At 36.7% G+C, this 126,671-nt stretch overlaps 3 protein-coding genes and 1 long non-coding RNA gene across 4 annotated transcripts; 2 read left to right on the top strand and 2 right to left on the bottom strand.

Annotated features, from left to right (window-relative positions):
• Window positions 1–24,587: 24,587 nt before the first annotated feature.
• On the bottom strand, window positions 24,588–41,427 carry LOC129269126 (lysophospholipid acyltransferase 7-like). Its single transcript, XM_054906583.2, has 7 exons — window positions 40,902–41,427; window positions 40,367–40,493; window positions 33,024–33,198; window positions 31,907–32,102; window positions 30,318–30,479; window positions 29,556–29,726; window positions 24,588–28,679 (listed from the first exon to the last, which is right to left on the bottom strand). The coding sequence occupies exons 1-7, from the start codon at window positions 41,111–41,113 to the stop codon at window positions 28,298–28,300; spliced, it is 1,425 nt and encodes a 474-aa protein (XP_054762558.2). The 5' UTR covers window positions 41,114–41,427; the 3' UTR covers window positions 24,588–28,297.
• Window positions 41,428–48,062: 6,635 nt separating this feature from the next.
• On the bottom strand, window positions 48,063–54,481 carry LOC129270183 (cerebellar degeneration-related protein 2-like). Its single transcript, XM_054907584.2, is given in 3 exon segments — window positions 48,063–50,952; window positions 51,941–52,089; window positions 54,338–54,481. Coding segments are annotated over 3 exon segments (1,293 nt in total). The 3' UTR covers window positions 48,063–49,952.
• Window positions 54,482–61,502: 7,021 nt separating this feature from the next.
• On the top strand, window positions 61,503–70,329 carry LOC129254075 (uncharacterized). The gene is made up of 3 exons (XR_010294804.1): window positions 61,503–62,509; window positions 62,816–63,686; window positions 70,118–70,329. It is a non-coding gene; the product is annotated as an uncharacterized LOC129254075 (long non-coding RNA).
• Window positions 70,330–78,334: 8,005 nt separating this feature from the next.
• Window positions 78,335–99,508, top strand: LOC129269127 (zinc transporter ZIP11-like). Its single transcript, XM_064105353.1, has 9 exons — window positions 78,335–78,681; window positions 83,327–83,365; window positions 83,944–84,099; window positions 86,567–86,684; window positions 91,052–91,234; window positions 92,924–92,993; window positions 93,803–93,901; window positions 94,833–94,991; window positions 97,453–99,508. The coding sequence occupies exons 1-9, from the start codon at window positions 78,574–78,576 to the stop codon at window positions 97,529–97,531; spliced, it is 1,011 nt and encodes a 336-aa protein (XP_063961423.1). The 5' UTR covers window positions 78,335–78,573; the 3' UTR covers window positions 97,532–99,508.
• The last annotated feature ends 27,163 nt before the right edge of the window (window positions 99,509–126,671 follow it).

Raw genomic sequence — 126,671 nt, 5'->3', positions numbered from 1 at the left:
TCATCATCACCACCATCATCATCATCTGCTGTTATGATCATCAGCATCCATAATCATTATTCAGATATTTTATCCTCCCTCATCATTATCATCATCCTTATTATCATCCCTCATAATGATCATAATCACCAGCATCATCACCATCCTTCATTATCATTTTTATCATCCTCATTCCTTCTTTATAACTATTATCATCCGATTGTTATTATCAACCATTACCAGCATCAGCGTCATACTTCATCATCCATCATCAGCATCCTCGTTGGCATCCTTTATCATTCCCATTATTCAGCATCACACTGCAATTAACATTGTCATCTTTTGTCATTTCTCATCATCATCAGCATCATAATCATCATCATCGTTCACATCCTTTATCACCACCATCATCTATCATCATCATCATCACCATCATCATTATCCATCATCATTATCCATCATCATCCATCATCATCACCATCATCATCACCGTCATCATCATCCATCATCATCATCACCATCAACACCATCATCATCACCATCATCATTATCATCATCATCACCATCATCATCATCAACACCATCATCATCACTATATATCATCATCATCATCATCACCATCATCATCATCCTCCCCCTGACCTTGCTCCTCATCTTCATCATCATTCTTCCTTCAGGTGCTCATAATGCATGTTTTGTGTGTATTTTATCTCAAATCTCACATAAAAATTTCAGCAACACAGTCAAAAGTCCAATAAATCCAGGGGTTACCTAAAATCTAATAAAAACTGGAAAATTCATCAAAATTGAATCATAAAATTTTTTAAGTTTTTGCTTATTTCACATAAAAGATACAGACACAGGTTCAACTAGGGCAAATCTACATTTTTATGGAGGATTCAAACTTTGTTTTACATTAAATGAAGGAGGGGGAGATGTTTCATATCATATGATAGTGTTTGGTACTGGCCAGGTTGTGCATATAACTTTTAAGCAAAAAAGTTTAATGTCTTTTTTACATCCAGTTTTGATGAAATTTTAGAGTTGTGCTTGTTTTATTTTTATTTTTTTATTCAAACTAACCTTTTGTTGGGGGAAGATTTCCTCTATAACAACACAATGAAAAATGTGTGTAGTTAATTTTGTGATTTTATTCATGTGAAATGTTCAACAATAGTGAAACAGTTTTATAAAAGTATTTCTTTGCATAAAAATACAATTGTTTTTATTTTTCTCTAAAAATTAATTGATTTCATTGATAATAAGCAATCATGCATGACTTGTGAAATGGAAAAGTAAAGAAAAAGAATTCTACATGAATTGAATTTGGAAAATTGTTTAAGCCTTTTTACGTAGAAATTGAAAAAGGTAAGTTATGGCAATAGAACAGACAGAACAGATAACACAGAGTTAAATAAAAGATAATATTGAATTTTCATAAATTTTTAATCAAGGTCTTGAAAGTTTAACACATAACATATCTCTTCGTGCAAAATAACTATAAACGTTATTTGCGTAAAATACCAATCTATCATACTGATCATTAAGACTGCTCAAATACATGTACTGTACCTATTGTTTTGTCCATCATGATAACCTATTGCAAAATTTTGAAAATGAAATGCCATTAAGTGAAAAATTTTATGTGAATAATTAGTTTTGGCACTGACAATCAGTAATAAAGATTTACACAATCAACCATGCCACATGTGTTCACTAGTATCACAATAACTCTCTACCCTTTGCCGTACATAGGACTTTCAAAAGCAATTTATAATATTTGACCTGATTTATTGCTCTCTTCTGCAAACATTCATATCATTGGAATAAAACACTTTTCAAAACATAAACATAATAATTGGTTACAGTTTTGGGCATGAACAAACTACACGTACGGTGCACATAAAGTCAATATAAATCATACATAAAAATTTAATGACTAAAATCCTTTTTTTTATTATTCCTCTAAATCAAGTACAATTTTCCACAATTAGAAAACACATTTTCAAAGACATACAGTATGATTTAATGTATGCATACTTCATTAAAATCATTCCAATTCTCTTTGAAAATACTGAATAGGCAAAAATAACAAAGTACATTTTATACAATCAATAAATTGCTTCATAAATGCTCTCAGGTTGGTGACACATCACAAGACATTTGCTCCTGCGACAATTGCTCCGGTCTTAATATCTCAGAGGGCATGGGGAATAGAATTAGTATTGTAATAGAGTTTGGGGTGTATAAGAATGATGTAAAGATAAGGATTAGGTTTTTTTTTCAGTTTTGGAGCTTACGCTTTATGTTTTGCTCAACGTGCATATTTTCCATCGGAGCAATTGTCACCAGAGCAAATGTCATGGAACCCAAGTCACCCTTTCAAGGTCTATATACAGTTGAGGCCACTGTATACACCCAGGAAATTATAAGAAAAGTTAACACTTGCCAAACATCTTAAAATTTGCTGTATCTTATAAAATATTTGTGCTATCATGACAAATTTGATATCAAACAAATGAGTATGTCATGCCCCTCCATCACATTGCTTTGTCATCAGGAGCTGAAAAAAATATTTTTAGCTGTCATTTTCCCCAAAAAATCTTCATATTTTAGACAAATTAGAAATAAAAGCTTGACAAAAACATTTCATATTTGTGCTAGTTTCTTCTCAACACAAACATTTCAGATTACACTTTTTTGTTCAGTGGTGACATATCATGATAGAAAATGTAATATTAATCGTAGATTTGACATTTATATATTTCTATGAAACGATGTTTGAAAATACAATAACAAACAATAGAATACATTTAGCATGATGAATATTACTTTTTTTCTTCAGAAAATTCCATCTGAAATATACCTTAATCCCAACGGCATCCCATTTATGTGAAAGAGCTTAATATGCTCTTTTATTTGATACCAAATTAGTCATGGTTGTATTTATATGTCTGAAAGTATAGTAAATTTTACGATGTTTGGCAAGAGAACAAATTTCACTGAATTCCATTGGTGTATGTAAACTTTTGGCCCCAACTGTACATGTAAGTGAATGACATTACAGACCTACTAATCTAAAAAATTACAAGAAATTTTTAATCTACCATCCCCAATTTTTGTACTCAACACTTAAAAGGAATCTGTATTTAAAATGGTCCAAAATTTTGTCCTAAAAAAAATAAAACTATGGATAATATGGTCTTAAATTTGTGCACTCATGTAATTTTGACTCCTGTACTAAAAATATATCAGTGAGAAAATTTTGCAGCTATGGTCACCAGTCTGCTGCAGAAGGTCAGCTTGCGAAAGTGGTCTAAATGAAAAAGTACCAGTCATGGACAAAACAATATTAAAAGGATACAAAAACAGATTTTTTACTTTCAAGAGTAAAGGTGAAATACAAATTGCCTGAATGTATTAGTTTGTGAATCATATGCTTATCAAGGTCATGAGTGTCATTGATCTCCTTATTGTACAATTATGGGGTTTTTTTGGGGGGGCAGTGCCGATCAAAGCAAGCTGATTTGCATCTTTGGGGCGAGTCAAAATCTGCATCACCATTATCGCAAAGTCGAATGGAAAGAGTAAAGAAGGAAATGGAACAACTACATCACAAATGGAACACTGAAAGTCATTTGAAGAACTTGCAGGCTCTGAAAATGTTGGGGGTGAAAGTTGGCAATCAAGCATTAAATAAGACATTGAAGGTCTACATAAGCATAGCAGGGTTACATTCAAATCACTGGATGTGAATGGATAAATGAAAGGAATAAGATTGTCCAGTGACTCCAGTCATTAAGATGGGATAGGTCCATCCAGAAACAAGCAGAAAGCAGGAAGGAAGGAATAATATGTGTGTGAGAAAGCAGATTGACAAAGATAAATTATCTGTACGAAGACATTCCAATTTCTGATGAAAATATGCGGACACCATCACCCAAAGTCCCAAAGAGGTCTGGGCAAGTAAACCAGTCTTCATCAATCCAAATGCACGTGCAAGTATGTTAAACATGTTTCCAGAAATTGGGAAACAGGTAATGTTGTAACCATTTTTAATTTCAATTCCCGATCTGATCCTTTATCTACACAAATTTTCAATTTTGATGGGTGGGGAAAAAAATCAGAAAAAATCAGAAAGAAAATCATACAAGCATGGTGGCGATGAGCCAGCATCGAGCTCGTCAGAGTTTGACTAGAATATTCTTAGCCTGGTTACATTACATCTCGATCATGAACAGGCTTGAAATCTCGAGACAGATCAAATAGGTCCGAGGTTTGGAAACATTTTCGGATAGATGACAGCAGAGCTATCTGTATACACTGTCAGCGCTCCTTTTCTAGAGGAAAGACAGAGTCAAACTACACCACCACAATCCTGACAAGGCACTTGCAATCTTGTCTACAATGTCCACCACCAGCTGCTCAAAATGAAAGCGGGTCGACGTCATCATCTCCATCACCATCATCGACCAGGATGCCGAAATGACAAACCTCAATGGATTCTTTTCTATTTGGAAATAGGGCAGAATATAGACGGAATCACCAAAGCAGATTGAGATCACTCAAAGATTGCTGTTGATGGTGATCAACCTCCAACCATTCAGCATGGTCGGCAACAAAGGATTTCAGGAACTTCTCCACACACTCCATCCCCTATATCATATACCATCTAGACCTGTCTTTTCTGAGAACATCATTCTGGATCTTTATGAAGAAGAGAAACACAGACTGAAATCGGACATCGAGAAAACTGTTGGATCTATCAGCGTCATGACAAATATGTGGCGCTGTTGTCAGCATAGCGAGTTCATGTGTGTCGCCCTTCATTTGACCATGTACAATGGAAAGATTCTTAAGTTTACCATAATTTCTTGTTGTTACTGTTTAACATGAACAATGGAAACTATAATTCCTTTGAAAATAACACAGACGTAAGTTTTGCAGATATTGTCATTCCATATATACAGGAAATGCAACACTGCAGTGCTTTGGTGAGCCTTGAATAGTTTGGTGAAGCAGCGACGGCGGAAAATATCCAAGTTCGTCTAAAAGAGGTAATTACACCGTGATGGGGGTGATGGGCAGAACCAAGGATTGTGTCATCATGTTTGGGATATTGAAGAGTGGAGCAATCATTCAAAAAAGCTCTAAACGATGCTGCGGATTCTGGGTTAAAAATACGACTCAGTGTCATGCTTCACACACAATGTCAATCTTGCTGTCCAACATGCCATCAAAGAACAAAGAGAGATTCTTGAAGGATTCGCAATAATTCGCAGAGCGGTCTCTAATGTCATCAATTCGACGCTGATCAAACGTTGCTTCGCGGAGTTGCAACGCATGCATTATCCTGATTGGAAACAGCATGCATAACTGCAATCCAAGGACTTCCTCAAGGACTTGCCATTGAAGCAGGGGCGTCGATCCATTTTTCAGATTGGGGGGGCAAAATCATGAATCAACTTTCCAAAGGCGCTCGATCACACAAAACAAACAGACTCAAACACACACACACACACATATGCCTATATGTATATATATATATAGATTATATATATACACACACACACACACACATCTCACCAACAAATTAAATTTTAAAAAAATCAAAAATAATAGATGCGAGCGCGAAGCGCGAGCTGAAAATTTTGATATTTTGATCTTAAAAAAAAAAAAGAGTTTAATTGACGTTTTTAATAAAGAACAAGAAATATATCCAACAAAAGATTATTGCAAATCGAAGTGGGAGCTCTTTTGAGGTAAAGAACTGAAAACGGGACATTCTATTCACCTATTCAATCATGAAAAGTATGGGTTTTTGCTACAGAAATGATGCGAGCGCAAAGCGCGAGCTGAAATTTTTTTATATTCTAATCTGAAAACCGGACATTTTGAGCACGATTTTAGATGAAGAACGAGTTGTGTATCTCAATCTCGCTTGCTGATTTCTGTGTAACATTACAATCTTATTTTATTTTTTGCACATGCGGAATTATTGGGGGGGCAAAACGATATGTTTGCCCCCCCAATATTTTCATTGGTGGGGCGGTTGCCCCCCCTGCCCCCCCATGATCGACGCCTCTGCATTGAAGCATTGGTTCAGGACAGAATCATGCAAAGTCACCGGAACATCGCGTTTCCATAATCTTTCACATACTGGACGGATGTCTGTGATGTCATAGAGGTAAAAAGTTCAAATCAAGAAATATGTGAGTGATGGGAAGAGGAAGGCCCAGCTACACTGTAGAACCTAATGGATTGCCATTTGCTATGGTGCAAAGAGTACTAAAAGAAACATGCATGAGAGGAGTACAGTAAAGATTTATTCACAAGGAAGGCATACAAATATGGACCAGAAGAGATTCGTGACAAATGTAGTCTCAATCAGATAAAAGACCGGTGGCAACATATGGTCGAGTTCTAGCAATGAAACGGGATGCGGTTAAAGTACTTACATGTACCACTCCTGTCAAATGGAGATTTGATGAGTTGCTACATAGATATCCACTATCCAGGCAACAAGCATGTCAATTTGAAGCGAGATGTACATGTAGAAACAAGATGGAACTTGACCTTGACCTGGTCCAGTTCAAGGAGAAACAATATTAAATGCAACTATAGTATGTACTTCTCATTTCTTCTGTAGTACCAACATATGTACCATTTTGGACAGACAGCCTTACAGCCCTTGAAATTGTAAGAAAGGCAACTCGGAAAAGAGTTGATATGAAGATAGTCTTACTTTCAAGTCCAGCTCTCAAAAAGACTTACTAAAAATTATTAATTCCACTCTCATTCAGATTCTTAACTTTAATAATGAAATCCTAGGAGAAACTGTTGATTAATCGTCAATCCACCTCAAATCGTTGATTATGTTATCTTCTGACACTTATTAATATTGTCTGGTAAACAACAAGTCTTTCCTAGTATCATGTACAGTATTAAGAAACCAGTCATTTCAAAATATATCTTCATAATGCCAATAGGGTTGCTATACTGCAGAGCTGCTCATAACAACAATCGTACATATTTCTATTTTTATTCATGTATACATATTCAACAAATCATTAATAGTCTGCCTTCGCAGCAACTGAGACAAATTACAATACTGCAACTGTGTGTCCTGGAGAACCCTATTTTATAAATCCAAATAGTTACAGCACGATTGTAGAGGTTATGCGAAATATTGGACGCCATGCAGGTATTGTAGAATATGGCAGGTTCCAGGGGGGAAAGAACGTCATTGGCTATATTTGGAATGCGATGGCTTGCCCTATAAGATTATGAGGGATATTATAGACAATGTCTGGATCTGTACAAATTGTACTCAATCATATTATGGAACATGTGTAACATACTTGGGAAAGGTGAGAGACACAAAGAATTCTCATGGATTATTCCTGTAGTCGGAATGTTTCATCTCGAGCTGAACATTGCAAGAAGCTTTCTGACTTTAAACTGGGAAATTTTTGTATCAACCTTAGCATATTCACTTGGATTCCGATCGGAGAAGGCCCAACAATATATGAATAAGGGTAGTGACCACTATAAGACGTGACAGTTCCTTGAGCTAGCTTATCTTGCACTCAGTAAAGAAATTGTTTATCCCTATGTCATGAAATGCATAAAGATGAAGGTCCAGCCAACAACACCTTGACACAGCAGAGGGATGCGATCCTGTTGAGAGTTTGCGATTATATCATGAAATGGTGAAATGAATGAGGAAATTAGTTTAGTGTTCATGAAGGATGTGTGCTTTGGGGGAGTACCGTAGAGTTGTTCTACCACCCAAGTGTCGCACACAAATGATGGAGGAAATCCATGAAATCCATCCAGGTACTGTAAAAATGAAAGCAATCGCGAGAAGCCATGTGTGGTGGCCCCAAATTGATAAGGACTGAGCGCAGAATGTCTGAGGCATGTCCACAATGCCGAGAGCATCAACAGGATCCACCTAAAGCACCACTGATGTATTTTGGGGGGTATCATACAAATTTCAAGCTGATGCTCCACTGCAAAAACACCGGTATGAATTAAACACCAGCTCGATATCAATATGGAGCAATGCCAGAGAAGCGTTAGAACAACACCTGTTGGGCGTTAGGCTGCCACAAGATGGGCACTTAAACTACACCAGTCAGTCTTCAAATGATATCGAATTGATTATAAACTGATGTTGTCAAAATAACACAGGGTTTTTTTGAAATACGCAGACATTTTTTGAGATAGGACTATCCCCACCTTAAGTTTAGGGGGATGCGTCACCCTCCCCATTTTTACTGTTTCGGCCATGTTTGATTATTATTCTAATTTCTTAGTAAAAATATGAATTTTTCTATTTCTTTATTATTAATACACAAACATTCTGGTGAATATATTTTTTTTATTCGTTCGACTTGAATTGGAGATCGTTACCACAACAGGCATTAAATGATTTAGGTTAAAGTTTTGGTTTTGTGGAATGATTATGAGCTTAGGTATGCTTTAAAAAAATTTGAGTCTTCGAAAGATCCACAAAATTTGGCCGGCTGTTTAAACTGAGCCCAGGAGGTCGAAAAGATCCGAGTGTTTCTTCACGAAAGCGCATAAAAGGGGATCTTTTTCACATGGAACGCATAACGTGCCTCCCAAAATCACTGAATTTCACAAAAAGGGGTGCTTTTGAATCATTTCGCCAAATGCAAGGGGACGAATTTCCCACTTTGGCCCCAATATGTAAACGGTCATATTGTGGCATTTGCAGGATCTTCAAGCCTTTGAGTGACCCCCCCTCTCCCTATGCGAGGAGATGTCTGTTTCTCATTGCCTTTTGATATATCGCACCCAATCATATATTCGTAGGAGGTCCAAAACCCGACACACAATCCTCACAGGAAAGAGAGAGAGAGATGGGGGAAAGGTGGGACCAAAAAAGAAAGCGAAGAGGTAGTAAGGGTTCATCCCAGCTCTTTGGTTGACTATTATTCTCAACATCACCGGTTAAGCAACACGTGTGTGTTTTGAGCTCGTATCATATCAGTGTTTTAGTAGACACTACTTCAAAACATGTCTCTCTTAATCGCTACTCATCACCAGGCTACGATCGAACTGGTGAAGGAAAAGGGATGGGATTCAGAGGGAAGATCAAGATGTTTCACCTTTTTGTCGACCATAAATGGGTAAGAATGATGAGAGTCCCGCTTCAGATACTTCAAAACATGTCTCTCTTAATCGCTATGATCGAACTGGTGAAGGAAAAGGGATGGGATTCAGAAGGAAGATCAAGATGTTTCACCTTTTTGTCAATTATAAATGGGTAAGAATGATGAGTCCCGCTTCAGATAGACAGCGAACAGCGGTCACCGGACCTCTGGAAAAAGGGGTTGCCTTTTAAGCAACACCAAGAGAAACATTTTCTCACTCACCGTGTCATTTATGGTTTGCTAAATTGTTAAAGAAACAATAAAACCATGTACAAATAAGATTGTTTATGAGAAAATTAATTCTGAATTATCACATGTTTTTAACCTCACTGGGTAGTGAATAGTGCAAATTACACGTTTTAGATAAGAATTGCATGTTTTGATGAGACTGACATTTAAATTTAGTAGCTATCAAACTTGTCTCTTTAAATTTCTTACAGAGATGTCCATTAAAGATATGCATTTGCAAATAATAATATCGGACATGTGATTAAATGGAAGAAATTCTTGTATACTAGGAAGAGTTCTAGAACATAAACCAATTTTAAGTTCAACATATTGAAATTAATTTCTTTAATCAAACTATAACCTAGTATCGCTTAGAGATTTCCGGTCTCCTACATGTACAGAGAAGCTGGTAACGCCATAAACTAATGGAGTCAGTAGGCCTAAGCTATATTTTCCCGAAGCCAATCGGAACGAGACGCGTAAAGAGCATACATGTATGAATAAAAAACCGCAAAAGTATGAAGACTTATGAATAAAACGCAAAAAATAATTGAATAAAACTATTTTTAAAAATAATAAAAATAAAGCCCACATCTAGTATCGGTAAGACATCCCCGAAAATGCATGTCACGTTTCAAGTAGTCGGCCTAACTGGCGAGGTATCTCTCATCCCCAATGGATCCCATTGAAATGACTAGCCTCGGAGGATCAAGCGACATTTGTAATGAATTAGTGAATTTTTCTCTGCATTCGAAGAGTCAAACCCGAAAATATTTTATGAAGAACCTACATGGTGAAGGTTCAGTCATGGAAGAGGTATGTGTAACGAGCGCTCAGCGCGAGATAGGATGCAAACAATGTCATGTAAAGAATTACAAGCATTGATAAGGGATGAACTTCTTAAACTCCAACCAAGCCAAGCTGCTGGTATTGTAATAACGGTACAAGGCAGGAGCACATCATGTTATTGTATGACATTTTGGAGGAGCTAGAAACATCAGAACCTGTCTCAGAGGAGCTGGGGCACCAGAGCCTATTGATTGGAGTAACATTATTGGGCCATTCTCCGATAAAGTGCTATAATTTTGATTGAGGAAAAGTGAAAAATCAACCCCTTAGAACTCATTAAATATTCGTGTCATTGGAAACTTCAATACATGACAAACGTGGAATAACAAATGGTTAATTTTTGACATTTCATGTTTTTTTCAGGAATTTCAACTTAAAATTGACCCTTGAAAATGAAGATTAAACAGGTTAACAGATACGTTACCGCGGTTTGCGCGTTAAGGACCCTACATGTTTTTTTTATGTGTGGGAGGAGACCAGCTGAGTCGCCTCCTCTGTGTGTCTTTTGTGTTCTTCTTTTGTCTCTGTTTTCTTCTGTCTTTTCTGTATATTTAGGCCATGTAGGAATTGCTTCATGGTTCACTTTGGAGGGGAGTGTTTTAAATGGCCCTTTCCGCATAATGGCAGCTCTGACGCCCCCTTCCTGCACCTGGGGGACCTAGGTTGGGCACTGGTGGGCCAGTTTCCTAACCGAACGGGAATGCTATGCATTGCACAGCCCTGGTAAGAGGGTGCCTCGACCGGGGAGGGCCAGCAGCAGCCCACTGCTATGGGAAAGTGGAGCTTTCTGGGGAGGGGGACCCTCCTGGGATATGGGTTTTATATTTTTAATATAAACCATGTTTTTTATATGTTTTGTATGGGTCTTTTAAGAACCCCAGGGATGTATGGACCAAATACTCTACCTCCAGTGTGAATATTAGCTAGGTTGTTAGGTGTTATTACGGGTTTTCAACGCTATTATGTTATGGGTTTTTAACGTTTTTTTTTTAGTTTAAAGTGTTGGACAAGTTTTTTGCACAGTTGTGCCAAGCGTTTTGGACAGTTTTGCAGTTTTTTGTAAAAAACAGAATTTGTTTATTGGCTAATTACGGGTAGTAAATTATACTTAATTATGGGAATACAGAGTTGGGGCAGTACAATGCTGCACAAGTGCTTTTGCAATATTCAAAGGGCATTGTTGACATAGAAGACCAAAGGAAATATATGAAAAAGTGGACATGTTGCAGCTAGCAACACATATTTGGAAACGTTTTGCAGTGCGTTTTTAAGCTTTTGGGAATATTTAAATGGGCTTGTATTTGCTCATGCCCAGCCGGGAGATAAGGTCTCCTGGTTGGGGGTGCCTCGGGAGTGGAAAATTTTTTCCTCCCTCTGCCTGCTGGATCTGGATGGCGTCCATGGGGGTTAGAAACTTGAGGGACCGAGTTTTATAGAACGGGGAGGACTCTTGTAGGAATTCACCCCCACCCCCATACAGGTCTGCTACCGACGGGGCTACCGGGAGAGGGCGCCAGGCCTCATTAGACGCCGGAGGACTTCAGACGATTGTACTTGAAGCTGCTCTTGAATGGAAACAACACTGATCTGAGGAATCTCTCCAGGAAAACACTGGTAGGTGCCTTGTTTTCTATTCTCTTGTTTCATTTATCATAACCTAGTGGTCAATTTAGGGGCGCGAGCCGCGCGACCGCTACAAGCCTGTGATTAAGGGTAAAAACATTTGTAATGTCTAACTTGTAACAGTGAAAGCTACTGACTCTGTTCAAGTAAACAGATGTCGTTTGTGGACAACCTACGGTGTTAATGATGTTTAAACATGGTTATCAATATTAGCGTGACCTATGAAAAAAGAGTCGGATAGATGATTTATCGCCTAGCAAATTTTTTTATTTCATTTCAATTTGAGTTTCTGGTCCACAGAAACCCAGAAGTCGTAATAAAGTATCAAAAATCTTAAATGTCAAGTTTATAAAAACAGGCTACAGGATCTGGATGAGTGACTAGTCACCTGAAATTTCCCAATTTACCAGCAAACGGGCCGGAAATCATGCATAACTCTGGGGAGCATCTAACAAGACTACGCTGACTATTGAACATACCACAGACTCTCGCAGAGCACATGTGCCAGCCCATGGCAGAACCTTATTTTCGGAAACAAGTATCACATTTTAGTGGAGCTAGTGATGACCATAGGGTAGGACCAATGTTACGATGCACAGCGAGCAGTCAAGTCTCCTCTCTGGACAGACATAGATTTGCATATTAGAGTCTTTGTTTGCAGTCTATCAGCTCATGAGTTTTATAAGTGTTGCAAAAAATAAAGAAAATAACCATGCCATACGCTCCCTTATCTTTCTGGTCTTCTTTCCTCAATACCAGTGGCTCACATCAATAATCTCCAGCACCTCCAGAATTGGGCTGCCCGTCTTTTTTTTTAAGTCCGCCGTGACACACCTCCTGAACCCCTGTTACATAATTTAGACTGGCTCCCTATTAGACAACGGATTATTTTTGAGTTACTTCTTTTTGTATACAAATCACTCTATAACCTAGCCCCAAAATACTTGTCAAGCATCCATTTTCCTTGTCTTATACCATGGACCTACTAGCAAATGGACTACCGACGGACAAAATTTTACGACACTGAGATTTAACATCTGTCAGCGAGCTTTACTTTCTCCTTACACCAATTTTACGACCCAACGCCGAAGGCATGTTTTGATAAGGCGATAACAAACCCTGTGATCGTTCGAGTTCCGCCGGCAAATCACAGGCCCTCTCGCGACCGATATTGGCGAAGCATTCGGTCTCTCAAGCAGACGAAGCTAGCACCAATACGACCTGATTTGATCTCAAGCTTGAAAGAGAGCATGTGTAGTGAATAATTACTTCCGGGGCATTGTTGATTTCCATGCTCAGTTCTTCGTCGATGTTTAATGATACTCTTCCAAAAAACCCGATAAAATTTCACAAATTAGTTTATTTTTCGCGATTTTTTTATCTGGACACGATCGAGCGTTCCCTCGAAGGTAAGTTTACCGCATATTATGGTTTGATTCGTAGTTTAAAAGTGACATTTTCAGACTGATCCGAAGGGTTTTCTGTTGTTTTCTCAGCAGCTCGTTGCAGTCGAATAATGTATTGACTGACCTGTGAAGATTTTATGTGAGCGATTGCTCGCGTTTTCTCAATATATTTTTGAAAATTGGCCAAAACATGCTTTGCGAATGAAAATTTTCCGTAGAAAACTAAACATATTACGTAAGAGTTTTTGCTGAACCCCAGAAAACGGTGCGCGCTGCGAGATTTGGCATCCCCAATCCCTGCACTGTACCCCCGCCGGCACGGCTGGGATGGGAGAGCTGGATGAGGGAGATCGCGATGCATGATGGTGATGTGATGATGTGATTGAGCTCGGGCCGGGGTTGCTTGGCTTGCCAAATAATATTTTGAACCAAGCATGACTCGATATCAAAGATCACTCCCAGAGTAGATTTAGACAGGAATAACCATTAGTTTCTGGAGATTTATTAACAATTTCTGACATTTACAGATTACAAGTGATTTCAAGTTTGTAATTATGTGAGTGGTGTGTTGTCGATTATTTGGGTCAGTTGGTAGAGCGTCTGACTTAGTTTTACAAGCGGGAGGTCGGGGGTTCAATCCTAGGCCACGTCAGACCAATGTTAAAAGATGGGAGTTGCTGCTAGTGCTACCCTGTTTGGCGTTCAACAGTTAAAGGGATAGAGCCTCGTCGATCTGGCGCTGCACAGCGGCAGCTGGGCCCACGATCAATTGGGCAAAGCAAATTTTCAGAGTATTTCATTTCATTTCTGACATTTTTAGATCTATTTCGAACAATGAAATATGGATTTTTTTCATCCAAATTATCATAAATTGGTGAGTCACTGAGTCGTCACTGAGTCTGAGTCCAACTCAGAGTCTGCTGAGTCAGTGAGTGGAGCCAACAATAATCTAGCATTAGACAAGTTCAGTGCAAAGACAGACTGAAGCTTTAGTTTGGGTCTATCCCCAATTAATGTTGTCTTAATTTGTTTTAAATTTGATTAAAATGAAGTGTAAATCTCGGTTTAGATCTAATCTGATCTCCCTATCTGCGAGTACGAATAAGTAAGATTTGATCTACATATAACATTTCACTAGATCATGTAATGTTAGACTAGATCTAATGTTACATTACATGATAATGATTGATGCTGATGTTGATGACAATGATGACTGCGACTGGTGCCAGGTGGTGATTTATTTCAACCTGACCTTTAAAATAAAAGCATGAATGCTTGTACATGTAAGCAAGCAACCAGGGGACCGACGGCTTAAGAGTCCAGCTCTCCAAAGGACCTGGTGTAATCAGTGTAACATACATTTTTGACGTACATATAACATTAATTTCGTATTATAAATATAAAGTCAGGACCTGGTGTAATCAGTGTAACATACATTTTTGACGTACATATAACATGACTTTCTTATCAAATATAAAGTCAGATATTCACCAAAATCTGCCAAGTACAGGGTGTACTGTTTTGCATCCAATTTAGAGGGGGAAAATTACACTTTATCTAATTCTAGAATCTAGAAGAAGTGACAAAATTTTACATTTACATTGCTTTGAGATTTTTAAGGTGGTGGTATTATTTTTTTTGTAGAATACTTTTCAAATTACAAATGGAATTCCTACCATAGATAAAAAACGTTTCTGTCATTTCAACAGGCAAATTCCCTGTGTGCAGATTGCACTAGGGCCCAATTCGCACAGATCTAGGATGCCCAGGAGAAATACAAATTATTGTGTCTAAAAAGGCTGACTATTTTGTTTAAGCTTTAAAAAATGTGTATCTTTTCTTCGCTGTGTCTCTTACTCTCCATTCTACATGCATGTATGTTCAGTAAAGATTTACATAATTAGTTACCGCATAATGAAATTTTCCATTAGAGTATAGAGGTTCGCAGCTGTATATAAAGTGGTGAAAATGAATTAAAATTTGCTCCTCGAGTTGGCAACAATCCTAGTTTCTTAATAACTTTCATACAATTTTGTGGGTATAAGTTATAACTTGAGATGATGAATAATTTATGGCAAAATTACAATGAAAGGTTGCCATTGCCAATTTGTCTTTTTAAACAGTAATTTTTGTTGTTTTCACTGCATTGCCAATTAAATGAGTAATGGTCAATGGAAATAATCAAATGGCTGTTATTCAGGGAATAGTACCACCCAAGGCACTGAAAATCGTATCAAATCTTTCAATGCTAATTTTTCCGCTCTCTTTTTTTCTTTTCTTTGAATGCAGTTTTCAATATACCATTGACCTACCAAGAGGAGGGATTGACAATGGCAGCACAGCATAAAGAAGGTCTGAAAGCATTCTGTAGATTGTGTGGCAAGCAGAATGCTTTGCTAGCAGATAGACTTCCATATAAGAAGGAGAAATTCAGCAAGCTCATTTCGGCAGCATTGCAGATAGACGTTGGTGCAGATGACTGCATGATCCATTCTCCATTCATCTGTAAAGCATGTGAGCGGAAACTTGATAGGTTCAGAAAGGCAAAGGCGCAGAAGAAGATTATAGATGCCAATATTCCCGTGTTTAATTTTGTGCCCCACAATGCAGAATGCAGCATTTGTCAACATGTAAAAACTGCTAACATGGATGACATCACCTCATCATGTGCGGAGTCTCTTTCTTCTGTGGGAATGTGCATGAGCAGGCAGGCAGATGGAAGAAATGGAAGAACATTATTCTTCAGTATATCTGTTCAAGACAAAGATGTCACCACAATACCCAAATGTGTAACCATCTACAATGATGCAACGTGGCATGTTTCAATAGTTGGCCAAGAATTGAAACGGGATCACCCCACCCTTAGGCACATACCCGCAATTCTTGACAAGGATTCAGCGAAAGATTTAGTCATGACTGCTGGCGCCATCAAGATATGTAATGGAAACACAGACTTTGTTGACTTTATGGTGGATAGGAGCAAACTTGGAATACCCTCAACAACATTTTTGATATGTGCATTTTACAATAAAACTGTTCGGCACAAACATTGTAAGTTGGTCGAAGAAGGTAAGGACAAGTGCTCTGTTTGTACAGTTGGCAGAGGAGGTCTTATGTCTTGGAGGGACAAAAAGCAGAAAGACGAAGATGCTACATCACCGTCTTCTTCGACAAAGCTTTCGTACTTGTCTCGTGAGCAGCTGAAAATACGGACCCAAAAACTCCATAAAGAGAAGGAGAAAACAGAAAAGAAGCTTGTCTCTCTCCACAAGAAGGTTGCTGCACATTTCGAAAGCAGTCACTTTATCCAAAGGGATAAAAGTCAAAATACTATCATAGAGGATCTTATAACACATATATATATACCCCCCCCCCCTGTAGTACTGGTGGAAGGGGTGGCACTGGGATGGAAGGGAAAAGGTGGCCCCCAAAGCATCCAATTCATATAATACCCCACCGATTCACCTTTGTGATGATTTGAATAAAACGTTAAAAATCAAGATGGTGATAAATAACCAGCAGCCTCCAAATTATTTTTTTAGTTTGGGTGGAGACTTAGCCCCCTTATACAATCTTTTTGTTTCACTAAAAATGTACAAAAACATACAATCCACAACTTTCAAAACCGTTCTGGCTGATTGCAATACACCGATAAACTTAGATACGTGGATCTTGCACAGCATTTAATGAATTATATTTTACTAGCCTTGTGCTTTGTTAAACTTTCACCACCCTTTCATCTTTATGTATTCCACTTTCCACAAATCACATTATAAGAGCAGGTGCATTACTCAATTCTCACCGTTTGATTCCTGAACAAAAACATGTCTCACAAGAATCTTTATACTCACATCTCTTCTTTTTTTCTATCTCTCTTTCAGTATTGAGGAAGAAGTAGAACTGGACAACTTCATATTTCTTGAAGACGATAATACTGATGCTACAGATAGTACCGAGATCACTACTGAGCAAAGCTCAAGGACCATAAACACCGCTTCAAATCAACCATCCTCAAGTAATCCATCAAAAGACCATCCTTCCTTTCCTACACCATGGTAAATAATAGCTAAATTCACTAGTCTTTTTTATTTATAAGATTATAAATTTCCTGATCTTTTTTTTCTCTCTCTGTTCATTTTTCTTTTTTCCTTCGTTTTCTTACATGTACTTTCCTTTTTTTTTTTTAATTTCTTCATTTTTTCTTTCCTCTCCATTTTTCTTTGCTTCCTTCTCCCTTCCTCTCCTTTTTCTTTTTGTTCTTTCTTTACTTCTTCCATTATTCTCTCTTCACTTCTTTCCTTCCACTATAGTTTCATCCTTTAATTCTTTATTTTCTTCTTTCCTTCTCTTTTTCCTTATTCTTTCTTTCCTTTTTTGCTATTTCCTTCCCGTTTTTTCCCCTTTCTTTCTTTCTTTTCTTTCTTTCTTTCAAAAAATGAAGGAAATCATTTTTCCTTCATTCTCTCTATCATCCCTTTTTCTTACTATCTTTTCCCCCTTTTTTTATTTCTTTCCATTCTTTCTTTCACCCATTAATTCATTTCCCTTCCTTTCCTGTTCTTTTCTTCCTTTTTTTTTCAAACAATGAAGGAAACCTTTTTTTTTTCTTTCCTTTATTCTTTCTTCTCCATTCAACTCTTTTCTTTCTTTTTTTCTTTCTCTACTTATTCTTTCCTTCACCCATTCCTTCACCCATTCCTTCACCTTCCCTTTTCTTTCTTCCTCCTTCCTTCCTTCCCTTCTTTCTTTTTTTTTCTTTCTCTCTCTCTCTTCCTTCCTTTTCTCCTTCCTTTCCTTCCTTCTAATTTCTTCTTTAGTTATTTTTAGTGATTCCCTTTTTATTTTGTGTCACGGTCATAAAATATATATGAGAGAGAAAATTAATCAAATGGCGTATTGACACCAATTTTTTCGGTCATAGGAGGTTTAATAACTATGAAAAAAAATATTACAAGGTACAATAGTTCACGTTAAAAAGATAGGAAAGGGGCAATGGTATATAACCGTAGTACTTTCTTTAAAGCGGTAAAATTTATTTGAAGGATTTTTTTCGGGCAAGTGAAATGTATTTTCGGGCAAGTATTTTCCAACTATTAAGAAATTCACTTGCCCGACTGGGCAAGTGCTTCTAAAAATTTATGTAGCACCCGCTGCATTATATTTTAAAATGGGTTGTACCTGGGCTTTGATCAAATGTTGTATTCAATTTTGTAAAAGTAAAAAGAAGATTATATATTAAGCGAATTTGGTTGTCGCTGCAAGTACCTGGTCGATTCCCAATTGCAACCAATCAATACATAAGCTAACACTGAGCATGAAGGCGACCACTTGATCTCACCACTGCTGCATTGCGTTCATCATATTGATTCAATATGATTTAAAGGAAACCAAAACCCAAGAAGAGAAGCAATCTTATTGGAAAGAGTAAAATGAGAGGAACAATTTAAAAAAAGTTTCATCAAAATCGGTTATGAAATAAGCAAGTTATGGACGATTAAAAAGTTATGTTGTACTTACTATGTGGATCCTCAAATTGGCAAACGTGCTTCAAAATGGCTGATTTTGTGGACGACTTTCCATTTGTTTTGTACACATATTTTCAGATTTTCCCCTTTATTTTACATATTTCACATTATCTCCTCCTGACCTTGACATATATGGTGTGGATTATATTTTCCCATGACATATGTTGTGCTCAGAAGGAGGCAAGATGCAATTTGAAAGATAATGAGGAAAATCTGAAAATTTGTTTACAAAACAAATGGAGAGTTGTCCACAAAATCAGCCATTTTGAAGCACGTTTGCCAATTTGAGGATGCCCATAGAAAGGATAACAAGAGTTTTCAAACTCCCATAACTTGCTTATTTCATAACCGATTTTGATGAAACTTTTTTTGAATTGTTCCTCTCATTTTGCTCTTTCCAATAAGATTACTTCTCTTCTTGGGTTTTGGTTTCCTTTAAACAGTGCTATCCATTTATCTACATTCTTGATTACCATTTATCCACTCTCAATGTTTTGTTATTAGTAGTTAACGATGTTACCCTTCTCTGCACTTTCATGTTGAATGATGTCTGTTTAACTGCAGGGTGCCTATGTAAAGCAGTTTTTTCCAAACTGAACAAGCCAACTGTGCACGTGTGCAGTATAAAAAAAATGAAAATATCAAATAAATATATAAATGAATATATTCCTGCAAACACTAGAAGTAATGCTGCTAGCACTAGAATTAACTGTAAGTAGCGAGGGCAGTTTCTTACTACGTACTCCTTTGGTATTTCAATGAATATCCAAAAGCCACTCATGAAGCACCGCTACGAAACACAAGGAAGATACGACGTAGCAACTCAGGCCGAGTCTGCAAGTTACAAATGCAGCGAATTCATAGAGTCACTATGGGAAAACATAGAGATAGGTCAAAAATTGTTTTGTGTATGTATGTATGTATGTATGTATGTATGTATGTACAGATATGTATGTATGTATGTGGTGTCTGAGATATTATGTACATCATTTACTGATATCATTGAATTTCTTGTTTCTTGTTTCTTTGTATCTCATACTTCAATTTGTAGGCCAATTATCAATAAATGTAGACAAGAGAAAATCTTGCTCCTAAAAAGGCAGCAAAAATAGCAAGTTTCATGAATCACCCCGCAGAAAGGTGGCGGGAAGTCCAAGCCCTCTCGAACCTCTAAGGTTCAGGTCCAAGAGGCGGCCTCTTTCGAGAGTCTGCCAAGTCTGGGCGAAGATTTCACCGGATCTTGGGCAACTTTCATTTCTAGGGCAGAGTCCTCTGCCCAGAAGAGAGGCCTAGATGCCTGTGATTCTGCAGGAACTAGTGCTTCACAGGCTAATGTACCAACTCCTTCGAAAAAGAAGAGGAAACAGAAGCCGAAGAAGTCCTTTACCAAAGGGAATGCTCCCGTGTCTCTGGAGCGCTCCCAGGACACTGTGACTACCGTGTCCAAATACGGCGAAGGAATTAAGGTTCTACGTGCTGCAGAGCGCGTAGCCCTTAAGAAGTTTTCTGCGATCAGGGCCGCGTGTAACGCTGACCCCGACGAAGTAAAAACTCAGGGACTGGCTTACTGCGAACGCATTAAGTCCAAGTCCGTGCGGGATGAGTTTTGATTGTTTTGTGTGTAAAATCTTACTCCTAATGAGGCAGCAAAAGTGGCGACCTTCATGAGCCACACATATGAAACACAGGGGAGGTTCTAGGTTGCATCCCGAGCTAAAGCTGCTAACTTCAAATGCAGCGACTTCATTGAACCCCTTTGGGAAAGACAAAGAGACAGGCCAATAGTTGTTTTGGGTATAAAATCTTACTCCTAATGAGGCAACAAAAGTAGCAAGCTTCATGAATCATACATATGAAACACAGGTGAGGTTCTAGGTCGCAACCCAAGCTAAAGCTGCTAACTTCAAATGCAGCGAGTTTATAGAATCCCTATGGGAGAACAGATGAGACCAAACCACACCAATACTTTGAACTGAATATGAAGTGTTGGTGTGATTTTAAGGATTAGTGTAAGAAGAATCTTCATGGTCAGTGTGTCTTATGTGACATTTAAAAATAGCAATATGATGGTAGTTAAGCATTTGCAATGCTCTGTTATTCAAGAACAAAAAAATCTCATCCAAACAACAGACGTTTAGGGTAGACAAAACAAAAAGCTGAAATAAAACTATCCATTATCAGAATTGTATGCCCTTTATACAGGAACTCAAAATGATGCAATATCAGCATCAAACTGGGGGAAAAACAAGATGAATGAAACAGACTAGTTGGGATATGGCCATGCGTTTTGAAATAGATGGAGTTGGGACATCTGCGGGACACTTTGGGTACATTCCTTTAATTTTCTAAGCTGATATACAAGCTATGATGTTCTATTTGGTGTCAAAATAAAGTTCAAGATAAAAGCTATAAAGTCGTACCCTTTAACTCTTATCCAACGGTGCCACGAAATCCCGGTCATATATGACCGGAGCTCCGTGTCAACAAACTTTCCCCGTTCGTAGAATCTCCGTAAAACGTCGTATATCCTTGAAATATACCTCAAAAGATAGGGCGAATTCTCTGCTTTACGATGATATCCAAATATGGAAATTTCCGGAAACGATCGGTATTTTCCGGACAACTGAAATAAGAGACGTCTTTTTCATTCAGGCAGGTCCCTGCTAGCTTCAGCTCATGGGCATCGCGGTGCATGTTTACGTTCGCGACTCGCTGATTTTGATCATTGTCCCTCCGAAGAAAAATCGTTCAAAATGGATGATAGCGATGTTGAAATGGTTTCAGTCTTGGATTCAGGGGAAGAGTCAGACCTGAACAGGGGTTTGAGTGATGATTCTTCAGATTATACTGACATTTCGGATGATAATTCATCCGATAATGATGCTCCTTCAACATCCCGTGTGCAGGCACCACGAAGGGCCGTACGTGGCCGTCAGCGAGGCGGAAGGAGAGCTACTGCTGCAAGACAAACTCAGTAAGTTTACCTCCTTATTTTATCATTTTATTTCAATAAAAACACTAGTGGAAGCTAATATTCCGTGTAAAAGTTAATATTTTTGTGAAATATTATGTTTTATTGGGAAATACCGGCCTAATTATGGTTTACTATTGATAAAACTGTCACCTGTCCCGATCATTTTCGAAACCGGAAGTGCACGGACATTTAAATTTTCAACTTCCGGTTGGATGTTTATTTGGGAATGGTAGCTAAAACATATGAATATTAGCATTACAAAGTGTTATACGGGAGTTTTTAGACTGAAATGAAGAGAACAAATAAAGACACTGCCAAAATAAGGACTAACAATGGTCTTTCCAGCAAAAAAAAAAAAAAAAAAAGGTTCTTTGGTTTGCATCCTGATGACTGATGAACTACAATCCCCCCCCCCAAGATAAAAAAATTGTCACCCACTCTCACTCTCATTGTTGTTTTTCTTCATTTTTTTTTTACAGGGGGCACCAAAAACCTCACCCCTCCCTTATCAGGAATTCTAGTTTTAAAAAAAAGATATATTATTGCGGTCCCATTATTGCATCATTTGATAATATGTAGATTTCTCTCTATTTTTTATTTTTTCATTTCATTTTATTTTCATCTTATTTTCCGTGTATAATTCTAGGCCTGATGTATTCCATTTTTTTATAAGCCTATGCAGTTGAGGTCTAATGTAAGCTTTCTTTTTTCGTTATTTCATCACAGGAGAGTCCAGTACAAGTCCTATGATGACCGAGATGGCAATGGCCCTGCCAAGCGAGAATTGAAGTTCAGGTCTAATCGACCTTCAGGAGCACAGTTGGAGAATGTGAGGACAAGACAGGGTGCTGCCACAATGACGACTGCACAAGATTTTTTCAAGCTCTTCTTCACCATCGAAGTAATCCAACAAATTTGTGATTATACAAATAAATACGCAAATGCCCACATAGCCAATAACTCAACCTATGCCTCTAGTGATGGGACCTGGAATCCAGTGACAGTTGATGAGATGTGGAGCTTGATCGGACTACTTATCTACATGGGTCTTGCACGCTTTCCAGACATAGAGAGCTACTGGTCGACAGCGACGCTATACCATGGTTCATGGTCGCGATCGTTCATGTCCAGGGATCGGTACAAGGCGATTATGAGTTTTCTTCATGTCGTTGATCCTGACACAGAGGATCCCAATGATGTGTTACGCAAAGTTCATTTTCGCTGATGTGGTTTACGGTACACCATGTGAAGTGTTGTAGAAACAGTGGATAGGAGAAGAGAAGAAAATGGATAGGCGAGAAAGTGGAGATTTGAGAGTAGAGTATTCTTTCTTGAAAGTAGTCCTGAAAAGGACTGTAAACCAGGAAAGATTGATGAGTTGAGAACAGCTTGAGTAGTAGAGCTAGTGAGGAGATGCTGGCTTGAGTCGGCGAGTAGAGATGATGAGTAGTAGAGAGACTCGACGTTTCGGGCAGGTTGACTGTCCGTCTTCAGGAGTGTCAAATCTCCACTTTCTCGCCTATCCATTTTCTTCTCTTCTCCTATCCACTGTTTCTACAACACTTCACATGGTGTACCGTAAACCACATCAGCGATTGTACATACCACCATGCAAACCTTCAAACAACATCTAAAGTTCATTTTCTTCTTGACCACATGAAGCAGACGTGCCAGGCATTGTATCAGCCCCATGAACATATCGCTATTGATGAGCGAATGGTGCGGTCAAAAGGACGCTTCTCAATAAGGCAGTACATTCGCGATAAGCCAACGAAATGGGGCTTCAAGCTTTGGGTGGTGGCGGACTCTAAAACCGGATACACGTTTGACTTTGACGTGTACATTGGACGACGAGAACAAGCTTCCGAGAATGGGCTGAGCTACGATGTGGTTTTCAGTCTCTGTGAAAACTTGTTGCACCAAGGCTACAAACTTTACATCGATAATTTTTACACATCGATGAAACTGTTGACCGATTTAAAGAGAAACCAGGTTTGGGCATGTGGGACAGCTAATAGTAATCGGAGAGGATTCCCAGTGGAATTCAAAACCACTATAAAGGACTGGTCCAGAAATGCATCGCGCGGGAACATGAGATGGGTCAGGAGTGATGGGAACCTCGTCCAGCAGTGGAAGGACAACAAAGCGATCAGCATGATCTCCTCCTTTCACGATGCAAATGACTTCGAGTATTGCCGACGCAGAGTGAAGGAAAGAGGTCAATTCCACCGGAAGTTAGTGCGTCAACCTATGGCTGTTCGCGACTACAACAGTTACATGGGCGGTGTCGACCGGTCTGACCAGTTGCTGTCTAACTATGACATTCTTCAGAAAACTGTGAAGTATTGGAAGACCTTGTTTTTTCACTTTGTAGACATCGCGATCATAAATTCCTTCATCTTATTCCAAGATTGGAGGGGAAAGCATGCAAATGTGGAGGCCCTGCATCGGCCATCAAGATATGATCCTCGCAATTTTCGCGAAGAGCTTTGCAGACAGCTGGGTGGAATCAATGACGACGATCCAGTACCTCTGTATCGCCCTGTAGCACCACAGGCAGCGGCTGTTCCTGTACCAGCAAATGACCCAGAATTCTTCCACCTTCCAGAGGACAGTGTAGACAGACTAGATTGCAAAGTGTGTGCAAAAACAATGAAGAAAAATGCCTACAAATCATATGTACGATGTTTGAGGTGTGATGTCCATCTCTGTATGAACAAGAAGAGAAACTGCTATTATACTTTTCACACAGATCCCTCCTTCAAAGACAGTGTGAAATAGAGACTGAAAGACAGTGTGAAATAGAGACTGAAAGACAGTTTGACATCCGAGTCACTTGTAATAAAAACTGCACCAAACACATGTGATATTTTGCAAGGCTCATTGCCATAATTTATATCTTTTTATTGTACTGTACAAACAATTATTCGTGGGTACATGTTATTTTACGCAATCTCATCAATATTCATGACATTAGATATGCAAATTTTGTAACAATTGTTTAAAAAAAGTACAGAAGAAACATTTATCTATCATGTATGAGGCAGGAATCACTTGTTTTCTTTTTCTATGTATTTTTTTGTTTATTCAACTTTGGTGTATATGTAGTTATGTACATGTATTTTCTTGAACGGAATTCACACTTATGTATTTAAATATCATGTAAAGTGTCATATTTCACAAACCTTTGAATCATAAATAAGGAAATAACAAACAAATATGATATTTCATAATTTGAAAATATAACTCATACTTCATTCTCATGAGGTTTGGATATTTTTTTTGCATACTCCCCTTTGTAGGAAAAGACTTTGTTTCACCTGAACAATGCGTTCATCAATATTCATAAGAAGTAATTTGCATAAAATATCTGATATTGTGATTTTTTTTATTACTATATAGCATTCTTCCTTTATCTAAAGATACTTATTGTCATAAAAAGCATCTTACTAAGAGCAGAAATCATTCATTTATTTTAAAGATTTTTTTTGTGAGCTACTTTGGTATAGGCATTTTTAACAAAATTTTACCCGTATTTGAATATTATGTAATATGTCCTACTTCACAACTCATCAATAATGTTTATATACAAAATGACCCCTATTTTTACTATACATACTTCAAAGAATATTCCATGCAAGTTTGACTATATTTTGAGTTATATTTCCCTTTCAATTATATGATCAAATATGATTTTTGCCCAAAATACCTGTCTTTGCATGAATATGCAGAAGTGCTAATTTGCATATGATATTATAATATATGCAAATTATTCAAAATAATTTGTGTCAAAAGAAAGATTATATCATTAGCTTTATTTTGGTATATCATAAGGCCAGATTGGGCAACATTAAAATATTTTACTGAATTTATTTTGTTAACCAGTGTGTCATTGCTCATTTGGCTCTCAAATAGGCCAGTTGGATAAGAGTTAAGCATTAATGTTGTTTCTCACTAAATTAGTGGTTGATAGCGACATGTGCAGGGTGGGGGAAAGGAAGGTAATCAGGAGGAGCAAATTCTGTTAGCACACAGATGGACTACAGAAAATTGAGTTAAAAGATCAAAGACAACAAAAGTGCAGTTGGGTTAAAAAAAAGAAATGGAATTTTGTTAAAGACGGTTTGAAAAATGCCTCAATTTATTTTCAATATCAATTCTCTGATATCCAATTCATTTTACTCCTGGTTTCCAAGCAGCTCTAACCCGTGACAACAGACAGATCCGAAGCTCAACCCACGTTGGACATGCCAGTGATGATCTGGAGAATAACACAGCTAAGTAGGCCTACTTATCAGACCTTATCTGCTTTGTTATGCCATCGCCCACCGAAGGTGGATGCCGGAGGCATTTAGTTCTAGGGTGTCTGTCTGTCCATCTGTCCCCTTTTCGTTCTGGCAACAACAGACTGAAAAAACATTTGACGAATTTACTTCAAACTTCAATTGACCTTGTGTATGCATATAGGGATGTCTGTCGATGATCTGATAAAAGGTTTTTTGGGGGGGCAAAGATCAAGGTCAAGCTCAGTAGAGGTTATTATATACTGAAAAATATTCCCATCAATTTGGAGCTCATTTTGGATCCAACTCCATCTCCGGCAAGTCCTAGATACTAGCACTTGCATGTTGGCCTGTATGCAAGACATTCTTTTTTAATACTCTAGGTTACAAGAATGCTGAATCAGTACACACAGATTTAAAGCATATTGTTCAGGTCAAAGACATTTTGTGTTGAAAAAGATGGATGAGGTAAAAAAAAAGACCCCCCCCCCTCACAAATACTCTTGAGGGATAAAAGAAAAAGTTATCACCGACAAGTCTCACACTACAGACAAGAACATGCGCCAAACAGGCGATATTTGCATTCAGATCTGAATGTTTCAAAAAATGCATTGCAACTTCAATGATCACAGAGCTGTTTATATACCTATCATCATACAATCTTTACCAACATGAACACCTCCTTTTCAGCACCAATCGGTGACTTTTGCAAAAAGTGCTAAGGATACCCAATGCCCCATGATTGCGCAAGATGCGATTGTAACGTGTGTGATGGATTTGAACAATGTGGGGTCAATGCCAATCAGGCACGTGAGGCGCTCAAAGAAGATACCCTGTGTACATATGGCCAATGATGAGAACGGTGCTTGTGACATAAATGGACATGCAAAAGTGTCTCTGTATGCCCGAACTGCCAACAAACCAACTCTTGTTTATCGCGGAAACTTGTCCTTATCAACAAGACTTTTGCAATTACATCTTGTCCAGGCATGGCAACATTGTGCAAAGCTGTCGTATGGCATGAAGCTGATGGGGGAAGAAAGGTGCGTAATGCACAATCGCCAAAGAGATGCACGTAATAAGTCATCAGAGACTTTTAATGCAGACAATTGTAGTTCACAAAATAAGAGCTGGCTATTGTATGGAGCGCAATCAGGATGTTGAGGAAAAACCAGCTCGAGGTAGTTCCAGAGGAAGAAGAACAGGGAGACATTGATGATGCCGCTGCTCCACGCCCTTGGTTAAGCTGTGGTGCAGGCAAAAGTCAGCACTGCCCATAGGAGCATACGGAAAACTAGCTGCGCAACCAAACAATATCAGTTGTTGATTTTATTTCTTTTTTTTTTATATTGCTAACGACAAGTGAAAAAAATTAAGAATTCGTCTCAGGTCAAAATCATTTCTAACATAATTCTCAAAAACTTGATGTAAGATATTTCAAGGCCTCCCTTTGCTCAAATACTGCTTAAACACACGAGCTGGGGTGTGCTTCACAAAAAGTTATGTATAACTTTTTCAGAGTCGCATCACCGATTTGATCAAATCATGCTTTATTAATAGACATGCATTACTGCATATTAATAAATAAGATTGCACGTTAGTGCGTGTCAGCATTTAAACATGACTTGAAGTCATACTTAAATCTTGTGAAACACCCCCCAGTTCACATAATTTTCAGGTGCCACTAAAGCAGATGGCCTAACATAGCACTCGGCATTTGAAGTGTATGAGGGTGACAGAATTGTGATAAAAGCTGGAAACTTGCCATGGACAGATATAAAATTTAAATGTATACAGCAAGAAATAGATTTATAAGTCAATATAACAGGAAAATTGTGAGTTTAGTACCACTCAAATTACCATGATCATGATCATCTTTATGCTTTATCATAATGTTCTACCTACAAATATAATTTTTTTTCATCCCTATATACAAAAATATAACATTCAATAAATAACCTACAGGAATCAAATGGGCAAAACTTGGTCATAGGATCAAAATATAGTAAATGATTGATATTATAAGAGTTTATGTACATAACATATATCTGAATGAAAAATTGTTCACTGAGGTTTTCACAGGGTTTTACACAAATAATGATGACTTTGAGCTAATAATAAAACATTGGCATCAGTGATAAACATGCCCACACAATTAAAACGATACTCTCCAGTGTAAGCTAATAAATATCAACCAATACTGCAACTGAGAAATACGAGTACATGTTTATCAAAACCTACCCAGTCAATGCCTCTTTCCTTCAGAATTTGTAGAAGAAGAGACGGCTTTACCCGAATCTTCCGCTTTCCTCTTTGCTTTGGGTAGATGCAGCAGACCTACCCCAATGCATATAAACGTTACCACGTGCACGATGAAGAACGTCGACGCCCAGTACCGTGTCACGGCCTCCCAGCTGAGGAGGAGGAAGCCGCAGGCGAGGTAGTCAAACGCCCTCATGCGCAGGAACCAGTTGATCCAGTCAAAGGTGACCTTGTTCTGCTCTGTCCGGAAGGACTTGATGAGGAGGTCTTCAGCCCATAGGACCAGGGGGACGGTCAGGAAGCTGAGGTAGTAACCTGGGTGGATGCCGTGCCAGAATGCACTCACCAGCATCGTAGCGGAGGTGCTGCATCGAGAACAAAAAGATAATGCTCAGATCTCGCCGGTAATATTACTGGAAATGAGTGTATACAACAGCAACTTTAATTGAAATCCATACTTCTCTATACTCTCTGCAATATTGACTATATAATAATTTCTCAGAATACAAAACTCAGTTGGAGGGAGCCCATGTGTTAAAATTATCAAGAAAAAAAAGACAATAACATCTATTGTGTGTCGGTGCCAAGCAGCAACGACAATTTCCCGCCAATTCTGCCGAACGTGAAACTGTACTCTCTGTTTCAAACAGTAAGTCCAAATGATTTGATTTATTTCTATTCGTTATTTATCAAGAAGAAGAAGGCTGATAAAGATGATGATGATGATGATGATGGTGATGATGAAAATAACGATGAAGAATGATGATGAAAATTATAATGATGAAAATTATTATGTAGATGATGATGATGATAATGTTAATAACAATATCTGTTTAAGGAATAACTTCAATTTATTTTACATTAAATTAAAACCTTGAAAATAAATCATCTTTAGTATGACCAAAAACTACCAGTCTTTGGCCAGTATTCTGAAGTCGGGTTTAACTTAAACTCAGGTTTAAAGTTGTGGTTTAAGTATGGATAGCCAATTGTTACATAAATCACTAACAGAAGAGATATCATATTTCAGCTCATTTGGCTCTCAAATCATTCATAATTGTCTAGGAAGTATAAATAGATGATTGTCTTCACCATTGAATAATCAGGAAAGAGCACAGTAAATATAAGAAAAATATAACTTAATAAAAATTTTGACACTTTTGGCTTCCCATAATTTTAGCACAGACTTAGACCATGGTCTAAATTAAACCTGACTTCAGAATATGGGCCTTTGAGTTTACCTCCATGCTCTGAGTGGACAGCGGACATAGATGAAATTCTTGAGCCACCACTGGACGGACATGTTCCACCATCTCACTGCATCTCGGAATGTTGTGGTGCAGTCACACATGTACGCACCAATGTTGTGAATCGTCTCGTAGTCATAGTCTGAACGTGCCAGCTCCTGTTCACTGGTAGAGTAAAGAAAGGGAACGAAATAAAAAGAAAGAACAATCAGGATGCTAAACTCAGAACTATGCATCGTCAAGCGACAGAAACAATACATCCTTATGCCAGAAATCCTGTCTCATACCGATAGGTATCTTTCCACAAGCTTTTTGCTTTGGGGGACTTGCCCCTTCTTCTACAAACAAACCTTGTATTTATTTATGTTCTTATGACAAATTTATCTTGCATGAATTTATTTTCAAAAAGTTCAGAATTTTGTGAAATGAAAGAAAATTAATGTTTATACATGACAGAAGTCGTGAAAAAAAAGTCAACAACAGGAGAGTGTTTCATGGAAACAAATAGTCAGTGATCTTCATTGGCTAGTGTTATAAGCTACCAAAATTCTTGCATCTGATTGGCTCAGAGCAAATTAGCCAGTGAAAAACAATGAACATTTGCTTTGTGAAAGACTCACCAGATCACAAAGACCACAATCTCACTAGACCTCAGCTAAGCTCAAATTCACAAAATATTTTTTAATCTGTGAATATTAAGGCAAATAAAACTAGAGATTCCAAATTTAAAAAAAAAGCTCCTTCGCTCTTTAATACCTGAATTCTTTTGGATCAATTGTTGGACCCTGCCCACATCGAGTCCTGAGGATCTTGGGGTAGGCCCCTAGCGTAGCGCTCATACAAACACACTCGGATAGAAGCCAGGCAGAGTACATACGAGTACGGAAGACAATGAAGATTGGAAACATGTAAAACGTCCTGCAAGTGACCATAACAACAGTAAAAGATTTCCTTTATTCTTTTGAGGTAATTGAAAAAAAATATCCTTTTCAAAGGAATATATAGCATAAAATGTTTTTTTCTGTAAATTCATATAAATCAAATGTATAGCACATAGTCAAATCAAACATCACCCCCCTTGATCCTTGAACAAAAGATGCAGTACATAATAATATACAACAATTTCTCAATACATTGAGGTCTTACTATTTGTACTGGGGATATTCCACACTCCGTATTAACTTTTGAATACTAAGATAATATTGAATGCTAGTAACACATAGTGAATGCCCAACTGTATTTTCTAGGATCCTGAAAACTGTATTTTCTTATAAATATAAATAAAATGAATAAAAATGACTGTTGATTTATAACGCAAAGTACCTAAAACTACAATCATCCAATTGGGTATACTAATATAAGTTTTATTATTTCAAGACGTAAAAATCCCACAAAATGATTTTATAAAATAAAATATACATTGTTTCCTCTCTCTCTCTCTCTCTATACAGAAAATTGTGCTATCATTACCAAGGAGGATTTATGCTTTTAAAAAATTAGATGTTGACATTAACAGTTAATTTTCCAGGAACCTAATCCCTATATGAAACCACATCTGCTCTAAATATAAGGAAACAGGATGTCCAACTATGAAGTGCTCAGTAATAGTATAAACAAGTGTAACATGATCATACCAGGAAAATTCTTTTCACAATAAATGGGCTGGGCTATTTCAGAGATGCAGAGAAATGGCCTTTTAAACAGTTTCAACTGTTATTTGTATGTGATATTGGAGTGTGGGGGCATTTGAAAAGCAATCTTTTGTAGAAGACCATTGTTTTCATGAAATTCCTCCTGTATACCACAAAAAATGATTCTATAGCTCAAAATTATTATTTCCATTTTCCCCGAATGTTTTATCTTGACTCTAACACTATATATTTGCAAGTCAAATTTGACAACCAATGAAAAGTTCTATTAAACAGTTGACTCCTTCATTGTTAATTTCTCAAAGGACTTATGTATAATTGACCACCCAGCTCCCATGGCCAAGTGATTGATTTTATCGGAAATTTCTGATTTTTTTTAGGTCTCATCTCACATAGGTCTTATTAATCCTAGTTCGTTTACATCTATTCAAGGGCTTTGTCTTTTGCTCAGCTAGCAAGCAATTAATGCTATATCAGCATACCTTGTTATTCTGCTATACATGAAATATTAACATCATGTTTTTAAGGTTGTTTGTGGCAGATACTGGGGCAACTTTAGAAAAAATTATCACCCCACAGCACTCCATTTTGCAAATTCTGGCTGTCATGGGGGCAAAATCGCCCGTCGCCCTTGTGTATTTTCTTCACTGCCATAAACCATCGTGGATTACCCATTCAAGCAACAATTTCACTCACCTATACCAGAAGCTGTTCTCATAGAAAGCATCATCCTTCATATAGTCCACGGTGTAGTAGTGCGAGGAGATGATGAAGACGATTCCTACCGGTAGAAGGACTTTGATGCGGTCCAGCATCGGCCCGATGCTCGGCAGGGATGCAGAGTTTGGATGGTGTAGCATGTCGTAGTAGGTCTTGTACTTGTAGTATGGACCTATGTGGAATATACTATGTATTTATAAAATTGCAACATCTAAGGAAAAAGTGACATTACAATGATAACAGTGATAACACCTCATCACCCCCTTATAGGGTATTCATACGTATATTTGTACCTTTATACCTTTTTATTGTGAAATTCAAAAGAGACTGTTGGGATTCATATTGATTTATTGATCATGCAGTATAGAGCCAATGTCCATACTCTGAAAATTATATCATAAAATGATTTGAAAGGGTAGGTGTTAGTCAGGTAACCTGAATTTGAAAACCGACATTTACAACACAAGTTATAGAATGTGTGTACAGACACTGTCCAATGACTGTGCCTGATGATGCAAAAAAAATAGAAAGAGTTCCAACCGGGGTAGTAATAATAATAGCAGGGCCCGCTGGGAGAAGAGTTTTCAGAACTGAAGTGGCTTCCCTGGGTAAATATACCTATTATTATTATTACGCATTGTCTAAGAAAGGTAGTTTTTGTGGTAAAATTGTTTTTTTAATCTGCTTCTTTTAAGTTTTCATGTAAAAAGAAAAAACATACCATTGACATATTAAAACACAAGTTAATAGCAGAAGATCTCCTTATCTCTTGTGTCAACTTAAAAAAGTCATGCATAAAAAATAATATGATAAAGCTCTGGAGGCACCTTGTCAGAAGTCGGAGCTGCATCCTTCCCGCAGGAATCCTGCAAGCAGCTATTCATTACAAACCATCACAGTCACCATAGACAAAAGAGTGGAGGATGCAGGAAAGCTGCTATGAAAAGATGCATACACTGTAGCATCCGTTGATCTTATCTAGCAAAAGATCCCTGCTAAAATACATGGCACAGACTTTGACAAGTTGCCTAAAAAGGGACATTTCCTAACAATTTAAAGAAAATAGGAGAGAAAAAAAAATTGAAGTCAGTACCTGTTAGGAGACCAACAAAGCAGAAGCAATAGTGGAAGAGTTCTTCTACAGTAGGTTCAATAATGACTGGTACGTAACGTTTGGTCTTTCCTGCCTTCCCCTCCTCCTGTTCCTTGGATGAGGCAGCTTGCCTTATCTTGTAGGTGTCATGGATCTCAAAGGCTACACCAATCAACTTTAGGATCCAAGTGAAAAATGAACAATGACAAAATAATTAGTTGATTTTCTTGTGAAAAAAAACCTATTCTTTATTTCTCTTTATTGTATTTCCAAGACTAAAATCCTATTTTCTTTTAAATTCTGAAAAACGTAGTAAAAAATCACTATTCTTACAAGTTTCAAAAATCGATTTTAAGGCGCGCGAGAGCGATCGCGCGCTACATGCGCGCCTTAATCCATTTTGGTAGCGCGATTAATAGTGCGCCTCGCGATAGCTGACCTGCGCGAAAATGCCTAAAGTCGCCCTCGAAATCACCCAAAATCATGCTTTCGGGGGCGACATAAAATCTGAATGTCGCCCCCGAAATTATTGCCGAGTGATAACAACTCAACGGCCCACTAGTGCCATATGCTCGAGCTCCGCTTACCATTTAAAAACCATCCAAAATCGCCTCGCGATCCTATTTCTAGGTGGAAAATCCTATTCAGTGTCACTTTCCCCTTAAAAATCCTACTAATTGGCAGCTGTCTTTATATGACATCGAAATCTTATAGCGCCCTCCCTCGGAGGATATAGGGATGCGCCAGCTGAACATATCACCAATGCATGCAAGACAATGGCTTCAACATCTAAGATGGCAGTGAAACGATTGGCAGTGCACATGGTCTAATGCAATAATGACTACATGTGGAGATTATTGTGTCTTGCACAAGGCTGAGATGTTTCACAAAGTAGTCTTTGTTATATTGTTCTAAGATGTTAACATGGAATGCAGACATGATGCTTGCAGATAGAGAGATGGGGTTAAGAGATTGCAGATTAAGGACGTTCCACAGTTAAAGTGAAATCCATGTCATTTTCATCAAACTTTGCACATAGATACTTTAGACAAGGCTCCACATTCTTTTTGGTGGTGGCCCGTTCGGGCCACCAAAACCATCAAATAATTTTTTTTGGTGGCCCGATATTAAAGTTTGGTGGCCCAAAAAATATAAAGAAACACATTAAAAATAAATAAAACAAACTTCTGAAATATTAATTCTGCAGCCACTAAGTTACTTTCACTTTATCATCTTGTATGTAAACCTTGTTTGCTGTTATTTTACTTTGCTAATTGGCTTGTGGTAAAATATAAATTGTTTCTATCGTAAAAATGAAATGATTGAAAGAGAATAAATGAATTGTACTGTTCGCAGGTTGTGTGGACTTTTTTTTTAAACTCCGTATAGACACACACTCATATTGGTAAAGTAAATAAATAGTGCATAGCAAACTCAGATAGATGTACAAAACAATGGTTTTTCATTTCTTCCTCTTTGAATCCTAAAACCTAGATTATGCAGGCCCCAAATCCAGTTTATTTCTGTTTTCTCTTTTGCAGCATATTATAGCAGGAGAAAATCACAGAAAAATATGCTGCAAAATTAGAACAAATTAAAATAATTTTCAAAAAGTATATTACAAAAAGAAAACAAAAATAATAAAAGAAATAAGTGAAATAAAACAAAAGAAAATGAAGAAAGAAACAAGTGGAATGCCTCTGGCCGTCTCACCTGCATCACGCGATTCAATATAGCAGCAGTGCTGATTTTGAAAACTACTATAACTCGCACAAGATGTTCAGTGATACTTGGTTACTCTTATTTCCACGTTTTATGAACTAGACCAATACACTTATAGAGATATGATGGCAATTCAACAAATACCCCCAACGTGGCCAAAGTTCTTTGACCTTACATGACCTTTGACCTTGATCATGTGACCTGAAACTCGCACAGGATGTTCAGTGATACTTGATTACTATTATGTCCAAGTTTTATGAACTAGACCAACACATTTTCAAATTTATGGCTGTAATTCAACAAATACCCCAATTTGGCCAAAGTTCATTGACCCTAAATGACCTTTGACCTTGATCATGTGACCTGAAACTTGCACAGGATGTTCAGTAATACTTGATTACTATTATGTCCAAGTTTCATGAATCAGATCCATAAACTTTCAAAGTTATGATGGTAATTCAACAGATACCCCCAATTTGGCCAAAGTTCATTGACCCTAAATGACCTTTGACCTTGGTCATGTGATGTGAAACTCATGCAGGATGTTCAGTGATACTTGATTAACCTTATGTATAAGTTTCATGAACTAGGTCCATATATTTTCTAAGTTATGATGACATTTCAAAAACTTAACCTTAGGTTAAGATTTTGATGTTGATTCCCCCAACATGGTCTAAGTTCATTGACCCTAAATGACCTTTGACCTTGGTCATGTGATATGAAACTCAGGCAGGATGTTCAGTAATACTTGATTAACCTTATGGCCAAGTTTCATGAACTAGGTCCATATACTTTCTAAGTTATGCTGTCATTTCAAAAACTTAACCTCAGGTTAAGATTTGGTGTTGACGCCGCTGCCGCCGTCGCCGTCGGAAAAGCGGCGCCTATAGTCTCACTCTGCTATGCAGGTGAGACAAAAACAAAGAACAGGGGAAAAAAAGAAAAGAAAAAATTTAGAGAGAAAAAAAAGAAAAGAAAGTGAAAGAACAAGTGGAATGCCTCTGGCCGTCTCACCTGCATCACGCGATTCAATATAGCAGCAGTGCTGATTTTGAAAACTACTATAACTCGCACAAGATGTTCAGTGATACTTGGTTACTCTTATTTCCACGTTTTATGAACTAGACCAATACACTTATAGAGATATGATGGCAATTCAACAAATACCCCCAACGTGGCCAAAGTTCTTTGACCTTACATGACCTTTGACCTTGATCATGTGACCTGAAACTCGCACAGGATGTTCAGTGATACTTGATTACTATTATGTCCAAGTTTTATGAACTAGACCAACACACTTTCAAATTTATGGCTGTAATTCAACAAATACCCCAATTTGGCCAAAGTTCATTGACCCTAAATGACCTTTGACCTTGATCATGTGACCTGAAACTTGCACAGGATGTTCAGTAATACTTGATTACTATTATGTCCAAGTTTCATGAATCAGATCCATAAACTTTCAAAGTTATGATGGTAATTCAACAGATACCCCCAATTCGGCCAAAGTTCATTGACCCTAAATGACCTTTGACCTTGGTCATGTGATGTGAAACTCATGCAGGATGTTCAGTGATACTTGATTAACCTTATGTATAAGTTTCATGAACTAGGTCCATATATTTTCTAAGTTATGATGACATTTCAAAAACTTAACCTTAGGTTAAGATTTTGATGTTGATTCCCCCAACATGGTCTAAGTTCATTGACCCTAAATGACCTTTGACCTTGGTCATGTGACATGAAACTCAGGCAGGATGTTCAGTAATACTTGATTAACCTTATGGCCAAGTTTCATGAACTAGGTCCATATACTTTCTAAGTTATGCTGTCATTTCAAAAACTTAACCTCAGGTTAAGATTTGGTGTTGACGCCGCCGCCGCCGTCGCCGCCGTCGGAAAAGCGGCGCCTATAGTCTCACTCTGCTATGCAGGTGAGACAAAAATGAATAAAACAAAATTAATATAAACATGGGGAAAAGGGGAAAATTAAAAAGCCATAACGAATATTTTTTTAACAGCTGTGGCAACAATCTATTCTGACTGGAATATAAGTAAAAGCCAAGCAAATAATTTTCACTTACCTTCTGGGAATGGCACATTTCTATTTTTATATCCTTTAGTTTATTTTTTTTTTTTCAGTAGAAACATATTTTTTAATATACAGATAATGAATGTGTATGCGTGCAATGGGAAGAATATTTTCATGAGATGAAAGATGTAAAGTTCCATTCAACGAGGCGTTAGCCGAGTTGAATGGAACTTTTAATCTTTCATCGAATGTAAATATTCTTTCCATTGCACAAATATTTGCATTCATTATTTGTTTTATATAACTCATATAAGTTACAAAGTTTTTTAAAATGTAAAAAAAGGAATAACAAGATAAAGATTAGGTTGGCCTATTTCCAGCAACTAATTTTTCTCTGATAATTGCTAGTCGGTGGATAACACCATGTATCGACAGCTCATCAGCCCTTTGCTTTCATGTTTGTGACGCGCATTGCTTCATGGATCTGAGTCGAGTGCGCACAGTCAGTTTGATCTGCGCTTACTTCATGCGCGCGAACACACACACACACATACACAATAAGTAGACATACAAGGATTATACTGAGCGAGCGCTAGCGCGCGTACCGTGCAATGGAAAAATAAAAAATGCACGGTCACCGTGCAATGGAAAATTACAAAATGCACGCAGTAAAAAATGGACCAAATATTGAACACCTTTCAACCAATCAGATGGCAAGAATCTTCGTTTGAGTTATATAATCAGGCATATTCAATGGGAAGGGGTATGAATGGTTTAACCACTGTAAAAAAATGAAAGAAAAAAAAATAAGAAAACGGCAAAAGTTATATCTGGAAAAAAAGTGTGAGAAAAGTCCTTCCCTATATTTGCCAAAATGTTGGAAAAATTCACATTTCATATCAATGAAATGCCTTCCCAAAGTATTTACTTCCTCAAGAGTGGTTTAAGAAGTCATTTATAAACAAGAAAGAAAGAAACTGTCTGTTTATTTTTGGCTAGAAAAGACACAGCTTCGAAAGAAACCAAGTATCAACATACATACAAATGCACACGTGGGACTGTGATGTACTTGCCTATGTGTTTTTATGTGTATTAATTCATTTGGAAATCGGTCTTTTGTAGTCAAAAGAGAGGTCATAATTCCTCTTCTTAATGCTTGCAAATAATCAGGGTACACCAAATTTTCTTAATATAGACTGTAGAATGTCATTTCATTGGTGTAAAATGTGACTTTGACTCAGATTTTCAAAGCTCTGTGGAAGATTTCTTAGCAGCAACATATTTACCGCAGCTCCATCTAGAGCACAGCTGTATGCAGTGGCTTCATGCAAAGCTCACGCCAGCCGGCCGGCGCGGCTGGCTGGATAATAGCTACTGTATGCTATAGCTGTAGGCCTAATATGCAAAATGTGTGTGTGTGTATTTGTGTGTAGATCAACAAAAAGGGCGCATGACGAACTGGGTTGCAATTTGAACTGTAGAAAGTTGATAAATGCGTGCAAAATCGGGAGAAAAATTGCGCTACTTTGAAAATTATTGGTTGCCCGATTCGGGCCACCAAAACTTAACAATTTATCAATAATGGTTGCCCGAGGTGAATTTCTGGTGGCCCTGGGCCACCGCTAATGTCGAGCCTTGCTTTAGAACCTGAATATTCGAAATATGCAAAAATTGACATAGGTCCATGTGCTTCATTTTTTGCTATAGAGCTTTAAAAGCTCACCCAAATGGATGTTCTTAAGAATTGCGCATTCAAAAGGATTTGGCATTTTTTAGACCTCGCAAGATCCCTACAATGAGTTTCAGTCTCTATTACTCAGTCAAAATACATGAAAAAGTAATCAAATTTCGCAAGAGAGTTAATAATTGTATCGTTAGAATTGAGAATCTATTTATAGTGCTATTTGTTTGCAATTTTAAGTCTAACAACACTGTCAGATCTTAAAAATGGCATAAAAGATAACATAAACCAAATCTCAAAAATTTGAAATTTCAATAACAAACTACAAAAGTCCAATAAATGCTGCACTTTATTCAAAATCCATGTCATTTTCACCAAAATTTGCAAAGTTGTAGAGGAAGGTATACATAAGAGGTGCAAACATTAAAAAATAGGGGTTCATGTGCTTGTTTTCAAACTATCAGAATTTCTATAAGAGCAAATGTGCTTTTTAAAACACCAAAAACGCCAAAATGCTTTGTATCTTTGTGAACAAAAAATCAAAACCACTCTTCCATTTATTCAAACTCGGGGTCATATTTGTGATTCTTGTCAGCACTGCAGAGTAAAGTATTTTGAAATTGTAGAGATATTTTTTAAAGTGGTCCATGGAATAATTCCAGTTTTTTAGCTTCATAAAATAACGCATCGGATCTGCAGTTAGAGAGCAGATGCCCGGGGGGGCCACTTCCATTCACGAGTGGATACCATGCGCGACCATGGGGTCTCGAAAAGCACCCTAAACACGTAATTTCCATATTCTGAAAATGCACCCCTTAACAAGTATTGGCGCGTGAAACCCTACCCTTAAAAAGTATTGGAAACAAAACGATACTCTTGGCAAATATTCCCTGAAATGAACCCCTAAACAAGTACAGGAATGTTTTATTGTTACGGGTCCTTCGGTCGTCGGCTTTACCTTATTTGGTTTAGTACGACCCCACTTTCTACACCTCGCGCAAATCGGACTCTAAACACGAAGTGTTGGGGCAAAATGGACATCCTTTATAAAACATTTTAATTTTGTTTTATCATTCCCGCAAATTTGACCCTAAACACGTAATTTTCCTAGCGAAATAGACACCCTTTTTTCATTATTTTTGTGTTTTTGACACCCTTATCACGTTACGTACGTAACGTGCCCTATCGTGAAAAGGACATCCTTTTTACGTGTTTTTTTGGTCGCGCATGGTATCCACTCGTCAATGTAAGTGGCCCCCCGGGAGCAGATGATGAGAAATATCAGCTCATACCCACAGCTAATCACCTGTTCATCCATTGTGACGCCAGCGCGCATAGTGTAAAATATGCGCAGATCATGATGCGCACAAACATAACTGTGGAACGTCCTTAAATGCCATTTCTTATAAATGAATCTTATTGTTTTGGAGTTTTGTTCTAGAATAAGAATCTTAATATACATCTCCTTAATATGATATGATTTCTTTCATTTACTACTCCTTCATTCAACCATGTACACTCAGTGGCGGATCTAGGAGGGGTAAGGGGTTTTAAACCTCCACCTTGGGCTCCTACAAAAGGAGAGTGTGGTCAAACTCCAACACCCCTTCCCTTTACGAGTAGCGCAAGCAGAACAGTGGTGATTCTACAGGGAAGGGGGGTGATAGGATTCGTGATGTCACAGTTCATCGTTAGTGGGTCCAGGAGTGGGTCAAACTAATTAGGTCAAACAAACTTGTTAAACCCCCTCTTAGCAAAAAGCTATAGATCTGCCACAGTGCCACTGATGCTAAATGTCTACACTCAAGCAATTCAACTCAATCCATTGGTACTTGGTACGATGTTCCTCCCAAATACTCCCAAGAAGAGTTTTACCTTTACTATAAAAGCAAATGAGATTTTATTTACCCTTAGAGTGAGAAGAAGCTGTACCACATTAGAGAATGATGTTGGTTCCTGCAGCCCAAAGTATCCAGCAGCCCGGAAGAAAGCCAGATAGGTGAAGGAAAAGACAAAGCTCCATACATGACATTTCCTAGGGAAAAAATCACGAGCCTTTTAATGTCGCCTTTGAAGGCTTTGTCTCAACTCTCAAACATTTTTTTGGAAAAATTTGCAAATCTTATCAAAGACGTAGGCCTACAAAGTTTAAAATTATCACAGTTCACACTTTTTCCTCATTTTTATCGTTTACAATTTATTTAGAACGCAACTTAGATCTACAGATCTACTTGGTAGTTTAGTTTTTATTTTAACATCTCAAATTGTTTAAAGGTGTAGGAAATAGGGAGGACACAGGCATCGATCGTCAGTCATATGTTCAGTTAATCTGGCAGTATTCTCACAATCAGCAAAAAAAAAATCTGATGCTGTGGAACTGCGTGAATGTTTGACGAATGCAATTTTGGTGAAATCAAAATGGAGAGGGTCTAACTTTACTTACCTTGGACCTGCAATTTTGATGAGAAGTGCATTCACAACTGTAGCAAAAATAGAATGGTAACTCTGCCATCTGCACAAGATCAACACCAGAGTGATGCCCACTGCAGTGCAAATATTTTGCTTGTTTTTTGCCCCATTTGAATGCTTAACAAGATGTCCCAGAGCTATCGATAAGAGCAACATGAGAAGGTAGATAAACTCGTCCAACGACATGATGTTAGCAGTAACTTAGGCGATAGATTTATTGTATTTTGAGGAGCAATCTAAGGAGTAGTGGATTTCCCTTCGACATTCAAAGCACATTGGCATGCGTGTGTGTATATATGTAGCGCGCGCGATATCTATCGGGCCTGCTGCCGCCGGGGGGACGACCCGCCAGCGAGCGGGCAGGTGCAGGGTCGCGCCGGCGAGTACGGTGAGCTCTGCTGCTAGTTTATTATCGGCGGGATTTTTGAAAGACATGACATGTGGACCTCGAGCTGAGAGGCGCAGCGCTCAGCAGGTGGTGGTTGGTACCGGTATGAGATGGGGTGGTTGAATTTCCAAATGGCGGGTAGCCCTTGTCAAGTCCCGGGTGCGGTTATTTCGACTTACAAAAATACAAAAAAAGGTTCTTTCGACTGTTTTGTATTTTTCTTTCAGTTCATGTAAGTAATCAGTTTCTGCTTAGTATGTTCTTTAGTTTAGCTTTCAATTTTTTAATAGAAAACTTAATGAATTGCTAATGTTCTAATTCATCACATCTGCCACTGCCCTTTTCTCTCGATCTCGTCATCTTCATTAGATGTGCTCATTCATTCCATCCCAGTGCATGCACTCTAAGGGCCCTAATCGCCCAGGTCCTGTCCTGTCCTGTATCTATTTTTTCCCCTCATTGGTTATTTTTATGAATAATTGGACCTTTACATTTTACTTCAGTTTTTTATTTTCTATAAATTAATTTTGTTATCGTTATAAAAGTTTGTTTTTCCTGAGGGAGGGTGGGGGCAGTCCATAAGAGCATTTAAAAGATGTCATGGTATACAAACTGATTATTTAATTTTACTTTATTTTTTCACTCGCCTTCATTATATTTTCTGAAGCTGTTGTGTTCCTGACATTTGAACTCATATATTTTTTATCATCAATTATACCTGGGGTATACAAGGAAACTTTTCTTGTGACAGATCACAGCATAACTTGGGTGTAGACGAAACGTTTTGGTTCAGGATTGTTTGCCAATCCAGTCTTCTGCAACTTTACTTTCCCATCCCCTTCTACTTTTTTATATCATTCTTGACATTTTCTCCTCTTCTGTCTTTTCTTGATAAGAGGTCCTCTCTCTCTCCTCTTCCTCTTTATCCCCATATACACCCACAACCATTAATGTCTGTCTTCTCATCCCCTACTGCGGCCCTTCCCACCCCCTCTCTCCCTCCCTCGTCCCTTTCACGCCCCCCCCCCCCCCTTGATCGATCACTTGATCAAACTCTCTCTTATTCACCCCATGCTTCTCTCGCCCAACTATATTGCACATTTCTTCATTCAATAGCAACATTAATAAAATCATACAAGTTTCATATACTTTCTTCCCCCACACCTCTCCCTTCCTCTATCCTTCACTCCCCTCTCCATCTCTCTCTCCCTCACTCCCTTTCTCTCTCTCCTCTTGATCAAACACTGTATCTCACTCACCCCCATGTTTCTCATACCCAACTTCAGTATTTCTTTAATCAGAAGCAACAGCAGTGCGATTATACAGTTTTCATTATAGTTAAGAATGTATCACTTTAATGTAATCATTTCAATTTTTAAGCTGTTAATTTATTGCAAGATTTACTCATAAACATGTAACTAACAAAAATAATAATAAATCATTTGCAGCTCAAATACTACTTACTGAGATTTTGGCTGACATAAGTATCAAATTTTAACAAGTTTAAATTATTTCCTTACTCTAATGATGTCAGTTCAAAATGCAAATATTTGTTGCTTATCATTGGGTGTCAGTTTCTTACATACCCCGATAAAAACATTTTTCATATTAATATTCAAATATTAACACAGATTTTCACTTTTTTGTAAATATTTAAAAAGATAATACAACATGAGACTTGCAGATTATTTTTCCATAAAAATGTTCGTTAAACATGTACCTTTGAGAATAGTTCAATTTTCATCAAAGTGATAATTTATCGTCAATGAGTCTCCAAAAAGAGAGCAGAATATTTTCAACTTGTGTGCTATAGATTTTTTTTTTAAATTCAATAAATGATATGATTTTTTTAATTCAAATTATCAAAGGAGTGATTGGTGCTATATAGATGTCTATCAATATTATTATTATTATTATTATTCGTGTGTGAAATTTGATTCATATTATTGGTACTTCAAAACTACCATTCAAAACCAAATAGACTAAGTTTTTTTTATTTCTAATGTCTACAAAGTTCTACATGTTTTGAATATAAATTTAATATATTTTATATAATCATAAAATGGAATATCTATGTCATATAAATAATATATTATAGAGGATTTAAACATCTGAATAAAAATTAATGCTGACCCAACATTTTAAAATCAAACAGACTACTACATTGACAGAAAAAAGAACATTACCACTCTTTAAAAGACATGTACAAAATAACTCATGCAGAAAACATGCAAAATAGTATACACTTATTCTCATAGGCACAAAAATAACGGTAAGAACATGGAAATACATCAATTCAGCACCAAGAATGTTAATAACAATTCTTTCTCATCATTTTTTTTTTATTGTACACTTACATTGCACTCACACATGCAATTATAACAAAATACACGCGGCAGACAATTCATAATGGCAAAACTTTACAATAAAATCTTTTGGAAGAAATCATGAGATTACATATATAAAGACAAGCATACACCATTTACATACACAGCATGCACACTGTTTTTCAGTTTTCGTATGATGATGTCAGATATCCTATTAAACGGAAATGACTTCAGCAAATTTTTAAGTAGAGTTATGCTGTAGTCATACCAGTAACTCAATTCAAAACCAGTTGAAAAGTATGTCATTTGAAATAGCATATCTTTTGTTGTTCAGGAATCAGTCACTGAGTATGTAGTATGAGCGTAAAGATATTAATAATTTATATGAAAAAAAAATACAACTCCGGGCAATTTCAGCCTGAATTAAGTAAGGAGTAAAATATGTTATTTTGATATAATAACTTAAGTATTATAATATAATCATTTAAAAAAGTATAAAGTTACATAGGAGCATAAGTAATTCATTGAATAAGCATTGACCATTAATCGAAATACAAATCCTGAAGTATAATCTTTATACATAACATAAATTAAGTAATTGATGGAAACATCAGCCAAAATTAATTTAATGAAAAGCTGCCTAAAATTGTTTTAAAGCCCTTGATGCGAGATTTGCAGTGCACGTAATAATTTTGGTCTTTCTAATAATTATGATTCATTGGATTAATACTGCAACAGGGTTGACGGAAGGGTAGTTATATATATATGCATATATGCATATATCCTACGAAAAGGCGAAGTCTATGAATGGGTTTATTTAGTCATAATACACATTTAGACGTTAAGTCGAAGGTTTAAAACAGACAAAGAACATTTTAAAAAGACAAAGAAATTCGCCTTAAACGTAGATGTAGAAAGATATATATCTTTCTACATCTGCAGTTAAGTCAAATTTGTTTGTCTTCTTTCAATGTTCGCAATGCGCCTTAACGCCCTCTACCTTCGACTTAATGTCTAAATGTGTATTATAACGGAATAAACCATTCATAGACTTCGGCCTTACGTAGGATGTATCCTTACATATATATATATATATATATATATATACATTGTTTATCCTCTTTTGATCCTTGATTGGAAATTATAGATGCATCAAATTGTTCACACCAAATAAGTGAAAATATAAAATAGAATAAAAGGTCTGAACTCTCATCACATCACACCCTTGTTTAAAACTTTCCTAAGAAATTGGACATACCCCCCCCCCCCCTCCTTCCACAAGTAAGAATCTTTGTATACCTTGCCTGCACCTCACCACATTAGGCCTTTGCCAAAATAAATTCAACACGCACATGTACATAATATATAAAAATATCGATGCATATCCTTTCATAACATCTTTTTTTATAATTCATATCATTGTGAAGTAATACACCGGCCAAAGCTGCAAACTTAGACTTCAATATTAAAAAGAAAATCAAGATACCTCAACAAGCATGCACTTCTTCAATGTGTAAAATCAATTCATGATTAATAGTATGCATGATTATATATGAGAAGTTAAGAATTTTTAAAACTTGTTTTCACGCAAGTATTAATCAACATACGTTGTAATTACGTATCCTTTACAAATTCTCTTCATTGATGGAAGTCAAAACATTTCCATTTATTGTCAACCATGCTGAATTAAGTCCCACTTTTTATTTTAAACAAAATCAAAATTGGCATTAAAAAGAGAAAATCATGCAAGTAAACAGCTTTAATCAATACTGAAGGCAAGAGTTACACTGTCATTTTCACAACACATTAAAAAACTTTTTTTTTCGTATATTGACTACAAATGTTTACATTGATGGATTCCTGTCTTGCAAATCATGCAAGAAAACACATATATTGAACATAAAGTCAATATTGAGGGTACTATTAACATGTAAAATTCTTGTAAGAATGAGCAGAGTTGAATATTACACATTTCATTTACTTCTATATAATAATACATCTTAATTGAGATAAATTGAATGAGCTTATATAAAGAATATCTTCAAAAGTTAGATTTATTTCAAATTCAGCAGAAAGAAAAAGAGTTGCAATATAGAGTAAAAAGGCTATATTACACACACTATGTCAGTTATTTATTCATTTATCTATTTATTAATTATTTAATAAATTTATTTTATTCATTTATTTATTCATTTAATTATTATTCATTTATGCATTTATTCATTTATTTATTTTCTTGCTTGTTTATTTATTATTTTACTTATTTTTATTTATTTATTTATTTATTCATTCATTCATTCTTTCATTCATTTACTGTAAGCCACACAAGCATAGATACTTGACGATGGCTACAACTTGTCATTCCGAAGGCTTGATACTTAAAAGATTCAATATTCTCAATTTCTACTAGTCTGAAGGGTAGTAAGGCTTGCTATTCCGAAAATGAAATATAAGTTTCAATACTAAAAAAAACAGAACAAGCTTCGATATTCTAAACGTTTGTAACTCTGGAAACTTAATAGCATTCCAAAGGTTTGATAGTCCAAAAAATTGAATCTAGATTCACATAGTTACACTTTGCTGCACACTAAAAGTTCTGGCATTGTGATGAAAGAGTATCAATATAAAAACACATCAACATCAGTAGTAGTCATATAGCAATGGACAGTTGAGTGTTAGTAATATTTTGAAGAAAAGTTGGAAATTGCATTTACATGTTAGAAAAGTTGTATCACAGAGTTGTATAAAACAGTACAAGAGATGCAAATCAAAAGTTTCTACATACAAAAGGTATAAATCCCAAATGTTTAATCAACAGATCCTTCTCCCAGTAAGCCTTGTCCATTCACTTTAGAAACATCAGCCAAATAATGAATAAAATGTGATTATACTTATCTTTTTCAATAACTATCACTGCAACAGAAGTTATTCTTTCTGTGTATTCATATAACAAACCAAGGAACAACACTGGCAATATTTATGATACCTTGAATATACACATCTATGGAAAACGGGACTTTTTACACACTTTCCATTTTATCGCCATTGTAAAAATGTAAGACTTTGTTTTAAAAAGTAAGACAAGGATACATTATGCATAAAAGCACTGACAGCAATAACTAACAACTATAGAATGATTCTTGGCATGATTGGGGCTGGAGGGGGGGGGGGTATTTATAAATACTCTGGAAGGTAGATTCATTTCACAAACTAATTTCATTGTTGGTAAATTATCCATGTTAATACAAGTACAATTTACATGTATATAACTATAATCACATATTTTCTTGAAATTCCAAATGATTAACTGAGTATGATAGAATATTATTTAAATTTATAAATACTACCCCCGAACCTTCTGAGTAATTATGTTCATGTACAGAAGAATGTAGTTCTCTTTGTTTCTTTGTGCCGTATTTACTTTGTGCTCAAATGGCAATCCTACAGCTACTGTGCAAGAAAAATTGCCAGAGCAAACATCCGGGCATTTTTAATCTCGAGCCCTTGCAACTGACCAGCCGATGAAAACAATGCACTAGCGACCCATACAGAAGCGCGGCGTTTTGGCATGCCTACAATTACAATGCATAATACACAATTATCGCATTCATACTTTGTGCTGAACGTTGTGATAATCAAGTTTACCCATTTTGTCATCTGGAAATTTACGAGTCTTTTTGAAATTTTCAGTGCTGTTTTCTTACATTATTTCATTGTTTCTTATACTTTTTTTTCATCGCTCTAAGGTCAGTGCTGTTAAGCGGATGTGACGTCACTCCGCCCCCGCCTATATGAAGACTATATGACTTGGTGAAAAAAAAACCTGGTTTTGATCACCTATCTATCCTTTCAGAGTGTAGAATAATACCAACAGACAAACATATTCATATTGACCTTGAATTAGTTTTCAATGCATACCCTGATTAAATGATAGAACAGTGGGGTGTTTCATAAAGCTGTTCGTAAGTCACAAATGACTTTACGAACGACTGGTGATACCTTCTTGGGTGCTATAATGTTGTTTCTCATTCATTTACATGGAGCACATGATGGTATCACCAAGGCCCCATCTTACAAAGAGTTACGATTGATCCAATCAACCACAACTATGGAAAGCCAGCAACGTCAACATCTATTAAAATACATGTTTGTTCAAAATATATTCTAGATATAATGTATATTCATACATTCAATGTTTTCTCATTCATTTACATGGAGCACATGATGGTATCACCAGGGCCCCGTCTTACAAAGAGTTACGATTGATCCAATCAACCACAACTATGGAAAGCCAGCAACGTCAACATCTAAAATACATGTTTGTTCAAAATATATTCTAGATATAATGTATATTCATACATTCAATGTTTTCTTGACAATTCAGAATGGTTCTATTTGTTTTCAAAAGACGTGCAAATTTCCTACAGAAGAAAATTATGACATTGATGGATTTCCACATACTTGAGGTTGATCGAATCAATCATATCTCTTTGGAATACGGGCCCAGTCATGCATATAGTCGTTCGTAACATAGGAATATCTTTATGAAACACCCACCTGGTTTACACTGTAAGGGAGATAAATGAAAGATGAACTGTAAATAACATCAATATCAGAAACCCTGAAGTAAGCTCTAACTTCATCCTAAAACCCAACAGCAGACACACACACTATACATTGAACCTAGCGACTAATACTTATTGGACAATACTGCGACAAACATGTTTGAGACACTGAAGGCAAACTGAGTTAGTTGGAATGCAGAAAACCATTAAAACACACTTCTTTCGAAAAAAAAAAAATAGATGAAAGTTGCACTTGTTTTTTTTTACATAATGTAGTTGTTCCATCTTCCAATTTACCTAGATCTAGTTCAATATCATCCGTCTCATTTTTTATGAATAGTTTTTGTTTTTAAAACTGCTTTGCACTTCTCATAATTTGGTACTGTATTATGGCAAGATTGAAGGAACATCAGAGAGCAAAAAGATATAGTAAAATACACCTGTCGGTTCATTAAAAAAAAAAACCTTGTAAATGATTGTCCCGATATGTATACTTAAAAAGCTCCTGAGGCTTATTGCCTGATTTCATTATTGATATTGGAGAAAATGAAAGTGGCATGATTAACATGATCTTCCTCTTATAAATAGAAGCAATTTAATAAAATAAATCTCATGTCTTCCAAAAATAAATAACCATTGCCTCTTTAATTTGAAACCAGGGGGGTGTTCACAAAGATTGAAGTATGACTTAGAGTCGCACTTAAATGCCTAGCCACGTGCATTATAAAAGACATGACCACATTGGTCACATCATGCCAAGAGGACGCGCACTACTGCGTATTGACCAATTAGATTGCATGTTGCATATCATAGACGCATCTTCATTTATGTGCAACTCTAAGTCATACTTGAAACACCCCCCAGAATAGCAAGCGGACTGATTATCAATGATCCATGAAAAGGTAATTGTCACACCTGTTCAGCACCGCAGTGGTCGACACAGGTTCTAGATGACAAATTATTGTATTATCATCTTTCTTTATTCAAGATTGATTTGAAGCAATCACACACTTCAAATGACAGAGTCTAGAAATGCTATGTTAACCAAAACTGTATGAAGAACTGGTTGTCACATTCACCAACATCAAAAAATATATATTTGAAATCATTTCCTTCTCAAGGTTGAGCAAAGGATATAGGTCTCAGATTATATTAGCTTCAGAGAGCTTTCACAGTAGATATATTGGAACAATAATGTAATAAAACTTAACCAATTAAAACTCATGTTAATGAAAGTATTATAAGTACAACCGTCATTTATGACTTTCAAGTTTCTATCTCTTATAGACCCAGACCGGAGCTAAAAGTGAAAAAGACAAAAGGGAAAATTATAACTACAAAGTGTTTTACACATATTCACTGCTTGACAGCTAAGTATTTTGCTTAAGAAAAACTCAAATTAACAGGTTCTGACTATAGGCTTTATCAAGCTTCCAAACGACCTGGATTACATGATGTCATATTGCGAGGGGGGGGGGATCGGTGATCTATAGGTTTGTATGTCGAAAAGATCATGAATTCAATTTTTTTTTTTAATTCGCAAAGGAAAATACTTCAGCAAAATACTCGGCTGGTAAGCAATGACAACGCATAAAGGCTTGCATTGCTGTGTTAAGTAGTTTCTAAGTTTTCAAATGGTGTATAATTTGTCAATTTCTGTTTTGGGTCCGGTCTGGGTCTTTTATCAATCTCTTTCACCTTGTTCAATACTGCATTAATAACCATAATAAGTGAACCCTGTTTATTCATGAATTATCAAGCTTGGGCTTGGGCTTTTTGAGAGGTCTATGCAAAACCTGATATATCCTTTTAAAGAGTGCTTTATACTCTGGCGGCCCGGTATCAAAATGGTTGTCCACCGGACATGGGGCTGTCTCTTGCTTCGGAGAGCTGGAAGAAGAAGGGCAAGAGCCTGTGAGGCTCAAGCTGGAAGCCTTGGTAGGAGAAGAGCTCAGGTCTCCTCCGTCCTTGGATGATGAATCTTTCTTGCGTCGGAGGCTATTTGTCCTGGGTTTGCTGGTGGACTCATGGAAGGAGGCACTGCGACTACGCGTTAGCAGAGTGGTGTACTTGTCCATGAGGTTGTGGTATTGGGCATCAATCTCACCAAGTATTGACACACCGTCCGATTTGGAGTGGACCAGGTCATGGTTCGGCAAAGGACACCTAGACTCTTGGCCAAGCTCCTCGGCTATTGGTCGCAGGTCAAGACTACTACACCGCTTCAGTTCCTTGTCATTATTCGACTCGCTATGCCTATCAGGGTCATCTGATTTCTCATCGCTACCAAAAGTCATCACGCTATCGCAGTACTTGCAGACAGTTTCATTCAGGTTGTCCAAGGACCTATAATCTCTCTTGATTTCAAACATCCTGGATTTCACCTGCAGCTCGCGATTGCGATTCTCCAGGGTTTTGTTCTCGCGAACAATGACAGCCAGTTCAGACTCCAGCTCATTCTCTCTCTGTTCTTTAAGGGCCAGTTCTTGCTTCAGGTTGCGATTAAGGATTTGCAGATTACTTAACTCTTCTTCAAACAGGCTGTCAACAGATGGTTTGCCCAAGTCAAAGCTGTGAGCCCGTCTCAGAGGGAGCCCTCCCCAGCCATTGGAGACCATAGCATCATGAACTCGCTCCAGACGCCTGCGCTCTCTTAATCGCTCTTTCTCTGCTACCCTCAGCTGCTCTATGGTGGATCCTTGGTCATGCACTTGATGTTCTAGGTGTTCAACAGTCTCAGTCATCCTGAAAGAATAACAACAAACTTGATCATCAGTAAATAAAATAAACATTTGAAGAAATAAACATCAGGAGCAGAATTTGTGAACTCATAGTCTTACTTACTGTTTATCAAGAGATAAATTACTTTATACATTTTTGGTCAAGATGAAAACCAAAATTTAAATTGGTGGCAGCAGTGAGATTCATATTATATGCATTGTACTGACAGTCCTCTGGATTTTGTTTCACAAAGGTAATTGAGTGCACTATTCCTGAAAAGTGCACATGAACAATCTATTGCAGCGACGTTATTAAATCGTAAGTTTACAGACAGTCCAATGAAATGTATTCATTCTTCTATCGTTGAAAATCATTGAAATTTATGTCCAATAAGCTGCTCATAAACAAAACTAGTATTCATATTTCTACAATGACTCAGTTGAATTATTTTTGGTTCTAAAAAACATTTCTATGTTACTTTGTGACAATGTTTTTCAAACAGACCTCAACAGCACTCTGTAAATAACCAGGCTTTTCACAACCATAATGTGACATAAAAAGAGCTCATACCTATATTGTAATGGGAGAGGTCTACAGTGGACCTTTTGATAGTATTAAGAATGTTCATTTTCTCTATTTTCCTCTCTTTCCTCTCTTATTTTTCTTTCAACTTCATACAGTACCAGTCACCATTCTTTGAATCACTATTCCCTGTTTCAACCAGAAACAAGCCCTCTATCTGGATGACCACAAGTGAAAAAACTAAAATTCCCAGTAGTTCTAAACTAAGTTTATATAGTGCTTTAATCACTTTATTGACATGTACACAAAATACACAGTAATTATAAGCATTTCATGAGAACTAGGGAATGGACTTGTAATTTTGATTTTTAAAGCTGTGATCATGGATAGATAGATAGATAGATAGAAATTCACCTTTTAGAGTGGAATTTATTTTCACCCAAGAACCTATAATTCAGTATAGAATAGAATGATATACATGTAGGTATACCTTAGAACCCTCTGCTGAGCAGTCTTGAGTTCATGTTTAAGCCGCTGGTTCTCGGCATCCAGCTCCTGTGAACTCAAATCAAGCTGCTCGTAGATGTGGGACTTGGACTCGGTGACATCACGCAGGATGTGTAGCTGCTTCTCCAAGTACTACAAAAATAAAACAAATGATCACAATGTCACTGATGAAAAGAACAATAAGAAGTTAAGGAATTTGAATTTAATTATTTTGATCGGGTCCAGAGAGGAATAGAATCACATCTGATGGGTTATGCAATGACCCAGGTATGTAGCTAAGTCAGTGCATGACTTATCTTTTATTAGGCATATCTGAAGGCCCTCCCCCTTTCCCTAAAAAAATGACAATAAATGCAACACCTAAAATTGCTCTATAATTATGTAGGCATATATTCTGCCATGGGCTTGTGCCATCACATCGGTTTATCACGCCCAGTCGGGCAATCGCATAACCTGACCTTTATTAAAAAAATGGCCCCCTAAATTTGTGAAAGGTCATGTTTTACCCGACAATTTGTAAAAATTTCAGTCAAATATACAAATGTTCATTCCCAATTTACCCAATGTTTTGTGAAAATTGAACACAAATAAACAAAGGGTCGAGTAAACTGGACCTGACTTTTCTGGAATTTTTTGTCTTTTTTCTTAAAGGACAAGTCCACCCCAACAAAAAGTCGATTTGAATAAAAAGAGAATAATCCAACAAGCATAACACTGAAAATTTCATCAAAATCGGTTGTAAAATAAGAAAGTTATGACATTCTAAAGTTTCATTTAATTTCACAAAACGGTGATATGCACATCCTGGCTGGTATGCAAATGAGGAGACTATGACGTCATCTACTCACTATTTCTTTTGTATTTTATTAAATGAAATATAAAATATTCTAATTTTCTCCTCATTGTCAAGTGATACAACGATTAATTCCTCCCTGAACACATGGATTTAGCATTGTTTAATACTATATGGTTAAGTCAAGTTGGTCCTTATTGTCAAATCTATAAAAAATGAAATATTGTATACTTCAAACAAAACAAAAAAAAGAAATAGTGAGTGATGGACATCATCGACCGAGTCACCTAATTGTGCATATCACTGTTTTGTGAAAAATAAGCAAAACTTTAAAATGTCATAACTTTCTTATTTTACATCCGATTTTGATGAAATTGTCAGCACTATGCTAGTTTGATTTTTCTCTTTTCATTCAAGTCAGCATTTTCCTGGGGTGGACTTGACCTTTAAATGGTCAGGTTACCTGACTGCCCGACCGACGAGACATGATAACCGAATGTGATGTCACAAGCCTCTGCCATATGACCTTCTTTATACCAAACATTAATGTTCATTTTTAAATCAAATACCCTTCTTACACAATCTGCATGGAAACATGAACAGCTGTATTTGACAAGTATTAAAGAATTCTCTTTTAGACAGCATGACATGCTATATGGATTATCATCATGGTTTTAGTTCAATGTTAGGCTATTAACCATTAACTAAATTATCTTCAAACAGAAAATTGTTTTTATCTCAATAGATGAATGGTAGTATAGGAATATTGGTTTAAAAAAAAGTTTGTTAGGTAAGTTGTTCATGTATTTTGCTGTAGGTGCAAAAACTACTTAAAGATATCAGTGTTTGCATCACTTGAAAGGTTAAAGATAACTGTGTAATCAGTAGTATGCTTTAATATCAGTGGTAATCTCTACTAAATTGGTAGTTATTATCAAGAAATAAATGTAAATTAACAGTGTATACTACATGTACATAACATTCTAGTGGTGAACTGGTGATCAAGTAAAATATTAAGACAAGAATTTTTTTCTTCAAAATTTTGACATGGAACTATAGAAAATTCATGTACAACAATTATGATGACAATTCTTTATTTCAATAGGAAACTACTGGTGGTAGATTTGCATCAGAGTATTGGCCATTACAATACAGTGCATGTCATAGAAATTGGAGAAATAATAACATAAGGATATTTTTTTCATTATCATGTACATTTTCTTGGGCTTTGGTCTCATCTACGGATGATAGTATAATGTAATTCTTGACAATATTTTGTTTGAGTGAGCTGTGTCCATTTTTTTTTTTTTTTGGGGGGGGCAAGTTTTCAGAAATTGATTAGTGCAAAAACTATGTCAAGGGAAAAAGGTGAAAACATGACCTGGACCTACACGTGTACTGTATATAAATGTAGCAACATTTTCAGCATGTTTAATACAAATTATATATCATTCTATGAGATTTTTAAAAGTGTTAGTCTTGTTTGATACCGTACACAATGTACATTCCACTGTCTGCCATTAGTGGTATAGCATATCTGTGATTCACTGGTAAATGAACCATTAAATGACCCTTTAAATTACATACCACGATCTGCATGGCTTGTTCGTCATTTTGTTGTTGTGTATCTAGCAGGCTTGCCTCCAGATCTTTGTTCCTTTCAAGAAGTGTCTTGCCAAGCTCTGCTGCCAGATGAAGGTCTGATGTAACAAAGAATTAAAAATCATTCATAATAAAAATAATCCATATCAATTATTATAAGTACTTGTATTTTGCTTTTCCTTGTTAAATTCCATATGGAATCAATATAATGAGTTCAACGACTGATTATTTCTGTGCAATTATTTTTTATTTTATATGTCAACAAAATAACTTAATATCTTGTATTAAAATTAAAAATAAAATAATTACATGTACAGTACCTCTTGAATCAATAAATTTGATTGTACAGAATAACAGTACATGTAAATAACAAAACAAAATGCTTTTAATAATTAATGAATGATAAATATACATGTAATAAAGACAACAGAAATAAAAACAAGAAAATTACAATTCATTAATCGCCTGTCATCTTTATCCTTTGTCGGTCATGGCAATGGGTGCTGCCCAACAGGGGGCGGGATGAGAGCTTCCTAGTCCAATTAAATATATTTTACAAAAATGTAAGAGTTTATTATGAAACTGGGAGCAAGGGGTGCATTCTTGCAAAGACATGACATGTATACAGGTATATGATGTTTTCAGTGGTGATGGCTATTTGAAATTACAAATACAGTATCATGGGGCCAACAAAAGTCAATGTAACAAGAGATTCCATTCACCTAGACTCTAGTACATGTATACAAGAATACACCAGAATACATGTATGTGAGCCAATTGTACATGACAAAAAGAAAAGGAACAGATAATCACAGTTCATAATCATCTGATTAATCACAGCCAAACACCAGCATTCATTATTCAATGTGACTGTGAGAAGGATGTATTTCCCACTATTTCTCAATCTTCTGTTTCCTGGAGGATTTGCTGAATCGGCTTGTTCCCAGGTCTGACTGACAAGACACAAGAACAAACTGATTAAAGGGGCATATTACATGTATACCCTGAAGTAACCATTTGGGCATTGTTACATGTAAATTCAATTTGAAATAATGTGAATTTGTGTGTTCCTGAAAATTAAACTAGTAATAAATAAACCATTCAAAATCTTGCTTAGAATTGAAATAATCCCAAGGTAATCCCATGGATGCAAACCCTTTTAAAAAATAAATTTACTTACCGTTACAGAAAATATTCTTAACACTAAAGTTGGCCATTATGATTATATTATAGCAACAAAAGAATTTCCTTCAAGTTGCAGTAATAACACCTGCAAAAAACATCACTTTCTAATGACAAAGTACTTTCTAAAGTACTATCAGTGGGTTCTTGGTTGTACGTATGTAGTTTGTTGTGTCGGAGCAAGAACGCACTCAGAAAAAACATTTTTGCACATCTTGTCGGTGCAGAAACATCCTTACGCAATGTGCTTTAATATGTGTGCTGCTAAGGGCACTTTTGCACGCATGGGATTCGTGAACGTGTGGTGTTAAGGCTGTTTATGCACTGACATGAGTTTGAGTGCAGATCTGTAGGCCTACAATACATGTACATGATTTGGTGGTGATTTTTTCATGGTTGTTCAGAAAGCATTCATGAATGCTTGAAGCCTTGTAACCAAGCAACAAGAGGACAGCAAGCTTAAGGTCCTCTCCTAGGGACCTGGTTACGATCATAAATGCCTCACCAATTGGGAATTGAACCTGTGTCATTGGAATTAAAAAATAATAAAAAACTGCTCTACAGACTGAGCTATCATGCTTCCTTTGAAGGTTCCAGTACATTAATAGCAGATCTCTTTCAAGATAATCTAAAAGTCATCTTTAATGACCAAGTGATAAAAAACTAGGTCCCTAGTATACAAGGGATCAATAAATATTGGTTAATCTGTCTATAATTAAACAATGATTTGACATATTATTTCTCTACATTATATTTATCAACATGTCTCAGAGATTAGTGTCTCTACTTCAAGGTAATAGAGGAGTTCTTTTAGATTACCTTACAGTATACTCACAGCTAATAAGCTGTCTAGGTAATCAATACTACAGGGGGAATAAAAATATTTGGAAGAATTTTGATGTTCTGATACAACTCTGATTTTACTCTGATTATACTTTATATACAAACTTTCTTCTGACGAGTGAAATAAATTCATGCAATTTTTATGTGCTCAATATGTACAGAGTTTCTAACCCTGGCTTGACAAGGTTCTAGTGCTCATTTTTACAAATGACGTCAACATCAATATAAAAAAATCTGAAAAAGTAATGCGAAATTATAATACATTGAAAAAAATCCAAAATATACCAAATAAATCACATTTTAACCTACTTTTCTTTTTCAAATGACATAAATTAATGTCTTGAATTTTGTAGTCTTTGAATAAAGAATGCAGATTTGATCGAAAGTCAAAATTGCAAAGCATTTTGAGAATACGTTTGCTCATATGCCTTCCAAATACGCCATCTGCTGGGTTACACTACAGTTGTTTAACATACAGAGGGCTGCAGGATCAGCTGCAATTGTGAAGGGAAGAAAGAACAATCACTTTTTTTCGTTAACATTGGGAACTACATGTATGTGGTGAAACTATGTGTAGAGAAAAGTATAAACAGTTGAAGGGGGCAAAATACCATTGTCGCCTGCCTTCCTTCGTTCTTTAATAGTCGAATTGTAGTCTTCTCACACCATGTGAATGACTATTTCCTGATCACTTATTGTGAAATAGAGGAAGTCCCTTCAATGCATTTCATATCCTACAATGGACATACAACGATGGCCTGCATACATTTCAGTATTAAGAATATGCACATTATGTGGGACAAGTGACAGCAGTCTACATTAACTTATCGAAATTAACAGTCCTATCTGATACCCCGTTCTCATTACCGTCCTAAAACTAGTGGATTAACTAGTTTAACGTGTAATGAGAACGGTCGAAGAGGTCTTGGAAGCGATCTTCCGAACTGGTTCAGGAAACCAACTCGCAATCCCGGGGGGGGGGGGGGGGGCACTCAGTGTATAATGCATGGTGGGTATGTGCCCTAACCCTAACCCTATTAAAAAAAAAGAACAAAGAAAGCCGCTCCAAAGCATAGCATTTTCTTCTTATCGAGAAAAAAGAATAAAGAAATCCGCTCCAAAGCTTTGTAGATTTTCCGTTACGCCGTTCCGGCCGCATTGATCTGCTACAATGAGCCGCAATTTTGGTGAAAAGCTGCCGCTTAGCGCTGTTCGACCATCACCTCTGCGCTAGCGCACCCGGCGCCCGTGCCGCCGGGCTAGCTGCATGTACGTTCCATAGGGATGCATACGCACTCACACGCAGGAGACCCGTTCCAAGGACCCCCGTTTTCACAAACATTGTAGTTCTGAAGCCCGTTCCGAGGACCCTCCTTTTTACAATAAGCCCGCTCCAAGGCCCCCGTTTTTTGTCTCGCCCGCTGCACATACCTACTACTTTTTTGGTCGAACACCCCCCCCCCCCCCCCCCGGGCTCGCGGTGTAGTTTTCAATATCACTTCGCCTCGTTAAACTGGTTATAGCGTAAGTGAGGACACAACCGTTCTTCGGGAAGCGATCTTTGAACATGTTGAGTGGAGAATGCCTATGCTGCTATTTCAAATTCAGCGCAACCGAGAGCGTACCCATACATGTAGTAACTATGAAGGAAAGTGGTTTTGAAAACCACTTTCCGGTGATCAAATGGGAACACTAGCAAGTAGCAAAACGATCTTCCTATAAACTGGTTTGGTGAACCAGTTTCCAGTAAACTACCGTAGTTTTTAGGTTTGTAATGACAACAGTATCTGAGTCTTCTGAGACTATTAGCATTAAAATGATTTTGATACTTTGACATACACATTTGTAACTTTTTGCCACACAATAAAAATAGTTTGTATATAATACTTTTAGACTACATTTACCATGCAATGCAACAAGTCTGTCACTTTATTAAAAAAATTGCTTCATCTTTCAGTTAAAACACGTGTGCATTTAATCTATATTCCTACATGTATCTATACATTAATTATAGTCAGCTGAATTGTAAGCAAGTGAAAATTTTATTGAAATTGGCGAAAATTTTATTGAAATTGGCAAAAATCAATAAAGAGCAAAAGTATGGAGGAAGACAACACGGGTGTATTCAGACCGATTCGATCATCAGAATACCCAAATACATGCATTGTAAAGAGCAGGGCTCAAAATACCTGATAATTATTTTCCTGCATACATACACACACGAACCAAAAATCAAAATCACCAGTTCAGTAGTTAGGCTACCACTTACATGTACCAAGGCTTGCTAATCTGATAATCGATCTAATTCATATCGCAATGTTCAATGGGATAAAAGATCTTGTATTGCTCTAACTATGCCAAACTACGCAAAACCTTGGAAAAATCCCTGTGAAAGTTCTCACAAATTTGACAAGTAGGCCTACCTACTATTTACATGTACACGTACATGTAATAGGTATTTTCTTTCAGGAATATTATGAGTACTATGCTTTCACATCATTTTCTGATGGGGGGTACATGTACATATCTGGACCAGACCTGCCAATCTCTGGGAATGAAAAATGGTATTCTGTGATTAAAAAACTGTATTTCAAAATAAAATGCGTGGCGCGCGCACTCATCGCGGCACTCAAGCTGCATGCAAGCTAAAATGCGCACTGCTCTTGCAGATTTAAAAAAAAAATGAAACGTGTATATCTTACCCTGGTTCTAACAAAATGATTGAAAAAAAACAAGTTACCTGAAATTACATTGATCCAATAACCATATTTGTGTAAGTTTTATGAAATAGAAACAGATGATTTTTCTCAATAAATTACGATTTAAAAAAAAAAATTTGATTGCAAAAACGTACTAAATACGCCAAAAACGTACTGGTTGGCAGCTCTGCTGGACATGTATCAGGATAAATTTCTTGATCTGAGAATACACGGCATTCTCGATTTTTTAGTCGGTCTGAATGCATCTCATGCTCGCATGTGCATATGATCAGTAGAGGGCAGGTGTCTGGTCATGAATATTAAGTACACACTGTTCAAACGGTGTGTAAACAGAAAATGTAGGCCTACCTCTCATCGCATGTTTACGTTTGAATACAGAAATAATGAAACGCAAACAAGGCAGCCTGAACATCATGAGTCAGAGAGCTACAGATGGGACTGAGCAAAACTTCACAAGGGGGAAAAAAATAAACAGGCAATTTAGTATTTCTGCATGTGAATGTACATACATGTATTAGATGGTACTAACGGCTACACAGTCATATAGAAAAAATAAGCATAAAACTATACAATAAAGAAAATGACTTTACTATCTATGCAAAATGCCTCTTCTTTGATCTTTCATGCATGAAATAAACTTTTCACTTGTATCTGAAGCGTTGCTACATGTACGTACTGTTACAGGCAAAAAAAAAATAGTTATTTTGGGGGGCTACTTTTCACAACTTACTGAGTAAATTATATTGGATTAGCTTTAACATTAGAGTGAATGGGAATTTTCCATGACTTTTTTTTTCATTTCAGGGGCTATGTTGATCAAATTCAACTTGATTATTATGTTTCTGTATAAAATATGAGAGCAGACCCTATTTGTACTAATCCTATCATCTTGAATCATTACTGTCTTGGTCAAAACATGCTCTTTAATTGGTGCTATATCCACCGTACAACTGCCAAGACATAAAGACTAGCCGCTGTCCACAAATGGCAATAGACAAGTTTCTAAATCACTAATCTATCTTTTGTCCCTTTCACACTCATTTTTAGTCCAAGTATAATGGAACAATGTACAGGTAAACTTCAGTTCAATAACTTTGTAAAAAAAAATTTTTTAAAGAAAATGTTCAATATATTCTTTTCACAGTCCTAGCCTTACAAAAACATGTACACAATTTGTCTAGTTCTTTTCTAATCTTTCTTTATATTTGTTCGTTGGAAATTACATGTATAATACAATGATATCTTCAAAATGTTTTTTTAATAAACCAATCAATGAATAAAATAAGTCCAAGAATAATAATAAATATGTTTGATGACAAGTGACATTACATTATGGTTTCTACAGTATGTTTACTTCTTTGTACAAAATATTTTGTTTTCCTGAGCAAGAAAGTGAAATACTGTACACACTAAGAAATATGGGTTCAAATTTGAACCCTATGGGTTGGTACAATAACAGCACCCGAAAGGTTGCTAATTAGTGCAATTTTGCTCATTTGTGCACTTTAAGGGTGTAATTAGCTATGTTAAGCACCATATACATGATATAGGGTGCAGAAACAAACCACGTACCGGTAATAAGGGTTCAAATTTGAACCTTCTTTAATGTCAAGTATTATGCACCTCAAAACGTTCAAATTTGCATCTCTTAGGGAGAAAACGAACATTTCTTGTGTAAATAAAAATGAAAAGGTGTATTTTTGCACCTTTTTCCATTTAGGGTGTAAGATTACACCCCAAAAGGTTGGTAAAAATGTTCATTTAGGGTTCAAATTTTTTTTAGTGTGTATCACTATACTGTTCTGAGGCATAAAGTCTATCAACAAAGCACAACAGATTATTCCCTCTCTATATGTAATCATACAAAACATATTTTATCATGCATCTGCAAGATAACTTTCTCAAATCAAAGTAAATCTGAAAAATCAAATTATTTGGTGAATAAGGTACAGGCACATGTATGCAGAAGCAATGGACAAACTTCAGGGACAGGGCGAACTATATTATGAACAGCAACAAAGCCTTCAAAAGTGCAAATAAAATGAAATAAATAATGACATGTGACTTGAATCAATGTTCTTGAAAAGCAGTAAAGAATCAGAGTATCAAACTCAAATTGATGTAAAATGCACATCCCCAGGAAAATGCAATTCGCAAATACATGTATAATGTTGAAGATGATAGTATTGGCATCCCCCGCCTTCTTCTTTTTTTTCACCATTTTAAACCCTAGCATGGTGTCCTAATTTCCACCTCTTCAGAGCTTGTCTCTACAAGATCATGTTTGATGGGGACATTCAAGTGACACCTTTCTGCGAGACTGACAGAACTTGTTGACCTTTGCTAAGTCAGCAAACAGATAGTTTTGAAACAAGCTGTACATATATAGTATTTGGAAAAAGGTCGGATTTTTCCTTTAAGATTTACTTACAAGAGTTGGACGAAGAGGGTGTAAAGTGTTTGTCTTATCACAACATTGAAATGTACATCTCAGAACAAATAGTTCCATTTTTGTAAAGTTATTATATTGAATATGGACTGTTATTAGAAATGAAAATTATATATAATTATGTAAATTGCTTGGGATAAAGTATACTTCCTTTTTTTATGAAATTATATTACGGAATGGTGTTATAACTTAGCAAAGAGGAAGGATCTTGTGAAAGTGATTATGTTACGCGGGAAGAAAACCCGCTTGGTCAGTAGAGATCGATTGTTTTGAGGTCATTGGTCAAGCTACTCAGTGAGGAGAGCAATCAGTCAGAGAGTCCCGTAGGATCCAGATAATTTAGATCTCAATCCTGTCGAGGTATGTTGATTGATATGTGCTATTTTATAAGAGAAGAATATCTATGTTTTGGAATATATTATCTCTAAATCATGAACTAGAATTAGAGCATTGAATCGTAATTTTTCTGTTAGGTCAAGGATACCTACTACGTGGCATGTTACGTAACAATGAATGTGTGTATATATGTATCGGGTACCTATCGATTCAAGATGGTATCACTCTTTCCTTTTTGTCTTGGAATTGCCGAATTGGAGGACTATATTTATGTAGTTGTATTTCTTTAACGCTCGATAAATTATTTACATGGTGTATTTAAATAGACGATGAGTAGAATTTATAAATGTGAATAATTCGTAAACCGGGAGATTTGGTAAATGGTAGCCTCAAGGTTAGGCAAGGTCAAATCGTTTCGTACTGATGGTTTCGATTAATTATCGATTTAACTTAATATTTTCGCCAGTTCAGTTATATATTTTAGATTTTAAAATGATACGTGATCAATTGATATTATACAATCATATATATTAAGGATTGGTGTATCGTTTATTTATTTAGGAGTTCGAATGTTCATTTGTTGATGGAACTAGCTGGATTGTGATGATTTCTGGGTTTTCTACGAAGGTACGAAAAGTTATGAATTTTCCTTGTAATTTAATGACTGTGTTGTTCGAAGTGATATCTTATAATATTAGGATAAGAATGATTGGTGAATTTGATTTTTTTCCTTCGAGCATTGAAGGCTTAAATGATAACTTTTTCATTAGATCACGGTGTTTGAATGAATAATTCTAATTTTTTGTCAATATGATGTTAAGACATTTACAGTTAATCGATTGTAATTTCCCTGTAAGATGTATAGAAACCTAAAAGGTATTATGATATAGTTGAATAGTTACTCATGCAAATGTATGTTATTATTTATTTTAGATTGCAGTGTTGGGTACCGGAATCTGACCCTAGAAAATGATTGTTTTGGTCCTTGGTATGGTTTTTAACCTGTATCTGCCCTAGTCGGGTGAGTCAAGATGGCCGTACTTATAAGATTGAGACGTGCAGCATTTTTTACCAAAATTAACGGTGTTTTGTGATCGATTACGAAAGTTTGAATTGTTGACATATATAAAAGATTGATATATTTGGAAGAATGTTTCCAAAGCTTGCTATATAAATTGTGAATTCATATATTTTACATTAGAAGAAAATGATTGCAAAAGAGATCAATTTAAGATTTAGAAACATATAATAATCTATGATACTTGTGACTATTTAATTGTCGATAGCTGAGTTAATAACTTGTTATAAACATTGTTACTTTTCGCTTATTAACGAGCGCAGACTGAAATGTGATTGCAGATCTGTAAAAACATACACACATTACAGTGACCTGCTCAATGATCGAAAAGTGTACTCGTATTATTAAGAGTATATATTCTGTCTTGACATGTAAATGCTTTATTTCATGCTGAAATGATATTTTGAACATTATACTCATGTTCTTTATTGTTTCTCTCTTTTCTGCTTGCAGAGGTTTTTTTTTCCAATTTGTTATATACTGAACAACTGTTGTGCTCAAGTGGGAAATTAAATTCCGCTCACAACCTACAACTCTCGTCGTATCGTGTCTTGTGTTCTGGAGTGTCCTGACAACTTCCCCCAAAAATCCAGAATACTACAAGTGGTGTCAGAAGTGGGATAGAACTTGAGCATCGATAGACGGCAACTAAGAAGCAAGAAAAGAAGAACATCATTAGACGGAAACCAAGAAGCAAGAAAGAAAACCTCCGACTTTGGTTGTATGGTAAACGTAGTGTAATTTTACTGTGGAAGAAAATACTACTTTTGAAACAAATGCCATAGATTTTTTTCCTAATTGTAGACAGCAGGTTCCAATTGTTTGAATCATACTTACTGAGTGAGGATGCCAAGGAACACTAACTCAGAGGATGATGCTCCAAGGGGAGCTACGGCCCAGCCCTTAGCTCCAGGTCTAGCTGAAATGATGGCAGCATTGACGGGGGCTTTCCAAAGTCTGCAATCACCGAGGGGTTTACCAGCGGTAAAGCTGAGTAAGTTTGGTGGGTTCCCCCGGAAACATGGAGACCCGACAATCAATGAATGGCTCCAAGAATTTGATGAATATTGTAGCTATTATCAACTGAAGAGGAAAGAAGAGGCTCAGGTACTATTGACTCATCTGACAGATTCGGCCAAAGACGAAGCGAGGCTGTATGACTCTACGGTCAGGGAGGACAGTACGGCATTGAAGCAGGCTTTGAAGTCTCGTTATGGCCTAAAGGAGACTGTACAACCATTGACCACGGAATTACATGCCAGAGTACAAAGGCCAGGTGAAACGTTGGCAGATTTCAGTAGTGCACTTATTCGCTTGCACGATCGAATGGAAGCTGCAGCGACAGGTGATGAGCGATCAGCATTGATCATGCTGAGGAACAATACATTGAAAGAACGGTTTGTAACTGGTGTGAGAGACAAACAGATTCAGAGGGAGATTCGACGTATCATGTTTAGCACTGAGGATAAATCCTTTATTGATATGCGAAGAGAAGTTCTGCGAATGTTCCAGGATGAGGACACAGTTTCTCCTAAAGCTAGTATTAGGGAATGTGAAGTAGAGGCGGCGAGAGCATCGGTAAATACTGAGGATCAGACAATTCAAAACATGAAAAGTGAGATCACCGAGTTAAAGGAGACTTTGAAAGAGGTTGTTCAAGTGATGAAAGGCATGAAAAGCAATCCTAAACAAAACTCACCACCTTTTTGCTACAACTGTAATAAGAAAGGACACTTGAAAAGAGAATGTCGCTCACCTCCTCTCTGCTATGGATGTAAGCAAGTAGGTCACATGAGAAAGGACTGCCCCAATGGGTCAGGTACACGACAAAATCAAAGAAGTCCTCAAGGAGCAGACATGATGCCTCAAGAAGAACAAGTTCAAGGAAATGTCAGAAGCTTGTCAGCTGGTGGGAATGAGAAAACACTCAGCTTGGTATCATCGTGTCCAAAGTCAGTAGTTGGAATAGCAGGGATACCCACAGGCTGTATTCTAGACACAGGAGCAGAAGCTAGTCTTATTCCGGTATCCTACTATGAAGGGAAACTGAGGGAAGTTATTGGTCCTCTTGATGGTAGTGGCGATGGTATTAGAGTTGTTGGGATCCATGATAGCGTAGTACCGGTGGTAGGATACATCCATACCACCATGACCCTGAATGGCGAATCCTTTGAAGTAGGCTTTCTGGTCGTCAATGACGAGTTGCAAACCAAGAAGAAGACAGACTATCCTGTTCTCCTCGGCTGCAATGCACTTTGGCCAGTAGTCAAGAAGAAAGTCTACAAAGATGATGATGAGAACTGGAAACTTGTTGAGGTGGCTCTCAAGTTGTCACGTGAGAACCGAGAGGTTGCTACCCCAAACACACTCTTGACCTCCAAAGAAAGGAGAATCCTCCCGCCGTTGACAGTTCATCGAGTAGAATGCCTGATGAATGATGCACCTTCCTTTGAGTATACTGAGAAGAGTATTCTGATAGGCACAGACTGTCAGGTCAACAACATAAATCCTCTAGTAGGAAAAGGACTGGATGTCTATGACACTTGTTTGGAAGCCGACGGACAAGAACTTCAAGTAACTGTTGCAAATAGGTCCACTCAACAATTAGAGATCACTCAGGGCATGGTTCTTGCATCGGCTACTCAAGTGAAGGAGCGTGATGAAATAATTATGCAGGAGAAAAACGGACTTGTCGAAGTTGACATCATGAAGGTGATGGTTGAGGCAGGAGCCAATGTAGCTGTCACTGAGAGAGAAACTCAAATCCAATCTCATCAGGAAGGTGTTGATCACCTTTGCATGGATGGGAAGAGAGTGAAATTACCAGTTGGAGTGAAGATTGAACATCTCTCAGGTGAAGAAGCTGATGCTATTGCTAACCTCCTGTCGAATCATAAGTCAACTTTTGCCGAGAGTGATATGGATCTGGGAAACTGTACCGCAATACCACATCAGATCCGGACATCAGAAGGACCACCAATCCGACTGCCCTATCGTCGAATCCCCCCAAACCATATCCCAGAGTTAAAGGCACTCCTTCAAGAAATGTTGGATAAAGGAATTATCCAACAATCGACCAGCCCTTATGCGAGCCCGGTGGTGCCAGTCCGCAAGAAAGATGGGACGATGAGAGTTTGCATTGACTATCGTCAGCTGAACGCCAGGACGGTTCGGGACTCATTCCCCTTGCCAAGAATAGATGAAACCCTGGAAGCCCTCGGAGGAGCTAAGTTCTTTAGCTCTCTTGACCTTGCTAACGGCTATTTTCAGATAGCAATGGATGAACGTTCGATCGAGAAGACAGCTTTTAGAGTCCCCTGGGGCTTGTTTGAATTTCTACGTATGCCCCAAGGCTTGGTGAATAGCCCAAGTACGTTCCAGAGAGTCATGGAGCTGGTGTTAGGCGATCTAAATTTAGCACAGTTAGTGATTTACCTTGATGACATACTTGTTTTCTCAAGTACCCTGGAGGAACATTTAACCAGATTGGAAGCAGTCTTCAGACGTCTAACAGAGTATGGCCTGAAATTAAAGGGAAAGAAATGTCAGTTCCTTCAACGAAAGGTCCACCATCTTGGACATGTTGTCACTGCTTCAGGAATATCAGTTGACCCAAAGAAGATTGACACAATCAAAACCTGGCCTGTACCGAAGACTGCCACGGAGTTGAGGTCCTTCCTTGGACTGGCCTCATATTATCGCCGGTTTGTTCAGGGATTCGCAAGCATTGCTGCTCCCTTGCATGCTTTGCTTGGTAATTGTCTTCCACCTTCTAAGAAATCAAAGAAGAGACATGGCAACATGGCTGGTAGACTGAAAGAATTCGTCTGGTCAGAGAAGGCAGACGAGGCATTCCGTAAGCTTAAAGACGCCTTAACGTCTACACCTGTTCTTGGATATCCGCAGTTTGGAAAGAAATTTGTAGTTGAGATTGATGCCTCGCTAAAAGGACTGGGTGCGTGTCTTTCTCAACATGGAGATGATGGAAAACTTCACCCTGTGGTGTACGCAAGTCGGGGACTACGCAATGCCGAAAGAAGTTATCCCGATTACTCTAGCTTCAAGTTAGAGCTCCTGGGCTTGAAATGGGCGATTGCTGACAAATTCCGGGAATACCTCATAGGAAGCCAAGTTGAAGTTCTCACAGATCACAACCCATTGGCTCATCTGGAAACAGCAAAACTAGGGGCAACCGAACAGAGATGGGTCGCTCAACTAGCCCCGTTCGATCTTCAGATTAAGTATAGACCAGGAAAAACCAATAAGTGTGCGGACGCTCTCAGTCGTCGACCTATGGTTTGTGATGCCATGGACACCTTACAGCCCGTTGTTGAACAAGTACTTCAGTGTTCAGTAATGCCAATAGAAGTAGAGCAAGAAATAAACGTCAATCGATTGGACATGGATGTAATGGCACCTGGTGTGTTCCCTTCCTACGATCTTAAACAGTTATCAGATCTGCAACAGAATGACAATGGGTTGAGTGTCATCTTCAAGATGCGGAAAGCTGGATGGAAACCAGGAGAACCAACACCAGATGACAGTCCTGAAGTAAAGAGTTGGCTTCGAGAGTGGAAACAACTCGTAGAGAAGGATCAAGTGCTATTTCGCCGAATCGAGGTGCAGGGGGATGTTGTTGACCAACTTCTCATTCCAGCTAGCATCAGGCATACTATCCTACAGGCTACACATGAAGGATGGGGCCATCAAGGTGTGACTCGGACACTCGCATTGTTACGCACAAGATGCTTTTGGCCTGGTCTTCAAGAGGACGTTCGACGACATATAAAGAAATGCTTCAACTGCACAGTGGTAAAGGCGCCTACTCCGACAGTGAAGACGCCGATGAGACACCTTCTTGCCTTCAGACCTTTAGAAGTCCTTGCAATTGATTTCCTTAAGATGGATCGTGGAAAAGGAGGCTACGAGGACATACTCGTCATGTCAGATGTGTACACCAAGTATGCTCAAGCGATCCCATGCAAAGACCAAACTGCCCAGACGGTAGCAAGAGCCCTCAGAGACAACTGGTTTGTCCACCATGGAATACCCCACAGACTCCATTCGGACCAAGGAAGAGATTTCGAAGGAAACCTTGTCCAAGAACTATGTCGGTTGTATGGTGTCAAGAAGTCAAGGACCACCCCATACCACCCAGAGGGGAATGGACAGGTTGAACGTTTTAATAGAACGTTGTGTAGCATGATTCGATCGATGGATCCCTCAGAGAGAAGAAAATGGCCAGAGACAATATCCCATCTAGTGTTCATTTATAACACTACTCCCCATCGATCGACTGGATTGTCACCATACAGGTTGATGTATGGAAGAGAACCATCTCTACCCCTCGATCAGCTGTTGTCTCGTACCCGACGGTCATGGGATGAGGATTTCGTAGAGACACAAGCTGCTGCTCTGAGCAAGATGAACGATCTCGTTGAGAAGAATCTCAATGCCAATGCAGAGGAGAATAAAACCAAGCATGATAGACGGGTACAGTCCTCTCCCCTTGTAATTGGGCAGAGCGTATTGTTGAAGAGGATGGCATTCTCAACAAGACATAAGTTGAAAGACAAATACTTTAGGGAACCTTATGTCGTTGTTGACATCAACAAGGAAGGCGACGTCTACAGTATCCGTCCACTCCATGGAGGAACACTCAAGACTGTTAACCGAAAACTACTGATAGCTGATCCACGGACCCAGGAGCTCTGTGACTTGGTAGATAGCCATCCTAATCCCATTCGTCAGTCTAGTGATGAAACTGGAAGTCTTTCCTCGGAGAGTGAAACTGGTGAATTCAATAGTGATGATGACGGGGACGGTTGGTTCCAATACCATCCTCCATCTTTCAATACTGAAGAGAATGCACGACCAGAAAATTATCAGAATCTACGTCGGTCAAGTAGAGTTACTAAGGGCGTACATAGAAATCCTTATCACCTACCGAGATCAACACTCTCGAATTGAAGAAAAAAAAAGATATAAATACACATGCATATATCAGATGAATCGTTGTCATTTTTCTTTTTCTTCCTTGTATATGAAGCCTTCTCAGCATTTTGCTATTCGCCTCCTATTTGATATTTTATCCAAACTTAGTGGAAGCTATTAAATATTTATAACTTGTGTGTCAAAGTAATATAATTCAATTGCTGATATCATTGAGGACAATATGGTTTTGTCAGGATGGATTATAGTATTTGGAAAAAGGTCGGATTTTTCCTTTAAGATTTACTTACAAGAGTTGGACGAAGAGGGTGTAAAGTGTTTGTCTTATCACAACATTGAAATGTACATCTCAGAACAAATAGTTCCATTTTTGTAAAGTTATTATATTGAATATGGACTGTTATTAGAAATGAAAATTATATATAATTATGTAAATTGCTTGGGATAAAGTATACTTCCTTTTTTTATGAAATTATATTACGGAATGGTGTTATAACTTAGCAAAGAGGAAGGATCTTGTGAAAGTGATTATGTTACGCGGGAAGAAAACCCGCTTGGTCAGTAGAGATCGATTGTTTTGAGGTCATTGGTCAAGCTACTCAGTGAGGAGAGCAATCAGTCAGAGAGTCCTGTAGGATCCAGATAATTTAGATCTCAATCCTGTCGAGGTATGTTGATTGATATGTGCTATTTTATAAGAGAAGAATATCTATGTTTTGGAATATATTATCTCTAAATCATGAACTAGAATTAGAGCATTGAATCGTAATTTTTCTGTTAGGTCAAGGATACCTACTACGTGGCATGTTACGTAACAATGAATGTGTGTATATATGTATCGGGTACCTATCGATTCAAGATGGTATCACTCTTTCCTTTTTGTCTTGGAATTGCCGAATTGGAGGACTATATTTATGTAGTTGTATTTCTTTAACGCTCGATAAATTATTTACATGGTGTATTTAAATAGACGATGAGTAGAATTTATAAATGTGAATAATTCGTAAACCGGGAGATTTGGTAAATGGTAGCCTCAAGGTTAGGCAAGGTCAAATCGTTTCGTACTGATGGTTTCGATTAATTATCGATTTAACTTAATATTTTCGCCAGTTCAGTTATATATTTTAGATTTTAAAATGATACGTGATCAATTGATATTATACAATCATATATATTAAGGATTGGTGTATCGTTTATTTATTTAGGAGTTCGAATGTTCATTTGTTGATGGAACTAGCTGGATTGTGATGATTTCTGGGTTTTCTACGAAGGTACGAAAAGTTATGAATTTTCCTTGTAATTTAATGACTGTGTTGTTCGAAGTGATATCTTATAATATTAGGATAAGAATGATTGGTGAATTTGATTTTTTTCCTTCGAGCATTGAAGGCTTAAATGATAACTTTTTCATTAGATCACGGTGTTTGAATGAATAATTCTAATTTTTTGTCAATATGATGTTAAGACATTTACAGTTAATCGATTGTAATTTCCCTGTAAGATGTATAGAAACCTAAAAGGTATTATGATATAGTTGAATAGTTACTCATGCAAATGTATGTTATTATTTATTTTAGATTGCAGTGTTGGGTACCGGAATCTGACCCTAGAAAATGATTGTTTTGGTCCTTGGTATGGTTTTTAACCTGTATCTGCCCTAGTCGGGTGAGTCAAGATGGCCGTACTTATAAGATTGAGACGTGCAGCATTTTTTACCAAAATTAACGGTGTTTTGTGATCGATTACGAAAGTTTGAATTGTTGACATATATAAAAGATTGATATATTTGGAAGAATGTTTCCAAAGCTTGCTATATAAATTGTGAATTCATATATTTTACATTAGAAGAAAATGATTGCAAAAGAGATCAATTTAAGATTTAGAAACATATAATAATCTATGATACTTGTGACTATTTAATTGTCGATAGCTGAGTTAATAACTTGTTATAAACATTGTTACTTTTCGCTTATTAACGAGCGCAGACTGAAATGTGATTGCAGATCTGTAAAAACATACACACATTACAGTGACCTGCTCAATGATCGAAAAGTGTACTCGTATTATTAAGAGTATATATTCTGTCTTGACATGTAAATGCTTTATTTCATGCTGAAATGATATTTTGAACATTATACTCATGTTCTTTATTGTTTCTCTCTTTTCTGCTTGCAGAGGTTTTTTTTTCCAATTTGTTATATACTGAACAACTGTTGTGCTCAAGTGGGAAATTAAATTCCGCTCACAACCTACAACTCTCGTCGTATCGTGTCTTGTGTTCTGGAGTGTCCTGACAACTTCCCCCAAAAATCCAGAATACTACACATACACTGTACATAAAGTAGGGGTGTTCATACTTTTACTGTGCAGGAGCTGTGTGCTTTCAAACTCATGTTTTGTCATACCCATTGGCATTTGGAAGTGGTTCTACGATCTATATTGTGCATTTTATAGGCATATATTAGGCACACACATTGTGGTTTATCAGAGAGAAATTTCATCTATATCATGTAGTTGGTTTTAATCAAGGCTAAGTCCATGGTTTTAAAAAAAGCATGAAAGTCATAGTTCTAAACATTCTTGAAAGTTTACCCACCAAAAAAACCAGCATAATGAATTGTTTGCCGTTTTACTTGTGATTAGCTCCCCCAATGTACAAGGCTAGTAAATAGGCCTAAAAAGCCAAAATAGGAGACTAAAGATAGCAATTATTTTTAGTATATGTATTTACCATTTTCTGAAAGGTAATGTACAATGTATCCAAGAAAAATATATATATTCTAGGCACAGACTATCATTATTACAAATTTATTATAATCATTAAAATTATTTTGGTTTCAAATGTATAAAAGGTGCAATATTTCCTGTTTGAATTGAGATCGATACTTTTATAGTGGATCTTTCAATCTTTCATGAATGGCAAATAATGAGCAATAATAGTTGAGGCCTGATGAAAAACTTGCATTTGAACCATCCACTATCCATTCTAATTTAAATCTATACAGTACAAAGTACAAACATCAAAGAACACAGAAACCATCAGGTTTTTAAATAATCCTAACAATATTGACCAACTTTTCTGGGCAACTTGATTTTGACACTACTTTATTTTTCATCTCATTTACATTAATTTTGATATCTGACTCTAACATGTTGATGTACATGTACAATATTGATGATCCAAACTAATTCCTGTAACAATTAGAACAGAAAATTAGGGGTCAGACATAATTACGCACCTCCATCATCACCTGGTATTGGATGAAGGTTTGAGCCTGTAAACACAGTCGCTTCTTGTAAGACTAATATTTAATACTGCTGAAAATTACTACTTCAAGTTTACAAGCTTGCATGAGGAGTCATGGAAGCTCAAAGTGCTGTACTTTGCCAGTCTAACTAAAGCTTTGGAAAATGTCTGTTGTTGGCATTTGTATTACATTAAAGGTCGAGTCCACCCCAGAAAAATGTTGATGTGAATAAATAGAGTTAAATCAAACTAGCAAAACGCTGAAAATTTCATCAAAATCGGATGTAAAATAAGAAAGTTATGACACTTTAAAGTTTTGCTTATTTTTCACAAAACAGTGATGCACAACTCAAATGAAAAAGTTGATGATGTCCCTCACTTAATATTTTTGTTTTTTATTGTTTGAATTATACAATATTTCATTTTTTATAGATTTGACAATAAGGACCAACTTGACTGAATCATATAAACAACGCTCATTCCACATGTTCAGGGAGGAATTAATCATCGTTTCACTTGACAGTGAGGAGAAAAATAGAATATTCCCTATTGCATATAATAAAATACAAAAGAAATAGTGAGTGGATGACATCATCAGTCACCTCATTTGCATACCCATCAGGATGTGCATATAACTGTTTTGAGAAATTAGGCGAAACTTTAAAATGTTATAACTTTCTTATTTTACATCCGATTTTGATGAAATTTTCAGTGTTATGCTTGTTTGATTTTTCTCTTTCTATTCATATCAACTTTTTGTTGGGGTGGACTTGTCCTTTAAGTCTTCAGGTACATGTAGACTACACCAGTCATTAATTAGTCTTCTACTTCAGGACTCATTTCTCACTGTATCCAATTTGCTAGTATAACTGTATAATCATGGAGTGACCTCCTACCAGGCATATGGGAGAAGATATAATTTTTCATTTTCATTCAGTACCAGCCACTCACAGGGGTCTGCCGCCCATAGGACTACTCCAGCCCATTTTTTTCTTTGGTAACATTTTTTAATAGTTTGATATCTGACTCTACAGGCTACAACTGATAATCAAAAAGGTACAGTAGCCTAACGCCTGTTAAAGGACAAGTCCACCCCAACAAAAAGTTGATTTGAATAAACAGAGAAAAATCCAACAAGCATAGCACTGAAAATTTCATCAAAATCGGATGTAAAATAAGAAAGTTATGACATTTTAAAATTTCGCTTAATTTCACAAAACAGTTATGCACATCCTGGCTGGTATGCAAATGAGGTACTATGACGTCATCCACTCACTATTTCTTTTGTATTTTATTATATGAAATATGAAATATTCTAATTTTCTCCTCATTGTCAAGTGATACAACGATTAATTCCTCCCTGAACATGTGGAATTAGCATTGTTTATACTATATGGTTCAGTCAAGTTGGTCCTTATTGTCAAATCTATCAAAAATGAAATATTGTATAATTCTAACAATAAAAAACAAAAGAAATGGTGAGTGATGGACATCATCAACTGACTCACCTAGTTGTGTATATCACTGTTTTGTGAAAAATATGCGAATTTTTAAAAATGCCATAACCTTCTTATTTTACATCCGATTTTGATGAAATTTTCAGCACTAGGTCTATGCTTGTTTGATTTTTCTCCATTTATTCAAGTCAGTATTTTCCTGGGGTGGACTTGACCTTTAAGGTAATAACATTTGTAAGGTACCAGTATGCACTTCTTGGCTTCACATTTACTTTTAAGTTTTATAGTAGCTTAGAAAAGATGTTTAAGGAAAGACTTCTGTCCCCTCCACTTAAATTAAAAAAAAAATACAAATAAGAGAGATTAAGCAAGTATAATCTGACTCAAAATGGAGAGAAATATTGAATTTCAGGAGTGCACTCGTCCATATTTGTACGCACACACTTGTGTACAAAGTGAATGTAGGTGGAAATGGGGAACCAATGCGTATGACTGAATAAAACGCTTCTGTACGAAGTGAACAGTTAATCCCAATTTCACAATAATGCCTAGTCTAGACTTTTCTATTTCTCAAGTCTCAGTCTGAAATTCAATAAGATTTTTGGCACACTTTATAGCTTTATAATTGATATCATAATTTTATAAGGAACATTATCAACTGATATTTGTGTGGAATAAACCTGAATAAAGAGACATTCATGTTTAATCTTAAGCTAATTTTTTTAGGTGCATAGACATGGGGGGCCCCCTTCGGCCTTCAAGAAGAAGAAAAATAGAACAAAGGTATTAAGAGGTGTTTATTGCTTTTGTCGTAGAATTTTTTTTAATTACACAGACAGTGCAAAGCAATGGAGTGGAGGGGGCATATGGAAGTCTTTCCAAAGATCCCAGTAGGATGGGGGGTCGGGTGTCCGGACAGTTGATCTTTTCAAGCCTTCTTTTATGTCTTTGGATTACACTAAAAATATGAATTCAATACTTGTAATCATCTTCTATTTTGTTTTTTATATTTCCTAACATTTTGTACTAAAAATTGATTAAAGCTAAATGAAAGTAGTTGCAGTAAAACACTAATTTCGTGAGAAAGTCTGTAAAACCAAGGTTAAGTATGACTCTTTATCCCATGTATGGCAGTGAGTCCAAACTTCGCGCGTGTCCATACTTCGCAGACGGTCATTATCTAAAAAACTAGCAAATATCCTTAAAATCTGACATCATCAACATGAAAAGCGACCTAAAATTACCCTTTGGTGTAAGTTTCTTTAGGATGAGTTCAGTATTCATGAAAATATTGGCAAAAGATCGGCAAATTTGTCACCGTTAGCGCCCGTTTTGAAGAAATCTGATATTCTCAACAAGCATCACGATATCACCATTTTGCAAGCAGAAATCATCTAAAATGTAAGTTAAATGTGGTACTAACCGATTCTATAGCATTTTGCCATCAATCTGATATAAATATTTCACTTTTTGGGCTTGAGTTTTTGTTTAAATGTCCACAAAAACTTTGGTCCGCGAAGTTAGGTCACACTTTTTCTGAATGGTTTTCCAGCACAGCGCGCATTCGCCGATCGGAATAGAATTTTGAGATCGCGATATACCGGCGAATCCCCTTGACCTACTTTACATTTTCGTCCATGATTTTATAGTTTACGATCTTGCTGTCAATGTGGTAACTATTTCTTGAATTGGTTTTGTATAAATTATGAATATTTTGTTAGAAAATTTAAGCCTGATGAATATTTTTGAAAAGTGCGCGAAGTTTGGACACCCCATCATACATGATTTAGAGCTAGATCTAGTTTTAGAAGGAAAGTAGAAATCTCGGGGGGGAAAGTTTCAGGGTTTTTTGCGGTACATGCAGCAGATGAATAGGGAGGACTCCCTGGCTTCGTTTAGAGTAAGCCTACATTAGTAAATTTACCAGAACTGGAATTTACCTTTAAACTTCGCTTGTAATTTTTTCCAAATGACTTTCTAAAAAAACTATAATCGTCCGGACACACAACCTGTCCGAACACACAACAACTGGGTATACAGTTCACTTGATGACTACAGGAAAAAAAAACTAATGTCATGAACATCAGTAAGCTTACTACTAACTGAATCAGAATGGTGATATTTATAGACTAAAGTCGACGTCGAGTGATTTGTTTTTCTCACCATTTTCATACCATCCATCTGCAACACCGTCCTCGATCAAATCTTCCATCTCAAAAGGCATGACTGAATCCCATTCAATATGGCTATAATAAAGCCAAGGCCAGGCCAGGCCAAGTCAGCAATGGATGCTGCAGTAGTTAGTTGTACAACGAAGCCAGTCTCCTTGATTCCAGATTTTCGAAAGAGTGAGGCGCCGACACAGAGGTTCTTCGATCATGGCGCAGCAGCAGAAGTCAAATTATGCGAGCCGCGCCGGTGGGAGTCTGAGGTTCCAGTGTCGGGGAGATTCGGGGTACTCGAGTCTCTATTCTCGTTGGCTCCGCAGCTGCAATCGCAATAGAATGACGTGTGCATGTGTTGTTTTTAATCTACAGATGGCGCTATTCAAGTTTTGTTTGTGAGCGCTTCGATCAGACAAGGCCTGTTGCATATTCGCTCACTCAAATGCTCGAACAAGCGAATATTCCCCCCACTGAAGCAGGGGCCGCGGAACCGGGGGGGGGGGGGGGGGCTGGGGGGCTTCAGCCCCCCCACTTTTTTTAAAACCGTGTACAAAAACTTAAAAATGACCATATGATTGTGATTTTTAGCATGGTCAGCCCCCCCACTTTTGGCTCAGCCCCCCCACTTTGAAAACAGTTCCGCGGCCCCTGTGAAGTAATGTCCGACTTCACATTTGACCAACACCTGCTAAATAGGCCTACATGGTCCAAATTTGTGCCCAGCATATTTCAGATGGGGGAGAATTTACTGCCCCATAAAAAATTGTACTTCATTTTTCACCAAAGTCAATCCATTATCTGGCAGATTTGACCTTTTTACGCGCCAAATCTACATGTATTAAAAAGTTTAAGTTACCAAAACTGGGCTTGCTTCACTCTCTCACATTCTTCTCCACACAGATCACTGTATAAAAATGAGCTCCCTCAAAAATATGTTGTCTCATACCCTCAGTTCTGACCCTCACTGGTCTCCATAACAAGGAGGGCCTTGCTTGAGACCTTCATCTATTGCTTGCCCCCCCCCCCAAAAAAAAAAAAGTATTTTTATGTCAAGATTAAGAAAGTTATTAAAATTGTATGTTTTGCATTTGTGACATCATAAACGAGTAGCTGCCTCGTATGTTAGGCCTATGCAATGTAACATATAATGTTTAATGGTTCGTGATGACTCATTTGCTTTCTTTTTAAGGAAAGGGTGTGAAATGATTCGTCTATTGATATACACAATTAATTTACTGAGAAAATGACATTTCATTGATTTTTGTTTACCATAATTGTGTTGGAAAGCTGCTCGCATATGACGTCAAATCAATTAATACAATTCTAATAACATTTGTATTCTTTGATTGATTTTTCTCAAAACTTCGGCAATATTGTTATTTTTTCTGCATTTTTACAATAAATAAAATGTTTTTCAGGGTGAACTCCCACTTTAAGTCTGTATGGGTCGGGAGCCAGAGCCAAGAACGTATGTTGGCCCTACCCCTCTTTTCCTCCTCCTAGTTCCTTTCAGTTAGAGAGGAAAATAATAAAAAAGAGAGAGGGGAAGAAGGGGAATTAAGGAAGAGAAGAAAATGAGAGAGATGAAGCGGAAGAAAAAAAAGGAAAGAGGAAGAGGGGAAAAAAGAAAAAAGGGAGAGACAGGAAGAAGAAGAAATCCATCCAACTGGAATGTTTTCATCATAAATCAAGTCATCAAGATGATGATGATGATGATAATGATGATGATAATGATGATGATGATGATGATGATGATAACGGTGACGATAATGATGATGTAATGATGATATGATGGTAATTATGATTATCGGATGATAAAAATGATGAGGATGATGATGATGCTAGATGATGATGATGATGCTGCTGCTGATGATGATGGTGATAATGATGAAGGTGATGATGATGATGCTCTTCGGATGATGGATGGAGATAACAATGTCGATGATGACGATATAGGCTTAATGTGAAAACTCCAACGTTCTGACCCTTAGACCTATTTTATACCTGATGGACCTATATATAGTAGGTCCATTTTTATACCCACTCCCCCTCCTCCCAATCACCATTTGATTATTTTTGTTCTTATTTGTTGCTCTTTTCTTTTTATTGCATGAGGCAGGGCCGGTGCTTTTTTTTTTTTTTTTTTTTTTTTGGGGGGGGGGGCCTTGGGTTAGGGCTTTCTTTAATAAGTGGATATCTAGTTTTATATAATATAGTTCCCAATAACATAATTGCATTTCGTTTGAATCACCCTTCATTTATTTTTGCTCTTATATTTTTCTCAGTCTTATCTTTGCATGGGGGATGCGGAGGGGGGGGCTTTATCTTTGTTTATCTTCTTGGTTCTTACCAATTGTGGGAGATATTTTAGATGGATATCTAGTCAACCATGCAGTCCCCCATGATATCCGATTACTTTTGTCTAAAAAATCATGATGTACAAACATTGGATTCTATATAGTTTATCGCCGTGGCTCTTTTTTTGCACGGTCCATACCAGCTGACGAGTTATCATTTATACGTGGCGCTTTACCATAGGATTCTGCTGCTACCAGAGATCGGAAGATCAAGAGGAGCATCAGTGTTGGTGTTTACATATCAGCGCCACGCGGCTAGCTAGCTCCCCGCCCACTTTATGCAGCCGGAGCCGCCCAGCTAGCCTAGCCCCGCGCTAGCGGATCATGCTTGCTAGTTCTGATATGCTGCAGTCCTGCGGGCAGATCCGCCAGCTCTCTTGTTCCCAAATTCGGAATTCACTTTCTTTTCTTGATCTCAATTAAAAATTCATCAAAATGTTGCAAGGTTATGATCCAGTTACTCAGTCTTTATTTGGTACTTTGTTTACATGGGGGTTAACAGCCGCTGGAGCTGCACTGGTGTTCGTCTTTACGAGTGGAAAGGTGAGAAATTTGAGGGATGTAGTCCCACGTACAAAAATCTGCGTAATGTGAGTTAGTGCATTGCCATTGATTTGCCTTGTTGGTAGACAGAAATAATGGCATTTTCTTGGGATTTATTTATCAGTTTCTGACATTTTCAGTGTCATCCCCAGTACTAGGTGAGTGTAGCCAATGTAGTATAACAAACGATGGAACGTGATGCGTGAACAGAGACTGGTTTGATAATTTTTTATTTTTTTTCATTATCCAACTGTGAAAGGGGAATCCAGCCTTGGCCATAAAATGTGTTGGGAAGGAGAAAAATGAACTAAACAGAATAGTGAAAGTTTGAAAGAAATCCGACAAGCAATAAGAAAGTTATAGCTGCTTTAATTAAAATTGAGATCACTAATAGTATGTAGATTTCAAATTGGCAACTGGGTAAGTAAACTAGTATTACAAGGGGCAAGGTAGCCCAGGGAGCTCCGGCCCGCTTTGCGGGCCGGATCCCAGGAGTCCACCGACATTTAGACATAGACACAGGACTAGGGCACTCTAGGCGACACCGCAATACTTACCCGTGTTAATAAAGTGGGACTCCGCTTAGTCTTGAGGACGCAATGATGATGATTTTTAAAATAATGAAATATACTTCTTCATCATTGACGTCTTGACACTCTTCCCCCAGTCGCATAAGAGAAGGACCATAATAAAGATGGATTTCCCTCGGAAATCCATCTTTAGAAACAAAAATCACTTTAATTGTATTGATTTCATTAATTTTCACACCTTCCTACGCCTAATGCGTAGGAAGGTTTTAAAAATTATAACATGAAAGTGTGAAAAATTTAAGGTTTCTTACCTAACTGATGCTGAGTAAACCCCTCGATCCACATGTAAACAACGTAAGTACAATAGCGTCGACCCTTGAACCGCTTATGTATGACGTACTTCCGGCTAGCGATGCCGTTCTGATGAATAATTTATAGAAAAAAAAATTATTTCGCAAATGTTAAAATTTATCACGTAAATAAAAATAATTGGTATGAAACTGACAATTATTTTTAATTTACGTGATACATTTTAACATTTGCGAAATAATATTTTTTTTCTATAAATTATTCATCAGAACGGCATCGCTAGCCGGAAGTACGTCATACATAAGCGGTTCAAGGGTCGACGCTATTGTACTTACGTTGTTTACATGTGGATCGAGGGGTTTACTCAGCATCAGTTAGGTAAGAAACCTTAAATTTTTCACACTTTCATGTTATAATTTTTAAAACCTTCCTACGCATTAGGCGTAGGAAGGTGTGAAAATTAATGAAATCAATACAATTAAAGTGATTTTTGTTTCTAAAGATGGATTTCCGAGGGAAATCCATCTTTATTATGGTCCTTCTCTTATGCGACTGGGGGAAGAGTGTCAAGACGTCAATGATGAAGAAGTATATTTCATTATTTTAAAAATCATCATCATTGCGTCCTCAAGACTAGACTCCGCTCACGCGCGTTTGGGCCTCCCTAGCTTAGAACTAAGCACTAATATCACCTTAAAAACTAAATCTACAAGGTATGTATAATCTATTTAGTAATTTGATAATGTTTAAACGGTACTCACCAGTTCTTTTGATGTATTTTCTCCAGAATTCGCAAGGATTTGTCCCAAATCTTGCGACAAACTACGTCGCGGTAGACAGCTGTACATTCTTTTTTATTTATAAATAGAGCGCCCCTTACGATAGTTGTTAACAACGCGGCAAAATCGTTAGGTTTTTTGCACTGTGTCCAAGGCGTTTTTATTTTGTTTTATTTTTTACTTTTTAATAAATATTTTGTTAAATAGCGATTTTTACGTCAAATATTAAATTTATATCACAAAATATTTTTAATTGTAGAGATATATATATTATCATGCAATTATTTATTCTATATATATTTTATAATAAAATTTATAATTGTTGCGGTCTTTAAAAAAGGATAGTCGATAGATCAGGTGATGACTACACGTATCACGTGATCTGAAAATCAGCTTCATACCGCTTTGATCGCACTCGACGGTGACCGCACTGACTGCCAAGAAAAGATCGAAAAAGGACTCAATGTAAGTTTCCCTTTATTTTATTAAATCTTAAGTAGAAATAATATGATATTTAATGGGCAATCTTTTAATAAATGATAAACAAACGAGAAAAAAAAATCGTATTTAGGGAGTAATATCATACTTGGGTGCAGGAAACAGTAACGGTTCTACTTCTAACCTGTTTTTAACGCATTGTCGCCTATGAGGTCCATACATGTAATGTTTGGACCTCATTGGTACTAGGAGTGGGTAGATTGGGGTCTCAATAACTTTTTAAAATGTGAAAACAGAAATTATGCACTTACCATGATTATAAGGATGAAGGTCAATCGTGTGACAGCATTCTGACATCGAGGCACAGACTGGAACCTCAAAAAAACGAAAAGTTCTGTCGCGATGTACCTCTCCTTTCAAAATTCATAACAAAATGGCAGATCGAGACTGGGGTAGAAGGAGAGGTATCGCGACAGATCTTTTCGGTTTTTTGTGAGGTTCCAGTCTGCCTCGATGTCAGGATGCTGTCACACGATATACCTTCATCCATATAATCGTGGTACATGTAAGTGCATAATTTCTGTTTTCACATTTTTTAAAAGTAAGTTATTGAGACCCCAATCTACCCCAGTCCTGTGTCTATGTCTAAGTGCACGGTGGACTCCTGGGCTCCGGCACGCTTCGCGGGCCGGAGCTCCCTGGGTTAGGGGCAAGGACTACTTTCCCATAGGCCATGTACTTTATTATCAGGGATTTGTGGTTTTCTCCTAAGTACCCATTCCCCTGGGGCAGTAATCTAAATATAACCCAGGTAGTATATTGTTTTATGTTCTCATAAAACAAATTATAATTTGAAATAAAACTTAAATTGGGAAAAATTACATTCTAGTCATAATATGTATTGGAGTACATGGAAGATTAGTCCTTGCCTTACATCACTATGACATCCCATATGCGGCCAATTTGAAGTCTCCATGAGTATAGTGATTACCAATATTTACAACTTTTAAAAATTCATAACTTTCTTGTTGTTTGTCCAATAATGTTCAAACTTTCACCTATCAACTTGTCTGATTTTTCTTTTTCTTATAAAAACAAGTTTTTATTTGGGTTGGATTCCCCTTTAACCCTTTTTTAAATAAAATTATATTAGATTAGACCCCTAACGTTATTTGTTTTATTTTGCACTGGACCCTGGTTTAATTTTTTTTTCAAATTTGGTATGATTTTTGAGAATTTTTGTATATATTTTATGCAATGCTTAATTTGTTTATCTTTAACTTCTTTATCATGTACAAATAGTGTAGTCTACTGTGTTTTTTTTTTTTATCTCATCAATTAGCAAGCATTATAACATATATATTTAGTCAAGTAGATGGGATTATAGAAGATTTACTGATTTTCCTGTTGTAAAATGTAATTGATTAATGAATAGGATTATGGTATACAGTAGCCTAATTTTGGCAATTCACCAGTGAGCAATCATGGTAAACCACATAGTATCAATTACAGTGTTTGTGGTTATCACTTTTGTTTAGATCTATACACGTTTCCATGCTTATTTGGGAAGAGGCCTTTAAGTGACATAGTTTTAGCAATCCTCACCCCCCCCCCACAAAAAGTGTTTAATGTTAATTATTTCTAGATTCATATTAAGAAATTTTTATGTTTTTACTTTTTATGGCTATTCTTGTTCAATCATTCAAATGATTTACATGTTTGGGAAGTAAATTTTGTATGATAATTTTCATAATAAAAGAAGGTGTATGATCAAAATTTCTTGTATATCACCAGACCAGAGTTAGTGTTAACTTCTTATTTCTGATTTAGAAAACAGAAAATAAAGGTTAAAAAAATCAAAGTGAAAATAATAATAATAATCAATTTTGATATAGTGCATAACACATAATGAATATGTCTCTGCGCTTCAGAAAAAAAAGGAAAAAAAAGATGTGTTGGTGAGTTCACTTTGTTGAGGTACAATTTGAATAAGTATATGTTTTAAGGGCCAATATGACCAGTTTCATATTCATTAAAAAAAATCACCCTGAAAGTCCCAAACAAAGTATTGCTTGAAATGTTAGAGAGAAAAGTGAAGATGACCAATATAAATGGATAGCTTCATATTAAATTAAAAAAAACACCTTGAAACAAAGTATTGCGTGAAATATTAGATATATTTTAAGACATTTGATCAGATTTTCACTATTTAAAAATTCAATTTTTATGCCTACTATTTCAAAGTAATATAGACTAGTCCTTATAAACAAGAAATCATATAATATGTATTCAGTTTTTTATTACACCTTTTTCAGGTTATGGAATAATTTTTTCTTCAAATCTATCAAGGCATAGAAACTTAGAATATGTACTGAGTATCTCACTGATAGTATGATACTTTTGTTCATATATCATTTTACTCTTATTAATGTATAAAAATGCCACACAATTCACATAGATAGTTGAAGGCTTTCAGAGCATTGGTATTTTTTAAAGGTAAAGCGAAATAATGCTTGTACTTATCTATTTTCATCTGATTTTTAGTCATATTTATCAGTTTCTATGTTTATTTTTCGTTTATAATTTCAGAGGAAAATTCTTGATGGCAGTTTAGGGTTTGCTGCTGGGGTGAGTAAACGGTTTATCTTCAAAATTTGAAAGTGATTTATGTTATGTTTCCAAGGTTACAAATACAAAGTATTTGGTATAATGTACATGTAGGTCTATGTGTATGTGATGTAATTATGAATAAGAGGGAGGAGATGATAATGTACTTGGAGTGCTGTTTGGCAATTTTTGTCGTTGTAGGCCTAATTATTAGATTTACTTTATTAGTATTAAAATAGAGAGAAGAACAATACAAAGAAATAAAGGAAGGAAATATGTAAGGACGGAAGAAAAGCAAACAGACAAAGGAAAGAGAGAGAGAGAGGGAAAATTAAGTACAAAAAAATAGGAAGGAAAGAAGGAAGGAAGGGAGGAAGGATGGAAGAAAGAAAGAAAGAAAACAAGAAAAAAAAAGGAAAAAGGAAAGGAAAGAAAGAAAGAAAGAAAGGAGAGAAGTGAATAGAAAAAAGGAAAAAAAGGAAAAAATAAAGAGACAAAAAGACATGCTTTTCATGCCAATCGGCTTTACAGAAAGTAAATTGTAAATACTCAGTTATGTATTTACTCATTCATATAATTTCTGATTTCTTCCAACCCAGGTAATGATAGCAGCATCATATTGGTCTCTCCTTGCCCCATCTATCGAGATTGCAGAAACCAAAGGATACAACAAATGGTCTTTCATGCCAGCTGCTATCGGATTCATATTGGGGGCGCTCTTTGTTTATGCAGCAGATGTCTTTCTTCCCATGCTTGTGAGTGTAACATAGCTGCTCTTGAAAGTATTCAATTAGTCTGCAAGCACAGACTCATATATGTCATTTTAAGCAGTTATACCATGTCTAGAACGAAGACTAGATGCCAAACTCTCCATCTGTGTCAAATCATTGACCTACCACATGGTCAAATTACGGTAGAGGCAGCTACAGTATAGTCTCACTTCTTCAGACACTGCATTATGCACTATGCAAATTGCACAAAAAACCAGAGGTCTGTGCTTTCAGACTAGTAATTTATGGCTTGGTGTAGTAAACATGCAGCTTTGATCAGGGGATGTATTTGTTTTGTTTTTTTAATCATTTAGAACTGTGTTAATCATAAAAGCAAATTTGATGTCCAGTGATTGCTCTTGAAGCCATGAGACTAATAAAGTTGCAACTAAAGAAAGGGGAAGGACAAATGAAAGAAGGAAAACAGGAGAAAGAGTCAAAGATTATGCCCCTATTTCATATACAGCATTGTTATAATAACAAATGCGCAATTTCTATAACAAGTTCACTATCAGCCAATCAAATTGAAGGATTTCAGAAGCTTTTAACTGTTATTGCCAATTCCCTATTAGTATGAGTTTCATGAAACAGGCCCTAGATATTACCAGGAAATTTGATTTTCATTTGGTATTCAATCAAAGATGGTAATGTCAAAATGAATAAAAAAAACAAAGAAGATGAACTCAATACATTCAAAAGTGATGGAATTATGAAAGTTGGATACATGCTCACTTGAAGTATGCAACAGTTTTATATTTTCGCACAACAATTTCCTTTCTGAAGTTAACGTGTCGACTAGCAAATTCTGTTCATTATTCCCATATGTTTTGTACAGGGACCACTCGGCTCCAGTAGGTAATGGGTTAAACTGTCGACTCCCAAATTATGTGATTCCCGTAGGTTTTGTACATTGACCAACTGGTTCCAGTAGGTAATGGGTTAACCTGTTGACTGAATTCTGCCATTCCCATAGTCTCTGACAGGGATCACCTGGTTCCAGTAGGTAATGGGATAACCTGTTGACTGAATTCTGTGATTCCTGTAGGCTTTGTACAGGGATCATCCAGTTCCAGTAGGTAATGGGTTAACCTGTTGACTCCTGAATTCTGTGATTCCCATAGTCTCTGACAGGGATCATCCAGTTCCAGTAGGTAATGGGTTAAAGGTAAATGCTAGTTTTGGTAACGATATCAAAATGAGTTCGTACAGAATCCAATAAAATGACCACCAAAGTGTCTGTTTGTATAAATAAAACATATGTGCCAAAGGATTCTGGAAGAAATTGTGTAATTGCTGAGAAATCAGCAAATAAGCACAGGATTCGGGTAGAGCGCCGTGCCCGACGCTCAAAGCAATAATTATACACTGCCCCACGTGCGCTTATCTGTGTTGGTGATCTTCAGCGTGAACATTTTTCAGCGTAGATTTCAAGATTTCACAAAGTTCGGTTTATGTAACTGTACCAAATCTAGATCCTCGATGATATACTGACAATTAAGCCTTGTTTTACAGACTTTCTCATGAAATAAGTGTTTACTGCAACTACTGGAATTTCTCTTTAACCTGTTGAATTCTGTGATTCCCATAGGCTTTTTACAGGGAGTCAGGGACCACTCGGTTCCTGTAGGTAATGGGTTAACCTGTTGACTACTGACTTCTGTGATTCCCATACAGGCTTTGTAAAGGGACCATCTAGGTCCATTTGGTATGTATTATGAATGGGGTCTGAGAGATGGGAAGTACTTTCTAATGTGCATCAGCAATATTACTGTATTTTGGCAGAACTGGGGTCCGTAACTCAAAGCTTAGCAATCATCATACAACGGTTTTTGACAATTGATTGCATTGACTACAATGTACAATCAGATGATCTGTGTAGGTTTGCATGGTGGAGTTTATAACGTGGAGAAGGTTTAAGGTTCACCATGTGTAATATGAAGAAGGGAAGGAAATACAGACAGAAAGATTGAAATGGAAAGACGAGAAAGGATGAAAAGAGGAAATTAGAAGTATTCTTTTCTTGAAAGTGAGTGAAGTCCTGAAAAGGACTGTAAACCAGATGAGATGAGCTGAATATGGCTTGAGTAGCGATGGTTTGAGGAGTAGCAGGATGAAGTGAAGAGAGGTTACTCGACGTTTCGAGCAGGTTAGACTGTCCGTCTTGAATGTACAATCAATCATGAAAATCAAGCATATGATGGATCGCAAATCTTTGTGTTACAGGACCCTGATCAGCATTTCATGAAGCTGTGCATAAAATTTTGCACGACTGGATCATGTTCTTAGGTGCTCAGTCTGTCAGTCAGCTACACAGGGATATATCATTTAGCACAAGAAAGGGTCACTAGTCGTGTGTATTAAAGTCTTTTGTAACTTACAAACAGGTTGTACTTTTATTAGCCCTAGTCTTGTGAATGACCTTTGACCTTCAAATTTCTTTGTCTTATTGCAGGGGGTTTCATCACCGAATGTTGCCTTGGCTTTACAGTCAGAGAACAAACTTCATGCGGAATACGGAGACGACCTGGATGTTACCACGGTAACACAGAATATGGACGAAGAAACGCCAGGTATGATGTACAGGTCATGAAGTGTGTGAATATTAAGGGATGCATGACTCTATCCCCCCTTCCCACCCTCCGTTCCATTAATATTAGAATTCTGTATCTATGACCCGATTCCCTCCCCCCCCCCCCCCACACACACAATCACTCATCCGCCCTCATCTAATGATCAGTGAGAAGTTTTTAAAGCAATATATTACATTCCATATTACCGGTACATATCTGTTTTGGGTAGGAATTGATGGTTTCGGTCGGTCAACACGATTATCAATAAAACAAAATTTGTTTTTACATTCTTTGGTTTTTTGGGGGGGGATTGTTTTTTCATTTTTTTGAAGGAGATGAATAAACATATCGACAGGATCAGACTCCTAGATAACAAGAAAGCTGAACCAGAACACTGTTTATTTATGAAAAACTGTTCATCATTACTGCAAAGTGTGCTTCACTAAATATATTGAACATTTTCATTTTCTATTCCAACATATCTTCATAAATACTGCTATAGTTTATACAGTAATCTTATCTAAATAAGAACAACAAAATATCACTCTATACATGTATTATAGGGATTTGCAATGTAAAGCCATTGGAGAATTGTGCTGGAAATTATTCCATGAACTGTCCCGATAATATGTCTAGATAGATATTGATTTGAATTTGTGGAATTTGTATTGTTCTGTTGACAGGTGTAGCCTGCACAGCTGGTGCTTGGACCTACTACATGGTCAAAGGTCACTTTTCATACTTAGATTGCATGATTTCATTCTCATACCATATCTATATCAATCATGAAATTAAAAGGGTATTGCTACTGTAGGAACTTGGTTGGAAGTGATTGTCGATTTCATTTGTAGATTTGCAAATAGTATATCAATTTTAAGTGTGGAAAAATGTTTTTAGGACAAAAAAGGCTGTTGCTTGAAATTTCTTTGCAGTTGATTGCCGATTTCATTAGTAAATTTGCAATGAATAGATAGAAGAAAAAAAATTTATCTTGGCTCGGGACCTAGAATTGAATTTTGGTGGATAGCAAGTAACCTGCAATTCCACTTTAGTGAATTCTTTCATTTATCAGACAGGGAGAAAATAAATAGAAGATCTATACAAAATAAAACAAATATATCATTACTGCACATGGATGTACAGTATCTTATAGTATCATAGATTATACAGTCATACAGTATGATGTCGTACAGTATGATAAATATTTGGATATTCAAAATCTGTAGGACTGAGGTGGTAAAATAGTGTGTACTGTAGCCTTTTTAAGCAGATGAAACTGAACAGGGGTAAACGTGGTTATGAAACGGAATAGAAAGCAGGATTTCACCTTCAATCTTTCCTTAGAGCTCCCCACTTTTAATGTTGCAGGGTACATGTAGCTTTGTGTGTGAAAATGCATGAATGGGTATGCAGCATATTGATTGTAAACTATGCCCTAAACATTGAAAATAGAGAATATTGCACCAAGAAGTTTGCACCACTGGCAGATCCTCTTTGCTGGGTTATCTTACACAGAGGATTAGAAATTTATTTCCCCCTTCCACAGGGTTCTTTATTTTCAAAAAGTATAATTACACTGTATAAACATTTACAATTTTTTCAAACAAACAGTAAATTGGTATATAATTCCTTATACATAGACATATAGTCAAACTGACTTACAATCAATAAGTTTTCACTGCCAAAGCAAATTTGGCAAGAAAAATAAGAGATCTGATACATATATCTAAGAAATAAACATTGGTAATAATTATGTTTGTTAATGTGACAGATTGCCAGCTTGTTCAAAAAAGTTTCTGAAACGAAACCATTTAGAAATTTTGTCATTTTAAAGGTCAGAGGACTATACCACCTTACATGTAATTTGCACTTGAAGGGGTGCAATTTTGTACCTTGCCTCCAGAGTGTAAAATTTGTGTCCGCTCCTGTGTCAACTGAGTGCGAGATACTGTCATTGCAGGCGACTTGCATGTGTAGCAATAATAGTCACTTGCAAGTCACCCGCAGGGCTTGCACAGAATGATGTCTCAAATGTAGTTTGATATACCTTCAAATTAATCATACATCAACCTTTTTTTATGTGTGAATGAAAAGCACATAATTCTTTGGCTCATATGCTTTGATGATTGATGATCGTGGCTTGTTGGAGCTTTTTATAGTGGTGGTGCTTATCAGTCGCAGGGTCTAACTGGGCTAGATACATTACCTTTTTTTTTTTTTCATGTCATTTGCTCTGATGGAATATCTGCATGTTAAGCCAAATCTAAACCCCCTTAAGACCAGTTCCTTTGAAATATTAATTTCAACTCTTCCAAGGGCATGTGCAGCCATTGTTTAAATTGGTATTCAGTGCAGGACATGCATATAAAAACTTACAAGTTTACATATTCAGTATGTGTACCAGAGAGTTGAGAGTAGTACAGTATTGTTACATGTATATAATATATGCAATTCAATTTGACCATATGATGTATGATGTGCATGTGTGGATAATGTGATTATTATAATTACATTTCAGTTTTAATGTGGTGATTATTATAATTACATTTTAATTACAGTTTTTAGGTGATGGCAATCGAGCAATGAATTTTTCTACAATATGTCATGGAAACTGTAGGTTTAGATGAGAAGTATAATAGAATTTCTAGAAACATCCAGGCTTTTCATAAATTTGCATATTGAATGATCATATAAAAAAAGAATGAAATAAGAAATTGCTCCCACATGTACATGCATACAATGCAACTATTCTGCTAGATTAGATAGTTAGCCAATGCTCATGGGAAAAATGAAATGATAAAATTACTTTCCTGTTCTAAAGATGACCTTATAAGCCAGGATCATATTGTTCAGGAGGTACTGAATTTTCTATGAAATGCAAGGTTCACTTTTCAAGTACAAACATGAACATGTGCTTCATTGATTAGGTAGACAAATATTTTGTAGCATGAGTCCTCCATATAATGCTATTATGATTATTATGTGGGTCGGTATTCAATTAGATATGTAAGCCAGAATGTTGAACGTAGAATACTCAACCGTCTTTGTTATTCAGAATTTGTCTTTGGGGCTAAATAATTTGCTTAAATTGAAGTCCCTACCCTGTTGATAAATTCTATAACTCAAAAAGTAAAGCCTTCATCATTAGCAGATCTAAGCATTGTAGATGTAGCTAGTTGTGCGCCTTTGGATAAGAGTAGAAAATTCTGCATTAAAAAACACCGATAAGTGAACATTTAAACAATCGTTTCGATAAGATTTGATGTTACACGTATTAAGCAGAGTGGTATTACAAAATGATTGCAATCCATCTAAAAACAATAACATCAATGATTATTTTGAGAAAAAAACGTTCATGCATAAATATCTGAAGACTTCTTTTTGAAAATACAGATTGATGTAGGAAAAATGTCTTTTGAGAAACTTGTGTAATAATAATTTCTTTCAAAAAAAAATCATGAAAATAAGGCAGAATATGAAATCAAAGCTGCTGTTAAGTGCAGTTGGCAAGGCCATGACTTGAAACTGTCTTCCTACACTGACACTCAATGTACAGATAAGCTAGTCTTTTTGTATTTCATGTTGATAAATGATTATTATTTTTTGCTCTCACCATGTTTTAACAAAGTTTAAGAGTGATGAAGCAACATTATTTTATATTTCTGATTTCCTTTGTAGTATGCAGATCTGTCTAGTTAGGTTTCTGGTTCTGATTCAATAGCGTATTAAGGCGACCGCACAGCTTACAATGGTCTGCGACTCAATTTTGGAATAAAACGTAGTAGAATTTGATGCTAATATTGAGACTTGGAATATCTTATTGTGTAATGTTTGAAGTCATCGTCCGAATACCTATGTTCAAATCTGTGACTATGCTATCATCCTTAGAATAAAAGCAAATTTAATGTTTAGTCGTAATGACGTCATAGCAGTCGTACGATTGGCTACGATTTTAAACTTATTTGGCCTTTACTCCAAAATAAAGGCTTGCAATCTTTCAAAATGGTTATATTAGTATTCTTTCAATTAATTTTAACCTCAAATAAAATGTTATGTTCCATTCACATTTTCAGAAAATGAGCAAAATACGATTTGTTCCAAAATCGGATCGTGAACAGTCGTAAGGTCTGCGGTGGCCTTTAAGCATCCACTTCGCATCAAGTGTAAAGTTAGATCCTTAAATCCTAATCAGAAGAATATGTTTATAGTTTGGTGAATTTTGGCCACTTTTCATCATATTACAAGGGTAACCTCAGCCCAAAAGTTCACACAAATTTCAAATCATTCTTTTGATACAAACTGGCAGTTCTTATTTACTGCTTCTCAAAATGACAGCTTTCATTTACTTCTCTAAATTTTTCCTGTAGATACATCGACCGTGACCCAACGCAGAAAACAGGGAGGGGCTAACTCCTCGGTGACTGTCCAGTTTTCCAACGGCGATACCAGTCTGCCTTCATCACCTCGAGACAGAGCTGCGGAGAGAAGCTCCGTGATGTGGAAGAGAATCCTACTCCTCATCATTGCCATCACAATACATAACATTCCAGGTAAGGAGGCGGTTCTTTGGAGTGAGCTCGTGAGCAACTTTTGTCACATGATCTTTCCCATACTTCTTTAGGATAAGCACTTCAGTTCCATGTTATTTGTTCTGATTGCAATTGCTCCGTGTAAATTCCACACTCCAATGGAATGATCGACTTGAACCCTTGATTCAATACTATACCCTATATATCCTAAACCTAACCCTAAACCTAAATATAACCCTATTGAAAGCCTAACCCTATATCTTGGACGAAATAAAGCCCGGAGCAATTGTTGCCTGAGCAGATGTCATCACACCAAACACTTGGGGATGACTTGTTGATGAATGTCACCAAATCTACCTCAAATCAGTGTGTTGGCTCAGTTGGTAGAGCGTCTGTCTCGCAACCGGGAGGCCAGGAGTTTAAACCCCAGCCGCGTCAGATCAAAAGACGTTAAAAGATGGGAGTTGCTGCTACCCTGTTTGGCGTTCAACGATTAAAGGGATAGAGCCTCGTCGATCTGGCGCTGCACAGCGGCTGCCGGGCTCACGATCAATTAGGCAAAGCAAATTTTCGGAGTATTTCATTTCATGTCTATTTCGAATTATAAAATATGGATGGACCTTAGTCATCTTTCATGTCTGACATATATATAGGCCTACAGATTAATCAGATAATAGACCATGACCACTGAACAGGCACATGACAGAGCCTTCTGCAGAATCATTTGTAGACTTCATCAGGATTCCCAGCCCATCAGGGAAAATCATTTATTTATTTTTCCAGTCAGGGAAAAGTCAGGGAATTTTAAAATAAACGCCTCACTTTTTGGAAAAAGTATGAGAACGTTGATTGACGTAAAAATCTAAATTAGCCAGTGATGCCAGTCAGACTCCGATCTCTTTTATACTGCAAATAGTTCACTGCAGGAACATAGAACACATATGTGACTGGAAATGAGTTGAAATAACTATCATGGAATTTTGAGGCTTCATCAGGGAAAAATCAGAGGAATTTTGTTTTCTTGTAACGAGGAATCCCTGAATCATCCTGGCTGAAATAGACTCTGCAAATAAACGCCTTACTCAAAACATTATTTTGGACCAGAATTTGCAAAGCATGCATTAATACCATCTCCTTTAGAAGTCAAAATTGGCTTTAGTGAAACAGGGCGGCATTTCACAAAGATTTAAGTGTGACTTGGAGGCAAATTTAAATTTCCAGTTGCTTATTATATAAAAGGCATCGCACTTAAAGATAATTGGCATGACAGTCAAGTCGTGCTAAGAGGACACGTGCTATTGCATATGAAACAATAAGAATTTTTGTAATATATCATGTGCGCATCAGTGTTTAAGCATGACTCCAATTTACACTTAACTCTTTGTAAAACGCCCCCAGATTTCTCTTGTTTCGAAGAGATGCCTTATGCTGCAGTCACATTTCTCCCATGGTGCCGTCACGGTACCTTGTAAACAGCCATTTTACGTATTTCTATATGATATAAACCACCTACATGTAGCTGGTACAAAAATGATTGAAAGGGATGTTTTTGATCTGTACTGCCACTACAGGGGAAAAGTGACCATTAGCCATTTAGGCAGAGTCAGTTGTGTAAGTAAGTTCAATTCAAACAAACATGAGGCAGAGTGACTTGTCTTAAGTAAGAATGGTCTTTGTGCAATTTTCCTGTATTCATTTTTTCTCCTACAGAGGGTTTAGCCGTTGGTGTTGGATTCGGAGCGATAGGAAAAACACCCTCAGCTACGTTTGAGAATGCAAGGTGAGAATCTTCTTTTCGATTAAAAAAATGTATATACTACAATAGTAACCCTTACAATATTGTCCAGCTACATGTATCTTTGTTTTCCTCCTTGATATTTATTTATCAACAAAGGCAAAATTCATTTCTGCTGTCATAGTATTATTTTATGTGGGGGGGGGGGATATTGATATAATTTTTGAAAAATGATTGAAAATTGAAAATTTGTGAAAATAAGAAAATCATATTAGACATTTATGATTAGTAAACTAGGTATTTTGGGGAGGGAAGGTCATATTCTTATTACTTTAAAAAAAAAACATGAAAATTTGAAAATTGTTTATCAAAATAATAAATTTCATTCATGATTAGGATACTGTGTAAATATTTGTTATTCAAGGTGTTTAGTAATTTTTAATTGCACTGCACATCAAGTGCTATTTTTCTGTTTTATGTAACTATAATGATCATGCAATTTCATAATAATTTGCTCAGATAATTTGAAAATTCTGAACATTTTCTGATGTTGGAAATGCAATCCTCTTTCATAATTAAACTTAGGCATTCCTTTTCTTCAAATTAACTTTAGAATGATTATGTATATCAGTAATTGGTAAACTTTCTTTACTTCCTCTTTTTGTTCAGATTAAAGAGAAATAATAAGGTGAACAACTTTCTAATGTTGGAAATGCAATCCTCTTTCATATCAGTAAAATTATGTATTCCTTATCAAATTCGCTTTAGAATGAGTATAAATATCAGTATTCAAGAACTGTCTTTACTTCCAATATGTTTTCATCTTCTTTTCCCCCACATTGCTTTCATTACAGGAATTTAGCGATTGGTATTGGGATTCAAAATTTCCCAGAAGGCCTTGCTGTTAGTCTTCCCCTCCGAGGCTCAGGGTTCTCTATATGGAGAAGTTTCTGGTGAGTTTCTAGTAGATCTCTTCTCTTGCAACTAATGATAATAGTAGGCATTTATATAACGCCATATATCTAGAAATAATCTATTCTGAGGCATGCTATTATCATTATTACCCCGGCTTTAGCTTGAGCTGCCTTTCAGCGCTCAGTGCATTTCAAGGAATTAATCATGCTGGGTACCTACATGTATTCACCTCACCTGGGTTGAGTGCAGCACAATGTGGGTAAATTTCTTGCTAAAGGACAACACTGCTGGGATTCAAATCAACATCCCTCTGATTGAAAGACGGGAGTCGTAAACATTGGACCACGATGCCCCCAAAGTAAAAGTATTGTAAAGTACCAAAGTGTGACCATTAACCCTAAAAAAAGCCGGGGGGGGGGGGGGGATGAATCATCCTCCAACCACCCTCGCTTCCGCTATCGAACCAACCGATAAGGTCTCTAAGGTATGGCCAGCTGACTGGTATGGTGGAGCCTATAGCCCATATTCATGTCTAATCCATTACAGACTATAATCTCAAGTCATTATTTGGTTATATCTGCCCTCTCTAAGGTATGGCCAGCTGAATGGTATAATGGATACCATAGCCCATATCTAGAGTTCATCTATTAAAGAAAATAATATCAAGTCAATATGTTGTTATATCTACAGAGGTGCTCAAAAGTTAGTGAACCCCACCAGAAAATTAACATATTTAAGGTGTTGCAAGTTCTGTCCTGTTTTAGATATTCATTTGTGAAGTCAGGCGATAAAATAGTACATTCAATGAAGTTTGTAATTTTGGGTTCCCCGAATGTTGTAGTGTTGCTGTCTACATTCAGCATGAAGGAGTGCATTTTGGGGTGGGGTTCACTAATATTTGAGCACAACTGTAAGGTATGGTCAGCTACATTCTCAAGTCAATATTTTGTTATATCTGCCCTCTCTAAGGTATGGCCAGCTGAGTGGTATGGTTGAGCCCATAGCAGGTGTTATAGGGGCGCTGGCAGTCACCGTTGCTGAACCTATCCTACCGTATGCCTTGGCTTTTGCAGCAGGTGCCATGATCTACGTGGTAGTGGATGATATCATTCCAGAGGCACATACTAGGTATTAAAGTTGTCCAATTGCCAGTTGGTCTACATTCACTGGCCCAAATTTGCAAAGGTGGCTTTGAAGTCTGTTGGCTGAACCCATGGTTTATTAAGATTTTATGGGTGAATTACGCTTATTTACCGCTTATATTAAAAAATGACCAATGCTGATGTGCACTTATGTCACATTGCGCCAAATTGATGCCTGGGGAGCGTTACATCAACATTTTTGTCCAACAAGTTGTCAGATCTGACAACTTTCCTTGATTTTGATCGGCTGAAAAGCACTGTTACTATGGTAACTGTCGGATATAAACTGACATATCAGATAAAACATCAGACAAGTCCTTTCATGAAATGCTCCCCAGTTCTCATTGCTTAGTACGAACAGTGGACTCGTTAATGCAAAACATTGGACTCATGAATAAAATAGTGTGGATGTACACAGTCCACGGCAACAGGTGCCAATTTGACGCACTGTGACAAAAGTGTGTATTAGCTTTGGACATTTTCAATACTTGCAGTAAATTAGGCATAATTTATACACAAAATCTTCTGACTGATGGTTTTCAAAACCACCTTTGTGAATTTGGGCCACTGTGTCTGTTTTCCATTTGGTTTCATCCCACACGATCTAATCCAACTTCTCTTACAGCCAGCTTACTTACTTACCATTTGTGACCAGCCACCCAAGTCCCAACAATAAGTCACTGGGGAGGGTTTTCTCTCTAAAAAAGCTTAAACGATAATTTGGGCTTCAAAAATGTAAAACTTAGAAAATTACCTTTGCTGAGAGAATAATTCTTCTTTATATTGCCAAAAATTTTAAGTTGTATAATTGAATATTAAAAAGACAACATATAGGATTTCTTTAAATACCACTTCTTTCCTGGAATCTTGGAAGTTTAACTGATGAGATTGTACAGTGTACACATCTCTCGCGTGAGTCACTCCAAACTTCAAACCGTGCAGGGTTCCAACAGTCATGGAAAATCCTGGAAAATTTTTTGGTTATGGACAGTCAGGGAATTTGGAAAATTTGTGAAAAGTCATGGAATTGCATTTACCTCTTGGCTATGGCAGCTTTCCAGTTTGTCGTGTCTCGCTACTCTCATACTCTGTGGTCATACTCTGCTATTATAATTGGTGTTCATGATTTCCTTTTTTCCCAGTTTTGTGACATCCCATATTCTACATAACCCCCGGGACGTCACAGGAAGTCATGGAAAGCAGCAATTTAGTCATGGAATTCTGTTTTCAAATTTCTGTGGAAACCCTGCCTTGTTTTCTCCTTATTTTTTGAAGCTGTCACTGAATTTCTTCTATGTCCAATCATTTGATTGTGTGTGTTTATTGTTTATCTATTTTGACAAGGCATATCATTTGGTTTACTTCTGTCTTGAAGCTGAAAAAATTCAAAATTCATTTTGGGCGACTTATTGTCGATTTTGGAATGGCATGTCACATTTCATCGTGTCTGAGCAAGAAACCCCCCAAGCAAAACATTTTCACGCACCCTGTCGATACAAAAGTGCCCTTACGCAATGCACTTGTACATGCTGCTCTGGGTGTTTTTGCGCGCAGGCAATGAGCAAAAGTGTGGTGTTAAGGACGTTCATGCTCCGACACAACGATTTGATCTAAACAGGCGCATATCCAGCATCAGATTCTACAAAGCATTTCATGGGCCCAATTGTCTGGGGACAACAGTGACTAGTGTGCTTGTGCACAGACCCATGCATTTCTTTGTTGTAGTTGATGCTGGATATGCTAGTGCTAATTACCACAAATTCCATTTACTGTTCTGTCTAAATAGGATATATAATTTTGTCTGATATCAACTTGTTTTAGCATCACTGAGTCTCTATGGTGAGAAGAACTGTTGATGACCAAAAATTTTTTTATTTAACCACATGCAAAAATTCCCCAAAAATTAGTGAAAAATGTGAAATAATGACGAGGTTTCCATTTCATAAAGACTTGGTATGATAACTAATACACAATATCTATTACAAGATTACTATCAGCCAATCAAATTGAAGGATTTCAGTAGCTTTAAACTGTTATTGCTCATTTTTTGTTATGAAATTTTTTATGGAACGGGCCCCATATGTTGGACTCTCTCAACTTCATCCTTGCAATCATGCTTATCATCTCACAGATTCAAATCTGTGTTATAAACATACCCTTTTAAAAAGCACATGAATTAGCCATATACAAAATAAAAATTCTCCCACACACATGGAGACCATTTATATGGTATTATGTGTCTCTAAGAACTGATTGTTATTATTATTTCTTTTTCTTGTTTATTTTCATTCAAATCTGTGTTATAAACATACCATTTTGAGAAGCACATGAATTACCATATACAAAATTAAAACAACTCTTCTACATGCTTAGAGCCCATTTATATGCTATTATGCATCTCTAAGAACAGATTATTATTATTTCTTTTTATTCTTGCTTATTTTCAGTGGTAATGGTCGGCTAGCTTCCTGGGGCGCCGTCATTGGCTTTGTGGTGATGATGTCTTTAGACGTTGGACTGGGTTAACACTCGCCTCCAGCTACGTTTGTTTTACTTATTTATTCTTCCAAGAGGTGGTACTTTATTTGTCAAATTTAAAATAGATCAGGACCCTGTCTAACAAAGAGTTGCAATTAATAAGATTAATCACAACTTTATGGAAATCCATCATTGTCATAATTTTTTTCTTTTGGAAATTTGCTCAATGTTCTTTGAAAACAAAGAGAAGCATACTGAATTGTCAAGAAAACAGTGACTGTATGAATATATGTCATTTCTAGAAAATATTTTGAACAAACATGTATTTTAGATGTTGACATTGCTGGCTTGCCATAGTTAATGATCGGATCGATCGCAACTCTTTGTAGGACAGGCCCCATGGCCCTGTCTCACAAAGAGTTGCAATTGATAAGATTAATCACAACTTTATGGAAATCCATCATTGTCATAATTTTTCCTTCTGGAGATTTGCACATTGTCCTTTGTACACAAAGAGAAGCACACCGAATTGTCACGGCAAGAATGAGTGTTTGAGTATACATCATTATCTGGAAAACAGTTTGAATAAAAATGCATTTGAGATTTTGGAATTTGCTGGCTTTCCATAGTTGTGGTTGATCAGATCAATTGTAATGCTTGGTGAGACCTGACCCAGGTCTTATCACGAAGTCCTCTAAGGGTAAGTCCACCCCGACAAAAATTTGATTTGAATAAAAACATTAAAAAGTCAACCAAGCATAATGCTGATTGAAATCCTTTTAAAGTTTCATTTATTTTTCACAAAACAGTTATATGCACAACACAGTGATATGCAAATGTCACTCACTTTTTTTTAAATTTTATTGTAGGAAATCTATAATCTTTTGAATTTTTGCAGATTTTACAATATGGAAGCATCTTCTATAGGTTGCAACAATGGCAATTCCACATTTTCAGGGAAAATCAAATCTTATTTTACCTTATAATGAGTAAACAGTTAGATACATGTACATGTATATCATATACCATATTATAAAACACAAAAGAAATAGTGAGTGGTTGACATTATTTGTTCCATCATTTGCAAACTGAAAAGAATGTGAATATAACTGTTTTTATGAAATTACTTTAAAGCATTACAACTTTCTCATTTTACATCTGACTTTGTTAAAATTGTCAGTCTTGTGCTAGTTTGATTTGTTTCCCTTTTAATTCAAATAAATTTTTGCTAGGGTAGACTTACCCTTTAAGACATTGAATGCATCATGTGAAAGCAGAATTTTAAAGATTGTTTGTTAGTATGAAGTCTTCCAAAATATGATTGTCAACATTTTTATGAATGAATAATTATGTTTTGAGAATTCAGTATTAGCAATCTGTTGATTTCTTTTTTTAGATAGTGATATGTTAGGGGCCCTGTATTCTTGTATAAGTTGTTTTAATACCGTAATCATAGTGGAAAGGGTGCCAGCTGTCTCAAACTTACATAAATTCAAAAGTAAAATGTCTTTGTAAATTGCTTGCACAGGTAGTGCATTGAATTGTGACATGTAGTTTGCAAGTCATCGCAAAACTCTCCTTTAGTAATGATATTTGTATCTTTTGTAAATTTTCAATAATCATTCCTAATTAAAAAACATTTGTAGATACCTTACTTTCGAATTTGGTTATCAATTCAACATATCAAAATTTCTTGCAAGATGATTATTTTTTTTTTTCTTTAGATTTCAAATGTAGATCTAAATTTATTTCAAATTGCTAGAATTCATTAAATATCTCTGATTCCTTTCAATGAATACTATCGAAATTGACAAGGACTGCCTACTTTACGTGCTACACCTTTTTATCTAAGCCAAAGTAATGACTTTATTCTACTCTGCCCTATTTCTAACATCCTATCTGAAAGACAAGGTCTTTTTTCTATCTCTATAGTAAGCCTATGAATGTGCAATAAGAAATTGAGTGTTCAAATTGATATCAATGTGCTCGTAATTTTGTGAGTAAATAAATGATTGATTTATGATATGTGTGCCTAGAAAAAAAATTCAATTGAATTTGCTCATCAAAACATGAAGTGCCTTATGTGATGTGTAGTAAAGTGTACAGTATGTTTCACTCCTTTACAAAAAATTAAGCAAAACTGGTCAAAAGAGATAAAAAGCCCATGTATTACAAAAAAATTATCAATCTAAAACTGTATACTACTGAAATTGTGATTGATATTTGGCCGAAGGTGAATTTGCTATATCGTCCTAGCGTTTGGTCTTGATAACAAGTTTGATTGCAACATTATACTTTTTTTTAAATTATTATTAATATCGATGGTATGGTGACTGCTCTATCCAATATCATGTGAAGAAATCAAAATTTCAAATTCAAATAAAAAGCTTTTGTTTATTTCATTTCCAACAGAAAAAAGTATTAAAGTGACTTTGCATATGATATGAATATACACAAAACCCTATAAATCAAGATATGTGCACCTGTACTATTTCTTCAATGAGTAAACATCAACAAAATATAAGGGAAAATTATCATCCATGATCAATAACTGTGGAAATAGAGGGATCCACTAAAATTTTAATTTAGACAACATACAATGACTTGGAACGAAAATCATGAATGTTTTTCTTTTTTGTTTCATTTTCACAATAATAACCCAATTCATTTCTGTTATTAAAGCTTAAACTGTCAAATAAAGGCAAAGAAGGTATACTGCCATTTCATGACGAAAAGAAGCAACTCTTTTAGAATGAGTTTCTTAGAAAAAGAGGACATTTTGTCATTGTTTCATGTGGAAATGTATTGATTTATTGCTCTTTAAATGTCTGTATTGAACAATTTGGGGGCTATCTGACTTCAATTTCTGTAGCATCATGTAGAACATATAGAAAATATCTCAAATCAAGCAAAAATAATATCTCTCTTTATATCTACCCAAAATAGCATCATGCAAAAATGGATGTAGAAAAAAAAGGAATGTATTTTCCTTCTATCTTTAGCAGTAGGACATTGTGCATACCACTGGCAGATCCAGGGGGGCACAGCCGGTCCGTGCCCCCCCCCCCCCTTTGAGAGGCACAATTAAAATTTGTAATGTAAAATGCTGTAAAAACAGTAGTGAAGAAGACTTTTTTCTGCTTGTCAAATTTTTGTGTGGACAAAATCCCCTTAATTTTTGGCTGAAACCCTTTTTTTGTTTGCTTGTCAAATTTTTGCTCGGGAAAATGTGCCCCCCCCCCCTTTAAAAAAATCCTGGATCCGCCCCTGGTGGATACAATACATTTACAAAATTCCTTTAAAAAATAATATTTTTATGGTAAGAAAATGTAATTCACATACAACAAGGAGATACTATGGAAGGATTATTATGCTGCCATAATGTTTGTAATTGGTGATGTAATGTTAGCATTACACAAAATTTTAAACTTTTCCAGGTTCCCCCAGTCATAGGAAATCCTGGAAAAAATTGTAGTCGTGGAAAGTCAGGGAATTTGGAAAATTTGTGAAAAGTCATGAAAAGTCATGGAATTGCATTTACCTCTTGGCTATGGCCGCTTTCCAGTTTGCCATGTCTCACAACTCTCATACACTGTGATCATACTCTGCTATTATATTTGGTGTTCATGATTTCCATTTTTCCTAGTTTTGTGACTTTCCAAATTCTACCTAACTCCCTCGACGTCACGGGAAGTCGTGGAAAGCAGCAATTTAGTCATGGAATTCTGTTTTCAAATTATTGTGGGAACCCTGTTTTCACCTCATTTCATGACTCCTCGAATAAAATTTTCCTTTCATTTATTTGAATGAAATAAGGAAAAGATGTAATTTTCCAACCATCTGCAATGCTGTAACTGTACTCTTGTCATTTAAGTACATTTAGTAGTACTTAATAAAACTCCAGTAATTGCTAGAAAATAGTCGAAATTGTGTGCTTTTTGTTCTACTTCTTTTATTTTCCTGTGAATGACTGTTGTTTGTATATGCATTCCAGAAATTATCTTTATAGTTCCATTCAATCGTTAACAAGGCCGTAGGTGATTTCAAGTCAAGTTGGTGTTGCGTGAAATTATGTTTATTGTAGTTTTCTCCTCCAAGAATGTATAAATATTTGACTACTTATTTATTGTGGAAGATAGTAATTGCTCGAACTTATTGTATTAATACGATGAAGATTGTGATATGTCATAAAATATGTGAAGGGAGAGTGCGGACATGACATCATGAGCCCACCCATTGATTATCTGTGACGGCATGCATATCTGTGGGCTCGTCGTGGTCTAGTGGTTCTGACTCTCGCCTTTCAAACAGAGGCTCGTGAGTTCGACACAACATGGCGTGTTTTCCTTCAGCAATAAATTTATCCACACTGCTGCACTTGACCCAGGAGAGGTGAATGGGTGCCCGGCGGGATTGATTCCTTGAATGCACTGAGCGATGGTAGCTCGAGCTAAAGCCGGGGTAATAATAGCAGCGCTTTCTATCAGGTAAAAAGCGCTACTAGTATATAAAAACCAGATATTATTATTATTATCTAGCTGTTTTCACATAACAAAATACAATTTATATTCTCCAAAATTATGGTTCAATTTTCAGCCTTAGTATTATGGCATGAAGTACCCCTCTAATGATATGGCAGGAGTATGAGGGGGTTGGGGGAGAATTTACTCTGTAAACAAAATATGGAAAAGCTTTTCCTATTTGCCTTTGGAATAAGTAAGTCGCAAATCATGGGGGGCACATCCAACCCTTGCCCCCCCCCCTGAGAGCCACTGTAGTTGAAAATATCAGGCATGTGCAAGTTAAGACCTTTTTGAAATTCGCTTTGTTTTTCAACTCTTTCCGAACAAAAATGCCCCCCCCCCCCCTTCTGAAAAATCTTGGATCCACCCCTGTTTTGTTTCCAAATTCGTTGAACATTACTGATTGCTTCTATTCAGTGTTGAGAAGAACACTGTCAAGGCTGTAGATAAATGGAGACCTTATTGGCCCGAATTCTCGAAGGGTGGCTAACTTGGCCCATGGGGGATAGTTAGCCCGTGGGCCAAAGTTAGCACGGGCTAAGCATAGGTGGTCTATTGGTAATTAATTTGATATAGTCTAGATCACATTTACCCTACATTAAACATATAGTAAAATACATAGTAATAATGTTCATTTTTACAAGGGCAGCGTCACAAGGGATAGTGTATGACTCAGAGGTGTCGACCGGGGGAGGGGGGTTAGAAAGCGATCGCTCCCCATGAAAATATTGGGGGGCAAACATCGATTTCCCCCATTATTTTTGATAACTTGAATAATTTCATAACAGCATGCAATGCACATACATGCTTTAAGATCGCTGGAAAGCACTATCATAAAACCATTAAACTTTGCATACAAATGCTATTAAACAGATGAAATTGTCAATTATTAAAATTCTGTATTATAATTTGATGCGCAGAGTGCGGCAAAAAATGGATATATTTTCACCTTTGCCCTCCCTACCCGTCAAATGAGAGAACTGAGTCATGTAACAATTCAACTGAAAAAATATATACGTCTTACCCCCATCCCCGCCCCTACCAATATGTCCTGGTGTCGCCCCTGCACAGTAGCGTATGCAGAATTTTAAGGGGGGGGGTCAAGCGGAATGAAAATTTGACAACCCCCCCCCCCAAAAAAAAAAAAGGTCTTCACCACCAATGTTAGGTCGTTTCCTACCCAAAAAAAAATGACAGGACAATAACAAAAAAGGTCTTTTTTTGGGGGGGGGTTAAATTCTTAGGGGTTTTAAACCCCTATACCCCTCCCTGCGTACGCTACTGCCCCTGTATATATATAGTCATCCTATATTCAGAATAAACAGAAATGAAGAAATAACTTTTGAAATAAAACTCCCAGGCTTGGGGACATATGGACCCCCAAATGTTATTTTATTCTGTTTTCCCAATATTATGTCAAAATTTAATATTAGAATAGATTTTTTTTATTGAAAATGGTATTTTTGTTTGGTTGCTTCGCTTTCTCGCTACTCTTTAAATCTTGCCCCGTGTGCCATTACTGGCTTTCTTGAAATTTTCACTTCATTACACTACTACTTTCAGTGATTATCATACGCGATAATGATCTATTTTACTTTTCATTTCATTTTCTTTTTTTTTTTCCCTCCCCATCCCCCACTTTCTCTTTTGGGGTGGGCGAATTGTCTCAAGAGGCACCCCTGAACGCCTGTTACAACGAGACGCCAAAAAGAAGTGAGTTAAGTTTAATATAGCGCGTTTTGCCTGCCATCCATCATCCGAACTCCTTCATACCGAATCATATCCCAACACGCGATTGGTGTCATATTAAGAACTTACGCAAAATAATTTTCAAGAACCCACATACCCTTCAAAACATGAACAGGGATCCATTGACTCATTTTAATCTGGAAAATGTTTTAAATGGAGACGGTTATAGACAAAACTGAAGAAAGCAAAGGTTTTATTGACAGATAAAAATAAATAAATTTATCTTTAATAAATGAGTTAATTCTAACTCCACATTAATTTCATTTTTTTTAAGTGTAAAATTCACTCAACAAATTCCTTGTTTGAGTGAAATTCACTCAACAAATTAAAGTAACTCTCCGAGGAGTGAACCATAAAAGTCACCCTAATGCACGATTGAGTGCTGGTTTAATTAATACATGTAGAAAAAAAAAAGATCATTCGTTTTAATATATCAACGTCACTTGAATGAATTGAGTGTAGGAACTATTTAATCCGTTTATTCAATTTGATCATCTTGATGCCGCTCCATGTAGATTCTGCCCATTAGTCTCTTTATAGTATATATATATATATATATGCATATATATACTTTATATTTATATACTATATATATACTTGACAAAGTATATATAGTATGTCCACTTTGTGTGTGTGTTTTATACTATTATAATTTTTCTTAATTCTTCTTCATATCTTTATCTGACATCATAACTCATTGGATAGATCAAACCACTGGAATAGATATACGACAGAGTATTTAAATTTTGGCATTGGAAAGTTGATTAGAACATCTTGACAGCCCGATAAAGAAAGGATGTTGCCGGAATACTTCGATTTGTTTTCCAAATGTTCAAACAAAAGGGGCGAAGAACGGAAACTGAAAAAAATACAACTTTACATTTTTTTGATTTGAAATATCTCAGTTCGTGACCATACTGGGTGTCTTCATGACAGAGTTCCTTGTGTTACCATGGCAACGTATAAACAACAGACGGGGAGAACTTCCCGTTGGTCCAAGCACTGCGTGAAGTTTATGTCGTTTTGAACTCTGAACAATGTGTGTTTCTGGACACAATGGAAAGAGATAACTACCTTTCACAAATCTAAAATTGTCAGTTTGGTTTCATACTTTTTATCAAAAAAATGAAAAGTAATAAATAAAGTGTAATGACATAAACGGATTTCTCTTTTCTGGATAAAATAAGTAACCGGTTGGATTACACCCTTTTAGAGTCTTTTTATTTACGATTTTATTTTTTGCTGTTCAGAGAAGAGAGAGAGAGAGGGAGGAAGAAAGCGGTGGGAGGGGGTAGTAAAAGAGAGAGAGGTGAGCTAAAAAGAAACAGAGACAGATAAAAATTCATCGTGGATAGGAGGAATGGAGAAAGGGAGGATGGCGGAGAGAGAAACGAAAGACAGGAGAAATATTGAATTATGCACTGGCGAATAGATGGGGGGAGGGGTTGAGGCCATCCCTCCCAAAAGTTCCACGGCCAAGGAAAAAAAGGAGAAAATTAAAAGAAAATGATAAAAAATGGTTCGCTAGCGACTTCTTAGAAATTTTGAAGTGTAAGCCATGTTTGAACGTTTGGTCCCCCTCAAAATGTTTGGCTCATTACGTCATTGGATTATTAAGGGGAGTGAGATGATCAAAAGTTGCGGGGGGGGGGGGTAGAGAGCGAAAGGCAGAGGGGAGAGAGAGTCGGAATAGAGAAGGTGTGAATAAGGGGAGTGATGATGAAAAGGGGCTACTAGCCGTCTCAGTTTAAAAAAGAATGAGAGTATATAGGCCTATAATTATAATGAAAAAAAGGGAATAAAGCACACAGACAATACTAACAAAAGAGGATAATAATAATAATAACATTCAGGAGGAAATTAAGGCGTGGCGCTGTAGACGCGATAGGTCAGTCGATAGAGCGGGGGTTTCGGATTCCGGTGGCCCGGGTTCGATTCCCAAGTGGTGCGCTAGTGCCCTTTGGTAAGGTATTTATCCTCATTACCAGGTCCCTCGGAAAGGACCTTAAGCCGTTGGTCCCCTGGTTGCTTGCTCACAGGCATTCGTGCTTTCTTAGCAGTCAGGTAAAAAACCTCGGTATAACATAACATAGACAGAGAGAATAAAAACTTAAAAAAAAACTTGAAAATAGAGGTGAGTTATTGAGGGATGGTATCGCGTGCGAGATAAGTGGTTTTATGACCAAACGTCTGTGCCTTGCACTTGACACTCAATAGTCTGATCAGGGTTGGATTTCATCTCCTACCGAGATGCGCCCTCCAGGTGAGACCACATTACACAAAATACTGTACACACACCACAACACCCTTCTCTTTCTCTCTCCTCCTCTTCCATCTTTCTGTCTTCATTTCCCTCTTTCCCATTCTTTCTTTTTTCCCTTTCATCTTTTCTTTCTTTCATTGTTTCTTTTTTCATATCTTAATTTCTTAATTTCTTAATTTCTCTCTTAATTAATTAATTAATTAATTAAATTTAATTCATTCATTCTTTCTTCCTCTCATCCATTCTTTTTTCTTTTCTTTGTTTCTATCTTACTTTCTTTTTTATTTCCTTTTTATATTTCTTTATTTCATTATCTTTCTTTCTTTTTTCTACACAAAATGGACACTACATAGATCCCAGCTTACATTCTTTTGCGGATAATATCACAACAATTAATATCAGAAATATCTTCAACTCGATCCCCTTTTCCACCTCCTCAATTTATCAGCTCACTCAGGCTAAACGAATTTAACGGGAATCGATCTGCCTAACTCGATAGTCACTAGTCCTGGGTAAGGAGAGGCAAGAAGGTAAGAATGCCTAATTATTACTTTATGCATGGACCTAGGTCCATGGTTTATGATACGATTCGGAACTGCACATCATATAGGAGAGGGAAATTTATTGATGGGGGATGGGCGATGGATATGGATTATGAAAGAGATTGCCATTCGGGAGCAGATGATGATGACGATGACGTCCCCGAGACCGAGGGGTGTCGAGTTGATCGACACTCGGAATGCACCTCGCGGTTGACCACCACAATGATTGGCAGATCGACCTCGCACGGATGATGTCGAGATCAAGATGTCCCACTGAAACCCGTCACCTCGCATCATTCGATAGCTCTGAAATGAAGTGATCGAAGCGGACTGAATACACCTTATGCGTTTTTGTGCGAGATTTCAGTGTAGGATTTTGACGACTCCCTTGTTTAGATGAATGTTTTGATGTTTGTCAAACTGTTGCATAATTGGGCCCGACAGGTGAACAATGCTTCTCCTATTGGTCCTCCCAAATCGCCTGACCTCATACTCGCGACTTGTTTTTCATCGAAACTATCAGACTATTTTTTTTTCAAGTGAAGGGTTTCAGAACCGCTCAAGAATGTGATGATTCCCCCTTGATTCCAGCCCTGACAAATCGACAAATGGCATCGTTATGATTTTCTCGGTAAAGAATGAACACACAAAAAAGCCTGTGCCTGTTTGATTTTTTGAAAAAGCGACGAGTGTCTATTCTGACAAGGATGAATGCAACAGGAGTTCGCCTGTGCGCTTGTTTATTTCGCTGCGACCTGGCGATTTATAAAAAGCGTGCGAAATGACAATGGGGTGGTTATTTTTAGTCTTGTACAGCAGCAAGTTGGAGGAATGCGAGGTATGCTGATTCTTTACCGGTGTTTTCTCTCCCCACTCTGAGCCAATCAGGAACCGGGGCTGACCTCGTATCGGCGGAGGAGAAATCACACGACATCTCTTCAAGTCATTCACTGAAGTTAGTGGATTCAATCGCAACAGCTTCTCTGCTACCAACATGCATGTAAAAAGCATCTTCGGTCGTCCGAACTAACACGTGGGTCACTGTCTTTCGAGATTGAGGATGTGTTTTACTCGTCTCTCGTGGATCTCTATAAATGGAATATACGCACAAAATTATACTGGAATGCTTTCTTTATCGTCATCGACAAGTTTATCATTTTACTTGATGTCACCGAATCGAGTTGTTTCACCTTCCGTCTGCTGTGATGGTTTTGGCCGTCTTCGCCATGCATCCAATTAATCGTTAAATTTCTTGGAATCATTCAAGCTGAAACGGCGAAGCAGAAAATTTGTGCTTGATGCATTGGGAATAAAAACCAGTGGCGCCATGACCATAGCGGAGCGCATCTTGTGTACTGTACTACAGCTACCATCACCACCATCACCATCATCCACCTCGATGCCATGGCAACAGGTGGGGTCGGGGAATGCATCTATTCATAAGATTACGGATCCCATACACGGCGTGCTTGGTATGATCATGGTTCGGATAACCATGATAACAGCAGCTTGAAGTTGATTTATCTCTAGCACTAGATTTTGTCCAGGAGTGTTTGAAAAATGTTTGATTCTTGGGAACCATCATCCAGATAGAAGACAGTGTAGATTTGGGGAAAGCTTATTCGTTAAGTCATGAAGCTTAAGGAGGAACTCGGGGAAATATATGTCTGATCCTATCCTGATCCTGGCCGACTTATATTTTGGAAATACATGATCAAAAGATGTTTATTAATCATTAACGTTTGAAGATGTGTGAATTAAAAGGAGAAAAATGTTTCGAGGAAGGCAAGTGATGTGTGTTTCCATGGCAACACATTTCTGTCATTCATCAGGTGGATCTTTATTGGATATTTACGATGGATTTAGGCATCAGATGGTCGAAGATTCATCGAAGGATTGGTAAGTTAAAATCATTGTAATCATAAGAACAAGTGAATTAAAATTTATAAGAATTCATGACTAGGTTTATTTTTGAGACTCGAACCATGGACTTACAACAAACGAGGTCAAATATCTCAGGAGTTCTTCTCAGCAATTAGCCAAATGGTTCTTTCCTCATTTCCGTCTGTATAACTATGAGTATTGACAAATAAAAAGGGACACAATTATTGTATGTAGATTTAAATTTGCTTTTTGGGGGTTTTCGAAGTTTTTTCATATACGTATATCTTGCTTAGCGTCTCCAATAAACCTTTGATCCAAGTTAATTTATTTTTGTATCCCCTCTGTTTTGACTGATACAAAGAAAAAAAAATCGACCGTCGACTTAAAGGTATTGATCATTGATAATATATTTCCAGTATAGTTCCGTTTGTCAATTCGAAGACCTTGTTTATAATTGAAGAACCGCATAATTTTATGCATCATTGTCTATTTTTTCTAGCACTTATGAGCATTGCGTGAAGAAAATCGCGAAGAAATAAGCCACCAAAACCAAAATTGTCTTCCAAGAATTATATATAGGCCTATGGTTACATTGTAGTAATCTCCAGACTGGTAATCTTTGACAATAGAATAATTCGAATAATGACCAAAATATCACACCAATTTTGCGATTATCATTGTTGTTTTGAGATGAGTCACGGACAATAGAATAGAGTCGATGTAAATCTAGATCACGTGAGTTTAGATGATGGTATGGTGGTGGTAATGGTACCATCTTCTCATTGATCTATTTCCCGGAGATCGCTCTCCCAGGGAGTTAGTACGTGCTATTCTTGCGGTTGATGTTGACAAACTGTCTTCTCGAATGGTATCAGCATCGTCCATTTTCCGCTTTCTATGCTACTTTCGGCAATTCGTTCCGAAACATTGCCAAGTGTATTCCTATGGAATGAGTCATTATTTGTTAAACTTGTTGATGGGAAAAGGTAACACTATTGTAAGTTTTTTGTGTCAAAAATTGAAAAGGTGTACCTGGGATGTTATTTCGTTTAAACATATTATTAAAATTGAAATTCAAATTCAAATTCAAACTCTAATTCAAATTCAAATTTAATATCAAATTCATATTCACATTCAAATTTTAGTTCAAATTCAAAATGACATTCAAATTCAAATACAAATTCATACATATATTCAGATTCAAATTCAAATTTAAAGTTCAATTTCAGAGGCAAACTATAATTCAAATTCACAGGTAAATTCAAATTCAATATTGAAATTCAAAATTGAAATTCGGATTCAAATTCTGATTTAGATTCAAAATCAAATTCACGTTCCATTTCATTTTGAAAGATATTCATCAACAGAAAATCATCACATATAATTATATTCGATAGCAACTGAAAATAAACGTAATAAAGAATTATGTAATATTATTTTTGTGTTTTATAGACAATTGATTCATAATAAATATTTTATTAGTTCATAATACTTTTCTTCTTCTTCTTCTTCGTTTTCTTCTTCTTCTTCTCCTCCTCCTTCTCTTTTTTCTCACTCTTCCTCTAGTTATATTTCTTCTTCTTTTTCTTCTCCATATTCTTCTCATTTTTCTTCTCCTTCTTTTCTTCGCCTTTTTCTTTTTTTCTTCTCCTTTTCTTTTCTTTCTTCTTCTCCTTCTTTTCTTCTCCCCTTTCTTCTTCTTCTTTTCTTACTCCTTCTTCTTTTCCTTTTCTTACTCTTTCTTCTTCTTCTTTTTCTTCTTATTCTCCTCCTCCTTCTTCTTCTTTTTCTTATTATTCTCCCCCTCCTCTTTTTTCTCCCTCTTCATCTTCTTCTCCTCCTCCTCTATTTCTTCTTCCCTTTTTTTCGTCTTCTTCTTTTTTTTATTCTTCTTCTCCTCCTCTTCTTCTTCTTCTTCTCCCCTTCTCTTCTTTTCTCCCCTTCCTCCTCTTTTTCTTCTTCTTCTCCTCTTCCTCCTCCTCCTTCTTCTTCTTCTCTTTCTTCTTCTGCTCCCTATCATGCATATTCTTCTCGAATACCGCCATTTAGATTTTTTTTTTTGTCTTTGGAATGGTGTATGTATAGAGAACTTTTTACCTGGTGCTGTGGTGGTCATGGTAACAGTCTCCGCGGTCAACGACCTTTCTCTTCTCACAAGCTTCGTTCCCAAACCGATTGTTGATCTCGTGGTCGTGTAATCATGCTGTTGAATCACAAACTACAATGACCAGTGTTGATACTTCAAATACGCAACATCTTCTTTCATCGTCATCATGAGGACAGTCAGTTTTTACAAAACGTTCGAATTACTTTGATCAGGGAATTATGTTACTCCCATGTTACTTCCATGCTTTGATCTTCAGTAAATAAATATACCGACTTGAATACCACAAAAGGAGGAGAAATCGGAATGATTCATTAAAATAATGTTATTCAATTATGATTATTTGGATTATTTGGATTTCAAATTTGTGTTTCATATGATGACTCATCGGTTCATCTGAAATGAAATGATATTTTAAGCTCAAAACTACTTTATAGAATATAATAAAATCTTGATGGATGTGTAGGCCCTATAGCCTTTGATCAAAATTGACTAATGATTTTGCAGCTCCGATGCACTTTTTGTCTTTATCACCTAACTGACGTATTAAGAGTTAATTAGAAATGAAAATATCAAATAGATAACATACTGAATTTAGAATAGAGAAAGAGCAATATGAAAGGCCTGTCCATGTAAATGTTAGATAAATGAACGCCCTTGTAGAGTGAGGGGGTGCAATGTGGCATGCACTAGCGTACCTACGGGGGGGGGGGGGCAGAGGGGGCAGACTGCCCCCCTGACGAGTCACAACCCATGCAAGGGACATATCCCTGCCCCCTGACGAGTCTTGAAGACCTTTTTTTTTTTTGCTTGTCAAATTTTTTTCTGATACGAAATCCTTTATTTGTGGTTGAAAACCTTTTTTTTTTTTGCTTGTCAAATTTTTTGGCGGACGAGATCCTTTATTTGTGGTTGAAGACCTTTTTTTTTTTGCTTGTCAAATTTTTTGGCGGACGAATTTGCCCCCCCCCCCTGTGGAAAACCCTAGGTACGCCACTGATGGCAAGTGTTGCAAATATGTTCAGAAAACATTATGTCTGACCCTTTCACTTTCTTTCTTTTCTCCTTCTTTTTATTTTCTTTGTCGTTGAACTCTTTTTTTGGGGGGAGGGGCAATGGTCATCAAGCCTCCCCCATCTGTACGTCTGTGTGAACGCCTCTATAGACGCGTTTCTGCCCTCGCTTCTGTCTTCGGGTTTTTTTTTAGGGGATACGTGAACGTCTATTTCCTCTAGAGACAATTTGCTGAGATATGTGAACGTCACCTCGTAGTGACAGAAGATGAACTCTGGATGTCACAGTGGTCCGAATCACACGAAGTCTCCCTTTACGCCCTCCCCCATTCTTCCCGACAATACCTCTTCGGTCCCGCGGTCGACTGGGGTTACACGGCAAGAATAGCGCAGCTTACCCCCACAGAGAATAATAGTGTCCTTTCATCTTGGGCCTGTTCCCACTGATGCCATCCATGTCCATCTCTCAGCGGGCAATCGTGAGATGCATTTTGTAAAACTTGTGGTGAATTAATGCGCAGTGGGAATTGGTGTCGATACTTGGTCGTACTTTCCGATTCAAACGCTCACTGACCCGATGTCGAAGAGTTTCCGAGGCTGAAAAAAAATAATAATATATCAATATCTGTAATCTCAATAAGAAAAAGTAAAATTCAACGAGCAATGATTACCCGTAGGAATTTCAAAATGGAAAGTGCCTTTTTCAAAATGAAATGTGCCCTTTTCAAAATGAAATAAACCCTCTTTTTAAGTAAAACATAATTAATACATTTTATTTAGGTTAGAAAAATCACTTTTTTTTGGCTTGCTATGCGCTCGCATCAATTCTTTTTAAGTAAGGTACTCATTTTGTTCTTGTTTACAAAAAGTGCTTAGAATTTTCAGGTTGGACTATCGCAGATTTTCAGCTCGCACTTTGCGCTCGCATTATTCGATTAGTGAGATATGTATGCTATGCATCAGTCACTAAATGCAGTCCTTATCAGGTTCCTTTTCTGGTCAGTAGGCGTATGTTAAAAACATTCAGCTCGCGCTTCGCGCTCGCGTCAATTCTTTAGTTAGATACACATCTTTTTCATGAAACAATACCTGCTCGGAATGTTTAATTGTCATGTCTTATCGCATAAAACGTCCAAAAGTTTGAGCTCGCGATTCCCGGTCGCACATCGAAAGGATGCCCTTTTAACTGTAATTCGCGCCATAATTGACCAAGTAGCGAGTTTTACTATTTTAAATTTGATTTTTTTTTTCAAAACCGCTCGCTCGCGGAAAAAAATAAAGCCCAATTATATATCTCAGCAATCAGAAATCACTTCAACAGGGCTTTGCTCAACTTAATTACTACAAAACACACAACTTCTTCACGCAAATGATAATCCGTTTGCACCAAAATGCCCATTTTGACATATAAGTGCCCAACGAAAATAGCTTTCGCCGCCCCTGCCTGGCAACCAGTTGGTAAAATCGGGAGTAAATTATTTCTTTTTTTCATTAGAGTCCTTCAAAACAAAGCTACGTATTATTATTGTCATGATATAATAATTTTAATGATTTTGTCAAATCACTATTCGCCTAAGAGACGTGACCTCCTTGACCTTATTTGTCAGAGAAGTGGCTATCACGCTCACGGGGATCGCATTTTAAGAGAGTTCGGGAGCTTGGCACGATTTACAGTCATGGACATGGTAAATCAGCCCTCGGTTTTTTTTTTTCAACCGCGATAATAAGTTTATGTTTCAGATATCTAAGCACCCCACATACTTGGATAATCATAATTTCATGTGACTTAAAAAAATACGGTGAACTGGAAATTTTCTTAAATTAGGCCTACCTAAAAGTTGTGTGGCCTTGAAAAATATTCATTTGTGATATATGTTGCATGGCCGTTTCCCATGCCAGAAATTAAAAAGAAAACATGCGTTCTCCTTTGCAAACCGTAACGAAAATAAACATAATGTGATTATATCTGTCACTTCTCTCCATCACTCATGTTTTTTTAATCAGTTACGTAATCTGCGTACATCTTTGAAGTATGTAATTAAGATATATTCATAAATGATGGGTTGTGAATATATAACTGTGTTTCACGCATTATTTGGGTATGGTTCCTAAATCTAAATGTTGACATTTGTTTTTACAACTTTTGAATAAAAATGGCCTGAAAGATCACTTTAACTGGACTTCTTTCCTGAGAAGAGATGACTTTAGCTTTTCTTTTCAAAATCATGAACACTATGTTATCCATGTTATCGTCCATGCTCTACTTCTATGGATTTAGCTCTTCAGAAAGTACATGAGAGGTTAATATATTTGGGATCACTCTCCACACCTACACAAGCCCCCCTCTGTGTATCACAAGCTCCGGGAGGTAGCTCTTATAATGCGTGCATCGCAACGCGATACCGCACCATTTCAAAAATAAAGAACTATTCCTTGTTCCTCCAGATCATTTGGACTTCAAAGACTTATATTTTCGTGAGGTTATTGTCCTTAAAAAACAACTATACTTAGATCTCCAATTGAGCCCGAATTCTGTTCTTGAAACAAAATAATCTTACTATTGTCATTGTATTACTTTCGAAATATCAAATGCATCTATTATTGGATCCGAGGGGGTGGAAAGGGAATTTTTCGCGGACTGAGATACGTTTTCTATTATTTATAAAATGCAACAAGAATTGGTGATCACAATATTGATCTTGACAAACCCCAGTTGATCACGGTATTTGTGGAATAATGGATCATGTTAAAGTAAGTATACATCAATATAACATAAAATCTTCTGTGATAATAGAAATGATTTGCGGTATATTGCGGTTCTGAATATTATTATTTGCAATATATTCGGTGGTGGTACCATGGTGTAGTGGTTCTGTTTCTTAATCAAAGAGTGGTGGGTTCAAATCCTCACAAAGACACTAATCATTTTGCTGCTCCCAACCCAGGTGAGGTAAATGGGGACCTGGTATGCAGGGGCGTCGATCCATTTTTCAGATTGGGGGGCAAAATCATGAATCAACTTTCCAAATAAGGCGCTCGATCACACAAACAAACAAACTCACACACACACATATGCATATATATATATATATATGACTCACGAGGTGGAGACAAGCACATGTCCCACCAACAAATTAATGCGAGCGCGAAGCGCGAGCTGAAATTTCATTATATTCTGACCTGAAAGCTTGATATTCTAAGCATTTTTGGTACAAATATAGCTAAGATGGTTATCTAAAAAAACACTAGATGCGAGCGCGAAGCGCGAGCTGAAAATTTTGATATTTCGATCTGAAAAAAATTGAGTTTCATTGGACGTTTTTAATAAAGTACAAGATATAAATATCCAACAAAAGGTTATTGCAAATCGAAGCGGGAGTTCTTTTGAGGTTAAGAACTGAAAACGGGACATTCTATTCACCTATTTAATCATGAAAAGTATGGGTTTTTGCTACAGAAACGATGCGAGCGCGAAACGCGAGCTGAAATTTGTTTATATTCCAATCTGAAAAGCGGACAATTTGAGCACGATTTTAATTAAAGAACGAGTTGTGTATCTCAATCTCGCTTACTGATTTCTGTGTAACATTACAATCTTATTTTATTTTTTGCACATGTGGAATTATTGGGGGGGGGGCAAAACGATATGTTTGCCCCCCCCCAATATTTTCATTGGTGGGGCGATCGCCCCCCCTGCCCCCCCCCCCCCCCAGGATCGACGCCTCTGCTGGTATGAGTCTATTTCTTGAAACGCAGTTCGTGTAACGGCTGTAATGGCAAAGTCATGGTAATTATGCTGCATTTTCAGGTTGCTTGAAGACATCTGAGTTTCAAGCGCTATAAGCAAGTATTAGGATCGTTAAGGTTGTATTGACTTTTCTCGACATTTCAACAAGTGTACTCAGCTCAGGGGAGCGTTTCATGAAAGGACTTGTCGGACGTTTAATCCGACAAGTCCCATTTTATCCGACAGTTACTATAGTAACAGTGCCTCTCAGCCAATCAGAATCAAGGAAAGATGTCAGATCTGACAACTTGTCAGACAAAAATGTTGATGAAACGGTCCCCAGGTCGTCATCAGAATAAATTTGGTTTGTCGAATTTTCGGTTTAATAAGAGACAAAGAAAAATCGGCTTGATGAGTATATGATCAGTGGAAAAGTCCCTGGGTTTCGAACCGCAAGGTACATGGTTCAAATCACGAGCTGTAATGGCGAAGCGTCAATCTCGATTTGGTACTCTCCACCCAGGAGTGAAATGGATAACGACAAGGCGTTAAATTAAAGGTCAAGTCCACCCAAACAAAAAGTTGATTTGAATAAAAATCCAACAAGCATAACACCGAAAATTTCATCAAAATCGGATGTAAGATAAGAAAGGTATGACATTTTTAAGTTTCGCTTAATTTCACTTTCGCTTAATTTCACAATTAACAGTTATATGCACATCCTGTTCGGTATGCAAATGAGGGAACTGATGACATCACTCACTCACTATTTCTTTTGTATTTTATTATGAATTATTCTAATTTTCTCCACATTGTCCGGTGAGACAAAGTTTTATTACTCCCTGTACATGTGGTATTACCGTTGTTATAACATCTTACGGCTCAGTTAAGTTGGTCCTTAATGTCAAATTGGTGAAAATTGAAATATTGAATAATTCAAACAAAATAAAAAAAACAAAAGAAATATTGAGTGATGGACATCATTGACTCTCTCATTTGCATGTCACTGAGTTGTGCATATAACTGTTTTGTGAAAATAAGCGAAACTTTAAACTGTCATAACTTTCTTATTTTACATCCGATTTTGATGAAATTTTCAGCACTATGCTAGTTTGATTTTTCTCTATTTATTCAAGTCATAATTTTCCTGGGGTGGACTTGACCTTTAATATTGGTGCGCCCAACACCCCCAACACCCCCACACAGCAACTGGCTAGAGTGCTCCACAAGGAATGGAGGATGTGCATCGCAGTGTGGGCGGGCAAAGAGTGGTCAAACCTGATTACCGGGTCCATACCATAATAACCGAAGTTTTATCATTTCTGTAATGATGATGACTGTATTTTAATACGGTATTCAATATTATTATGTTAATAAGAGATAGATGCGCCGAATCCACTCTACAAAGTACTCAAAGCGCAATGAAGGAAATAGGAGAGAGAGGGAGAGAGAGACAGAGAGATGAAAAGGGGCTCAATGCCAAATTTATGCCTCTAGATCTAAGAATTTTCTGTATTTTCTCTATGTGGTTTGTTCATCTCTGAATGTGAAAAATTAAAAATCAATGGCTATAAGAGAAAGAGGTTGAAAATCGTACAGCCATACCAGAGATGTGTCATGTCAAGTACTTTGACATGCAAAATGCACTTTGCACATTTTGTCAGGCGAATGCTTCTCCTACCGTAGATGGCGACATTCCATGACGACAAATGCAGCAATATTGGGGCATCAACGTATTGTGGGTGTTGCATATTTCTAAAACGATATCATTAGAAATATTTTACTTTATTCAAACTTAGAATTTAAGGGAACCTAGAGAATTACAAACAGCATTATCATCATCCTTGTTGTGATCGAGGTCATCAACATCATCATCTTCTTCTTTTTCTCCTCCTTTTTTCTTCTTTGTCGTCTCCTCCTATATACTTCTCCTTTTTCTCACTCTTCCTGTTGTTCTTCTTTTTCTTCTCCCTTTTCTTCGTTTTTTTTTTCTTTCTTCTTCGTCTTCTTCTTCTTCGTCTTCTTCTTCTTCGTCTTCTTCTTCTTCGTCTCCTTCTTCTTCTTCTTCTTCTTCTCCTCCTCCTCCTCCTCCTTCTTCTTCTGCTTCTTTTTCTTTTTCCTCCTTGTAGATTTAGTGTATAAGACATACATGTATATTTATCATCTTCAATTTCTGTTTGTGTTTCTGTGTATGGTAACTCCCGTAGGAACTCGATAGGAAAGCTTTTTGTTGGTAAACGCAAAGCTTGTATAAAACCAATAATACATAGGAAACATTTTACGTCTAGATTAATCAGTCATATTGACTGAAGGTATAGAAGACAGACATTACTCTCGGGACTTTATATCAAAGTGGAGACAATGAAGAGTGGGGATTCTAACTCACAACCTTGCGATAATGAGTCCAATGCTCTAACCACTGGACCACACAAGCCGGACAGTATTTTCTCACAGTATTTTTCATCTTATGATCCTACAATTACCATAGTTACAATCAGATATTTGTGCTTCTGAGCCAATCAAAATGAAGAAAATTTGTTAAATAACAAGTGTTGACGAAACGCTCCCCGGAAGCTCGTGTGATCGTTAAAATTTGACGCAGTGCGTCTTTAACCCGCCGACTCAATTGAGTTGCCAGTGTTCAAAAGTTCAAAGACGTCTAGCGCCATCTACGACAAAAATGATTTCATTTTCTACATGTCGTCTGCATGATCGATGTTGTAAAAACAGATGCGGCAAAATTGAAGTGCCAGAATGTTGTTAGAAAACACATATAGAACTGTAAGTAGATCTTAGCATTATTTGTTATATATATGACTAGTAGAATAATTGGCAATAATTATATCATAAAACATTCATTGCGAACTCAAGCGAATCACAGGCTCGGCTCCTGACTAAATAAAGCCGTGTGTGGACTGGAGGTGTTCGTGGTACCGCCGGTATCGTTTCTTATCTTATCGGTGGTGTAGCGGAAGGTATCGGGGGAAGGGAATGGCCATGGGTGGATCCAGCCTGTGTAATGAGGAGTGATGGTCCTGATGGACGCAAATACCGTATCATGTACTGTACACATACTATAGCACGCGGTAAAATAAAGTTAGCACTGCTGAATTTTTTATTCGCTCAGGGCGTAGATGCACAAAACCGAGTAGGCCTACCGTTATGAATAAGAGCTGCCGATGATTTCGAAATATGAATGATTTCTCACTTGTTCTACTAGCCTATGGCATGCCCTACAGTCAATGTAGCTAGGCCTAGGCCTAGGGCCGGTACGCTTTTTGTTTTCCATTCTAAAAATGACTAGACTAGATCTAGACTAGGCCCTATGTAATTTAGACTTGAATTGTAAGATGGAAGTCAAATATTTTTACGGAACTCCAAGTCCAAGGTAGGCCTATTATCTTTTCTGAAATTATATTGGGGTTCAATTTTAGGCTGAAAAGTAAATTATGTATTGTTATCTAACTTAGTTTTTCTTAGACTTGGCAAACTCGAGCTGATGCTCTTTACGTGCTGAATTAATTTTATGGGAATAAAAATAATTTTTCGGCCTATGTCTTTTTAAAATCTAGATTTCCATATTTCACCATAACACTGATGTACAGTGTATGTTGCAGTTCTAACAATATATCCATTTTATTACGATTTTGCATAATTGCAACATTCGCGTGCCAAGGATGAATTAAATCCTGAAAAGAGAAACACTTCTAATTTGTCAAACAGCTCAGTTGATTCTGAGCTTGCCATCATCTGTTGTAATGTGGGATGTCATAAATGCATGCAGTCCATGAATCTGCCTTGAAACTTAATCAAGTGACCAGTCATGGTGTCGTTGAAATGTCTACACTAAACACATGACATTAGGTGGTTTCAGACCGCCTCGAAGTTTGTCAGTTCCAGGTATTCTCTGATCGGGAAATTTACCCCGATCAGAAAATACAAGGTATTTTGGTAATGTGAAAGCAAACTACGCATAATTTCCCCGAAAGAAAATACCCGCTAAATAGTAGGTACTTGGCGAAATTACGAGAACTTTCGCGGGGATTTATCCAAGGTCGCAGGTATTTTGGCAATGTGAAAGCAATTTACGGGAACTTTTAGCCCAGCGTGTCTTTGGGCTTGGGCGCCATGGGTGGCTGCTGGGCTATTTTTTTTAAAATCTCGCGCCTTGCCTGCTTATTAGACCATACTGCGCATGCTCCTAACTTCAGGAATTTATCCCGAAGGGTATGTTTCGGGGCGGTGTGAATGCAGGAATAATTAATGGGTATTTTTAAGCCTAAAAATGTTCTCGTAATTTAACGGGGATTCTTTACAACACATGTATAGACATTATATGACATTGATTCTCATGTATCCCAGCTTGGTCTGCACTATTTTAAGCCTTGATAGAAAAATCAGCTTTAAAATGGTTTAGCCTATTTCTCTAAAAAAATCTGATAAACCTCAAAAAAGGAAGAAATCTGAATGTTTGTCAGTTTTGTCTACAGCGAGTGTAGCATAGAATTGTCAAAAATATAAAAAAGGTTAAAAAGTTTTGCATTTTTTATTTTGATTTGATGACAAAGGAAGCAGTTTTGGTTAAATTTTGTTATCCCTAGCTACTGAAACCTTAAAAAAAAATTAATTCCAATTGAAGATTGGACTACCTGTTTACATGAACTGTGGTGTATGAAGTAGGGTCTTGTGGTTGATGGCTGTAAAGCATTTTAATGGAACTACCCCCTCTTGTGTTCAAATTCTTTTATCAAAATATTTTATGCTTCTCATAATTTCACTCCCTTTTTTCAGAGTTTTTAAGTTCCTCAAGTTTTGATTGAATTTAAATTACTATGCTACCATCTACTGGTATGTTTGAATGCTCAAATATTTTGTGCTTCTCATAATTTCACTCCCCTTTTTTAGAGTTTTAAGTTCCTCAAGTGTTGATTGAATTTAAATTGCTTACCACCATCTACTGGTATGTTTGAAAACTTTGAATGCTCATAGTCGATCTGATTTTGCAACAGGGCTTTTCATGCTTTTTTATATCTCTTGATGCTCAATTCATATTTCAGCTTCAGACAAGAATTTGTTGGACCCAAACATTTTACTGAGTCCACCCCTTCCATCTCTGAAAAAATGATGAAGAATGCACAGAATGTCTTTTGTTTTTTCTATAATTACTAACAGTTTTCTCTTTTGTGATTTTCGTTTTCCTCCAGACAGATGTTTTGTCAAATTATCTGATCAATTATCAACTTGGTTAAATGAATTTCATCAGGTTACTTTAATACTACACTTGGTTGGTTTTATATATAGGCCTATATTTTTTTTCAACTTGAGAGCCCAAATGGCAACAAGGTCTATTTGATTTATTTCATGGTTTATATCTTCTCTCATTTGCCCCTTGTCCTACTTTCTCAATAATCATCCTTTACAAACCATTTTTCATCTCTGTCTGTCTCTCACCCTTTTCTTATGTCTCTCTCTCTCTCTCTCTGCCTCTGCCTCTTTCTCTTCCTATCCCTCCTTTCCCATCTTTTAAACTCCTCCTCCACCACCAGTCTTCTCTCCTTTCCCTTGCTCATTTCCCTGCCTTATTCATATCCCATAATAAAGGCAACCTTCCGGGCCTTCCATTCTTATTGTACCTTTCACAATCGTGTCATCTCTTTTCTTTTGTTCTGACACCGATTCAGACAACTGAGTGATGCTATGCAGTAATTTCGATTCATCAATCACATTAAATCCTCAGATCTTGGCTTATTCTCAATGCTGTGACCCTGATTCTCCCCGAATGGTGAATAAATGAAGCTTTACAACGCTTGAATGGGGGCTAATATTATCCCTTTGATCGCTATGATCTGTTACTCAAAGGATGCGACCTGTGGAGTTGAGTTGCTTCCCCATTTAAGAACTAGTTTTCAGGTTGTCACATTGATCCTCGTCTGCAAGCACAGGCTCAGATTTCACATGTCTAGGGCGAAGACTACATGTAGACTCCAAACCCTATCTGTCGTAGAGCCAGCCAAAGTACAAAGTGAATCTAGTCTCACTACTTCAGACTCTGCATTTTGCGAATTGCGAAAACTAAGGGTCTGTGCCTGCAGACTACACTGATCCCTTCAAACCACTGTCTACCTACATGTACCTGTAGTCTTAAGCTATTAAGGCCGAGAGTCTGAGTTTAAAACATTGAAAATTACAATGATTAGGATGTGTAGAAAGCAAATGAGACAGTGGTGTTAAGTAAAGTTTGCTCTTTATTCCTGTAACCAGTAAAAAGTGTATAAAATTTAAAAAAGTTTGTGAAAAACTAAGAATGGAACTATTGATCAAGTTTTGATTTGTCACAGCCAACCTAGGATTCTCATTAACATTAGATAAAAAGATATAGACAAACACACATAACTCTCTTTGAGTCATATTGACTTTATTACATGTAAGTTGAGAAGTTCCTAAGTGTTAATATCTTTTAATAGAAGAATAAACATATCTCTCTTCCCCTGTTAAACATCTTCATTACATTTAATTCAAAGGTCGAATCCACCCCAGAGAATTTTTGATTTTATTGAATAGAGGAAAAACGAGCATCACGCTGAAAATTCAATAAAAATCGGATGTAAAATATTTAAGAAAGTTGTCCCACATTTTAAAGTTCTGCTTATTTTTCACAGAACGGTACATGTATGGCAACTCAGTAATATGCAAACGAGAGTCGATGCTGTCCCTCACTATTTCTTTTTTTTTCTTATTGTTTGAATTGTACAATATTTCAAATTTTACAGATATGACAATATTAACCAACTTAAATGAACCACCAAAACAATGGCCATTCCACATGTTCAGGGAGGGATAAAACTTTGTTTCTCATGACAATGAGGAGAAAATTATAATTTTTCATATGTAATAAGATACAAAAGAAATAGTGACGGGGTAATGTCATCAGTCCCATCATTTGCATCCTGATCATGATGTGCATATTACTGTTTTGACTTGAGAGAAATAACCAATATTTTAAAGTGTCATAACTTTCTTGTTTTACATCCGATTTTGATGAAATTCTCAGTGTTATGCTTGTTGGATTTTTCTCTTTTTATTCAAATCAACTTTTTGTTGGGGTGGACTTGTCTTTTAAAGAATATTGTGAATATTCATGCTCTTTGAGCTCTGATGGTCGATGACATTCATACTTGAATTTAAAAAATTGCGATGAATCACAAATTTAGAAATATTTAGTGACTCATGAGCTGGCCCATTTCTCCTTTTGACCGGTTGTAATGTTACCAAGGGAATTCTTCATTCAACTTCTCTTTCATCAATCAGCTGTTTCTTTCTGTTCAAATTCAATGTGATTTTTATGTCATTTTTGAAGTCATACTCCATGAGGGATCTGTATATCTGCACGTCGTCGTCGGCTCCAATGTTGCTAATTGTTCTGTGGATGATCAATTATCACTGGAATCTGCATGATACTGATCAATACATTTCATCTTCAATAAAGGGGGTTTGGAGCCCTTTCATGCCCCAAACCAAAGCTTACTATGACTATTCATGAGTATTACCTGCCTGTATGTAATGATTAAGTGAAGAAACTGGATGACAACTTTGAGAGATTGTGCAATACTAAAATCTGTCTATTTTCTCCACCTTCCTTCAGCTTCTCCATTTCATTTTGTCATGTTGGTCGGTGCAAAAATGGCCTTGGCACCAAATTTTTGTCTATGGTATCATGCAGAAGTTAATCCAAAGTTGTTGAGTATGGATAAATTAATTAACCTCACATTTTGCAGCAATTACATTATAATTGCAGAAAATTTATTAGAATTCGAAGGATGGATAAAATTGCAACAAACATTTTCATCTAGTTTGTATTACATTTAGGTCCTACAGTGTATATCTATTATAAAATCAATAGTCATCCTGCACTTCAAAAGGGATATTGGATTTGATAGATGTTATATGATACTCATATCATTAATAATCATCTCTTTTCATAACAGGATATCTTCTCACCCAAATCTGGAGAGGGATTCAGAAGATTTTTTTAAAAATTGATAAAATCCAATATATAGAAGGACCCCTCAAGGTTTATTTCCTATTTTACTCCCAACCAACAATAGCTTTTACAAAGGCTATTTAACTGTGGGTACTTCCCTATTATACAGCCCTGCAGTTAGAGGGATTTCCAAGGTACCCCCTCTATTGTTCATACATTGTCATGCAGGTTCCCCAACCAAGTGCTTTTGTGTGCTTTTGAGTTTTGTCTCTCATCTTTTGATGCCCCCTTTTTCTTGTCTCTTTCTTCATCCATCTCTTTATCTCTCCTGTCATGATTTTTCTTGAATGATAATCCTTTATTGAATCAAAACTAGTATTGATGTTAGTCTAGTATTTTCAGACACAAGCTTCAATATTGGGGGGGGGGGGGGAGGCATTTTATAAAGTGACTTGTTATGGTAACTTCTCTGTTCAGAGGTAACTTTCATCAGTTCCTTAATTTTGTTTGGCTGTTGATTTTTTGTTTGTTTGGGTGGGCTGTTGATCATTGTAACCATGGTAATTACCATTTGATGGCAACAAATTACCGGAATAATCAGCTCTTGTGCAAAGAAATCCACAAATTATTAGACTAATGCTTAATTTTAAGCATTGATTTGAAGTTGTTTACGGATGGTGCTTTAATTTCCTGAATTCCAGGGGCAAGCTATTCTAGAGTTTGGGGGCTACACATCAACTCTTGTGTAAAGAAATCCACAAATTATGAGACTAATAAGTAAGAATAAATGAGATATGTTTTAAGTATTGATTTGAAGATGTTTACGGATGGTGCTTTGATTTCCTGAATTCCAGGGGCTAGCTGTTCTAGAGTTAGGGGCTACACAAGCATATGCCCAACCAACTACTGTACTGTTACTTTTAAAAAGTCAACATGATATTTTGTGCCTACAATGCACCATATGCAGCTTTTGATCGAGACTATGCTTTATTAAACACACCTTGTGGCAAACCTGACCCAGAACAAAAGGTGAGAAAAGGAGGAATAAATCAGAGGGGAGATAAATCCTTCTTTTCTTCTTTACCTTCCTGGCTTCTTATTGTGTGTCCCCTTCCCATCTTTTGTTCAGCGGAGAATATAACTTGCACAATTAGATAATAACTGTCCTTGATTAAAACATACCCATTCGGTGGATGTATGCCAGTATACTACAGGGGAGTAGTCAATTTTTACCTGGTTCATCCCCCTCCCTCCCCCTAGCAGTTTTGTTTTCTTTCTTTCTCCTTCATTGCTATTGCTTGATTGATGTACAGTTTTATATCCATGTTCTAAAGGGGACATTGCATAAAACTTGTGATTAGTAACAAGCAGAATTTGAGTCTCCAAATTATGTAAAGCCTTGAAGTTCATTGTAAATTTGCAGATGATTTCTGGCCAGGTTCTTGCAAAAGGAATTGAAATCTAATTTACCTACAGTCTAATCAAACTTTATCAATCAATTATTTGCAATTGATTGCAAAAAAAATCCCTTGCAACATCCCAAAATTCAGAGTTTAGATCTATCTAATCATGTGTGTAATCCCTTATTGATAAAGAGTCTTAAAGAGTCCAAAAAGTCCAACTTTGTTTATTAAGTAGATTAATCAAAATTCATTATAAATTAAATCCATAACCATTGCTGGACCAGAATTCGTTAGTTATACTTATATGAAACTTGTATTATAACGAAATTTGAATTATTGTCTTGCAGAAAGGTCAAACATTGAAAGGTCTTAAACTAAGCTGTGCACAAATTCAGGATTTGACTGAATTTGAAAAATAATCTTTTGACCCTGTCCACACAGTAATATTTTCATTGGCCATTTTTTCCATGGATGTACTATGATTATAGCATTGCAAATGCTTGAAAGTGCTACCTGTAATCGTATAACTGCTCAAATTTGACAAATGACAAGTAGCGCTATTAAAGGAGGAAAGTAATTAGGAGAGATTATCTCCTCTAATTTGTCATGTTTCCAAGGCTAATAATAGTATTGAAAAGCACAACTGGTACACCAGGGTGAGATTTGTATACAAATTGTGAAAGCAAAACAAGAAGGCATATCTTTACTAAAAATTAGTGAAGTTTTGAATGTCATAATTTTCTTATCTTTCATCCCATTTTGCTGAGATTCCCAGCATTGTATGATTGTTTCTTTTTATTTGATCAACTTTTGTTGGGATGGACTTTACCTCAAAGTTCAATTATCTTTTCAAAGTTTTTTTTTTGCCCAAAGGGATGGAAGACTGGCCAGCTTATGGATCTGTAGTTGATGTGTTTAGGGAAAGGCCATAGGCTATATGACATCACAAATTGGGAAAGATACAAAAATATTATTGAGAGGTCTTGGTCAGCCAAGTTTATTGCTGTCTTACTCATCTTCACTCACAAGTGTCTAACCAATAAATCTTCCGGTGTTGTGATACTTCCTACCAATATTATTCCAGACCCTACCAACCAGCCAACCTCTCCTTTACCACTCCCAAAGTCAAACCAAATGGACAGGGGTGAGTCACTGTACCCCACTGCTCTCCACTGGCTCCCACTCGGTGGTGGAGTTCACCCCTACAAATCTCCTTATCATCTCACCTCCCACTTGAACCAGGGCACAAGTTCAATGATTTGGGAAATTGGGGGAAAAAATGGAGACAACCCCATTTTCAAACATCTGTACTCTTTCAAATAACATCTACCAGAGATAAACAGTCAAAGTTGCAAGTGTGAAGGCAGATTCATCAACGTTGATAAGCAAGTAAAAAATGAGATGTTGAAAGATTTTTTGGAGGCAAAAGATTATTTTGAGTACAGTCATTTTAATATATCAAACACCCTTTTTGTAGAGTTAGTATTACTTATTATTTATACTTCCTTTTCCCCATTAGACCAAAAGCTCTTACAATCAGTTAATGCATTAGAGTTGTAAAATCTTAGAATGAGTTCTAGTTTATTTGTTTTCTACTGTTTGCAGGTATTAAGAATGAACTGAAGACCTGTCCTAACTATTTTTGGTCCTATCTTAATATGAACTTGAGCAAATGTCACATATGATTAGTTGAAAATCCATTTTTCATTGAATTTGTCAAAACGTTCTCGGAAAGAAACATCACAGATTTTACTCGGGTGCATGCATGACCTTCCGTTCTGCAAAGTGAAACTATTTAGTGAAAGTGGTGCAACTTTGAACCACATAATTAAAATGCTACCCTTGAATAACGATAATGGAATTCAAGACCTGCGTAGAGACATTGGTTGCGGCCTTGGTATCCTATATGGATCAATATTCAATATCCTTTAAGCTGTGATTGGATTGGAGTGAAAGGGGAGCCCCATGATTTGGGATAATTTACAGTGGTTTTCTTGCG

The sequence above is a fragment of the Lytechinus pictus genome, chromosome 10 (genome assembly GCF_037042905.1).
Source record: "Lytechinus pictus isolate F3 Inbred chromosome 10, Lp3.0, whole genome shotgun sequence".
Taxonomy (NCBI): Eukaryota; Metazoa; Echinodermata; class Echinoidea; order Temnopleuroida; family Toxopneustidae; genus Lytechinus; species Lytechinus pictus.
The sequence above is the reverse complement of the archived record's forward strand: the minus strand, read 5'-3'. Positions and strand labels throughout refer to the sequence as shown.

What these genes read in the sequence shown, in the direction of transcription:
- LOC129269126 (XM_054906583.2), bottom strand. Translation starts at nt 41,113, where the DNA reads ATGTCGTTGGACGAGTTTATCTACCTTCTCATGTTGCTCTTATCGATA. An exon ending in ATCAAAATTGCAGGTCCAAG is followed by an intron (nt 40,494 to 40,901) that starts GTAAGTAAAGTT and finishes TTTTTTCCCTAG; the next exon opens with GAAATGTCATGTATGGAGCT. An exon ending in AGCTTCTTCTCACTCTAAGG is followed by an intron (nt 33,199 to 40,366) that starts GTAAATAAAATC and finishes TGGATCCTAAAG; the next exon opens with TTGATTGGTGTAGCCTTTGA.
- LOC129269127 (XM_064105353.1), top strand. Translation starts at nt 78,574, where the DNA reads ATGTTGCAAGGTTATGATCCAGTTACTCAGTCTTTATTTGGTACTTTG. An exon ending in ATGTCTTTCTTCCCATGCTT is followed by an intron (nt 84,100 to 86,566) that starts GTGAGTGTAACA and finishes GTCTTATTGCAG; the next exon opens with GGGGTTTCATCACCGAATGT. An exon ending in ATTCCAGAGGCACATACTAG is followed by an intron (nt 94,992 to 97,452) that starts GTATTAAAGTTG and finishes GCTTATTTTCAG; the next exon opens with TGGTAATGGTCGGCTAGCTT.